This window comes from Symsagittifera roscoffensis, chromosome 3 (genome assembly GCF_963678635.1).
Source record: "Symsagittifera roscoffensis chromosome 3, txSymRosc1.1, whole genome shotgun sequence".
Taxonomy (NCBI): Eukaryota; Metazoa; Xenacoelomorpha; order Acoela; family Convolutidae; genus Symsagittifera; species Symsagittifera roscoffensis.
The window spans coordinates 8432676-8576854 of record NC_087064.1 but is presented as its reverse complement, the minus strand read 5'-3'; the positions used below and the strand labels follow the sequence as shown (position 1 = coordinate 8576854).

Here is a 144179-nt window from a genome sequence, read left to right as displayed (position 1 = left end):
GAAACTTTTGTAAAACGAATCAGTCTTTGTTTAATGGAAATTTTCGAAAAACTAAACGTAAAAGATTTGCTTATAAAACCAACAAATATCCAATTGGCAATAAAAAAGTTTTCAATCTCAAACGTTTTTCGAATCAATGAAACGGTTCTTGTTTATAGTCGTGTAACAAGCGTTTTGCACGTGCAGCTAATATTTTACCTGTTTAAGTAATAACTAACAAATGTTGAAGAAAACACAAAACTACTATTAGCTGATAAATAAGATTGATGCTGAAAATGTATATGCTACTGTTTTGCCATTTTTGTTCAAAAAAACTTGTCACACCCCTCAATAAGTGGCAGTTCATGCAAAAAAGCGTTCTGACTTCTGAGCTGTCGTCTCAGATAAACCGTCAGTTCTTTTGATTTTAATGCTCTTACGTAGAAAAGAAAAGATCTATCAACAAAACATTAATGCATTTCTACAACTTTTCAATCGAAAACTTTATTGAAACCATTTCTTTGGCACTGGAAGTCTTCAAGAATCTGATTTGTCGTTTCAGATTACACAATTTCAATTATGACATCCACCCTGCTTTTCGATCGACTGTTCAGCCGGAAGACAAGAAACTGGAGCGAAAGAGAGGACTCCATTATGAAAACGACGTAGCAGCGACGAAAGAATTTTCTTGTGACTTTTCAAAAATAGAAACCGATTATTAATTGGCTCTGAGATGTCTTTCGGCAGCAGTTGAAAGTTAAGACAAAAAAATGATCATACAATGCAATGAAATTCTAACTGAAACAAAATCGGCTAATGGAGACAGTTAGTGCTACTACAAAAAGCTGAGGGCTCTTTTTCCTTCCCCCCCCCCCCCACCTGCAAAATTTTACAAGTAAAAATTTTGTTCACATTGTTCGATTGTTATGAAAAATTACATACGGACCAATTTAGGTTACGGCAAACATATTTGGTGTTCATAATGAACCTTGTAAAACCACTCGTTACACCATAAAATTCATGTTCGTGTGAGGTGGGGGGGGGGGGAAGGAAAAACAGCCAAGCTGAGCAATATTTGGCTGGAAGTTCATCAAGAAAAGGGAACTTTTTTTTAGAGTAACTTCAAGTGTCCAGGGTTGAACCCGGATATATTGGGTGCGGGTGGAGGGGCATTCACTGAAGGTTTTTGTTCCGATCACTTCATGAAGTACTAGTGAACTATGCGCTAGGTTTTTTTTCTTCTCAGTTTTGCCTACCCAAGAGAAAGTTAATATAGGGTCAAGTGTGGTTTCAATTTCAAATCATATTGGCGCTTATTCGGTTTCCGAAAAAAAAGTGTGAAGAAAGTTGTTTCAGATTAGAGAAAAATTAATGTCGGTGTTCAGGTGTTAGTGAAAAGAAAGACTAATTAGTGTCGGTGTTCAGGCCAAATTAGACAAAAATAGAAAAGCTGACTTCTCGGCTACAGTTTTAGCGTTATTCAACTACTACATTTTCAAGTTTACTTGAGTTTTATTATTAGCTATCATTCTCTTTTTTTTTCCATTTGAATGGATTTTAAATTAGTTTAAATCGATCTTTCTCGAAAATTTGGATCAATTTAAGTGTCTAAAAAATAGATTTAAATCATTTTGCATGGATTTTCAGTCTCACAAAACTCAATTTTTTTGCCAACAAAGCAAACAAATATACTCTTTAGAACAAATAATTGAAATAGTTTATTGTCGATTTTTTCTAAATAAAAATATACGCGCCAGATGTTATAGAACTCAATAAAATTACCCACATAAATCAGATTTCAAGCTCGAAACTATGCAAAATCATAGATTTAATCATTATTTTGTTCTTTTTCTTTAGTCTTCTCAAAGCTACAATACGCTATGGATGTAAAATTTAAAATGATAGGCTATGAATAAATGCAATAAAAACTCGAAACTGGTAACACTCGAAGGAAAAAAATTGATATAAATCAACTAAAATCTGTTTTAATCCCCTTAAAAATAAAAACAAATTATGACTGGAAAAAATAGATTTAAATCGATTTAAAATCAATTTGGATCAGTTTTTTTAGCTGGGATAAAAGATCAATTTAAATTGATTTTAAATCGACACAAATGAATCTTTATCTTTTTTTAGTCTTAATTTTTTTTTCATACTAAAATCGATCTAAATTTACTCAACATACTTTTTCATACTAAAATCGATCCTAATCCATTTTTGTCAGTGCGGGACACTAATAAACTTTTTCTGCACACACTGTAAATTATACATAATCGACTCCTGAAAAATGAAGGAGACAATCCGTATCAACGTCCATATCAGAAAACACTTTAACCAGAAAGTATGGCTTTTCTTCTAAAATTAACGACATTTTCTATGATTTCGATTTCGTTTATGAAGTAAGTTCTCTCAACATTTTTACCTTGATAGGAGGGCGGGGGCGGCAGCATGAAACTGTTGTCAATTTCAGAAACAGGTATCCGAGGAAGGTTGAACCACTCTATTCTATCTTCATATGCAATCCTGTTGTATGGGCAATTTTGCAACGCACATGTCTGGGTATTTTTGGATTCCAGTTCTTTGGCGCACCGGCGACAAATGCAGTGTCCACATGGAAGCTCCAGGGCATCTCCAGTCAACTCCTCGCCACAGCTGGGACAGTCAACGTGAGCTTCGTCGGAACACCGACCGCTAGATGCGGATGCCATTTCTCACAGCTTGCTCTTCGAATAGAGGGCCTGTATCATGAAGTCAAATGCCTGATTGATTCGATTTTGCGACTAACGCCGAATGAGTGTAATCGGATCTAAAACAGGGTTTAATAAGCAATGTTCTCACAAAGATATGACAATTTCAAAGAATTGAATTGGTTGAGGGAAAATTTAATGGTTCCAATAACTCTGAACCTATTTTCATCTTTTATACAATATTATTATGTTTGAAAATGGCCTGAATTTGAAAGTTATATTTTCAACAGCCTAATCAAAAGAGACACTCACCGCTCTTGTTTGCGTGTCTAGGTAAAGTGTAATTTTAAAAGCCCTTAAGAAGGTTCAGTTGCGTCTCAAAACTTTTGAAACTTTTGTCAAAACGAATCAGTCTTTGTTTAATGGAAATTTTCGAAAAACTAAACGTAAAAGATTTGCTTATAAAACCAACAAATATCCAATTGGCAATAAAAAAGTTCTCAATCTCAAACGTTTTTCGAATCAATGAAACGGTTCTTGTTTATAGTCGTGTAACAAGCGTTTTGCACGTGCAGCTAATATTTTACCTGTTTAAGTAATAACTAACAAATGTTGAAGAAAACACAAAACTACTATTAACTGATAAATAAGATTGATGCTGAAAATGTATATGCCATTTTTGTTCAAAAAAACTTGTCACACCCCTCAATAAGTGGCAGTTCATGCAAAAAAGCGTTCTGACTTCTGAGCTGTCGTCTCAGATAAACCGTCAGTTCTTTTGATTTTAATGCTCTTACGTAGAAAAGAAAAGATCTATCAACAAAACATTAATGCATTTCTACAACTTTTCAATCGAAAATTTTATTGAAACCATTTCTTTGGCACTGGAAGTCTTCAAGAATCTGATTTGTCGTTTCAGATTACACAATTTCAATTATGACATCCACCCTGCTTTTCGATCGACTGTTCAGCCGGAAGACAAGAAACTGGAGCGAAAGAGAGGACTCCATTATGAAAACGACGTAGCAGCGACGAAAGAATTTTCTTGTGACTTTTCAAAAATAGAAACCGATTATTAATTGGCTCTGAGATGTCTTTCGGCAGCAGTTGAAAGTTAAGACAAAAAAATGATCATACAATGCAATGAAATTCTAACTGAAACAAAATCGGCTAATGGAGACAGTTAGTGCTACTACAAAAAGCTGAGGGCTCTTTTTCCTTCCCCCCCCCCACCTGCAAAATTTTACAAGTAAAAATTTTGTTCACATTGTTCGATTGTTATGAAAAATTACATACGGGCCAATTTAGGTTACGGCAAACATATTTGGTGTTCATAATGAACCTTGTAAAACCACTCGTTACACCATAAAATTCATGTTCGTGTGAGGTGCGGGGGGGAAGGAAAAACAGCCAAGCTGAGCAATATTTGGCTGGAAGTTCATCAAGAAAAGGGAATTTTTTTTAGAGTAACTTCAAGTGTCCAGGGTTGAACCCGGATATATTGGGTGCGGGTGGAGGGAACTTCACTGAAGGTTTTTGTTCCGATCACTTCATGAAGTACTAGTGAACTATGCGCTAGGTTTTTTTTCTTCTCAGTTTTGCCTACCCAAGAGAAAGTTAATATAGGGTCAACTGTGGTTTCAATTTGAAATCATATTGGCGCTTATTCGGTTTCCGAAAAAAAAGTGTGAAGAAAGTTGTTTCAGATTAGAGAAAAATTAATGTCGCTGTTCAGTGAAAAGAAAGACTAATTAGTGTCGGTGTTCAGGCCAAATTAGACAAAAATAGAAAAGCTGACTTCTCGGCTACAGTTTTAGCGTTATTCAACTACTACATTTTCAAGTTTACTTGAGTTTTATTATTAGCTATCATTCTCTTTTTTTTCCATCAAGTTCAAGCGCCCTTTAAAATAAAAATAACCAGAAAATTGAAAAAAAAACTTTAAAAAAAAGTAAAAATTGTCATTTTTGGGAGGTTTTTTTAAAGTTTTTTGCTTTATCTACGAATTTATTATTTTGAATCAGTGTGGTTGGAACATCTTGTTTTACAAGCACAACGACTATTTTTGTAGTATTATGTATTCAGATCTTGTATGTTGGTCAGGTTGATTGTTCCCATCTAAGGTAATCAGTCTAGCTCCGTTGGAGCTATGCTTTCAGTATACAATTGGATGCAATTAGATCACCATTTTAAAATTCAAATAATTCAAAAAAATTTTGAAAAAAAATTTGTATTAGTGTAACTTTCCAAGTGGTATTATTTGAAGTTTTAGAATTAACTTTTCATCTAGATGTGAATATAGTGTGAGAACACAACCTCCACTCTGGCAAAACAAAACAGCTATCCGGCAACTGCAGTTGAGTAGTATGATTAAACTGGCATTGGTTGCGAAAAAAATTTCCAGTTTTGATAACCTCATCGATCGGCCTGTGTTGAAGAGACGATAGAAAGTGAGTCCAGTTCAAGTAGATCAAGTTAAATGAATACGCAAACTGGAAAGAAGGTTATTTGACGAAAAGCAAAACTCGTTTTCACATCAAGACACCAACATGTTCAAGTGTATGTTTTCTGGAGAAGCAAAAAAAAAAATCTACTCGATCCTTTTTTAGGCCCTAGATAGACAGGGTAATTTGTATTTTGTAAAAAGCTGTAAATTTCAGAATTTTTTTTGTTATTCCTAGATTAATGTAACTAAGTTTGCTTTTCTGTCTAGCCTGACAAAACAGAAAGCTAAGAACAAACAAAAAAACTGAGCTAGACCAAGTTAGTCGAAGTAAGTCAAAAATCCAAAAAAACTGCAGAAGTTGAAATCGGGTCTCCGACAACCGTATAAAACAAAGTTTTAAGAATTAAAAAATTGTTTTTAATTTTTGGTTCAAGAAAACGGAAAAACTAAAAATACCACAATTTTCTAACTAGTTTCGTAAACAAGAATGCATAAATCAGAAAAAAAGCACTAATTAAAAAATCGACAAAATTGAAAACTTTCCAGCAAATAATTTCACAAAACTGCGACAAATGCAGCGATGTCGACCAAATTGAAAAAGTTATTTTAAGAGTCAGTCAAGCCCTTTTGACAACAAAAAGCACTCAAGTTGATGCAACACTTCAGGACGCAGACTGTTTGATTCCCAGCCATCCCTCTATTCCAGATAAACGCGATTTGTCCGTAGCCTGTTTTTGAACGTATTTCAAATTCTGTTCACTCCAAGAGAACAATGCTAACTCAATTTGTTTGATTCGCACCAGCTTATTTGTTTTTATTTTTTTGCATTACTGCTTTGTGATACCCTTTCTTCCTGCAAAAACTTAATCAAAATGTGGTCAAACGACACTAGAGTGATTGAAACTGATGTAGTGAGTTATTTTTGACCCAACCAATACATTCGCGGCGCTAAGCAAGAAAGAAACAGACGGAAAGTTTTTGAAAACTTGAAAAAGCATGGTTAGTTCAATATGAACCAAAAAACAGTGAATTGATAAGTTCAAGATAAATCTTACAAATTTAAGGTTTCTGAAACTCAAGAATTTTTAAGAAAGAAATGAAGCAGAGCTTTGCACCAGTTGCAAAATAAGACAAACATAGCAAACAAAAATTGGCACAAAAGCCGCTCAAGATAAAGAATTATTGAAAATAACGAGAAAAGCTTGATATAATAAAAGTTCCACAAATTTGTCTCGAATTGTTTCAAATGAAGTTCAAATGCCGATCAAAAGAAAACATGCCAATCAAAAGTACAATCGCATTTCAAAAACTAGAATTACCAGAACATTGAAAAAAAAAATTTTTAAAAATATAAATAAGGTCATTTTTGGGATGTTTTTTTTCAAAATTTTTTGCCTTATCTACGAATTTAATATTTTAAATCAGTGTGGTCGGAACATCTTGTTTTATAAGCACAACGACTATTTTTGGAGTATTGGGTATTCATATCTTTTTTGTTGGACATGTTAGTTGTTCCCATATAAGGTAATCAGTCTAGCTCTGTTGGAGCTATGCTTTCAGCGTACAATTGGATGCAATTAGATCAACATTTTAAAATTCAAACAATTCAAATAAGTTTTTTTTAAAATCAGTCGTAGTTTAACTGTCATACTGTCATTATTCGAAGTTTTAGAATTAATTTTTCATCTAATTATGAATATAGCGTGAGGAAACAACCTCCACTCTGGCAAAACAAAACAGCTATCCGGCAACTTCAGTGGAGTAATATATTTTAACTGGCATTGGTTGCAAAACAAATTTCCAGTTTTGATAACCTCATCGATCGGCCTGTGTTGAAGAGACGATAAAAAGTGATTCCAATTCAGGTAGTTGAAGTTAAATGAATAGGCAACCTGGAAAAAAGGTTATTTGTCGAAAAGGAAAACTCGTTTTTTCAGCAAGACACCAACATGTTCAAGTGTATGTTTTCTGGAGAAGCAAATAAAAAAATCTACTCGATCCTTTTTTAGGCCCTAGATAGACAGGGTAATTTGTATTTTGTAAAAAGCTGTAAATTTTCAAAAATTTTTTTTCCTAGATTAATGTCATTAGGCTGGCTTTTCTGTCTAGGTTGACAAAACAAAAAGCTAGGAGCAAGCTCAAAAACTGAGCTAGACCAAGTAAATCGAAGTAAATCAGAAATCCAAAAAACTGCAGAAGTTGAACTCGGGTCTCCGACAACCGTATAAAACAAAGTTTTAAGAATTAAAAAAATGTTTAATTTTTGGTTCAAGAAAACGGAAAAACTAAAAACGACACAATTTTTTGTCTAGTTTTTTGAACAAGAATGCATAAATCAGAAAAAAAGCACTACTCAAAAAATCGACAAAATTGAAAATTTTGGAGCAAAACTTTTCACAAAACTGCAGCTCATTTGTTTTTATTTTTTTTGCAATACTGCTTTGTGTTGCAGATAAATATAAACGCAAATGTGCGAGAGTATAAATGCATATAAAATTGAACCAAAATGTAAAGTCATATAGGGTCAGTAGCCAAGCGTATACAGAGGCGTCCCGGCGGATTCGGCGCCGGTTCGAATCCCGACTAGGTCATTTCCTTTCTAGAACTCAAATATGCCCCGAACTTGATGGGATGCTCCGTAACCAGGTTCGAACCCCCAAAACCTATTTTAACCGTCTTTTTGCTCTAATTTGGTTCAGCCTTGATTAAGGCTGACCTTTAAAAAGAGCAATTTGTCTCAAGGACAAATACTAGCCATTTTTGCAGCTTGCTTTGAGTTATGCAGTTTTTTGTGGCCGATGTTACCGATGTTAACAATTAAAAAGTTTGTTAAAAAATATCATTGTTATGCCGAGTTATTTTGCCGATAAAATGCTCGAATTCATTTGTTTGAAATCCAATATTTTTACAATCCATGGAGATTGAGGCGCACAGTTTGGCGCCCCGGTTTAAGCTTTAACTTTAACGCCAGGGACTCGCAGAAAACTATCCAATACTATCTGCACCACTTTTTGTCGAATCGGAAATATCTAGTTATTTGGCACGACGCCATAAATAACTCCATTAGTAAGCACCGCAGTAAAAACAACCGTAGTTTGAGTACTGACCAACTTAAGAGCCTTCTTATGAGATACAAGGAGAATATTACTGCTATTGTATACTGTCGGCGCAACGGTACGGACAATATAGATAAAGAGTTAAAAAAGATAGGTATTCTCGTTCTTAATATAGTTAAGGATTTTATCTCAAAGCGAAAGGCCAAAGACCAAATACTAATCAAAAAAGCTTAGAGAGCTGCACCAGCCCCCTTCCTTTGAGTTGAAGACTCTGTTGTTACTTAGACGATACAGTGCTGACCTAAGTACACTGCAAGCTAAGAAGAAGCGGAACCGTTTATCGCCTAAAAATTGTAGAGCGATTCACAACAGACTTAAAGCGTTACAACTTCAAGTTACTCTCCCTTGTAAGTTATTGATGTATTAGAGTGTTTTGTGGATTTACTTGAGTGAAAATAAAGTATTTTCTAAGAGTCGTTTATTTCTGAAATTGTTAAGCATGGAAGTTAAGTTTCAGAAGAAAATTAAGAAGTTGTCTGAGAAACGTAGCAATCTTGAAAACAAACTTTATAAAAGCCACGAAATAATTTAAGAATACATAGAGAATCAGAGTCGTTGCTCAAAAATTGATACTTATATTGAAAAATGTAGGAACTATATAGAACAAGCGGTCGAGATAAACAATGAGTTGATTGATATGGCTGCAAAAAGTGCCAACCCCGACGAATTGATACCGGCACAGGATATGTGGCTTCATAAGTTGACTCAAAGCAACGATAAAGTTTTCCAGGAAGCTATCACATATTAAAACAAGTTTTGAGGCAGTAACAGAGCCGGACAAAACAGATAGCAGCGCAAAAGTTTCTCATCATTCTGAAAAAAGTGAAAAACCCCAGTCGCATAAAACAGATACCCGCTCTAAGTTGTCACACCGAAGCAGCCGACATCGGCAATCGGGTTCTCAGAAATCTAGTCTTTGTACCGCCGCTCCGTCTAAAACACTTTCTGAGAAAAGCGCGATTTAATGATTTTAAAGAAACAACAAGAGGAACTTGAGAGGCAGGTAAAGGTGTCATTAAGACTGAAAGAGCAGCAAAACTTGATGGAACAATATTTTCTAGAACAACAAAGCAGTTTAGAGTTGGAAGAATTGGCTGAAGAACACAGGAAAAAACTGGCAGAAATTGAGTTGAAAGGGCTTGAGTTAGAAGATGAGTTGTCGGAAATCAGCTAGAATGCTGAGGAAAGTGGTTTAACTCGAATCTCTCCACAACTAACAATAGACGAAAAGGATTGTACGCGTCACTGGGTCGAATCTGTCGACCACAATCAGACTGATGCTGTTGTAGTTCCCAATCAAGAGCAGCACGATCGTTCAACAGCTCCTGAGGCAACCTATCCTGCATCAACAAATTACTTGGTCTCATCAAGTTTTACAGAAGTGAATAATGGCCAGGCAGCTTCTAGTGATCCGGGATTGAATTACAGTAACCACATTCACGGAAAACAACATAATTTGTCGAATTTGGTCCGATCGCAGGTTTTCGTTAACAATCCAGTAGGGTTACAGCAGGTCATTCAACCTGTTTCTAATAATTTGCCTCAGCTAAGTTTTTTGTCCACTCATCCAGTGCTAGGCAATCCAAACACAGGATCAGTAGTCCCGATAATTTCTGAAAATTATTTTGCTCCGACAACATCTGCAGAAGTTCCTTCTGGTGTAGCACCGTTTGTTCCTGCATCAACAACAACTAATCAGGTTTTTTTAAGTCATCACACTTTAGGATCAGTAGTAGCTGGCTACCAAGCACCTGTAATCCCATCACAACAACATATGGGTGTTGGTGTTCCCGTTGGTAGTTATAGTTTTTCAAGTGACCACTATAATCCTTATAGTAATTTGTGGAGACCAGCTGTTGCTGCCCCTTTAATGTCAACTCAACAGCACTACGTTCCTTCGACAACTGTTTTTTCCGCAGTAACTCCGATTAATCATTCGAATAATTTTGTTCCTTATACAAGTGGAGGGACTGTGTTCTTTGTACAGCCTGAAACTTCTTCACATGCTAATCAACCGTTCGTTCCTGATTGTCACGGTAACTCTTCGAGTTACACAGAGCCAACTCCCGGTGATTCACCTGGTGCAGACATCGAGCGTCCACTTTCGACCCGAGAGTTGGTTAATATACTCATGCACAGCCGAGAAGATCATCTCCCTGAGTGGAAGCTGACCCAGTTCGATGGCAACCCACTTAATTGGCATGAGTGGTTTGGGCAGTTCATAACGACGGTCGATTCAGCCATACTCAGTGACGATGAAAAGCTTGCCTATCTGAAAACGCTCGTAGTGGGTAAAGCAAAATCCGCAATCGCTGAGTATAGCTATAGCGGAGTGCTATATAAAAACGCATTAGCAACTCTTCAAAGAAAGTTCGGGCAGCCGCATGCTGTAGTAGGGGCTCATCTAGATAATTTGAGTAATTTGTTGCCGCTGAAAATGCATAACTCGGAAAATGTAATTAGCTTTTCCTCTACAATTTCTGGACTGGTTGCCGTATTCAAGTCTTTATCTTTTAACGATGAAAAGTTTTAACTTACTGAACCAGGCTGTGAGTAAGCTTCCACCAAACCTTAAGGAAGCGTGGTCAATGCAAACCGTAAGACGCCAGTGGCATCGACTAACTCTGCTAGATTTCAACGAATGGCTTAAAGAAAAGGCTGAGGGTCATGAGAGGCTAAAAACAATTAATTCTAAGGTTAAGTCTGAGGAACCAGTGAAGCAAAAGGTAGGTACGGAAGTGTTTGGTAGTAATGCAAAGGTGAGTGATAAGACTAAGGAAAAACCAAAATTCCCTCCATGTTCTGTATGTAAAGGTCAACACGCTCTTTGGAATTGCGCCGTATTCAAAGAAAAAAACGCTACGCAACGAGCGAAACATGTAGCCGAACAAAAACTTTGCTTTGCGTGTTTACAGAGCAGTCACAGTTTTCGCAATCGTAGCGAGGCCAGAAAGTGCCCCAAGCCAGATTGTGAAAGCACGCACAACGTGCTCTTACATGGAGCTGAGAAAATTTTTCCTCCTAAGGATACTAAAAGTTCCCCGGCGTCAGGTAACGCAAACACTAAACATGTATCGACTAACGCTGCCGTCGGCGATATTCATAGCCAGGAGTCAACTAAAGGCCTCCTAACAGTTGCATCACTCGCCGTCTCTGCGGATGCGACGATTACCAATGCCCTAGATCTTTGCGATAGTGCTTCCACGCACTCATGGGTATCCGCCGATCTCGCAAAACTACTCCATTTGGTTGGCACTCCTGTTAACCTCACCATAAATGGATTCAATTCCACGAGAGTGATGAAAACTCATCAAGTAACTTTTCAAGTTTCCGCCGAAACGAATAATAGTGAATTTTTGTTTTCTTTTCGAGCTTATGTTAAGGATCATATTCGTATTGGATCGGATAGCATAAGCATTCCTAAATTACAGGAAAAATACCCGCAGTTGGCTCCGATCAAACCTATACATTATAAGTATGAGGACGTCGAAATAATTATTGGACAGGATTTCTACCATGCCATAAGACCCGTTGAGTACCTTCTGGGGGAGGACTCTATTCCACCGTGCGCCGTACGCCTTCCGATAGGTTGGGGTTTAAGTGGTCCGTTACCTCCATCCTTTAAGTCGAACTCGTCTTGCTTTAAGTGTGTTTTCGAAGACATGTCTCTTGCGGACCAAATTAAAACTTGGTATGAGTTGGAGTCATATGAAGCCTTCAAGCAGGTAGATGCCCGTACCGCCGCCGACAAACTCGCTTTGTCCGTTTTGAAAAATGACACCTTCCACGATGGTGAGAGGTACATTGTACCAATGCTTTGGAACGATAAAGAAAGTACTTTACCGAATAACGATTTTTTCCTCCTTAGCTCAATTAAAGTCTTTGGAAAAGAGGCTAGATAAGGATCCGTCGCTCCGTGAAAAACACGCCGAAACAAAAAGAGAAGATATACAAAAAGGATATGTCATAACCGTTAAGGCACACGATCCCAAATCACGAGCCGATCGTGAGTGGTATTTCCCGCATCACCCGGTGTTGAACCCGAATAAACCCGGTAAGGTGCACCGAGTCCTCAATGGGGCATCGAAGTGTCATGGTGCTTCCTTGAACAAATCTCTGTTGGTTGGTCCGGATCTCCTTCAAAACCTCATTTTTGTACGTTTAAGATTTCGTCTGCATAAATACGCCGTTTCAGCTGACATTGAAGGGATGTTTTTACAGGTTGGAGTCCGTGAAGAAGATCAAGCTTCTCTTCGTTTTTTGTGGCGGGAGGACCCCACATCAAGTGTGGTAGTTCACCAATATACGCGTCACATTTTTCGTGCTCGTGACTCGCTGACTTGCGCGAATTTAGCTTTGCAGAAGACTGCTTCGGATAATCAAGCTGAGTACCCCGAAGCTGCTTCGGCTGTTGTCCAGAACTTTTATATGGATGATTATCTGGATTCTTTTCAAAACAGGGATGACGCCTTGAAATTAGGTAGGGATTTAACCAGCAATGTGCCCGACGTTACAACCGCTCTTGATCCGGACAACCGTGAGTCCAATTCCTCTGTTAAAAATATTTGTGCGAGTCCAGACCAGTCGATGCATGTTCTCGGTCTTAAGTGGGATCACGTAAAAGATACCTTAGTCGTTAGTAGAGGGGTTGATCGTCCACTAGATAAAGCAATCACTCAGCGTACCGTGTTGTGTTTTGTTTCCTCTGTTTTTGATCCAATTGGGTTAGTGGCTCCGTATACCGTGAAGGCTCGCCTTCTATTAAAAGATAGCTGGCGAATCAGCGGTCAAAAATGGGACGATGATCTGCCAGAGGAAATCAAAAAGCAATTCCTTTGAGTGGCACTCAGGTCTTCATTTGTTAGGTTCTCTGACAATACCTCGCAGCTATTTCACTGAACCTTTCGACCGAATAGAACTTCACATGTTCGGTGATAGTTCGCAGGATGTTTTGTGTGCCGTCGTTTTCCTTCGTGCGCGACTTGCTAGCTCCCATCAGACCGAATTAGCCTTTGTGTTTGTCAAAGCCCGCGTCGCGCCTATGAACGCGCTTTCTATTCCAAAGTTAGAGCTTCAAGCGGCTCTTCTTGCAACCCGCTTAAAAGAAGAAATTTTGAAAGGTCTTACTTTCAAAGTTACGGATATTTTCATATGGACAGATAATACCACTGCTCTTCAGTGGCTTCACTCTTGTAGTAAACTACCCATTTTTGTTGGTAATCGCACTGGTGAGATTCTGGAGTCTACCACCACTGATCAGTGGCATCACATACTTAGCGGTGATAACCCAGCTGATACCGGTACACGAGGGATTTCTTCGGAAGCCCTCAAGGAAAACAGCTGGGTTAATGGCCCTAGTATACTGAGAACAACTGATTGGTCGTTCAAGCCCGATACAAGGGTTATTGATAAAATAAGACTCAAAGGACCATCATGTGATATCGAAATTTGTCTGGAAAGTTCGTCAAATTTTGTCGTCGATGTTTTGACAGAAAAAAATTTTCCCTTCGGAAAAGGGGAGAGATTCAATTCAATTGTAAAATACAAACGCGCAGTAGCATTTTTGTTAAGATGGCTGCCATCCCATAAACCTTTTCGGTCGAGTATATTAGAAATTACAGACCCGTCTGAAATGGATATTGCTGAACAAAAGCTCATTTACTTGTCCCAGGGTGAGACATTCCCGAGTGAGCTAAAACTACTAAGAGCCAGTAAAGTTATCACGAGGAATAGTCGGATCGCCAAGTATTTGCCGTTCATTGGACCAGCTGGCATCCTTCGCTCGACTGGGCGCATCAGCCGCTTGGTTAATTCCAATTTCGATAGCAAGCATCCGATTATACTTGATGCACGTCACGCGGTTGTTCGGTTATTGGTTAAACACTTGCACGTTAGGAATTTCCATCAAGGCTTGGATTACATGCGTGCGGTGGTTAATTTGAAATACGTTGTGTTAAATTTGCGATGGTTGCTGCGAAACATTGAAAATACTTGCGTTGTGTGCCGAAAACGCAAAGCGCAAACCGTAACTCATATGATGGATGATCTGCCCATTGAAAGGCTGGGTTACAAGCAACCTCCTTTCTCTAACTCAGGTGTCGACTACTTTGGGCCGTTCCTAGTTCCAATCCGGAGAAGTACGGAAAAGAGGTGGAGTTTTTTGTTCACCTGTCTCTTGTGTGATGGGCGTGGAGAGGTTTATAGCACGTGGCGGTACTCCGACTACCATCATGTCCGACAACGGCACGAACTTTGTTGGTGCTCAGAAAGAGCTCTTAGCTTGCGTTGAGAGTTGGAACAAGCTCGCACCCGCTGTTTTTGTTCAGAAAAGGGATCAAGTGGAAATTCAATCCACCCAGCGCACCGCACCATGGTGGCTCCTGGTAGCGATTAGTTCGGAGTGTTAAGCGTGTCTTGTATGGCATCCTAGGCAACAGAAGAGTAACTGAGGAGGTTCTAAGAACCACGCTGTGCCTTGTTGAGCAATCACTCAACGCTAGACCGATAACAGCCGTTAGTTCCGATCTGCTAGGTCTAGAGGCGTTGACCCCGAATCATTTTGTCCTTGGTCAACACGCAGCGAGTTTTCCGTCCCTAAGTTCCGAAGAAAACTTCGACCATAAGAAGCGTTTCGCCAGAGCGCAATCATACGCTAACGCAATATGGACACGGTGGATGCGGGAATACGTTCCTTCCCTCAATAGGAGGGCAAAGTGGCACAACCAGTCAGACGTTAAGTTGAAAGCCGGCGACTTGGTTTGGGTCATAGAGCCTGACACTCCACGTGGACTTTATCCACTCGCACGTATTCTAAGACTGCACTATGGCAAGGACGGATGCGCGAGATCCGCCGACATAAAGACCGTTACGAGCGAACTGACCCGCCCGACCGTAAAGCTCGCTCCCATTCTTCCTTGTTTAGGGGTGGAGGATGTTGCAGCGCAAATATAAACGCAAATGTGCGAGAGTATAAATGCATATAAAATTGAACCAAAATGTAAATGCATATAGGGACAGTAGCCTAGCGTATACAGGGTGCGTCCCGGCGAGTTCGGCGCCGGTTCGAATCCCGACTAGGTCATTTCCTTTCTAGAACTCAAATATGCCCCGAACTTGATGGGATGCTCCGTAACCAGGTTTGATCCCCCCCAAAACCTATTTTAACCGTCTTTTTGCTCTAATTTGGTTCAGCCTTGATTAAGGCTGACCTTTAAAAAGAGCAATTTGTCTCAAGGAGAAATACTGGCCATTTTTGCAGCTTGCTTTCAGTTATGCAGTATTGTGTGGCCGATGTTACCGATGTTAACAATTAAAAAATTTGTTAAAAAATATCATTGTTACCGATAAAATGCTCGAATTCAATTATTTGAAATCCGATATTTTTACAATCCGTGGAGATTGAGGCGCACACTTTGTGATACCCTTTCTTCTTGCAAAAACGCTATCAATAGGTGGTCAGACGATACTAGAGTGAATGAAAGTGATGTAGTGAGTTATGTTTGACTCAACCAATTCGTTCGCGGCGTTAGGCAAAAAAGAAGCAGACGGAAAGTTTTTGAAAACTTGAAAAAGCATGGTTAGTTCAATGTAAATTTAAAAAAACAGTGAATTGATCAGTTAAAACAGAGCACATGCCGATAGCCGATCAAAAAAATTTAAATTAAACATTAAAGTATTGAAGCAAAATTTTCGTTGCGTTGCGAAGACCACATTTTCTGAGCAGATAGTCGTTGAGCCAAAAATTCAATTTAAAAAAATTTAATTACACCTCAAAAACTTCAAACGCATAGGAAATTTTGTTTCGCTCATTCAATACTGCAAAACGATACCACTAAGCCAATTCATTTAAAATGGAATAGAAAATTATATATATAACAAATCAAAACTGGTAAAAACTTGAAACCAAAATGAAAATGAAAAACAAATATTAAACAAAACAGGTATTTGAAATGTAAACAAGCTCAAAATATGTCTGTTGGTAGGAGAATACGCAGCAAATGATTAAGTAGTTTTGTCAAACAAGGTATTTGCATAACCACTTGTGTAGGACAAATAGTTTCACATGGAACCCAAAATATAATTGCTGTCATAAAAAACTTTGAACTATAAATTCTCTTCTTAAAAATTTAGCATTTTGTGAATTCCGGAATGAAGCATAAAACTTATGCTTCCCTTGGAATGGCCCCAAAAATAGGCCAGTAAACCGACAAAAATTGTAGGCCGAAATAATTCAAGCCGAAAAAAAAGATTTTAACCGAAAAAAAACCACAAAAACAACAAAATATTTAAATTCAAGGCTAGTAAAACAAAAATTTTCCGGAATACTTCACAACAATAAATCAGCTACAATGAAAATCGCATACAAACGAAAATCAATTCTACGATGTGGCAACTAAGTCGACAAAACTTATGCTGACAAACTTTAAGCCGACATTTTTTTGGAAAGGAATGTTTCCAGTTTGAAAAAAAGAACAGTTCTAGGTCAAATGCGAACCCACAACCTTGGCCGTCACAGGCGTATTCTTCACTCCAGGCTATGTGCCGGCAAGCATAGAAGTTTGAATTCTTTTGAACCAAGATACAAGTGATTCAAGTGATTCTGTTACACAAGTTGTCAACCCAAAAAAATCTGTATTCCGATTTGATAACGCTTGCTTATCACTAAATGTTATAGCACTAAGTCCTATTTTCGCGTGATTTGAGGTCAAGCAAGATGTGAAGAATTGTTCGACCACCATTTAATTCGTTCAATTACCAAAATGCCAAAAAGCTTCAATTTTGTTTGTTCTGCTCTAAGTTCACCGTCTGGATCAGACCTATCTTTTTGACATTCACCAAAGTTGAACTGCACAAATCAAACCATATACAAAAGCACTCCTCATGCTTATCGAAAAAAGGCGCAGTTATTACATGATAGCCAATGCGTTTTGACAGACATGTTGATTCATATATGAACATGGCTGAAAGAAAAAGTAAATCATTTTGTTCTTGACTTAAGTCGTTGATTCGAAGTGAGTTTTTCTTTCACTGTATTATTTATTGAAAAGTCTTTGAGTTTAACCACTTTCAAACTGCTACAACAATGATAAATAACATCGAATAGTAATAAATTTTATTCGAGATCTGTTCCAATATGAGAGTATGCAATGGCGGACCCAGAAATAAACTAGCAGGTGCTGTTGCAGTACTGTTGTTGGTGTTATTTCATTATGGTTTCAAATTAGATTCAATTGTTAGCTTTCTATTCAGTAACAGGTACTTTGACGAAGAAATGCATCCAATGTTTCAAACAATTGTCTGATATGCAGTTAGCTGGCGCGCTTTTTTCTTAATTTTTTCCTAAAGGATCTATCCTTTGATACTTTTCAACGACAGCTAGTTTTGGTTGATCGCCTCTATAAATTTTCTTAGACACTTAACTGTAATAATTTAAAAACTTCTTAATTATGGCAAATATTTATGATGGGAAAAACAAGATATTGTCAGAAAGTGCGTTTTTTGTTCAGGCGCTCAACACTCCAAAAATTGTTTGTAATGGTGATTGTTTGCACCAGTGATGACTTTAATTTGATGTCTTCTAATAGTTCTAAATGGCGAGAGTGAAACAATTCAGCCAAAGTAGAAACAAACAAAAACGAGCATAAGACACCAACCATATACCACCCTAAATAGAATCCTTTTTCTAAGAAACGCGCTAATTTTAGAATTCAGAAAAAGCAAAAAATTTTAGCAATCTGCAAGATTATGTTGAATAGCACATAGTCCGCAAATTTTAATTGGATGAAACTTAAAAGCTTGCATTTAAAAACTGAACCAACATAGTGTGAAAAATTGGATGCGTACACTATCAGTTTACAAGAAAACGAGAAATCCTGCATGATCGCAAAACAGAAAGTAATGTTTTCCAAGAACTACAAAGCTGCATCAACGTCGATCGCGTCGATTATACTCCAAATAGCTACGCATTATCATCAATTCGAAATTGTTCAGCCGGAAGAAATCAAAAATTCACCTCCAAAATCGAAAAATCACGGATACCTGTTACAACATGCGAAACTGTCAAATTTAACCAATTTTTTGACTTTCTTTCCAAAGTCGGAGTTTCTGTGGGTGTCATCGTTCCGAAATCCTCGGGACAGTGCCATATCTTGGATCCAATATCACGGCTGGGCTAAAAACTACACGACAATATTTAAACAAACATTAGAAAAATTTGAACGGGGCGACTTCAAAGGCTACCACAATCACGCATTTTTGAACTCTATGTCAGAAATTATTTTCGACAGCTGCAAAAAATTAAGTGGAACTGAGTTTGAACGATGCGCTAACGAAGTTTTAGAAAAATTCGATTTACTTATTCCGGTTGAGAACTTTGACCAAGGTCTTATAATGATGCAAAAGCAAACATGTTTACCAATATCAGACTTCGCATATTTAAAATTGAAATATCATGCCGAAAAACTGCGTATAAAAGAAGAACACATGCAAGAAATCTTGAAGTATCGAGAACAAGACATTTGGTTTTACGAGAAAGCCAAATCAAAGTTTGATCGGGAATTTTACCGATTTCACGAGGAGTTTTGCACATCATTTAACTGTGAGGCCGAAATTGCTGAGCTACACGAAGAAAACAAGAAACTGGAGCGAAAGTGTGGGTTACAGTATGAAAACGAGGAAGCAGCGGCAAAAAAATTTTCTTTCGACTTTTCAAAAATAGAAACCGATTATAAATTGGCTCTGAGATGTCTTTCGTTTGCAGTTCAAAGTAGAGACAAAAAATTGATTAGACAATACAATGAAGTTCTAACTGAAACAAAATCAACTAATAAAGGCAGGAAGTTCTACAAAAAGCTGGGACAGCTTTGGCTGCAAACTCTCCAAGAAAAAGAAAATTTTTTCAAGTAATTTCACGTGTCCAGGGTTCGATCCGGATATACTGGATGCGGGTGGAGGTGCATTCACTGAAAGTTTTTGTTCCGATCACTTCCTGAAGTACTAGGGAGCTATGCGCTAGGTTTGGTTTTTTTCCTCAAACTTGTCTACTCAAGAGAAAGTTAATATGGGGACAGAAGTGGTATCAAGTTGAAGCCATACTGACGCTTATTCGGTTTCCGAAAGAAAAAAAGTGTGAAGAAAGTTGTTTCATATAAGAGAAAAATTAGACTGATTAGTGTCGGTTTTCAGGCCAAGTTAGACAAAAAAAGAAAAGCTGACCTCTCGGCTACAGTTTTAACGTTTTTTAACTACTACTTTTAAAAGTTTACTTGAGTATTATTATTAGCTATCAAGATCTCTTTTTCTATCAAGTTCATTCGCCCTTTAAAATAAAAATAACCAGAAAATTGAAAACAAAAGTTAAAAAAAATTGTCATTTTTGGGATGTTTTTCAAAATCTTTTGCTTCATCTAAGATTTTATCATTTTAAATCAGTGTGGTCGGAACATCTTGTTTCAGAAGCAAAACAACGACTATTTTTGTAGTATTATGTCTTCAGATCTTGTTTGTTGGTCAGATTGACTGTTACCGTTGGAGCTATGCTTTCAGTCTATAATTGAATTCAATTATATCAGGATTTTAAAATTCAAACATTTCAAATAAATTTTTTAAAATAAATCAGTATTAGTTTATACTTTACAGTCTATTTGCTCAATTTTGTAGAATTAAGTCTATTTGCTCAGTTTTGTAGAGGAAACAGCTATCCGGTAACTTCAGTGGAGTAATACGTTTCAACTAGCATTGGTAGCTAAAAAAGTTTCCGATCTTGATAACCTTATCGTTCGACCTGTGTTGAAGAGACGATAGGATAGGATTCCAATTCAAGTAGATCAGGTTAAATGATTATGCAACCTGGAAAAAGGTTATTCGACGAAGCAGAAAACTCATTTTTACAGCAACACACCAACAGGTTCAAGTGTATGTTTTCTGAAGAAGCAAATGAAAAAAATCTACTCGATGCTTTTTAGGCCCTACCTAGATAACAAGGGTAATTTGATTTTTTTTTAAAAAAAAGTAGTACTTTTCCGAAAGAACTTTTGCTGTCCCGAAATAGATTAAGGTCACTATGTTGGATTTTCTGTCTAACCTGACAAAACAGAAAGCTTGAAACAAACCTAAAAGCTGAGCTAGACCAAGAAAATCGAAGTAAACCGAAAATCTAAAAATCCGCAGAAGTTGAACTCGGATCTCCGACAACCGATTGAATCAGACACTTTTGTGAATCAAGAAGTTGTTTAATTTTTGGTTAAAAAATTTGAAAACTAAAAATACCACAGTTTTCTGTCTAGTTTTGTAAACAAATTTGCATAAATCAGAAAAAAATAAGCACTCATTGAAAAATTTGACAAATACTGAAAAATTTGGAGAAAACATTTCACAAAACTGTGACAAATGCAGCGATGCAGACCAAACTGAAAACGTTCTTTATTAGAATCAGACAAACCCTTTTGACAACAAAAAGCACTCAAGTTGATGCAAAACTTCAGGTCGCGGACTGTTTGATTCCCAGCCATCCCTCTTTTCCAGATAAGCTCGATTTGGAAGTAGCCTGAGATCAAACAATTCGTTTTTCGAAAGTATTTCAAATCCGGTTCACTCCAAGAAAACAACGCTAGCTCAATTTGTTTGATTCGCATCATCAAATTCGTTTTTATTTTCTTGCATTACTGCTTTGTGATAACCTTTGTACCTGCAAAAACGCAATCAATGTGTGGTCAGACGAAACTAGAGTGAATGAAAGTGATGTAGTGAGTAATGTTTGACCCAACCAATACATTCGCGGTGCTAAGCAAAACAGAAGCAGACGGACAGTTTTTGAAAACTTGAAAAAGCATTGTTAGTTCAAAAAGAAATTAAATAAGCAGTGAGTTGATAAGTTCAAGAACAATCATTCAAAAGAAAGATTTTGACAAGCTCAAGAATCTTTCAGAAAGAGATAAAGCAGAGTTTCACACCACTTAGGATACAGCAAAACAGAAATTGGCGCAAAAGCCGCTAAAGATGAAAAAAGTTTTTGGAAATGTCGAGAAAAGCTTGGTCTATTAAAGAGTTCACATCTTTGTCTCTTTTTGTTCAAATTAAGTTCACATGCCGATCATAGCAATTGAAAATTAAACTTGTATCGAAGCAAAATTTACGAAGCGGTTACAAAGACCACATTTTCTGAGCAGACACTCGTTGAGCCCAAAAAATCGTTTTTTGAAAATAAAACAATCATTTTCGATAAAAAAACTAAATTACCCCTCAAAAACTTCAAACGCATTAAAATTTTGTTTCGCTCATTCAATACCGCAAAATGACACCACTAAGCCAATTCAGTTGAAATGGAATAGAAAGTTATATATATAACAAATCAAAACTCTGGTAAAAACTTGAAACCAAAATGAAAATGAAAAAAATAAGTAAAAACTTGAAACCAAAATGAAAATGAAAAACAATTCTTGAACATAACGGGTTTTTGAAATGCAAACAAGCTCAAAACATGTCTGTTGGTGGAAGAATACGAAGCTTTGAGAGAATGATTTAGTTATGTTGTTAAACAAGTTAGTTACATGACAACTTGTGTAGGAGAAAAATTCTCCGAAATGATAACACTTGCTAATTGCGAGTATTAAAAAGGTATGCTTAGAAAAACCGCTGCATTTTAACTGACGGAAGAAAATTCAAAGAAAATTGTTTCATAATTTTCGTTCAAATTTTTCAAAATTGACTGAAAAACTCCGCAGAAATTTTGTATTTCTATTATCTCAATCTATGGGGCTTTAGAAATAGCTTTTAAAAATTCAGAAGAAAGGTGAGCCTTCTAAAAGAGTCCGTGCTATAACAACTAGGGAACTAAGCCGACAAAAAACCAGGCAAACGGAAGTACAAAAAAGCTGATATTTTCAGTTTGCAAAAAAAAAACAGGTCCTGGGCGAGTTTTAAGCCAAATGTTGAAAAATCACAATCCATTTTTTTCTCAAGCATGTGTGTAACGTCTACATCAGATTGTCCGGATAGCTGATTTTGATTTTATTTAAAAGCAAAATAAATCACGAGTAAACTTTCCGTGCCAAACTTTGTAAACAAATATTTCTACAGAAAAAAAACTAAAACCCGGTTGCAGCCTAAAATCCGGAACGCCTAAATTTTTAAGTTTTAACGCCAGGATAAAAATAGAGTTCCAAACGTGATCTGAAGTACTTCCCAAAACGCACTTTCTTGAAAATATCCTGGAAAATGAAAAACAAAAATGCTCTAGACAAACCCAAAGAAAGGTCAAAAAAGACAAAACATTTTAAATCTTTTTTCGTTCATCAATTCTTAAAATTAGTCAATTATTCTAATACATTTTGATTTCTTTATATCCACTTTTTTACACTTTTGCTTGAGTTTTAAATAAACCCTGCTCTTAAAAATATAGCCAAAACAGTTTCTTCAAGAACAGTTTATTTATTGACACAAATTCGTGAAAATTACTCCAATTTGAGAAAATTGGATCAATAAAAAATTTTTGTTCCGCTGAGAAATCTCAAAATTGAAACTCACATTCGAAACTAGAAGCCATTGACATTTTTGTTACCTCTACATGTTTGCTGTTTGATAAATGGTTTTGCTTCATTTAACGAAGGAAAAGCAGCGAGCTCAAAAAAAATCAAAAAGTCGAAGCCCAAAAACTGATTTGAGCGCAAACAAAAACTTTTTTCCGAACAAAAACTCTTTAAGAAAATTACCAAAATCTGTATAAGAGCATTCACTACGTTCATGAGTCTGAAAAAAATAAGTACAAAATTTTAACTGAAAAATGTTTGCTGAATTTTATCCATCTAGCTAGTTGTTGCTGTATTTACCTTAAAAAGGACACACAAAAAACTATTTGAATATTTTTCACCGAAACAACGCTGCTACTCGCAAGCAAATTTAAAAAAAACTTACTCGAGAGCTTCGAAATTTCAAAAAACGAAAATAGAGATGAATTTTTTTTTAAAGTTAGCTGAATTCAGGAATCAAACCACTTTTATTACGGTCCCTTAGAAACCGCGTCTAATTCTATCACAACTGAGCTATCTCATCCTTCTGTCTCCATTAATTCACACACTATCTGATAACAAAACCAGTTAGCAAAGAATGTACTTTTATAATCCAGATAAAACAAGTGATTAAATCTCCAGAAAGAACTTTATCCGCACAGAAACATTGCCAACAGACAGTTGGAAAATTGTCAAGGAAAGCTAGTAAACAGAAAAAATAAGTATCGACCTTTTTGAAAAATCTGAATTTTTGAAGTTCTGGAACAAGTTGGGATTGACACTTTTTTTGATAAAATTAACTGTATTTCAGACAACTGGAGCAATCTGTAAAATTTTTAATCCGCTAAAATCTGAAATTTTAAGCCCACTTACGAAGTCGATCATGTTTTTCGTGACCTTTACAATTGTGCTGAATAGGATTTAAAAAGAAAGTCTTAAAAAAGCAAATAGCAAAAGCGAAAAAGCAAAATTGAGCCAGAACAAATTTCAGGACTTTATGCAAAAAAAACCTAACAAAAAAGTCATCGCGACCTACATAAACTTGAAAAATTTTCATCGATTGTTAATAAAGGTCGGTCCCATCTCAAATCTCTCTGCTCAAACAGAAAAGTACTACAAAATTTATATTCGACTAAAATGTGACAATTCGAAATTCAAAGTAAAATATAAGGTCAGTACGATCATGATTCTATGAAATAGCAATACAGGAAATGAAAAATTACAATTTGTTTTTAATTCATAAACAGATACAAATATCATTCACACAGGTTTCATTTTCTGGAATTCTAATTTTTAAACTTTAAACTTTATGGGTTGTACAAAAATTGAAAACGTAAATTCAAATTTTGGAAATAAATTTAAGTATCAGTCAGCAAATTTCAACATTTTTCTATTTATAAGAATCTAGCTCACTGTGATCATTGAATTTGGACAAAACTCGAAATGAAATTTCCATTTTGGAAGCTGTTTGATTTGCTATACATCGCCACAGGCCTGGAAAATATGGACATCTATTTAGGGTCAAAAATCTCCATCAAGATAGAAAATTAGACAGATATGATAGTAAAAGAAGGAACGAATTAGACATTACAAGTTGAGAATAGTCTTTATGAACAAACAATGCATTTGATTAATTAATCATTATCTATTTTATTTCGTCTATCGACTATATATTTATCTGACAATTGAGATTATAGCTTCTAAGAAATATTGCTCCACTGTGCGCAGCTCTGTGTAATGGATTTAGTGACTTTATGGTAAGTGTGTGAAAAGATTGCACTTCGGTAAGTTTCGAACAAACATTGTGGGACATGTGTGAACACAAAGTGAACAAAACAGGTCAGTTTTTTAGTGGCAATAAAAAAAAACAATTCATATGTTTTTTCGCATCAAACTTCTACGGCTGATGATTCGACTGTATATAGTTATCAAGCGCAGTTTGCAACTCCGAATCGTCTTCAGCCGAGTAAACTGTTCCATTTGTCGGATTCTGATTGGATGGAATTTGCGAGGTGCCTGGACCAGAGACGTTGGAATCAACTGGAGACCCGTTCAAGTAAGTAGGACTGACGTTCTGATTTGGTAAATGGGACGATGCTTGGGAGGGACTCCTGGGAGGATAAGGCTCAATGACAACTTGCTCCTTACCGTCCACAATGATCGTTTTCTTCACTACCTCTCTGTCAATCACAACGCTGAAACGACGTCGATTAGCAAAATACGCCCATTGAAGATCTGGGAAAAGCCGATTTTAGCCCCCTAATAAATGATCAGAGTATCTATCAAAGGCTGTTAACCCTGTCCAAAGATCGTCCGCTTCTATTTTCGCTCACATTTCAAATGAGAGCTTGTCCTGGCACACTATAATTGCCATATCAGTGAATCACTTAGACAATCTGATGATCTCAAAGGGAACTCCTTTCCACTATGAAAAAAGCCACTATTCTCAGTGATTAGAATTTAAAGCCCATAAAAAAGCCGACTTAATGCAACCCACACTACTACTCATTTTTTGTTAGGACAACCCCCCCCCCCCCCCCCCCTGATAATTGATAGGGGTCTGAAGGGGGTGGTATGAAGGGATTTTTATAGCATACATTTTTATGCACCGGAATTGTTATACCATAAAATTTATTTACTAAATTTAGAAAAAGCGCCGTTTTTAAAAGCTCCAAAAAAAAACTACTTCCGATGCTTTAAAATTGTCGTCTGCATTAATGTTCAAGAAAAAATGTGGCTAGATTTTGGCAATGGTACAAAAGACTGACCCACAAACTTCCAACCCCCGGTAATTTACTTTCGCGCTTTAAGTACTGTAGATGCAAAACAAAGAGTTTGAATTCTATTTACTTTTTGTGAGTGATCCAGAAGCATGGATACTACAACTAGTTTAATTCCAACTGTAGTTCAGTTACTTACTTTCGGACGGTAGTTTCAACCTTCTCCCCTGCCGCATTACCATTCTCGCTGCTGAAAGGCGAATCTGCAATCGCACGCTCGATTAGTTCATCAGTACTTTTGCTCGCACCTGTTGTATCCCTCGGGTCAACTTCCTGCAGGTACTCGTGACGTGTTCCGTCCGGATCGACTCGTATGACGCGAGTCAGTTTTCTAACAACTCGTGAATCGTTGTTTTCTTCGGGGGTCTCTCGGCTATCCAGGTCTTTGCTGCTTCGGTCAATCGAACCCCCGCCGGGTGCTCGGAACACCGGCTTTCTCCACTTTGGGTTAATTTCGCCTCTTCCGATGTTATTCAATGCTTTTTCCAATGCTGCTCCTAAAAGCAGAACATTTCTTCCTAAAAATTATTGAAGATCCTATCACAATAAGCTTCCTTCCAAGCCTACTAACTAAAAAAATCAACTGGTAATAACTCAAGAAACAAAAACGCAATTGCGACTCAAAGAAACAAAAACGTAATTGCGACTGATTAAACATAGCCAACTGATTTTTGGAAAAGAGTAATGACCGCAAGGAAACAGAAAAAAATGCCTTTCGAACTTAACAGAAAAAAAAAAGATGGCCTCTTTGAAATTCTACAGCAATTTATAATTTACAATTTTTTTCATGAAATTAAACCCACTTTGAGAAAACTGGATCAATAGGTACAGATTTTATTTCGCTGGAAAATCTGATTTAAATTCCACTTTAAAACCAGAATTCGATCATGTTTTTCATGACCTTTACACTTTTGCTGTTCGATAGTAGAGTTTGCCTTCCTTTTAACAATAGAGATGCACTGAGCTTAAAAAGAAACCACAAGTCGAACCGCGAAAAATCAAAAGTAAGCGTGAACAAATTTAGACTTTTTCCTGAAAAAAAATCACCAAGAACTATATAAGAGTCTTCACTAAGTTCATTACTCTAACACATCAAGTTAATTTTTAAGTTCTCCGCACAATCATAGATGTTTTTCGTCTTACCTAGTATATTTGTAAGCAAGGAGCCTTTCCCGCACAAAAACCCTTCCGAAAAAAACCAAAACGACAAGAGTTACATTCAAACCGACTCCTTATTCTGCCACACAAAGAGTCTGCTGCCAAGGCCAGGCGCAAAACAAGAGTCCGGAAGTCGTAAGTAGGTTCAACTTGAGCTCAAAAAGAAACTCTACACCTACTCTCAAAACCCTTGTCAGACCTACCTTTGGCTACGCTTCCCCTGCCTAGTCAAACAAGGCCATGAACTGCTCAATGAATCATCTGCAAGTTGCCCAAAAACAAGGGCTCCAATTTATTTCTGTACTAACTTCATGAGTTCTGCGGTGAAGTAGCAATGCTTTATAATGAAAACCACCTCAATTAATTTCCAAATTTTTCCCCCATCTCCCACTTACCGTTCCCATTGCCCTGAAATATTTTTCAATCTAAACTTCACTCCACGTCGTCATTCATCTGTTTCAAAAAACAAACTTTCGAAGTTTTTTAGTCACGCTTCTAAAGTAAACGCATACAGAATTTAATAACCAAGATGAATTCGCTACTTTTAATTGCCTTAAACTCCTTCAAGTAAACCGCTCTCTTAAGTTAGCTGCATACCTCTCCCAAAAACCTTCAAAACAATCAGTTTCCAGCACTTTCTGCTGTAAGCCCTCCCATCTCCGGGTCCGGTTACACCCGGCTTTTATACATTACTTCTGCCGCATGCGAAGCTCCGTTTCTCTTCTATGCTCAAATTGTTCCCTTCTTACACCTAACACATGTAACCTGTCCCAAAAACCCTTTCGTACTTCCCCAAGCAGCTCTGCGGCTTCGGCCTGAGGATGCCGCCCAAATCTTTAAACTGGAGACAGTCGAGCTAAGCCCGATCAACATGTCCTCACGAACAACATAATAAGTAACAAAATATAACGCCATTTTTAAATTTTCGAAATTCAAATATAATCAAAGACTGTTTGATAAAGCTAACCCATATTGAAACACAAAGGCGAAAACTCACTTCGCAAACATAAGCGAGATAACATCGAAAAGTAGCTCTAAAAGGCTCGAAAATAGAAAAAAGGAAAGTATAAGTAAAACTAAGTAAAATTCTGCAATGTGCTCCAATCGAACCCCCGTCTTCGAGATCAGAAGTCAGACGCCCTAGCATCAGCACCTCGGTCACTTGAAAATCTTCAAGCACTAGCTACTTAACACTAGATATAATGCTAATGCAGCACAATTAAACCAGATTTAACGTTAATGCATCAAAGGTAAACCAGTTATGATGCTTATGCCATCAAATGAGCACTTCAATTTGCGAATTGGGTTGAAAAAGAATTGACTTCGCAATACGGCATTACGTTTCTCATGTGTAAACATTGGATAAGTAGATAATTTTTTATTCCACGAAGTTTGAATTAGTTATATTTCACTCTTGAAACACAGTCCAGCCGATAAAAACCAAGTTTGAACCGGTAAAAATTATCCCAAAAAATAAAAAATACTGCCTAAATAAGTGATAAATCACTTTTTTTATTACTTTAACAATAGGACACGTAGCTGACCTGTTGCGTTTACGCCCTGATACTCCGCCCAGTGATGCAACATTCTGTACGCCTTCTGCGAATCAGCAGTGTTCTCCCCGTCCGAAGACTGGCTTCCATTTCCCACTTGCAAGTCAATGATGTTCAAATTGTTCGGATCAATGCCCAACCCCATTCCTAATTTCTGCCAATCAGATCCTATGCTATCAGCCACAACTGTCAAACGCAACAATGCACGCTCTGCGCTACTATCCGGCGACAAGTTCGGTTCACAGAGTCGGCCCGTTGGATCCCTCCTTCGCTCGCCCGCTGACGCAAAGTTGACCAGATGATTTATATCTTTACCCGCACCTGATCCGTTGTCTAGACCGGCGGACGCATAGATATTAGGCAAGTTCAGACTCAGAGTACAAATATGAAGCTGTAATAAATCAGCTTCGCTTCTTAGAGATTTCAGATGTGAGCGTCCTGAGTTGTAAATCTGCAGGCGTCCACTGGGTGTACCGTTTTGTATGTACATGGTGTCTTTGACTTGGACAAAGAAATGGATCCTGTTTTCCTTGAATGCCCAGAATGTCAGACTCAGCTGTTGCTCCTGGTTTCCACCGTAGGGACCTCCTTCGTCTTCTTTGGACCCTGACACCATTGGGGTGGACCGGAATGAATTGAGAGGATGCTGAACTGGAAATAAGTTCGAGTTGGCATCCCAGTCAAGGTAGTTCCGATTTCCGTCGAACACCTGAAAAAATTAAAAAGCATAGTTTAAGCAATGCATCTTTGAAAGCTTAATCACGGCTGAAATGTCTTTGAATCCAAATGACGGCTAAAAGGTTTTTAACAAGATACCACACTCAATGCTTTATTGTAAACGTAATCCATTGAATAAAATCTGTCCATGTTTCGTTCCACATCGTGATGGGTTGGGACAAAATCTACCGACTATCTTGCTAGTAACAGCGACGTCGACGAGCTGCGGTATGGAGAGTTATCGAAAAAACTATATCAAAGAATGGTGATCTATCAGCTTAAAATCATGGGCTTTTTCAAGATCCTATAAGTCTGTGATACAAAGAAAACACAAAATTCCAAAAAAAGATAACAGCGAGCAATAAAATAAAACATAAAAATTGTTCGAAGCAGTTTTACTCAGAAGATAAACATAGCCAACTGAGTTGGAAAGAGCAATCAAGGAAGCAGAAACAAACACTGACTTATTTTCTGAAAAATTTCAGCTTTTGAAGTTATGCCCCTAAAGATAAAATATGCACTTAAAACTTTTTGAAGTTAAAAACAATTTATGATTTCGCCAAATAAAATTTGATAAAATTAATCCAATTTGGGAAAACTGGATCAAAAGGTAAGTTTTTGATTCTACCGGGAAATCTGAACATTAAAATCCGTGGTCGAAACCAGAAGTCGATCATGTTTTATGTGACATTTACACTTTTGCTCGATAGTGGAGTTTGCCTTCCTTTTAACAAAAAATGAACTGAAATCAAAAAGAAATCAAAAGAAAAACCGCGAAAAAGTACGTTCATTACTCTTAATACCAATTTTCTAACCTAGTTTATACTAAAAAAACGCCCAGTTTCAAAAAAAAAATTTGGCAACACCGTCAAGTTTCCTTGCATGCGGAAAAAAGCAGCATCAGTATAAAAGCACAAAACAAGAACTACAAAACAACCATTACCGACTGGACATAGTAACTATGTTAACTTATCGCTCTGAGCTCCAACGGAACTATTTGTGAAAACAAGCCGGCGAGACAAAAATTGATCCGAACCCCTTTACCCGTAAGAAAAAGAAGGGCGAAAAACCCTTAAAACTCACAATGATTATAGAAAAACGTACCAATGATAGAGCGGTAGAGTGAGCTTGAATAAAGATAATTACGGGCTAGTGAGCATAAAATAATTTGAGATTTTGCAAAATTGAGCAGGCCAACGCCTCCACAGAGCCATTTTCAACTGGCAACTCTATAACCACGCAGCTGCAGCTGTGTAATAAGCTTGACAACCAAACAAGTAAATCATTGCATGCAGCTCATTATGTAACATGTAGTTCCAGAAACTCACCTCAACATCTCTGCTTTTTGCAATCTGGGTGAAGTTCTCCTGTGATTCCAGAGTGCTTCCTGACATCACTCCCTCGTGTTTGTCGTCTGTGACGCAGAACAGCCTCAGCCTCGCCTCATTCTCCGCGTGTCTCTTCGCAAACACTATAAACTTGGCCATATATGGTACTTTGATGGCCTCATTGTAAACTGCGTGGGCTATCTTCAGCAGTTCTGGAGTGGAGCGGGGTTTGGGGGAGTGGACTAGCCAGAAACGGGCGGATACTTTGCTGGAAAAGGTCACGCAGCCGTTCTGCAGTTCTCCCAGCCTCGTTTGGTCCGTAATGTCCTCCCACACGGCCGGATGAATAGAATCTACAAATTTTACAATAATTAAAAACTAGCACGATGAGTGAAAATTCTTTGGATCGAGTAAAGCCAAAAAAGATTGCCATTTAAAAAGAGAAACAGCCAGCCAGTTTTAGTCAAGACTGTTAGTTAATACTCAGTTTAAGTAAAGATGCCAGAGTCAGAAAATGAAGCGTGAAAATTGACCCGGCATCTCAAATCTCAAAGAGGCGCGGCAGAGGCCAAACCGTACCTTTTCGTGTTTGTTTCGATTTCCGCAACAAGCCTGGAAAAATATTTGTTGCGGAATTCGAAACAAAGCTGCTTCTCTTTGATCTTTTTGTTCCGCCTGAGATACAAAAAAAAGCGTTACTCTTATTTCATAATAAAACATGCTAACTATTTTACCAAATTAGGTTGAATGATTGGAAAATACATATTTATGAAGCAGATAAAAAAAACACAAAAAAAAACAACTACAATGAAAAATCCTTCGAAGCTCCGACAAATAAATTTTTAACGGAAAAAAATTTCAATTGCATAGATACTGAAAAAAGCAACGTCCGACCGGGACTCAAACCACAGACCATAGGATGCAAAGGCGACAGCGTTACCTGTAAGCCAAGTGGGAAGAAACCGGAAAGTTGTAAGAGTTCGATAATAAAGCAAGTTGAAGATTTTTAAGAAAAATTGTTTACGGGAGAAAAGTCTACTTACAGATTACAAGACACTTACTCTTGCAAATGTAAAAATACTTAGATCGCTTTAGATTATCTCAAATTCAATTTGTTGAAATGTATGAATAAGTGCAAGCAATGAATTTAAAAAAAAATCGGAGTTGCTTCCATATGTTGAATCAGTTCGTAATAGCTTGGAGCAAGGTTTTTTAAATCAAGATATTCGAGCAATGAAACTTTATAACATTCAAGTTGCTTCCATGGACTGATTCTGTTCTCAAAAAAGTGAGTTTTTCACGCAAGCTATTGACGAGATGGAAAAAGTTCCAAGTTTCATAGATTAACCGCAAGAAAATTATAGATTAACCGCTATCTAATAGATTAACCAGTTCGCAGGATTAACCGCAGAAGAATGATTGTAAGCTGTTTCGACAGCTGGAACCGGCTCGCAACAGTTTGAAGTTCTTTGGTGCAAGCTATTAGAGTGATGAAATTTTGAAACGATTCCAAGTCGCTTGATTAGCTTGCATCAGTTTGCAGAAAAATTAAATTTTCCCGCAAACTATCATCATATACATCTATTGAAAAAGATGAAGTTATCATATATTCAAATACATTGAATTGGTTAGATTAAAATCAAACATAGCCAACTGACAGTTGGAAAAAAATAATAAACGCAAGGAAAACACTAGCTTCACTCAAAAAACTTAACTATCGAAGCCTAAAAATTAAACTCCATTTTTGAAACCAAATATTTTAACCTTTTTTGCTCCATTTCCACGTTCGTATTTGGGAGTGCTATTTACGTAATTTTGAGCAAATGAATTTCAAAAGAACTCAAAGTTGAGTATATTAGCAAGTGCATTCATAAATGCATTGTTATTTATGAATGCATATCTGTAGTTATTAGAACATTTTGAGACTTTTTCCCTGAAAAGAAAAACAAAAAAATTCATCAAGATCTATGAGTCTTCACTACGTTCATTCAAGCGGTCTTTTCAAGCGAAGAATAGTCGAAAAATTTTGAACGTGTTTGCAAAGCTTGGGTTCTTCCAAATTTTTCAAGCCGACAACTGAAGCAAAGCTAGCGAACACGACGGAAGCGCTGCATTGCGAATAAAATGAGATGGAAATAACAAAATAGAGAAACACCAAAATTTTTTGAGAAAGAAGATTATAACTTCAGAAAAACAGTCGAAAAACACGGTCACCAGTATTACATAAGCGTTAAAAATTTACCGAGCGGTCACTAAGCGAACTACAACTGGGTAAACGCCCCTTCAGCCGAAAACAAAAATTAAGTTCAAACAATTAAGTTTTACAATTTTGAAATCTTACAAAACAAACTACCTGATTTATTTAAAAAAGGACCTTTTTGCGTTAGAGGCGACACAAAATCAAGTAAGAAAGTCGATAAAACATGAGTCGAAACCATCTAGGCCGAATAAAGCTTTTAAGCAAAAACAGGAAAACCCAGAAAAATAAATAACGTCATGGTTTTTAATTTTACTAACTACAGTTGCAAATCAAAATTACTTGCATCTACAATAAAAATTGATGACAGAACAAGATACTTCAACAATTTGGCCGACAAAAGACAAGCAGACAAACGTAGGTCAGAAAACTTTTCCCCGACAAACTTCAAATTTCATGCACAACATAAAAAAAGGTCAGGACAGGACTCGAGCCCCAGACTTTGGGGTACAGAGCAACCGCGTTATCTTTAGGCCAAGTGAGAAGTCTCAAAGTTGCCGAGGTTTACTAATAAAGCCACTTCACAATTTCTCACTGTGTTATTTATTGTCTGTCCTGAAAGAAAAGTTGTTCACGTGAAAAGTCTAGTTCCCAATTACAAGACACTTGCTCTCGCAAGTAAAATAATTCCAGGTGGTTTTGTTTAGATTGAATTGATTAGCATAAGGTTAAATATTCTTTGTTTTGTGTTAAATCTTTGGACTGGTCAATCTTTGGACTGGAAATCTGGGAAACACTGAAAAAAATTCAGTCGAGCACAAAGCGATATAAGTGAAGAATTTCAAAGTTGCTTCAAAAATTCGCACAAAGTTGAAAATATTCAAGCACGTAAATGAACAATCAATTGTGAAACCATTTTAACTTGTTTTCGTAGCTCAATAGACACGTCTGAAGTCAATTTTTTCAAATGAGTTAAAGAAACGACAAAACTTTGAAAAACTCTAAGTAGTTCTTAAGCTTAATCGGCTCCGTAATAGTCAAAGCTTTTCAAGCTATTTATTGGAGTGACGGAACTTGTGATTTTTAAAGCTTGAAAAGGTTCGTAAAACAATTATAGCAAATTATAAAACGAACATAGCCAACTGATAGTAGGAAATGGGAAATGAACTCAAGGAACCATAAAAACACTAACTTGATAAAATTGAGGAACCATTTATGCATGTCTTAAGGAACCATAAAAACACCAACTTGATAAAAACTAACGCAATTTGAAAAAACTGGATCAATAGGTTAATTTTTAATTCCGTTGGGAAATCTAAGCATTCAAATCAACTTTCGAAACTACAAGTTGATCACGGTTTTCGTGATATTTACATTTTTGCTGTACGATAGTGGAGCTTGCCTTCCTTTCAACAAAGGAAATTAAATGATTTTAAATGGAAATCAAAATTAAAGAAAAGCGTCTTCGCTACCTTCGTTACTCTTAATCAATCTTTGAATCAATTCTTACTTATTTTCTTAGCTGAGCCGGCTCGGTAACAGTCGATAACACTTTGAAATAAGTCAAGCATAAGTTGCTTAGTCGACTCAAAAAAAAACCTAAAATGATTTGCACCACAAGCTATTGAATCGACGACATTGATTAATCAAATTATTTTATAGAGCGAATCGGTTCCCAAAAAATATTAGTTTTTCTAAGCAAGCTATTGAAGCAATGAAATTTCAAAAAACATTCAATATCTTTCATGAAGCGAATTGTTTTGAGAAATTTTTTTCGTATCCACGAATGGAAGCAGAGAAATTTTAAAATAAATGAAAACCTTGGTTGAATAGATTCGGAAAAAAAGCGATCACAAGTGAAGCTACCAAAGTTGAAAATTTTCTGAGATAATCTAGTAGTTTAATCCGTTTTTAAGGATGAATAACTTCAACTCTCTCATTGAAGATGAAAAACTGCAATCGCTCATTAAACTGTGAAGCTAAAAAAGCTAATTAAGTAAACTTAATGAGCGATTTCGTTTGAAAATGCATCCTAAGCAACCCATGGAATTCATGAAATTTTGAGATAGGGCAAGTCATTTCGTATAGCAAATCGGTTCTTCGAAAACTGATATTAATTCGTACAAGACATTGGTTAACGAAAAAACGTTCTCAGCAACATTAGAAGCGATAAAAATTCAAAATAATTTAAGTATTTTCAAGATACGAATTAATTTCAAAACAGTTTTAAAGTTTTCCTTAGATGAAACTTAAAATATTTCAGTTTAATTCAAAGAGCAAATTGGTAAGCAAAACGTTTTTCTAAGCAAGCTTTCGAAATGAGTAAAATTTCAAAACAATTGCAATCATGACGTAAACTGGTTTTCAACGTCTAAACATAGCCAACATCGATTTTCAATATCAAAAATATAGTCGGATCGAAGCTTTTCGAATTTGTAGAATTTTTCGCAACCTTTCTAAAACTGTTTTTTGATTAAAAAAATAACCCCAATTTGAGAAAACTGACAGTTGGAAAAAAGAAATGAACGCAAGGAAACAGAAAAAAAAACAGATGTTTTCTAAAAAAAAAGTCAACTTTCGAATTCTAAGAAAAAATAAATGCCTTAAAACTCTTCGAATTTCAAGAATAGTTTATGAATGGCGCTTTTTTTTGATAAAAATTAACACAATTTGAGAAAATTGGATCAATAGAAAAATTTTTAATTCCGCTGGGAAATCTGAAAATTACACTTTCGAAACTAGAAGTCGATCACGTTTTACAATTCCTTTACACTTTTGCTGTCCGATAGTGGAGTTTGCTTTCTTTTTAACAATAGAAATGTACAGCACGAAAAAATCAAAGGCGAAATCGCAAAAAAAAAATCACCAAGACCTATATAAAAGTCTTGACTACGTCCATTACTCTTAACTAGAGGTCGATCACGTTTTTAGCAACCTTTACAATTTTGCTGTTCTAAAGTAGAGTTTCACTAATTTTAAAAGGGAAACTTTTTGAATGAATTAAAGTCAAACCGCGAAAAACTTAAGTTGAGCCAAAAAAACTTTTTAGAAATAAAAACTAATTATATATCATCACGACTTATATGAGAGTCTGAACTACGTTCATCGACTCTTTAAGATAAAATGTACTTCCGTATATTTGAATGTAGAAACCCCGCAAAATTTTTGATAAAATGACGCCGTAGCGTCACAATAACTTCATTGACTGATTAGTTTTGTGCAGTGCATAAATAACAAATCTTACTCAATTGAACAATCAGCCAATAAAATTTCATGCAGAGTAAAAAAAAAATACAGATTTTCTGTCCTAGTAAACTGTTAATTCTAACCAGTCACGCTTCTTAGAAGTCTTATTCCTCCCGACTGTGCTCCGAAGGACGGACGTCTGGGCAAGGATCCCGAGTTGTTCTCCACGCCTGGAATGGGAGACGGTACACAGATCGTAAACCTCTCGTGGAACTGTCTCTTTCTCGGTTCTATTGTTACAACGGGGCTGCAATGGAACATATTACTCGCAGTTACTAAGCCTTGTGGATTAGTCAACAGCCTAGAGATGATATCGGATCTGATGCGTAGAACGTGGAGAGATATTTTGACGTCTTTCTTTACCGCCTTCTCCGGAAACGAGAGCTGAACTCGTGCTTCGACCGATGACGAAATTATTCCACCGAGTGGAGTTATGTCGGCCTTGTCTTTCTTGAGGCGACTGACGAGTGCTATGTACTGGGGAATCTCTGTTAGAATGACTCTTTCTAGTCTCTGATCGGGATTGGAATCATCGGATTTGGAGGATTCCCCTAGAAGCATACATCGTTTCTTTTAGAGTCTTCCAGGAACATGCAGTGGGAAAATCGCACAACTTTTAATTTTAAAAAATAACCACATTCCTTTTATGCAGCTGGATGCCAAAAAAATGTTGTTTGGACTAACATTATCAATGAGTTGAGAAATTTTAGAAAATCAGTATTTTTTTAAATACTTCCATCCCAGCAAACTGAATAAAAAGAACTCAAAATTTCAACTAACCAAAAGTTCCCGAGCTCCGTCGAGAATTAGGGCTCTTCTGGTCTTCCAAATGACTGTCCAGCAGCATTTTTATCCTGGCTTGGATCTCAGGTTGCTTGTGTTCCGTCCACTCGCCGCCCGATTGCTTCGGTGAAAAAGTAAACACCGCGATCTCTCGTTCACCGTTTGACAAGGACGCAACATACGGAACTTCCACTATGATTGGACCCCCTGTGAATTTAGATCCTACAGGACCTAATTCGAGTACTCGAGCAGCTAATGCTTGATCTTCCGCCAAAGGCGGTGGAGCAATCAGTTTATGTCTTCTTACATGTCGACATGTGATTCGTTGAGGCTGCTCACAACTACGAGCTGGAATTATAAAACAAAGCCTGTTTCCTCGCGCAGCGCGCATGCGGCATCCTTTCGCATCTGCGACAAAACTGATCAGAAAACCAGCTGCTGACAATTTATTTGGCATACTTTCCACATTATCACTCGGAACCTGCTGTTCAAATGTTCGAACATGCGCCAAATCCGAGATGGATAATCTTGCCATCAAACTTCCGGCATTGACGGGTGAAAGTAACAAGTTGTCTCCATAAGATGTCGTAGTGTACCCCGATATATTACTAGTTCCCGATGGAGGGCGACTTCCGTAGTCACCGCGGTTCGGAGAAAGGTATTTGTTAAACGAGGCGTATGATTCGAACTGTGTCGGAGTTTGAGTTCCGCTCCTTGGGAGAGACCTGGTACTGACAGCGCTCAATAGGGGAAGGTTATCTGCATCTTTAGTCAGAAACTGGAGATCTGCAGGAGCTAAGAAGCAGTTCATGTCTTCTGTTTCAGGGTAGTCAATTTCGTCCTCTTGTTCGGCGATGTTGTTCTGTCCACCAACAACATTCTCTCCCCATTGAGTCGCGTCTTGGATCGATTCAGGAGTTCGAAAAGATCGGATTTCGTTCTCAATTTCCTAAAAAATGCGAAAAAAAATTTACGATATCTTCTAAACTATTACGAATTTCGAAATATCCATTTCGAAAGAAATATACTATTTTTTTTACTCTTAAAAAACGATATTTCAAATGTTCGAACACGCGCCAAATCCGAGATGGATAATCTTGCCATCTAAGTTGGATTTATTGAATTTTTGTTTTAAGATTCACTAACCGGTGTTAGTGTTACAGGTGTAGTAGTCACTCTCTTCAGTAGATCCACAAGCGTTACATATCTCAACTTGGACGCAATTACCAATGCCGTGGCGCCACAGTTTGTCCTCAAATCTGGCTGGCAATTCGCTCTCAGCAAATACTGCGCCAGAGACGTGTTTCCCTGCTGGGCCGCAACGTGCAGAGGCGTGTATCCGGCAACTCCCGTTTGCCAGTTAGGATTGCATCTTCCGCACTGGAGCAGATAGAGAACTGTGGATACGCAGTTGTGATAAACTGCCATGTGTAAGGCTGTATAGCCAGACTTAGTTCGCATTTCGACTGGGTTGTTGATACCGGACCCTTTGAATGGTCTGCACTCCTCGATGAGGAATCGACAGACGACTGTTTTGTCTTCTTGTGCCGCCATGTGAAGGGGAGTCACTCCAAGCTAAACACGTTTTTATTGCAAACTAACACTCCAGATTCACTTAAAATCAAGTTCCGTTAGGTCAGTTTTTTAAATAAGTTAGCTTTAACTATTGTTCTGACCACTTAAAAAACCTAAACTATAAGTCTGACCGTGAAAAAATCAAGATTAATTTTGAAAATAAATTCAAAATACGTTTTCTGTTCTCAAATTTTGTTACAAAGATTCGCGTAGTCGGAACATTCTGTGCTACATGCACAGCAACCAGCTATCTTTGTTCGCTTTTATCTTTAACTTGAATTTTCCAATTAACCAATATATACATGACAGATTTATGCCCAGAGTACATAACTAAACCACAATTGTCGAAAATTCAACGGAAACAAATGCATGAGAACAAAATCCAGTAAATATTGATTTTTCTAATAATCGATATGTAACCGTGTAGTTGTGAGCCCAATCCAAGTGGATACTTTCCTGGGTGGCTTGTTTTATGTCTGCACTTTACCGTTAATACCATCAAAGTAGGTAGATTACATACCGTGCGCCAAGAGACTAACTCAATTTTTTTAAGTCTGCAACGCACCCAAAGCATACATGTAAAATTATAATGATCCTGTTAAGAGTACATGTCAATATCAGCTGTTTAAAAGACAAAAATGCACATTGGTAGCCTACTGAATCTTTTGGGAAAACATCAATGAAACTGAAAAAAGTATCGATTTTTTCAAAATCCGAAGCCCAAATGACATTCATACAACTCTAGCACAACTTCTCAGCATTAAAATTTGAGCGCTTTTTACTACATGCATGGGCTAAACATTTCAACATTAAAGTATAAATAACTGAGAGGCTACCAATTATTTCACCGGTTCTGTCATAAAAATAAGACCACATGGTGCATATCATTCATTTCTTTGCAATCCTGGTCAGAACCCTAAATTAACCATAAAGCACGAAACTGGACTCCGCAAACACAAGCAAAAAGGATATTTAAAATTGCACACACAGGCGAAGCTGAGTTTTGCACCACTTACGATAGAACAAAAATAACACGGTAGCTAGCCGAAAGAAAACAGAAAATCTGAGTCGAAAAACATCAACCATAATTTTTGTTTCTTTGCCTCGAGTAAAAATCAAAGTGAGGACCACGTGTTAAAAATCACAATTTCTAGTGGTAAAGTTACTACTCTTAAAATAAAGGTTATCGAGCGGTAACTAAGCAGACAATAATCGGGTAGACGGCGGTCGTTGAGGCGAAAAAAAAATGTTACGAGTTTTTACCCCGCTACCGCCACCAAAGAACAAACGCATAAAATATATTTCCACTTTAAAACTAGGTATTTTGAGGCAAACAAACCAGGGCTGGAAAAAAAAACGTTTGTTATTGAAAAAATCAATTGAACGGCGTTTTTTTTTTAAATAAAGAGCATGTTTTATTGTTTTTTTACAGTTCGTTCAGTTCTAACTTTCTGCCCTCATACCGATGATCTAATAGACATGCGGCAAAAAAAACGGGAGTCAGATAATCATCTCTTCTTTTTGCTACAAATTGTTTAAGATGATCCGGTGCAGCATTGTAGAGATCTAGCCGGCTCAATTTTTGGCTCAAATTCATACTTCTGAAAGGTGAGCCAAAAATTAAGCAGAAAAAAGATAGTCCGACAGCGAACGAACCCAGCATCTTTGTGTCGCAGCATCTTTATTGCGCAGAAAGGTTTTTTGATTTGAATATATTATGAAGCACGTAACATATTACGTGCGAACTCAGTTAGAAAAGTTATTTATGGTGAAAAAAGTCTACAACATGGTGCATAGTCCCTAGAGTACCACAGATGCGAAGCTGCACTTCACTAACACTGGCGTGAAAATAGCAAAAACTATACCTAAAAAGGTAATAACTCAAACAAAGAAAAAAAAAGGTTCAAAAAAATGTTTTGCTCTCTCCCGGAATCTAACAGGAAACTTGCAGACTATTAGTCTCACATTCTTGCATCTGCTCCACAGTATTTTGATAATTGACAAACTCTAGCCACCAATAAAGCCTTGAAAAAGTTAAAATAAGCCTTGAAAAACTTAAACTTGGATATGCACTGGAGACGAAACGCTGACCTGTAGCTTAGGAGTCTCACGTCCTCGCATGTGCGCTACCATAGCTTGAAAATTGGCGAGCAACCAATAAAGCAGAGAACAGATGATATTAAATTTTCAATGCTAATGTTAGCAATCTTGCCACTGAAAGAGCACTTTTATTTGAGACTTGGGTGGAAAAAATTGACTTCCTAATTTGACACTCGCTCACTAGCTGGAAGAGCATCGTGCTTATCTAGAACAAAGCGCTAAGTGCATAGGAAAAATCTTTTAAAATTAATCGGGAAAGAAAAAAGGATGCAAGTAGCACAGAATGATCCGAGCATAGTATTAAAAAATAGAACCACTTTTTTTTTCAAAAAAGTGACTTGCGTGCTAAAAAATCGGAACAAAAAAATAGGAATTAGGCAAATGCGACAATCATAGTCAAACAGGACAATTGGAAAACAGTTTTTTTAAAGAAAAATGGCTATAAAAACGAAACAGAAATAGTGAAAACAATTTAAAAACTCAATTTCCATTTTTTTTTGCAGAAAACTTTTGAGCTTTTTGAAGTTTTTGGTTCCCCAAATAGCGCTAAAAACTCGAAAAACTAATTTTACTTGCTTAAAATTAAGTTTTCGGGGCATAAATTTAGCATAAATAAGCTATTGTAAGCATGAACGCTCACCTTGTTCGCTCGAAATTAGACCAAAAATTTCAAACCAGTTTTCAATTTAAATGTCGTTCGAATCAAGACTTAAAAGGCTTTCATGTGAAAAGTCGCTCAACCTATTCCGATGATTATTTGTGGTATCTGATTTAACGTGTAAAACAAAAAGAAAAAATTAAAACACACACGAATACAATGTTCCTCCACATTTTTCAAATAGTCGGAACAATAAGCTTTCAAAAATGAAAAGAATTAGCCGGTATTCTTGCCACGTGCGACCTAAGTATCAAAATAATTTGTATGTTACTGACCGGCGATGCTATGTAGAGATTCGCGTCACAGTATTGATAGAGGAACTTGAGCATTTCGAGGAAGCCAAGTCTTGCTGCAGTGTGGGCTGGACTCTCGCCCCATTTGGTCTGTGCGTCTGGGAATGCCCCCTGGTCCACCAGTCGCTGGCACATCTCTACCGAATTCCTACTCACTGCCATATGCAGTGGCGAGAGACCATTCTAAAACACAGCCAACAGACAGTTGGAAAAGAGTCAATGAACGCAAGTAAGCAGAAAAAAAAACAGCCAAAGAAAAAAATAGTTGGCCTAGAAGCTCTTTGAATCTCTAGAACATTTTATGATTGACACTTTTTTGATGTCACCAGCAATACGCACAGTAGCAAGCATAATGAGTGATAACTAACTGTTCAAACAATCCATATCATCTTTCAAAGCATAATGAGTAATACTAGCATAATGGAATAATATTTTAAAGCATAATGAGTAATATTATGCTGCACTAGCAAGCAAAATGAGTAATAATTAATTGTTCAACCACTCCATATCACCTGTTAACACTATTCATGAGTTTGGAGTTGAGCAATAACCAAGCAGTCCAAATTTCCAAAACAATCAGTTAATGATAACGCAAGTTTCATTGGGTAAAAATCACAGGTGTAGAAATCGGTCAGTGTTAACGTAATTTTCATGGATTAAAAATCACAAAAAGAGGGAGAACGGTGGGGTGGGGTGGGGGGGGGGGGTAGTTACTGTAACAGAGTGAAAGTTACGTACTGCTGCTATAGAGTTAGCAGATGCTCCTGACTGTAGAAGAAGAGCGGCCACATCACTGTGTCCATTCATCACTGCCAGATGGAGTGGGGTGAAACAGCTGGCACTGGTGGCGGCTATGTCCGGAGATGCCCCATGTGCCAGCAGAAGTCTGCACACTTCCATGTGGCCGTATTTGGCTGCAAGATGCAGTGCAGTCAGCTCACCCCCCTTCTGAAAAAAAAAATAAAGTGAAGCGCTTTTCCCTTTTCCCCCACCTCGCATTTATAGTTGAGAACTTTGAGACATTTATACTTTGAGAAAATAAGATCAAAAAAATTCTGTTCGGAACTTTTTTGATCAGTTCTCAAAAACAATGTCATTGCCGTTTTTCGCGCCATTTTCACTTTCTTGGGGAGCCTTAATTGTATTCCTTTTTCAGCAAATCAATTTCAACTGAATCTAAAACAAAAAAAAACTCGAATAGCAAAAATCTAATTCGATCAAGAAGAAGTTTTGCGGCTTTTTCCTGAGAGAAAAAAAACCAACTTAAATAATTGAAAATGCAATTCAATCATAAACAATTGAACAGATCAAAACCCCCTCTTTTTTTTGTCTTTTTTGAAAAACAGTCTTTTTTATTGAAAATCCCCTCCTATCGAGACTTTGCACACATTGATACTACAGGTTTAGAAATGTGGAAACACTTTTGTGAAAAATAAGTGCCTTCACTTCCAAAATTTAGGCAATGAAGATGAGTTGAAAAATCAATTGAAAAGTTGCAAAAAACGACATCCACAAACAATTTCATATGTCAGTATCATGAAATCCGTCAACAACCTTGAAAAATGCATTGATAACCATTCACCGAGCAGCAACTAAGCCGCCAGAACTGGGTCTACCCAAGCCAAAATCAAAACTGTTGTTTGAAAGTTTATGGCAAAAAAGTTTTCCAACTCAATTGTTTTACGACAAAACGGTTTCAAAACAAAAAGTATAAGAAAAAATTTAGCTCTGTAAACTAAGTAATAGAACATGACTTAACCGATATAACTGCATAAACTGTTTAATGGACAAAAAAAATTCAAAATCAGAGTTGGTAAACTAACAAAATACAGAAACACTTTCCATTACAGTAAAAACAGTTTAGATCAGAATGAAAATCCATGCTTTGCGAAGTAGGCCATTAAAAAAAGGTACTAGATAATGCAAAATGGCATATTAAAACATAGCCAACAGATAGTTGGAAAAGAGTCAATGAATGCAATGAAACAGAACAAAAAATTGACTTGTTAAAAATGATTAGAAAAAAACTTTTCGAATTTCAATTAAAGCTCTTGAAGATATTTAAAATTCAAGAGCAATTTATAATTGGCACATTTATGAAAAAATTTATCCATTTTGAAAAAAAAAACTGGATTATGAGAAAAAAAAATTTATTTCACTGAGAAATTAAAAAATTATATTCCACTTTTGAAACTAGAAATCGATCACAATTATTCACGCTTTTTCAGCTTTCAGAATTGGAGTGCATTTTACTTGCCTTCAAGCAAATAAACTAAAAAAAAACACATATACCTTAGCGCATTCATGAGCACTAAAGTATGAATTCATATCCTTTGTTATTAGACCATTTAAAGACCTCCAAAACGAAAAAAAAATCAACATGACCTACCTATAACTACGCCCAACGACTCTGAAAAAAAACAAAGGAAAGTAAGAAAGTAAAGTCAAATTGAAATAATTAATTCAGGGGCGCATGAAAGATTTTCTCGAAGGGGTATTTGAAAAAAATACGAAAATTTTGTTGACCTTTTTTATAGGTCGTCCAAATTGATTTTCTGAGCTCTCCCAAATCAAAAAAAGACCATATTTTGACAAAAATTTCTGCGCCGCAAGTGAAATTTAAAAAAAAATAGGCCAAAATTTTCAGTCACGTTTTTTTTTCGCGCGCGCTTCCTCTTAAAATTATAAAATATTGACGCCCAAGGGGCTTTAAGAAAACTTTTAGATGGGGTTCAACCCAGTCGCGTCCCCCCCCCCAATCCGCTACTGAATTAAAAACTGCCTTAAACGAAATCACTAGTTTCGTATGATTTTCAAAGAAATTGGGAAGGTCGTACGTGAAAGTAACTGCAATTAATTTGAAAAGTGTTCAAAAAAAAATTATAGCTACAAAAATTCATATATGGCAGTAAATTATATTGAACGTCTATCGCTTCATTCCTAAAATTCTTTTCAGACCAATTGTTCTCTTCACAGCTGAGATACATTTTTGGATTTGTTTTTGAAATCCAAATCACGACTTTAAAATCGTATTATGAGCTTTCTCTAAGGGTTTCAAATTCAGGAAAACACTCCACACTATAGTTGCTTTAGACTTTTATTAAGGAGTGGTCGGAACAACCCAAAAAAAAACATTTTGCTCAAACGCTGGGCTACAGATCTTATGCTCTGAAATGCATAATGAATAGCTGAACAAAGCAAAAACTTTCAGACAGTCAAATAACAATCAGCAATATTTTTTTTTTTAAATTCAAAACCCTACAAAAACTTCATAGGTGAAAGACACTAAAAGTTGGTATACATTTAAGCAAATGCCTTTCATTGAAAAAATTTTAAGAGTAAAATTTCAATTAAATCAACCTTTTTCAAAAATTCAAGGTAACTAAATACCTTTATTACTAGTTAACAATAAATTACCTGGTAAAAGAAGAGAAAGACTTAGGGCTGACAAATGAAAATGGAAAAAGGATTTTTGTGTTACATTTAAATTTTTAAAAAAACAAGCATTAGAAGCGTACGAAATGAGGCACAAACAGCTCAAACTGGTTTCAAATTTCAAATTTTTAAACAAATATTTGCACTTAAATCTTCACAGAATCTCAAAAAAAATTCCAAAAAACTGATTAAAAAAAGATTTTCCTAAAAACCATTATCAAGTTTTTTACAACGAAGAAAAAAATAAAAAAATTATTTTTTTTTTGTTTCAAGAAAAAAAAAAACTGAATATATATTTTCATTTTAAAAAAAGAAAACACTTTTCAAAAAAAATTAAAACTGAAATAAACCGAATTGATTTATTTAAAAACAAAAAAAACTGAACGCAATAAATGTAAAGAAAATGTCTACATTGAAAAAACTCGGTAACTCAAACTAGGTAAATCAAAAACAAGCGAATAAAAAAGGACGGATGTCGATAAGTTTTCTTCTAGATGTAACTTTAAAAAAGTCGATATGTACATCTACAAAAACTTCATTCCTTTGCCTCAGATGAGATGCAGAAATTTCTCAAAATTTGGTAACTAATCATTTACCAAGTGGCAGCTAAGGCAAACAATTGGGTCTTGATCTCACATCAAGCCGAAAACACTGCTACTGGAAAAACTGAATGACTAAGATTTCGAGTCTGCAAAATTTCTTGAGTCACGCATAAGCAGTTTCAGTCAATTTGAAAAAAAAAGAAAATTACCAACTAACATGCCTCAATTTATAGAGCAGTCAAAGCATGAAAAAATTAAATGAAATAAAATAAAATTAAATTTTTTTTTAATTTGAAATTTATAAAAATCATCCCCCCACACGGCATATAAAATACAAAAAGATAGATTTCGTTCCTTGTATCAAATCAATTATGGCAAATAAGCTTCCTTCAAACAATTTGGAACGATTTCTATGACGGATTAAATCTCCGCTTACGCGTTAATAGCGCGAAACATATCGCGCATTAATTGTCCCAAATTGGCCGAAATGCCAATCTTTTACCCCCATGACTTTACGAAAAAATGATAACAGGCAAAATATTTAAGCTCAGGACAAGAATAATCCTTGAATGATAATAAAAAAATCCCGTCAAAAATGGCTAGTTAAAAAGTCGAAATTTGTCTGAAGAAAAAAACTACCCGAGCACAAATATTCCGTTTTTTCCGTTCGAAAGTCGAAACAATAATACTCTGTGTTAAAATCCTTAGCATTGGCTGTACTTAATAGCTGGTTATTGATCAAAATGAACACTTTCAAAATGAACACATTTTATCGCATAACACAAGCATTGCTTGTGTAATAAACAACTTTTAAAAAACGCAAACCGAGGAGACGGAAATTAGGACGAAAACCACGAATCCAAAAAAAAACTCATTTTCAAGGAGTTTATTTGATTAAATTAATTACTACCTATGATGAGCTAAAAATGCACTTCTTTTCCAGTTTTTAAGAAAATTAGCATGTCAGACGGCTCTGAAGTTAATCAATCTACAAGCTAGTTTTAAAATTACAATGACATCCATACCAAAAAATAAGAACAAACAAATGGACTCAGAGTCATATCATCGATCAACATTAGTGAAGTACATTTACGCATGGAATATTTTTGTGTCCATTGCTTAACAGGAAATTCCCTGTGACAAGGATACGTCAGCAGTAATTCATGGAAAGTTACAGCACGTGGTTTACGCCATTTAATTTTTCAGCCTTAAAAAACTATCAGTCGCTTTTCTCAGCCCGCTTACAGTCCGAAATTATGTTTATTCATGCAGTTCTTTTGCCATTTTTCATTAGCACATTAAATTTTTTGTTCTTTTAAAATCTTTCAATTTTATATTTGGAAGCATCAAAAAGCGAAAATCAAGAAACAAACGATTTCAAAAAAATCGGCAGCAAACAATTTATTTGTTCTTTAAAAATCGTTTGTTTTCAAAGTTGGATGCATGAAAAAGCAAAAATCAAGAAACAAACGATTTCAAAAAAACGACAACAAAAAATTATTTGTTCTTTCAAAATCTTGATTTCAAATATGGAAGCATGAAAAAGCTAAAAGAAACAAACAGACTTTCTGAACATGACATCAGTTCCCGTATTCGCCAGATTGCATACGCATAGTTAGTTTCCTTCAAATGAAGGGACGGTATTGATTTTCCAATATCTACCCTTCTTTATTTCCAAGCAATTGCACGTCGAACAATACCTTAATTTACAGCATCGATTGACTGCTTAGTTGGGTGGATTTTCTGTACAGGTTTACGGAGCTTGCCTAATTTGCCTCCGGGTTTTTATTTGAGCAATAACAAAAATAGCGCAGGTGACTTTTGATTTCAAACCAAATGAATCCCGCAACAGCAGACACAATTAATCGACAAAGGATGCTGATTTAAGGAATTTTTAATTAAAACTCCCAATGATAGGAAATAGCTGAGTTCTAATTAAAATGTTTTCCTCAACTGCTGCGAAGCCCAACAGTAGCTCCGTAATCTGAGCTCTTGATTTTCCGATTCAGATTAGTTTACCATGTGCTGCAGAAAATTTTGACAAAATCAGGTATTTAAAGTGTTTTAAAACTGAGTTCACCTCGAAACCCACACGTGCAAAGAAAATTTTTTCCGCCCTTCAAAGGACACAAAATTAGGCCAATGAACTGATGCATGATGAGCCCAAACTGTCTTAGTCGAAAAAAAACGTCGACTAAAAACTAAAACTTTACAAAACCGGAATTGTTGAATTTTACATCCAAGATAAAAAAAAAAGAATTTTAATAGGTTGGGCATTTAAAAAGCAAACATGCTCAAAAAAAGTAACAGTTAAAGAAAGCTGACAAAACGATTCAGTGATTTTGTTAACCAAGATATTTACATTTTAAAAATCCGATTTCATACGGCTTGGTTAACGCAGGCGTAGAAAATGATGCAGTTAATTTACACCACTTGCGATACAGAAAATGCGAAAAATTAAAAGATTATGTCTCAAAAGGAAACTTTGAATGAATTCTGTTGAAGAAATCGTAAAAAAAAATCAAGGAAAACCTTTTTGCAAATGTTATAAAAAACAATGACCTAAAACAGAAAAAAAATTCGGATCACATCTATTTCGTTCATTGCTGTCTCATAACTAATAGATGGAAACGATAAGAAAAAAAACCTGCGTAAAATATCGAGATCCAAAAAATATCGAGATCCAAATCGACGATCTAAATAACCCTTCAAAGCATTTTACCGAGCAGCAACTAAGCGAACAATACTTAGGTGGACGTTCGTTGAGCCGAAAAAGATCTTTCCAATAAAACTAAGAAGACCAAAAACACAAACCCCCAGAAACATACAAAAGCCAACAAATATCGAAGCCAACATATCTTGCGCCGAAACCAATTAGGGAGAGATAAATTGAAAAAAAACTCGATAAAATTAGAGTTAATGAATATAGAAATTACAGATCGACTTCCAATAACGGTAAAAAAAAAACTCACATGGGACGAAAAGACTAGGCTTTGGGAAGAAAGCCGACAAAACATAAGCAGAGAAATGCCAGTCAGACAAATAAAATTTACAATCAAAGGAATCTCGGCTCCCGCGAAAAATCGAACACAATTTACAGCTTGAGAAGATCAAATTATAGACAATTAAAAAAAACAAAGGATACCCAATTGCTGTGGAAGCAACACAATCTTCCGACCACATTGATTAACAAAAACTACTAAAAAGTCTCTTCTTCTTCGAATTATTATCGACTTTTGTGGATTGTGTGATGAGAGACACATACGAATGCGTAGAATTTTAGGGAATTAGATATAATTGACAAGTTGTCTTCATAAAAGAAAAAACAACCAAACAATTGAAAATTATTTATTGTGCAAAAAATTGAAAATTTTTGTTGTTCAAACAAAAAATTGAAAATTTTCTATTGCCATGGAAATGCTTTATCAAGCTTACAAAACAAGTTAAGCTTTTAGTATCATCAAATTCACTTAGCATAAAAAACCAACTTTTATATAACAAGCGTTCCTCGCTTGCTTCACTCACTCGAAATCAGACAAACTCGAAAATTTCAAACCGGCTTTTCTCGACACTGGTACAGACGTTTTTTGAAATTTTTTCGAATCGCGACTTACAGGTCTTCAATGTGCGGTGGCTATTTTCGAGTGAAAAATAAAATTAACCAGAAGACCAAATTTTCTCAAATCTACTTGGTCAGCTTTTACTAGGTGAGTGCATGTAAGAAGTAAGAATTGATGGATGTAGGAGGTTGTAAAATATTTGAATTTTTTAATGATCTAGTTGCCGCTTCTAAAGTAATTTGCTCTCACTTGATTAAAGACTACGAACACACGCATACACACACCCCTCTCTGATCAGCCCAGAGGTAAAGCAGTCAAAAAAGCAAAAAAAAATTGATGCAATTTTTCTCGACATTGTGAATTTCCCTTCCTAATAAAAAGTGACTGTTGGGTAAAAATCAGTTTGTAAATATGTCTACGAAGTCGCAATAAAATGACTGAATTTTTATGAGCAAATATCGAGTTTCCGAGAAAAAATAAATCACGTTTAAGCTCTTTGAAATTCAAAAACATCAAAAAAATCAAAATTGAGCGTAAAAAAAAACAACAAAAAAAATCACCAAGATATATATATATATATATATAAGAGTACTCACTGAGTTCATTACTCTTAATAGAAAACAATCTCTGAGAGGAAAAGTTTTCAAATTTGAAAAGATTTAGCCGCCAACGAGATTCAAACCACGCAAATACAGATTATTTCTTGTCTCAACAAGTTAATTTAATCACTGGCTAAACGAAATTGTACGCGAAAATTGAACACAGAATCTTCTGACTTAGGTTGGATAAAAAATGAAAACTGTTTTTGTAATGATGGCTAAGAAATCTTATTTCAATTGGTCAAAAACAAGGATTAAATAACATACCAAAGTTCGACAGTTGGGATCAACTCCGCGCTGCAGCAGCATCTGGACACACTCCAGAGCTCCGTCCCTGGCAGCCGCGTGTAGCACACTGTGACCCCCAGAAGAGGAAGCAAAGTTGGAGGGGTTGGCTCCGTGCTTCAGCAGAAGTTCACACATAGGGGTACTGTTGGCCCTGGCTGCTAGATGCAGACAAGTCTGACCTCCGTCAGTTGTCCTCGCATCCACATCACTCCCTGTTAACAAGAAATACAGAGCCTTGCTCAAATTGACAGCCAAGCAAAAATTCGCAGAGTAACTTTTAAGAATTTTAAGGTCAATTATCCTCATGAAAATCCTCAAAAGTAAGAAAACTTTTTGCACAAATTTGACTCATCACTACCTTTCCAAAATAAAGTCATAGAAGTATAGAATCTGATATGATTGAAGATAATGAATCGTCGTTGTTGATAAAATGATTTGAGAACGGATACTAACCACAAGAAAGCAGCAACTCTGCTAGTTTCAGATTGTTCGCACGCACTGCCAGATGCAGAGGCCTCTCTCCAAGCGCACTCTCAGCATTCACAGCTGCCCCGCTCTTCAGTAACAGGTGCATGGCTTGTTCAGCGCCCACAAACGCCGCAACGTGCATCGGAGTCAGACCCGATTCTGTGCTTATGTTCACATCTGCGTAATACTCCAGAAGCAAAATTATGACAGGGATCCTGCGTTTCCTGACTGCAACATGCAACGGCGCGAACCCGTTGAGAGCTCTTGCATCTGGATTTGCATAATGCTGCAGCAAATACTTCGCCATAGCCACGTGACCACAATGAGCCGAAATATGCAGCGGGGTCAACAGGTCACGTGATATCTCGTCCACGTGGATTCCGTGGAATATGAGTAATCTACCACATGCTATGTGACCCTGGGTGCAATCCTGACCTTCGGGGACATTGGCCTGGGCAGCCAGATGAAGCGCTGTGAGTCCACTTTTGGTCTTGCTTCGAAACTCGATCATTCCGCCTCCTCCGTGCAGTAAGAGACAATCGACGACGTCTTCGTGTCCGTTTCTGCTCGCAAGATGCAACGCAGTTAAACCATCCTAAATAGAAAGTTCGCTAATTTATTTAACTTCGTCGCATTGTGAGTTATTTTTTAACAAGGATATATTTTTTTGCCTATTAATCCTAAATTGAAACAGTAATTCAGTAATTCGTTGTTCATAAATCACATCAAAAATTTTAGGCGAAAACAAATTATGTTAAGGAGCCCTTTCTATACAAACATTTCATCCATTTCAATTCTAATCCCTCGCCGCCGAAAACTCTCTTACTCATAACTTTTCTGATTTATAAAAATAAAACAACATTCATAGTCAGATGTAGTTTGAAGACTTTAATTGAGATGTATGCAGGGGCGGATCTAGGATTTTCTCGATAAGGGCCTTTTTTGGAAAAATTGACCTAAAAAGGATCATGTTAACTATCCCCCCCCCCCTATGGTACCTTGTAAAGAATCTCTCCCCCCCCCCCCTCGGTTTTGTATTTCTCAGAAATGTGTTCTGTCACATTCCTATTGGTTGACGTTATTTCAATTCGCATTCCTATTGGTTGACGTTATTTCAATAAATTTCATTTCATCTAAGCCTTGTTAACTACCCCCCCCCCCCTGCTATTGCAATAGAGGGGAAAATAGTTAACATGATCCCCTAAAAATGCTCCCTTTCTAAATTAATATGTGTAGTCAGAGGCGCCTTTAGAAAAACTTAAGGGTTGGTCTGGCTAAAATAGATGTCATAAAATAATACCGAAGGAACTCTTTGGTTGGTTTGGTTGGTGAGGGGGTCGAATCCCTGAAGGATGGGAGGGGGGGGGGCGTTTGCCTCCTCCCCTAAATCCGCCCCAGGATGTATGTATCACAAAAATCATTATTCCAAAAATTTTAAGGGTATATATCTAGGTTCCTCATAAGAGCTATTCAGCTCATTTAACGAGGCCCCTTCAATTGGGGCAATATCAACCAACCTTCGTTTTAGCATTTGGTTCTGCTCCATGGCCCAAAAGCATCCTCGTCATTTCCGTCTGTCCACATTTAGCTGCCACATGTAACGCCGAAATATTGTCCTTCCCAGCCGGAACATTCGGGTCGGCTCCATGGGTCAACAGTATCTGCGCAATGCTCACGTAGCCATAATGTGCAGCCAAATGCAATGCCGTGAATCCGCTTCCCGGTGCTTTCACATTCGGGTCCGCCGACGCCTGTTGCAACAATAACGAAGTCGCTTTCGAGTCGTCCTTTTTAACCGCTATGTGTAAATCAGGTAAATGTGATCGGCGGTTACTACTCGTGGATCGTTGTCGTCGATGCGTGCTCGTAACACTATTCAGTGTGTTGTAGTTGCTACTATCTTTTCCGCCGAGGGTTGAGTTCATTGTCCCTGTAGGGTTGTAGTTGGCATTCATGGTCCCCCCCGTAGCTGAACTGTCCAGACGTAGGAGAAAAGAGACTATGTCTGCGTGCCGCTGTTGCACTGCCACGGCCAATGGACTGAACCCATCCTGAAACAATCGACCCATCAATACTTGCAACTAGTATCGTTTGGTAATTTAATGTTTCATCGTTTTATCGGAAAACATTTTGCTCAAACCTCGTGAAAGATTTGTTATCTTCAATTTTCGCCCATATATTTGAATTAAACTCTACACAGCTAAGCAAAATTAGGCTCAGCTTCGGATTTAAGGCTCAATTATACAAATTTTTCTATGATCACGTGATCAATATTTCGCGATGACTACAGAGAGCAAATTCAAGTTCGGGTTTTTTCAACTACCCTCGCCTCAATTCACTTTTTCTTTTTATGTAGTTTTATGTGTTATTTGAGGTAAATGCTAATTATCGGTAAAATTACGATGTAAAGCTTGAAGAACATGTGTTCACAGCATTTAATCAATCATCATAAACATTTATCGTAATTGAGTTTATTTAGCCCTTTTAAACTCAGGTGTTCACAGTGCAAAAATTCATTGCATTATCACAACGCTCAATAGTTTTCTTTTCAAATGAAGGGGGGTGAGCTTTATTTTCAAGTTCAACTTACATCAGTTAGGAGATTCACATCTGCGCCCTGATCCACCAAGTACTTCACCACAGCCAGGTGGTTCTCCTGGGCGGCCATGTACAGTGGGGTGAACCCCCTCTCGGGCGTGACCGAGTTGACGTTGGCGCCTCTCGACACCAGCAATTTCACCAGGGGCAGATGGCCAGATAGAGCTGCTATGTGAAGAGCCGTATTGCCTTTCTACAACAAAACACAACAAATCCAAGGTAGAGAAAAAGGATTCAATGCAAAAATTTAGAAAGATAGGATTCAACAGGAAAACTCAGCTGCACTTCGCAAACATCACGAAAAAACGGCAAAGGAGCTTTTAAAACGAAAACCAAGACAAATACAAAAAAAAATAAATCAACTTCACAGAAAAGTAGGCGGTTGCTTGTGAGTAGCGATATTTTTGAAACATCGATTTAAAAAAAATCGATGTTTTTTGAAAAAATTTGATTTTTTTTGAAAGTGAGATTGAAGGTAAATCTGCAGATTATTCTATGCCTGAAAATTAAACAGAGAGGCGAAGCTGCACTTTGCATACAACAGAGGAAAAACGCTCAGAAGTAGCCGGAAAGTGAAGCAAGGCAGGGAATTAAATATTAAAAATTAGTTTTGAAAAATAAACGGCCTATATGGGTTTCGAACCTCAGTCCTCAGACACCCAAGTGCTACAGCCGACTGCCGAGCAGAACTGTTGCACAGGAGCTTACAGAAAGCAAACACTAGCCACTGATATATTAGAGATTACGTGCTATTAAACTGCCAATACAAAACTTTTATTTGCGAGTTGGGTTTTCGCTTGAGTATGATTTGTTCATTATGATTTTGAGTGAAACATCTTTCGTCATATAACACGCTCTGCTAAATTTGAGTTAAAACAGCAAAAATAATCAGAGCAACTACGACTGAAGTAGCGTTAGAAGGAAGACTAACTTGAGCTTTCTTTAAGGTAGTCAAAATTGGCTGAAAAAAATCCAAGTAGTCGGACGAAAGACAGTACCTCAATAAAGCTAAATAGCTAGATCATAAGCTACGAAATCAACGCACAAAATTTTACAGAAAAATTTTGAAAACGTGAAAGTGGCAATAGCAAAAAAATTGGAACACCATCGCGAGCTCGCTTGTGAATATACTTTGGTGGACCGGAGAGCTAATCAACCCTTGGTCAAACGAGCATGAGAAACGACTATCTCGCTGGTTCAACAGCTATGGTACTGAGACACCTAAGCTCTTGTGCTCCCTTATAATTACACTAGGTAGGCGAAAATGTCTAGCATAGTTAGAAAAATAGCCAACAGACAGTTGGAAAAGAGTCAATGAACGCAGGTTTGTCTTGGAAATGAACTAAATAATAAATAAAACGAATTTCAAACCGCTATACATCAAATTTGAGCCTGAACAAAACCAGCACGACCTTTATAAGAGTCTGAACTACGTTCATCGAATCTTAAAAAACATGGACCATGGGAACAAACCCCAATAAGTAGCGGGTTGCCGTGCAAATAGCACTTAATCTTAAAAAATATGGACCATAGGAACAAACCGAATAAGTAGCGGGTTGCTGTGCAAACAGCACTTAATGCTCCAACCACTGCCATTTTCAAATTAATTTAAATTTCTACAAATTCTTCGAATGCTAATGGCTTCCTTTTCGGTTGAGAAACTTGTGAGGTGCAAAAAAGCTAGCCAAACTGATCACAAAATATGAACACCATGTTGCAAGCATTGTATTAAATTGACAACGAAATTACCAGCCGGCCACAAGCCGACACTAATTGGGTAAACGCGCCCAATAAACCAAAATATTTATCTGTCCTGCAAAAATTATTAGCCATATAAATTGAAAACTCCTCCCGTTTAATTGGAAACTCCTGACGTATGCTGAACAGCACCAAAGTTTAAGACTCTTTCCTGAAAAAAAATACACTACTTGAAAAACCTGCTGAAATTCGATTCGTTGATTAAAGAATTAGACTAATAAATATAAAACAAATAAAAGCGCAGCCTAGCAAATAAGAAGCGACTAAATGAAACTTGCAAAACTACAACAATGAAAAACTAGACAAGATTGAGCTATTTTCGGCTGTAAAATAGGGATAAGGCAGAAAAAGATTCAATTTCAACAGATACGCATATACAAAAACCTGAGTAAAAATTGCGCTAAAATTATTTATTGGGTTTACTGAAAACAAAAACAAGTCCTCAAGAAGTCAAAATTCATTTTCCGCCCAGTGTCTGGTATAAATGAATCGATTCGTGTTTAACAACTGAGTCACAGCTGAGCTCCAATAGTAGTTGATCGCTGTTGGACTTTTACAGGCAATTTGGACTTCCGGTATCGGAGAGCGAACGTAATTTGCAGTATTTTCAGCATGACTTTTAACTGAACTTAAAAAGAAAACAAGACTGCTCGTATCAGGGCGAAGCCCTGAAATTTTCGACTGCTTTTTAAGTTTTATGGAGCAGTAATAACATAAAAAAATTAAATGTAATTTAAAAAAATGAAATTTTTTTTTTTAATTTGATTTAAAAAAAAATCATCCCCCACACGTCATAATAAGTACTAAGTGATAGATTTTGCTCCTATTAACAAATCAATTAAGGTATATAAGCTTCCTTGAACCAATTTGGAACGATTTCTAAGACGGATTAAATCTCCGCTTACGCGTTAATAGCGCGAAATATATCGCGCGTTAATTGTCCCAAATTGGCCAAAATGGCAATCTTTAAACCCCCATAACTTTACGAAAAATAATCACAGGTTAAATATCTTTTCAAATTTAAGCTCAGGGCAACAATACCTTTCGAATGATATAAAAAATTCCGTCAAAAACGTCTAGTTAAAAAGTCGAAATTTGTCTGAAGAAAAAAAACCCACCCCGAGCACAAATATTCCGTTACTTTCGTATCGAAAGTCGGAACAACAGGGCTGCTCGTATATCAGAACAAAGCCCTGAATGTTCCGACTGTCCCTTTAATCATATCGAACAGTTTTTGGGAAACGAAAATATTGAAAACCTACATTTTGGACAATATCAAAGTGCAAAATTTTGAGTCGTACGAAATTAATACGACCAATTAGCTAGCCTGAATTCCATTGGTAACGATTTTGTTGAGCGGGATAATTCGCCACGCATAAATAATTCGCGTTACGCTCTCAGCATTATGCATAATCTCTTCAAGGCGCGCATAACTTAGTCCAGAATATGGCCAATTTGACAATTTTCAAAACCCAGAACTTTACAAAAAATAATCGGAGGTTAAATATCTTTTTAATTTGAACTCAGTAAACTGTTATTTCAATCGGCAAAAATTGACTGAATAAACAAAAACACCGAGAATAAATATTCTGTTTTCTTTGAAAGTCGGAACAATTACACAATCAGGGTAAATAATTTCTCTATTTTTTCCTGAAAAAAAACCGAAATAAAAAACCACGCGACCTAACTTCATGATATTTTTTATGATTTTTTGCGTGAACAATTGCGTGATATTTTGTTTAATAATACGATTTTTAAGAAACCTAAATAAGTCAAATTTCACTTCGTTCCTTGACCATTGTACAACGAAGAATTTTCCCCTACGGCGTAGTCGACCGAATTCTTAAACAGTCGTTCATGGCCGTAATACATTTTGAAGATTCTTTTCCTACCATTGAAAATGCGGTTTTCATGCATGCTGGATGTCTTAAATCTATTTGGAACCATGTGGTAGATAATAAAACATCGATTTGGTTTTTTTGGTTATTTCAAAATTTGAAGCATGTAATTTGAAAGGAAAATGCAAGTCCCCTATTGGTACATTAAAACCGCTGAGAATGTATATATCCTCGTTAGTTGAACTTCCTGGGAAATTTTGAAAGGAAAAGATACCGTGTCCAAATTTTTCGCGCAGCGATTCGACTTCAAATCCGCTCTGGGCAACTGTGGTCCGAAATGATTAAACAGGGACGGAAAGTCTCATTAAGACTTGATTTGGGCCAAATTGCTGCGAGAAATACAAACCCTCCCTGCACGCGAAACGGTACACTGTCTCCCAGATGTAACATTTTTCAGCTATTTCTAATCAAATTTTCGCCTATCGCTTGATTAAGTGGGAAAAACACAAACTTCTGAACAATGTATACCTAATTATGCTTGAAACAAGGAAACCCTTCGAAAGTAAAATGCCAAGTCTGAAATTACCTATTTGCGTTTTAATTGTGACATTTTTGTCTTTAAAAACACTCGTGGGCTCAAAAAGCTCACTTACTGTCAATAAGCTTGACAGAATCAAAACTGCCCCAGTCAAAATAAAAACACTCAAGCTTTGTATTTGAAAACATTTGATGTTTTGCTGGACTTAAATTGTATTTATACGCAGTCAGTTGTATTGACATTAATCTATCTCCCCCCCGCTTCTGGTATTAATGAATCGATTCTTGATTTACAACTGCGTCACAGTTGATCTCCAACAGTAGTCAATGGTTCAACTTCAAATCACAGCATGGCTTATAAATAGCAATTACTAAAACAAAACTGCCAATAAATTCCAATTACTAAAACAAAAGTTTTAAGATTTTCATTAAAATTGGCAATCCAATTTCCAATTGAAACTTCCCATTTACAATTAAAATGGCGTCAACTGCTTAGCGCTAAATAAGTTTTAAAATCTTCATCGTTAACACGAGCTATTTAAAACATACGAGCTAAAATTTCAAATTGCCAAAATGAAACTTGACTTGAAAGTTGCTTGTCCTGGTATTTTCACCAGCGTAAATATTCACTTCAAACTCTATCAAGCATTGCTGATATTCAAAGCTTACAATTCCTGCAACTCTTCATATGGCATTGTTAAAAGTAAAAGAATGAGGATGCTTTTACAATGGTAACAAATATGCAGATTTGCAGTGACCGAATATTGTATGCTAGATACCACGAGGCCACTATAAGATATTCTTGAGTACTTTTGGGTGTGAACAATAAGAATTCAGGACAAACATAAAGCTAACTAAGCATCCTAAATCTTTTCTGTGGATGTCCATACCCTTCCGAAACCACATATGTATGAAACTGCCATAAAAAAATTGTACATATTTTCTATGTGTGCCCCATCCATAACCATAAGCCAAACAAACTCACTAAAACCACTGAGTATTTTATGTGTGATCCGCCTCCTAACGATAATTTATGCAGGAAATGCAGACAGAATGTGGCAAGTTGGGTTGGGTCCCGCTTAACTATTAATTTTAGTGGCACAATTCGATCTTAGTGTTTGTGCGTTTCACGACTCACTGAGCACACCACTAGGTGAACATTAGCTACCACATAAACACGAGCTAAAACTTTAAAACATAGCCAACTGATAGTTGGAAAAGAGCCACGAGCTCAAGTAAACAGAAAAAACACACTGACTTTGTTGAAAAAAATCTCTGAAAAAAACTTTCGAATTTAAAAGAAAATAGATGCCCTTTTCGCTCTTTGAATTTCTAAAACAAATTATGATTGGCGCTATTTTGATAACATTAGCCCAATTTAAGAACACTGAATCAATAGGTAAAGTTTTTATTGCTCAAAATCTGAAATTAAAATTCCACTTTCGAAATCATTCACGTTTTTTTTGCGCCATTTCCACGGTCGTATTTGGAGAGTGGTATTTACGTCACTTTCAGCACATGAATTTCAATTGAACTCATATATATCTAAGTGCATTCATAAATTCATTACTATGTTGGAATGCAAATATGTACCCGCATCCAAGTTTAGACGTAAGTAATCGATTATAACTGAATATTATGATGATTTTTGGACATTATAATCAATTATATTTATCAAAAGTAGATGTTTACAGGATTATAACTTATTATAATCGTGATATTTTCCAAAAAATCGCTTATAACCGATTATAATTGTTTATAGTTCATACAAAAAACCCTGAAATTAAATTATAATCGATTATAATCTCTTAATTTGCCAAAATTTTGTCAAACCAAAACAATTTCGAATTATATCTTATGGGTTATTAATTTTGTGTCAATAACAAAATCTCTAAAAGAGAGATCTCTTGTCACACTTTGGTTCATCTGAACACAAATTTTACCACGAAACAAAAGTTTCATAGAGATCCTTACATTTTAGTTGAAAGGTTCCCGCGGTAGGTGAAAAATAAATCTTCCGAATCAATCATGAAACTAAATCAATTTGCTGATATTTTGGAGGTTAAAAAAGCTTAAAATGTGCATTATAAAATAACTCTAATGGGGAAGAAAAAAAACCGCAGAGATTTGAAAAGTTTAAAAACAGATTTCTCATTTTTCACAGGAACCAACGTCTACGAAAAGCATAAAGTATAAGCAAATTAGATGCAACTTCGAAAACAAAATGGGCAAATAAAAGGGATTATAGTCGATTATAATGGATTATAATTGTATCGAAAAAAGACGGATAAAAAAATTGATTATAATTGATTGAAATATATTATAATTGATTAAAATTTGATTTCAAAAAGGGAGATGTTTATAGTTGAAAGGTTCCCGCGGTAGGTGAAAAATAAATCTTCCGAATCAATCATGAAACTAAATCAATTTGCTGATATTTTGGAGGTTAAAAAAGCTTAAAATGTGCATTATAAAATAACTCTAATGGGGAAGAAAAAAAACCGCAGAGATTTGAAAAGTTTAAAAACAGATTTCTCATTTTTCACAGGAACCAACGTCTACGAAAAGCATAAAGTATAAGCAAATTAGATGCAACTTCGAAAACAAAATGGGCAAATAAAAGGGATTATAGTCGATTATAATGGATTATAATTGTATCGAAAAAAGACGGATAAAAAAATCGATTATAATTGATTGAAATATATTATAATTGATTAAAATTTGATTTCAAAAAGGGAGATTATAACCGATTATTAATTGATTGAAATCGATTGTTTCTCAATTTTAGTAAGAGTGGTATTAAAAAAATCGTAATATAATCACTTATTAACGCTTGAAACTGTATGCGGGTAGTTATTAGAGCATTCGTCTTTTCCTGAAAAAAAAAACGACAAAAAAATCACCAAGACCTATATAAGAGTCTTAACTACGTTCATTAATCTGAATAACCAAATGAAATTTTCAACTCGAAATTTCAACAGCATGAAATTTTACTTGTGGTGGCATTCTCACAAGAGTAAACATTCACTACAAACGCATATGAGCAATTTTGAAGTTCGAAGCTGCCAGAAGCTGCAAACCTTTCTCTTGAACTCTCAAAAGTAAAAGCAGTGGAAAAGCCTACATAGATGGCGACAAGGATAAAACTAGCACTGATCAAATTTCTAAATAGGATGACGCAGATACTATTGTCCATAGCAATTATTGGTTGTCAAAGTCAGGAAAAATGAAACTGAATGAACATCCGAAATCTTTACTTGCGCATACTTTAGACATTCAATTTATTTCCTCTGCACATATACACTGAGGCAACAAACTCGTATAACTAACTGAAAATCATCGGCTTTTTGCCAGGTATTCCCCTTTCTAACGAGACTAACACTAAAGGCAATGCAACCCGAATGTGGCATTTTTGGCTCCTAATTAAGTTCATGGCATATTTCGCTTGACATTATATTTGCCAGATAATTATGGAGAAATTGATCTTCTAAAACATGTGGAGAACGTATTCCGGTTGGGCTGAGCGTTCTGGACACATTTCGTGACATTACACATTTTGCTCATCTGAGGTTAGATGGGCAAAATGTGCAAGGGGAAGAAATGTGTCAAGAACGCTCAGCCCTACCGAGACCAAGTTTGCTATCTATTGGTCATAATAGGACTCTCTTCCAACTCTCCCCCATAAATGTTTGCTCACAAATAATTTCCAAAACAGCCGACAGACCGTTGGAAAAGAGTCAATGATCGCAAGAAAACAGAAAAAAATTGCTTAATTTTTTTGAAAATCTCAAACTCCGATTTAAGAAAAAACAGATGGCCTCAAAGTTCTTCGAATTTGTTGAAGTTTTTAGATAGAACAGTTTTTTGATAAATTGACACAATTTGAAAAAAAATGGATCAATATGTACATTTTGTATTCTGCTGGGAAATAAGAAATCCAGTTTAAAAACTGGAGGTCAATTACATTTTTCGTGAATTTTAAAATTTTGCTGTTCGATAGTGGAAATTGCCTTCAATTTAACAAGAGAAATAAACTGAACTTTAATTAAATCAAATCTGAACGTGAACAAATTTTAGTATATTTTCTTGAAAATAACCAAAAAAAATTGTCACAATCAATATAAGAGTCTTAACTACGTTCGACGACTCTTAATAAAGCTATTTAGAAATAAGCTGCACTATTGTAAATTAAACGAAAACATGCAGATTTCATTGTGAAAAAGTAAACGGATTTTAGTAACTCTGGAAAAAGCCTAGAAGATACCACATTCTCTGCGTGTATCAATAGCTGCATCCATTCAAAAAACCAAGAATCCTGAAATATCTAAACATATCAAATAGACAGTTGGAAAATTTCAATGAATTCAAAGTCAAAATTTTTCTGAATTTTTCAATTTTCGGAGGAAAAAATTAGGTTATAGCTCTTCGAATTACAAGTATCGGTTGAAAATGACACTTTTTCATGAAACTAACCAAAAAAGAGAGCTGGGCCAATAACATTTTATTCCGCACGGAATTCCTGAAATTAAATTTCATTTTTAAAATATGGATTTTTCGCTCCATTTCGACTTTCACATTTTGCCCTTTGAAAATTTTGTAGTAAATTTTAAAGAAAAGAAAAATCAAACCGCAAAAAAATAACCTTGAGTGTCAACATTTTTTGCCAGAGCATTGAAAGAAAAAACGTAGTTGGAAAACCAACATAGAGTCGGCAAGGTGTCATGAACTGAAAATACCGAAAAAGAAATTGTTGACTTTTTTCTGAACCTTTTTAACTATTCAGTTTTAACAAATATATCAGCCTTAAGCTCTTTCATAATCAAAATCTTCTATGATTGAATTTTCATGATAGACAGACAGAGACCAATTTGAGACCATAGCCAACAGACAGTTGAAAAAGTGTCAATGATCTCAAGGAGACCTAAAACAGTGGTTGAACTTTGTAGATTGAAAATTTTTCATCTTTCAATTTTGAAACAAAAAAAAAACATCACCATAAAGCTTCTTTGAATTTCAAACTTTTGATGAAAGAAAGAAGAATGCTCGAAATCTGGATAAAATTCTAAAAAGCTGCAGAGTCTTACTACAAAATGAGTTTTTTGCGCCATTGGAAATTTCGTAACTGGAGAAAAATGAACTTGAAGGGAACTTAAAAATCCAAACTCAAAGCGCAAAAAAATCAAATTTGAGCGAGAAAGTTTTTTAAGGCTTTTTACGAAAAAGAAACAAAAAACTACAAAATTGGACAAACAAGTGAAAAACTTCGGAGAAAAAACGAAGAAATCTAAAACATTGAACATTTTTCAATTTTCGAAATATATATTTATTACATGTTAAAGTTCTTTTAATTTCAAGAAGTCTTTATGATTGGCTCTTTTTTAGTTATCTCAGTTAGGGAAAACTGGATCTTTAGGTAAGTTTCTTATACCGCTGGGAAATTTGATAATCAAACTCGACTTTCGAAATAGAAGTCGATCACCTTTTTAGCGATCTTTACATTTGCGTTATTCGATAGAGGAGTTTTCCTTCCTTTTAACAAAAAAAAATGAACGAAATTTCAAAAATCAAACCGCCGAAAACCAAGTTTAAGCGTGAACAAATAAAAGACTTTTCTAGAAAAAATCATCGCGACTTATGTAAGTGAAAATAAAATCACTTCGTTCTTTTACACTTTAACACATCGAGGCTTACGCCTTTTCACTCCATGCCCCCCCTTACGAGACTATAAACGCATTGAGACTACCTCCTTCTGATTGGTGAAAATGAAACACACCTTAGTCATGGCGTGAATATCAATGCCTGCATCCATCAGCAGCTGTGCAATGTGCAGGTGTCCCTCTTTGGCCGCCAGATGGAGTGCATTGAGACCACTGGAGTTGCAGACTTCAACGTGAACTCCATGGTGTGCGTACTGTTGCAGTAGGGCAAGCATCTCGTCCTGGCGACCATTGCGGGCAGCTCTCAGGTACTTGGTCACGGGGTCAACTTGGGGCTAAACACACAGTCAGATAGGTTGGTTGAAATATTATTATTAAAGCTCTTTTGCACCCCCCCCAACTGCCCAATTTCAATCCTTTTGAAAAACTTCAGCCATAAGTACGGTGAAAATAAATAAAACAACTACGAAAACTGAAATTTGTGGGAGGAATGGAAAAGAGCCAAAATTCTTACTACAAAACCCGACTGCAAGGCAAAAAAAGAAACGATTCTTATTATTTTTCATTATTATGATTCATCAAATTGATGTTGGTTTTCTAGCCTTCCCCAAAGCTCTATAAAGAGTAAAGACCCTATCTTGTCAAAATTTTCTGCGCGACGTCTATTTTTGTTTCTAATATAAATCAAAGAATTTTTTAAAATCAATATTCAGAAAAATGGTTCGGATGAAATTTTGCCTCACAGTATTAAAACAGCCAGGAAACTCATATTAGTCAAGAACTTCTAGGCCTCATTCTTAGTCCAAGTCTTCGGTTAGATCAGATGGCATTTTACAATAAGATAAAATATACTTCAAGTTTGGTTATTGCAGTAAACTCAGACAAAACAGAAATCGACTTCATTTAGCACCTGCAATGATATTATCTAGGGATTCTCAAAACAAGATCACCAAAAACTTTAAAACATTCAAATGATTAATTATTGAAAAAACTTACTTTAAAAAGCGTTTAAAGTACCAAGATAAATTTAACTTCAAGTTTGGTTATTCAGAATTTCAGACAAAATAGAACTCGACTCAATGACACCTGTAATGAAATTTCCCTAGGGACTCTCAAAACAAAATAACAAAAACTTTCAATTATTCAAATGATTAATTATTTAAAAAACGTACTTTAAAAAGCATCTAAAGTACCAAGATAAATTTGAGTTTGCAACTTGAAGTTTGGTTACTGCAGAATTTCAGACAAAACAGAACTCCACTCAATTTGACACTTTTAATGAAATTTCCCTAAGGATTCTCAAAACAAGATCACAAAAAACGTTGAAACATTAAAATGATGAACTATTTAAAAAAACATATTTTAGAAAGCGTTCAAAGTACCAAGATAAATTTACTTTCAGTTTGGTTATTGTAGAATTTCAGACAAAAAAGAACTCGACTTAATTTTGCACCTTAAGTGAAAACTTCCTACGGATTTTTAAAACAAGATCAAAAACTTTCAAACATTCAAATGATTAACTATTAAAAAAAACATAGACAACTAACAGTTGGAAAAGAGTAATGAACGCAAGGAAACTGAAAAAAAACTGAATTGTTTTTTCAAGATCCCTCAACTTTCAAATTTCGAAAAAAAAGAGATGGCCTTAAAGCTATTTGACTTTGTAGAACAATTTATGATGAACACTTTTTTGTAAAACTTTTATTTCGCTGGAAATCTGATAATTAATTTCAATTTTGGAAATCAGAGGTCGATCACATTTTTTGCGACCTTTACACTTTTGCTGTTCGATAGTGGAGTTTGCCTTCCTTTCAACAATGAAATCACAAGTCAAACCGCGAAAAATCAAAATTGAGCGTTAACAAATTTTAAGACTTTTCCCGAAAAAAAAAACAAACAAAAAATCAGCAAGACCTATATAAGAGTCCCGCCACGTTTATTACTCTTAAACGTATTTAAAAAAGCGAGATAAATTTAACTTCAAGTTTGGTTATAGCAGTTATTCAGAAAAAAATAGAACTCGAATCAATTTGACACCTTTAATGAACTTTCTCTCACGATTCTCAAAAAAAAGATCCCAAAAACTTTAGAATTGTTAACTATTAATTCTGTGCCTCGAAGGGTATTTTTTAAAAATATTTATTGTAAAAAGCGTTTAAAGTACCAGAGCACTTAAAAACTCCGTCTCTCAAAGATCATCTACAACTTGTAGATGAACTGAAGGAATCTTTGAACCTCGAAGACAGACATCAAAAAGCAACAAAAAATCTACAACGGTGAATTTCTTAAACGTACTACCCGAATTAAACCCTCAACTTAAGTTTGCAGCTTAACTTTTACTTTCAATACCTCTCTAGATCGACTACTATATCTCTGATTATGTGGCTTCTGGTGATGTCTATCACTTTGCTCCTGAAGACGACATGCATTCAAAGAGCAATGTCTACTTTTCACTCTCTCATCTTTACTCTGTGTGTAATTCGGCAAGTAACCATCACCCATAACTAAACTGCGTCCTTCACCCCTGCCATGTATAAACATAGGTGGTGGTAAGTAAGGATTATGGTAATGATGATGAAGGTTATCTTCGCTATTAGTCCAACCACAATGACGTGCTACATTGTTTGCTTCAAACCTATTTGAGTTAGTGTTAAAATTGCGTGATGAAAAGTGTGGTAACGTTTTAAACCCTTCATGATAAAGCGGGCAATTCAATCGTGAGTTTTGGACGTTAGCACCGTATGACAGAGTACCAGTTACCTCTGGGTAAAATCTGTTGGACCTTATAACCGCTGATGAAGGAGGGGGTAAACTGCGATGTGAACAATCGGGAAAGGTCATTCCGCATTGGTAAGGTAGATAACCGCGATGGGGATTTTCGACCACGACCGATTTTCGATTCTGCTTTTTTGTACAAATACTTGTAAATGTTCTTATCAATCCTGATAAAAAATTGTCGTCTTCGTAACAATCATACGAGCTGCTAGCACTGATACAACCGACAATCGATTTTGGGCGCTCTGTATTTCGACGATGGTTCCTGCGAAATGTTTGTGGTCTCGACCCCGTAACCGGGTCATAGAACCGCCTCTTGTCAATTGTTGTAGTGGTTAAAGGTGCGCATCGTGGTTGGGAATTGAAAAAATCGTCCAGCGCAATCGGCGGCGTTCTCAGGTGATCATAGCTTCTTGCTTTTTGCCTTTCATGATCGACTTGATCTTGCGAAACATCGATATTCAAAGGGCGAAACAGATTCGATCTTCCAAATTGCTCGGCCCTTTTAAGTTCAGAGTTTTGATTACCATAACTTAACTGCTGACTTCTGAACTGCTTCGTTAAGTTTGGTTGACGCGAGGAGAAAAACGGCTCGTAAGTCTCGCTTAAACTTTCAATAAACAGATTGTTCCGCGACTGGTTAATCGCATTTTCATAAGAAGATGTTCGCAATCTTGATGACTTTGTATTGTACTGTTCATTTTGATAGTAATTTCCATCAAGTAATTTATCACTGCTCGCGCTGCGTTCATCTCCGTTAAAGTAGCGATTATTTCGCTTAGTTCTAATATTTCGATATCTTGAACTATTCATATTTTCATCAGAGTTTCGGAAATCTTCATTGGAAACAATTGGACATTCTTCAGTAGCTGGATCTTTTTTAACAAGCGTTTGACTGCGTCTCAACTTCCGAGGGTTCGTTTCTCGTTGTTCGCCAATTACATTCGCGTCGTGTTGCCTTGCATGTTTCTCTCGTGGTCGTCTAACTCGTGGTTCGCGCTCGTAGGGAACCCGAGTAGTTACTGTTGTAGTTATTTCATAAACCAACCCTGGAATCGGGTTCACAACTTGAGTTCCAGTTCTTTCGACTGGATCGTCGATGAAATCGTACGTCGGGCCAAAATTTTGGTGCAAATTAAACAAAGGCTGATTTACAGACAAATCGTTTGTTCCAAATTGAGCTTGTTGATATGATTGGAAATGTGTCTGTATAGTTTGAGTTCCTTGTTCTTGAAATGTCGGAGTTATCGCACTAGTTACAATTGCTAGAGGACAAAACAAATCGTCGTTCGTTCCGACTGCGACATTTGTTCGTTCCGAGCTGATCTCGGACAATGTGCTGTCTACGACTGAGTTCTCCTTTGAATTGTGCTGGTGTGAACTTTCGACACTGTTGCTGCTCAGATGTTCGTTGTTTGACAGATAGGGAATGGAGAAATCGTCCACTGCGACGTTGGAGCAAGATGCCACCTCATAGTTCGAGAGATCAACTGGTAAAGACAGAGATTTGAGTCATTGCAAGACATCAAACAAAGCTCCTTTTAACCTTCTGTTATATTTAAAAAAATATAGATAATTCACTTGCACTATTTCGTTCGGATAATAATTTTTAAAATTTTGACAAGCTTTGAGGAAAAATCATGGAAACAAAACTGAGAAATGCTTCAACTTAATGGCCGACTTTCATTTGAAAGAACCCAGTTAAATAGTTCACTTTTATGTATCCACGCGAACTTCGTTAACATCAAAATGCGTTTTCTATCAAAGTGTGCTTTCTATGCGATCCTAAGTATGCAATTTAAATAAAGAAAATCGGCGGGGTCTTAATATAATTTCATTCATGAACCTTAGTACTTCAATACCGCTTAGATGTCTTGCAATAAAAGAGTATCAAATTAGTCCGACCTGTTCTATTCAGGGGTCGAGGCAGGGGCGGCGAAATGGGCAGAAAAGAAGCCGAGTGGGCTAGAGTTTCTATCTGAATGGGCAAATTCTGAGAGATGGGCACTTGTCGTCTGTCAGTTACGTCTGGGCAAATTAAATTTCTCTCTGGCGGCGAGGAGTTTGATGTATTATCGGATTGATTTTGGAAATAACTGTGCGTATCGATAGCAGTGGTAGTATTCTCTGTTGTTACGATAAACGAACTGCAGTAATAACCCGAAGAGCTGACTTGACTTGCTTCAACTTTACAGATCGGTTTCGCTATTGGGCTGTTCGTTGGAGCTTTGAATACAGGCGCTTTATTATTCGATTTTTTACTTTGGCTGGTGGTGCTATTGATGTTATTACCAGACGAAAAAGCACTGTTACTTCTTTTAGTTGAATTTGGAGGACGTAATATAGTTGTAGGTTCAATCTGGTTGACTGATGAAATTACTTGCAGCAACCCCCCACCCCCTCCCCCTAAGATCTGCTCTTGGTCGGATTGGGTCCCGCTGTTAACTGTTTTACTCCCATTACCACTCCTTTGTCGCCACAAATCCTCTTCATTTACAATTTGTTTTCCTTCAATCGCTTTTTCCTTTTCACTTCGCCCATAAATATTAATTGTGTCTGTCCCATTAACTCCCAACGGGGTACTTTTTATGTCGCTATTTGACTCCTCCGTTCTGGGTTCAGATCCTTTTTTGACATCTTTCGAGTTTGAGTCGTCCTTGATTCCTGATAACGTTGCTGCTTCTTGCAATTGTGATGAAATGTGGAGGTTTGAAATAGGAGGCGACAGACCACTGCTTACACCTGATCGAAAAAAAAAAGAATTTAATTTTTTTAGACAAAGGAACAAAAGATAAGACTTGTTTATGACAATTATATTTTTTGATTTTTGGACCGAAAAGATTCAAATCGTGGTGAATGATAACAGCTTTTTTCAAACTGAGCCATTTGATTGAAGATAAATATTTTATGCTTCAACTGCACATTTGCTAACTCAGACAAAATTTATTTGTAACTATCATTACGCATTAAAATCAAACCGTATGCATTTTCGAAATTTTTTCAACTGTAATGAAGAATTAACTTTGCAAAAACTTCGTGATCCCATAGAAATTTTTGGTAAAGCAAAACAAACAGTTAGTTTGATAGAAACTTGAAACATTTAATCTCGAGGGATTAGGACAACATCGGAATTGGTTAGCTCCTAATTAAAACCCACATGCATTGTTGTTTTTTTTCCTTCTGCGACCGGGAAATGATGACTCAATGCAGGAACAACCGTGGGGAGGGAGTGTCACCCATTTCACCGCCGCCGATCCCACCTTGAGGAGGCGGATGACACTGGGACCCCTCCAACTATTACCGAAGTGGGATTTGATGACCGTCTACATTCCCTGTTTTCAAATACTTCCCTCCCTCCAGAATATTAAGAGAAAAATGTCGTCTTACCTGAATCCGATCCACCTGTTCCAGATTTAGGATGTGACTGAGACGAAATGAGAGATATTGACATGGGTTCTTCGGTTCCAGTACTTAGACTCACATCTGCGTCGCACAAATCATCTCCTGTCGTATTAGTACAAAACGAAACTGAAGTATCTGGTTGGTCGTCTATTAACTCAAAATTCACGCCACGAGTCACCGAGTCTATTACGTTATCGCTCGAAACATTTTGCGAATTAGTACCCCTTTTTTCGTCTGCTTTTGAATTGTTTCGCTTTCGTTCATTCTGAATTTGCTCGTCGGATAACTTAGTTTCCATTTTTGATTCTGCCGATGGTGCTAAACTATTATCGTCCACTAATTCAAAATCATCATTCTGCTTCATTATTTCTTGACCGAGGCTTGATTTTTCAATCTCAGATGTAAATTCTTCTTTATTTCGATTCTCAAGTGAAGCAGTGACAGCGTTTTCTCTGTTTTCACTATTTGAGCAAACGCTTTCCATTGTATTTATCCTTGCGCGTTTCAGCTTATCTGTTGGCAAATATAACTTGTCAACTCTTGTTCTTTTCGTCGTCTTAATTTCACTTTCTCCGGAACTGCTGTTCTCTAAATCCCTTCTTAAACCTGTCCTTTTTTGCTCATTTCGGACACTATCTGCTCTTCTAATAATACAAGTTTTGATTGCTGGAATCTTTTTGTTAGTTCGTAATTCTGAGTAGAAAGTGTTCGGATTTTCGCGACGATCAGATTTTTTCAATGGAATTTTCGGTGGTAACGGTGGAGGGGTTTTTGGCAACTCTTTCGTCTTCACAGACGAATTTTTAGTTTCGTGCACTTTTAATTGATTAATTAAGGAATGCTTTAAAGCATTGTCTTTTTCTTTTCTATATGATCTGTTTTGTAGAATCTGTTTCGCACAATCTAATCCGGAACAGTAAAATTCTCCACAATCGTGTGTTTTGTTTGCAGAAGTCTTCTGACTGTTGACTTTTCTCTGATGATTTCTAGTCTCAACCGGCCTGTTACCGGACGATATCAATTCATCTGGCTCCAAACTATTAGTTTTATCCGTCCGATCTGCTTTGATTTCCTTGGTGGCCAATAGTTGTAAATCTTGAAGCGCATTACTTGAATTTCTGACCGGGATTTTCGGCGGTGCTCTAAATCCACCAGCGCGTCCACTTTTGCGATCTTGTTGGACTCTTCGTTCTTGCAGGATTTGAAGCTTTTGGTTAGGGTTCAATTGGCAAGCTGGATTCTTTACAACGCTATTTTTTGCAAGTTGAAAAGAGTTCAAATTAAAATTGGAACGGCGGTCGGTTGTGTTGGTGGTAGTTGCTTTAGTTCTACTTTCTACAGCCGACGGACTATAACTATAATATATGTCTGCATTACTGCAATGGTGCAATTTCAGCAAATTCCTCTGTGTGGTGGCATTTGAACAAGAACCGTTATTATAATCCGTTGGAGACATTTTGAACTGTACTTATATCACTATTCTTCCATGTACGCGTCGCGGTTTCCAGCTATTTATACCAATTCGACGGTCCATTGTCAACTGACTTTTCAAAAAAAAAGACTTTCAAACAAAAGCAGCTTTGGTAAATCCACAAAACTGCGAATAAGTATTGAATATATTTATACTGAAAATCGTCGCTACAGAGGCATAAACGTCAAGGAAATTATTGTAACTGGACTTCCCCGGAGCAGGCGCATAATTTGAAACCCAGGTTCAGTCTAAGTTCATCAGGGTTTTGGAAACCTACCGAACTGGAATGATTTGACACGTCGCGAACTTTTTTGCTCTGTTTTGCTTGAATTCAACTTGAAAGATATGTAATAACCAATTGAAATTCAAGGCATTCGTTGATAAAAATAACTCAAAGGAAAATGGAATTAAGAATTGGAAGCAATGCTTTAGGAGATTAAAGTTTCACCTGGTTAATAATGTTTAGTTTAGGCTATAAAAGCGTTCAAATCGGCGGTTATTTCTGCCTTAAAGTTTGTTTAAGGCGCAAACTTAAACACAAAGTACCTATGTCTTTGATTGCGTTTTTGATCAAATTTGACACAACTATGCTACTATGTGTGCTTGATTCTAAGCTCAAAACATTTTGACTTGTTTGGGTTTAATTTATTCAAAAGAACCAATCCCTTAACCCGAAAAAATATATCTCGTCACGTGCTAGCTCCAATTCAACACCCGCAAAATATAACAACCGGTTTCCAGAAATTTCCACGCGGTTGGATTTTGGATAACTCGTTTCTTTTTAACGCAACGAAGACGGAAAAAATCTTTTTGTAAAAACCATGGTCTGTTTTGAAAGCTACGATCAAAATAAAGCCGGACTTAAATCCCGGATTCCAAATGGCAAATACTAATACAAGCGCAATGAATTCTTCATATATAGTTGTTCGGACTAGCTGTATTATTTATTCCACCAATTTCAGCTAAATCAAATATATTTTCAAAATGATGTCTGAAACATTTTTTAAAATTTCAACAAAAACCTTGTAGACAACTCAACAACAACTTTCACGATTTTAGCAGTTTAATTTACTAATTTTTACTTACTAATTTTTGGTTGAATTTTTTCAACCTAAAATTAGTAATTAAAAATCAGCAAATTAAACTGCTAAAATCGTGAAAGTTGTTGTTCAGGTGTCTAAAGGTTTTTGTTGAAATTTTTAAAAATGTTGTTTTAGCAGTTTAATTTACTGATTTTTAGTTACTAATTTTAGGTTAAAAAATTTCAATTTTCAAAAAATTGACTTTGAACTTAAAGCAGAGATGTATTCGATTAAAAAGACTAATAAGTAACAAAAAACGGCTTGTAATAATCATCGAAAAAATTGGTATCTATTTTGCACATCCGAAAAAGCACCGGCAAAATCTGATAGCGATGATTAAAAAATTTACTTCAGAGATAAAATTGTTTCCTGTCAATTTAGTTAAGAGAGGACCAGTAACAAAAAAGAGAATATTCCCATTAATAGCCAGAAATAGATGAATCAATTCTATTCATACCTGTAATTTACTCTATGACACACCGGAATTGATTCAAAAAGATAAAATGCTTTCTTTTAACTACCAGAGTGCAATAAACTTTACAATTTATTAACTAGTTTAATTTAGATACTGTAAGCAATATTTCAACTACCACTCAACTGCAAACAAAATGGCCTGAGGCTGTCCTGTGTTATTGTTTTCAGATGGAGATTTTTCAAGTTCGTTAGTATCTTTAGTATCTTTCATAAATGTCAATCAAGATTTGATTGACAGCTGTTATACTGACTCAGTCAGTCCCAGGGGGCTCGTATTGTTGACAGTCTTTGCACAGTCTACATAACTTATGATTTAAATGCCGAAACTTAATAAAATACTAAATTCAACTCTAGCTACCAACATAAGTAGCATCTTTTCCGAAAAAAAAAACAGGAAAAATGGATGAAAAAAAAACTAAATCATCAACCGATCACACTATGAAACTTTTCAAGTTAAAAGATTATCTCGAAAATAAACACAACACGCTTTCAACCTGGAACTAACCACAGAAATACCATATTTTCGGAAAACGCATGAAAAACTTTTAAAAAACGAAACTATCAATCAAATTCAAGGAATTTTGAAAGTACGGGACCTATCTCAAAAAAGTTACGCTGCAAAACAGTAATATAGAAAACCATAGCAATAACTATCGACTGTGCTTCAATCTGAATATAGCTAACAGACAGTAGGAAAAGAGGAAATGAACGCAAGTAAACAGAAAAAAAAACAGAATTTATTTTCGAAAAAACTTAACTTTCGAATTCCGAAGAAATTAATTAACCTTAAAACCTCTTTTAATTTCTATAACACTTTATGAGTGACACTTTTTTGATTAAACTAACCAAATTTGAGAAAACTGGGTCAATAGGTATTTTTTGTTCCACTAGAAAATCTGAAAATTAAGTTCCACTTTCGTAACCAGAAGTCGGCATGATTTTTGTGACCTTTACACTTTTGCTGTTCGATAGTGGAGTTTGCTTTCATTGTAACTAAAGAAATTATTAGCACTTGAAATCGTTTTCTGAGAAAAAATCATCGCGACCTATATATGAGTCTAAACTAGGTTCATCGACTCTTGAAAAACATAGCTATCACTAAGGAAAGACGCATGGGCTATGATGAGAAAATTTTGTATATGGTTGCTTCATCTGCAACAACAAAAAAACTGATGTAAATCATTCGACCGACATGAATATAACATTAAAGTTTGAACCCATTGCTTTCAAATTGGACTCACATTTGAAAACATAGACAGTTCGAAAACTATAAACGAACAAAGAAAACAACATTGATTGAAAGATATTTTTGAACACTTTCCAACATTCGAATTCCAAAAAAAACTATATCACGTTCCAGCTCTTTGAATTTTAAAACACCGTTTTTGTTTGACCCTTTTCGTGAACCTTTAAGAACAAAAAAGAAATGAACTTAAAAACAATCAGGAATTAATAAATTGAAGGCTTTTTAAATAAGGAAAAATCAAATTTGTGCGTGATAAAATTTGACTTTATAAAGAAGGAAAAATTAAATTTGTGCATGAAAAAGTTTGAAGACTTCTAAAGGAGGAACAAGACTGCTCATACATCAGGGCAAAGCCCCGAATCTTCCGTCTGTCCCTTAATTCATATCGAATAGTTTTTGGGGAAAAAATATTGAAAACCTATACATTTTGGACAATATCAAAGAGTAAAAATTTGAGTCGTACGAAATAAATACGACCAATTAGCTAGCCTCAATTCAATTTGGAAAACTTTTGTTGTGCGGAACAACTTCGCGTGACGCTCTCAGCATTATGATAAACTCTTCGAAGCGCGCATAACTTAGTCCAGAACATGGCAAATTTGGCAATTTTCAAAACCCCAGATTTTTACAAAAAATAATCGGATGTGAAATATCTTTTATTATTTGATATCAGGAAGTCGATATCTTCAATGAAGTATAAAAATGTTTTGTTGAAAAATATTATTTCGATCGGTAAAAATTGACTAAATAAAAAATACACCGAGCATAAATATTCCATTTTCTTCGAAAGTCGGAACAAATAAATACAATGTTTTGTTACATGATGTTTGAAACATCATTTTTTCTTCTGATAGTAGTATTCATGTTTAAAACCACTTAACAACCCTGTCATGAACACTAAAACTGGAGAAAAACCACCAATTACTTTTCAATTTTACAGCTCGATGAGCAAAGCTCCTTAAAGCTCTTTCAATTAGAAAAAAATCATTTATGATAGTGACTAGTAATTTTTGTTATAATATGTTTTTTTCATTCAAACAATAAGTCTAATTAGAAAAAATAAATAAGAAGAGCAACTTCCGCATTTGTAACTCGAGATAGTCATTTCTTCTCCACTCGGTAAGAAAATTGACAAGTGTAGAAACCGAGCTTCAAAATAAATCGAAGTAGAAATGAAAGGAGCGTGAATAAATTCCGAAACTTTCCCGAGACAAGAAAAACAGCCACACAACTTGCATAAGTCAATTTTTCTTTGGTATATCACACTTCAATATGGAAGGAAAATTTTTCAAAGCCACAAGTGAAGACAACACCAACATCGTTGAAAAGTTTCCACAAACAAGGACCAGACAAACCAAATTTTCAAGGATTATTTTTGTTCCGACTTTCGTAACGAAAGTAACGGAATATTTGTGCTCGAGGTGGGTTTTTTTATTCTTCGGACAACTTTCAACTTTTTAACTAGCCATTTTCGACCGGATTTTTTTATATCATTGAAAAGGTTTTGTTGTCCTGAGCTTAAATTTGAAAAGATATTTCAGCTGCGATCATTTTTTGTGAAAATATAAGGGTTTAAAGATTGCCATTTTGGGACAATTTACGCGCGATATATTTCAAGCTATTAACGCGTAAGCGGAGATTTAATCCTTCTAAGAAATCGTTCCAAATTGGTTGAAGGAACCTTTTTGCCATAATTGATTTGTTACTAGGAGCGAAATCTATCACTTTGTACTTTTACATGGAATGTGGGAGATGAATTTCATAAAAAACCTCAAATTTAAAAAAAAAAAAACATTTTTATTTATTACATTTAATTTTTAATGTTATTTATATTTTTAATGTTATTACGCTCCATAAACCTTAAGAGGCGGTCCAAACATTCAGGGCCTCGCCTTGATACGAGCAGTCTTGTTAAATTTTCGTATTCATTAAAACGAATGAAATCCCAGAATTATTCAATTTCAGAGTAACTTCAAGACACAATTCCTTCAAAAAAATTAGGCAATCAGATCAAATGAGAAGACCTTTTCATTGCGATGAGAATAAACAGAATGCACAAAACAGCTTAGCTTGTAAAACAAAAAACCATCCAACAGGCGATCACTTAGAAATCTCAACTAATCGAAACAGTTAAATAGCGAGAACTAAATTCATGTACATATCACAAAAACAAAAACGGTGCAAATGCTTCAGGTACGTTTAATTACACTCCGTTAAAAGTTATCTATGGACTTAAGAATTCATCAAAAACATCTAAATTGGCCATGAGTCACTTCATTAATTAATTTTGAATAACAGAGGAAGAAACGCCCGAAAGGAGAAAGCTTTCAGAACAAACAAGACTAGTTTAGAACAAGTCAATTCATTCGTTTGAACTTACAATGTCACAAACTATTTTTTAAAAAAAACGAATGATGTTTGAGCAATTCGGGCAATTATGTAACTCTTGCGTAGCCTGCGGCATGTCATATAATACAATACAACTCAATGATGTTCAATTGATTTGACTCCCGTTGGGCTTAGCAACGAGACTCCAATTTGGAAACCAAATCCAGACACGCCAAATAAGATTTAGCAGACGATGTTCTATAAACTGATATTTGGCAGCTTTTATTCCCTAAACTAAGCAGAGAAAATAAGCAAAAAAATAAAACGGGCATGTGGTAAAAATTGAACAGGTAAAAAAGCGGCAGCACTGAAAACCATAAAAGGTAAGCACAAGATATTCAGGATAAATCGATGACTGTGACCTCAGTAATTAGGTTCTCCTAGATAACTAATTGAAACAGATAGCTTACTTAATATCTACCTCAAAAACTAATTATTTTGAAGACAATAAAACAAAAATTAATAGAAACGAACCACAAATTTAGGTGAAGTAAAACAATAAAAACTGAAATAGGACAAAAATGAAGATGAAATGATTAAGAGAGCAGGAGGCGGAGAAATAGCAGACATATTCACGTGAACAAGCGTTACGTGTCAATAGATACCACCATTCAACACGAAGTAAAATGGAAAAAAATGGGTTACTACATTTAAATGGGTAAAAAAAGTATAAATGCAAAAAGCCGAACCATATAGAACAGCGGTAAGGATAGAAAGTACAGACTAGAGCAAAGACTGCCTACTGCTCTTGTTTTGTACTTTATACTATGCCCTTTTCCTGGTATATATTCCCTTTTTCCTACCCAAAATCGTTCACTCTATTGCATACAATGGCCCATTGTTAGCCTACAGTAAGCACAATCAAGACGCCGTAGCGCTACTGTTACACGTAAGAAGCGCGATGACTAATAATCTTCGATAAATCACGTCATTTAGCACTTCATTTTTAAAAATTCAATTATTAAAATTACCCTTAGGTTGAGATATTCTGCACGGAAATCACAGAACACTACCGTGTAATAGGTAAAAAAAAAACTTGTCATGAACTATTTGGTTATTCCGCAATTATAACAGAAAAACCGTCATACTCTAAGAAAGCTTGACAATTTTTGGAGTTTTTATACAGAACGCGCAGTAAAAATTAGTTCCATTTCAATTCATAGCTTTGAGAGAATTATTTTTTAACAAGAACACAGTCAAGAGCGTTGACATGAGAAAGAAAATAATTTCGGAACGCTTCATCGTAGTTTATTTAGGGAGAAAAATGGATGACTGACTTCATCAAAGAACAAAGATACATTTTCCACAAACTTCTTAAATAATCATTTTTCCTCCCCATTTCACGAAAATAGCCAACAGACAGCTGAAAAAGAGTCAAGGAGTTCAAGAAAACAGAAAAACTGACTTGTTCTTTGAAACAATTTCACAACTTTTGAATTTAAAACACAGAAGTGAAGCTGAGCTTCGCACCACCTGCGATACAAAAACCACCAAGCCGCTAAGTCAGAAAAAAATCGAAAATGTCGGCAAAGCTAGATCAATCAAAAACAAATAAGGCTAGTTTTCAAATTAAAAAAAAAACATGCCAAAACACTGAGATGTGAAAAAAACATCGGAAGAAAATTTACTAAATGGTAACAAAACCGAAAAATACCTGGTCGAAAAAATCAACAATACTTAATTTAATTCCCCTTCACCCTCTAAATACAGACATGCATACACAATTTTTCTTTCGCTTCAGACAACGCAATATGGCCATTAAACCGATATAATATAATCAAAAACCTATCGGGCCAAAAGAAAAGGAAAAGAAAAAACCGGAAAAACATTGTTGCCATAAAAAACTTGAGAATTTCTTTTAAGATTTTTAGCATTTTGTGCAATCCAGAGGTGAGTATAAAAATTTTGTTTTCCTTGAAAGTAATCAAAATTAGGTCACTAAACCGATTAAGAATAGGCCGAAGTCATTTGGGCATGAAGAAGTTTTTGAGCGAAAAACAAAGAAAACATAAAAAATTAGGACTAGTAGAATTACAAACATCAGAGGTAAATCAGAACAAAAGCAACTGTAATGTAAAAAAAAACATTAAAAAATAAACATTCTACAAAATGTCAACTAAGTCGACAAAACATAAGCAGACAAATAATGAGCCATTTTTGTGAAATGGAATATTGCTGTCAGATTCGAACTCAGGAACTGTGCCGGCTCATGCGTATTCGTTATCTCCAGATCAAGTCTGCCGGAAACAAAGAAACTAAAATTAATTAGGAGCTGAAACTAAATATATCATTTTTTTTTACCATTGAGCCTAAGGTTATTTACGGGCAAATAAGTCTAGTACCCGATTGCAAAACCGTTACTATCACAAAGATAAAAAGCTCTTTTAATTCCAAGAACAATTTATGATTAAACTTTTTTGGAAATTACAAATTGAGAACTTCAAATCGATATGTAGAAACTTTATTTCGCTGGAAAATCCAAGCAATTAAAATCGAACTTTTGAAATCAGTGGTTGATCATCTTTACATTTTTGCTAGGTCAAAACTAAGTCAAAATCCCGTTGAATTAAAAAAAAAACTTGTTGTCAAAAAACTATTTGGAATATAAAGGCCTCAAATTTTTTCAAACATTTTCTGCGATCCATTTACGATTAAAACTTTTCGAATCTCAACAGTTTGAAAAATTTAAATTGATGAATAGAAAGTTTGTTTCGCACAGAAATCCAAAAACTAAAATCGACTTTTGAAATCAGCAGTCAACCACCTTTACATTTTTGCTGTTCGATATTTAATCGAAAGTCCAACCGCGGAAAATCATAAATCTTAAAAAAACATCACGACCTATAACAGAGTTTTCTTTATTTTCATTGACTCGTAAAAACATCTCATTTCATTTCATATTATGTATGAATGCAACTTTGTAGTTATTAGAGCATTTTAAGACTTTTTCCTGAAAAAAAATCACCAGGATCTAGGGTAGTAACATGACAAATTGCAAGATTAGACCAAAAAGCTAACAGCAACTACAAAAAGATACTAAATCGGAAGAAACAATTTCAAAAGGTCGCAACTAAGCCCACAAAACAAGCAGACAAATATCAGGCCGAACCCTTTTTTTTTTAAACCGAACATTTCCCGTTTGAACAAAAAAAAGGTCCTAGTCAGATTCGAACCCAGGAACTTTTGCCATCCCAGGCGTATTCGTTACCACCAAACCAAGATACGAAGTTATTCTTAAGAAGAAGTTGTTAACATGAAAAAAGTTCCGATTTGATAATGCTTGCTGATTGCAAGCCTAATAAAAATTCGGAAACTAAGCCAATAGTGCTTAAGTCAATAATCATTGATCCGAAGTATCAGCATCAATAAAAAATAATAGCAGCACAAATGATAGCGCAGCACAAAAGATTCAGAGATTTTGCTTAACAAGTTGTTAACCAGGAAAAAAAGACGATATTCCGATTTGATAACGTTTGCTAATCACAAGCGTAAAGAGTGACTGGTGCCCTGTTGTTCCAACTTTTTCTTCTATCTTGGTCTTTAAAAATTGGCGTGACTATGAAATGTTTCTATTTGGTGATCTAGTGATTCCTTAAAGAGATGAAATAACCAATTTTTCGGAAAATTAACCCCATATTTCTGGTTTGACGACTTCGTTCAAAAAAACTTTGATCGATTTAAAGCATTTCGAATTAATTTAAACAATAAAAACTAGGCCGAATAAAAATAAGTGGAGCATGTGATTTATAAATAATTGATAATAACTAGCGTGTAACGCACCTCTGGTGCTTCGAATTTTTAACAACTCATAAAAACCGCATATATTGGAAAAAGATATGCATCCTATGAGTGCAATTACAGGGTTCGTAATTAAAAATTTTGCTAAGCTTTTTATTCAAGATTTTTTATATAAATTTTGAAAACGTTTTATTAGCTTTTTGAAAAAATTTAAAATGAACTAAAATGGGAAACTAAAAGCATTTGAGCAGTCGCATTTGGACTCAAGATTTGGAACTCCTGATAGTACTCTTGCAGTACCCAACTACAACGTTGGGTACTAAACTCCAACTTTGAGAAACTTCAAACTTCAGTCTTCGAAAAAAAAAAAATTTTTTTTTTTGAAAACCAGACAAATCATCACAATTCAAAAACTACCAAGAAATCAGCAGTCTTCTTTGAAGGCAATATTCGCAATCCTTGACAGTAATCTGACAGTACACGACTTTATGGTTGGGAATTTCAATTTTGTGAATTATTTTGTAACTTGAGTTTTCTGAAAATTTCTGAAAAAAATCACAAAAATCGTCGTATTTCATAAGCTTAAAATATTTGAGTATTCTTAATTGGAAGCCAAAATTGCAACCCTTGAGATTACTCTGACAGTTCCCATTTACAGGCTAGGAATTTCAAATTTTGAAAAAAATTAAATTTGAGTTTTCGGAAAACTTTTTGAAAAAAAATCACAAAAAACGTCATATCCGGAAAACTAACAAGACTGAAGCACTCATTTTTAGAGGCAAGATTCACAAACCCGGAGAGGACTCTGACAGCCCCCACTAGGGAGAAGAGAACTTCAAATTTTTTAGAAAAAAAAATTAGTTTTCTGAAATTTTTTTGAAAAAGTCACAAAAAACGTCATATCTGGAAAACTTTAAGGTTTTGAGCAGCCATATTTGGAGGTAAATATCGCAACTCATGAAAATACCCTGACAGAGTCTCACTATACAGAGGCGGATTCAAATTTTCAAGACCCTGTCAGCACCCAACTACAGGATCAGAATTTCAAAAATTGAGATTTTTTTCAATTAAATTTTCTATAAATTTTTGAAAAATCTCGAAAATTGCCGTATCTCGTAAGCTAAAAGGATTTGGTTATTCATATATGGAGGCCAGAATCACAAAACATGGGAAAACCCTGACAGCATCCCACTATTGAGTTGCTACTTTCAAATGTGATAAATAAAACTCTGAAATTAAACAGGAAAATCGAAAAAAATCTCAACCATAGCAATATACCATATAGCTTAAACGTGCAAAAATTCTTGTGTTGAACATGCAAAAATAATACATTGAAAAAGCTTAAACATGGCGAGATAGTGAAGCCCGCATTTAAGTATATAATAGATAGATAGATATCGAGTTACATTTGTGATTCGTCACTGAGTCGATCCTCTGTTTATTTAATTACTCACCGACAACTATTTTAATTACTTACCAGCAACATCATCTCAATAGACAAAAAGTGAGTAATAAAATGATTAATGCTACGGCAGTTAAGTATGAGTGTTTTTAATTAGCAGACTTAAATGAATACATAATCAGTTATCAAACATTAGCTTAATAGCTTGTTTAATGAGCTTCTCAAGCATTACAAATACCTTTCTAGAACGGCTTCTGCTCGGCTGATAAAAAAGATAACATTTTTTTCATTCATTTTTAACTGAACACAAAAAAATGAGCTTGAGAAACCTACAGAGCTTTCCACTCCCGGCGAGACGCCATTTGACATCCCAACTAAAGACTGATTTCTTGTCATCGTGATAATTTTTCAGGCATCAATCCATTACCTGAAAGTCCAATAAACAACTGACAACTGCGAACAATTAATAAAGCTCTAAACAGCAAAACAAAGCAGCAATCAATCGATTGCAGAGAAAATAAACAGCTAACTACACATATTCATTCAAAATTCATTTGTAGAGCCTGGTTAATGAAATTCATGACACCTTTTGTCATTCATGACACCTTTTGTCATTTGGAACCGCGTCATTTAGAACATTTTAAAATAACACTTGATAGCCACAAGATTAAAAATCAATCAACATATTTTAAAATGTGACATTCGACCAGAATGTAAGAAAATGCAGTTTCGCAATCGAAATTTTATCGGTCTGAAAAAGGACATCTGACCTGGAGGATTGATGGTTTTAATGCCATCATTTAGTTTCATATACTGTTATGATGTGCAAGTCTTATTAAATAGTTTCATATACTGTTATGATGTGGAAGTCCTCTGACGGCAACCTCTGACTTATTATCATATCCAGCATTTGCGGCCCTGTGAGAACAGTCAGTGTTGTTTCCGCAGGAGAAAATCTACAGACTTGCAGTTTTAGTACGCAAACGGTATGGATCAAACAAACACCGACCGTCGTCACTTCAGCCGCGACTACTATCCCACGATTGCTGAGCTCGTCTACGTTGATGAAGAGGGTTTTATCAAAGCCACACATTCATTAGGTCGGTCTTTTGTGCAAGAAGGACGGTCTTTTGTGTCTCCTAAGAGAGGCGATAAGCCAACTCCGCGGAAACGACAAAATGATCGCTGGTTTAATGGAATTTTCACGTGTTGAATCTTCAATACACCAAATGAAAGATGAGATAAAATCCATTAAAGAACTAACTGAAAGTTCGTCAACTCAACATCAACTGAGACCACTGAGTATGAAAATGACAAAGTGATTAGCGTCCCTAATCACGTAGGCGTCAATGCAACAATTAGCAATATCATGCGATTGTGAAAATTCAACAAAGACCGAAATCGACCTTGAACCTTGCTGGTCACATTATCAAATAATAATAATAATAATAATAAAACAGAATTTAGGATACATCCATGGGAGTTAGCTCCCGAATCAAGTTTATGAGATCAATCATATTTTAGTTTAATGAGTTTAGTTTTTTGAAGTTTAAGCATCTTGTGCATCCGCAGTTGATTCTCCAGGTGCAGGTATCGACTTCATTGTAGATTTTCTCGTAGAATTTTGATATTTTTGGTTTAAACGAGTCCTTTAATAGGACTTCATATTTCAGGTGATCGTGAAATATGTTTGTCAGGCTGCAGGCGCGTTGCCAGAAATCAGATTCGCATTTATGGAGTCGAAAGTTCTTCGCGTTGAAACGTCTTGTTGTTTTCGGTCGATTTGATTCAGTGATTTCTATAAATCGCCACCATTCCAGGTCGGTCTTTCCTCTTAGAATGTTCGCGAACAAAAGTAGTACATGCATTTCTTGGTAAAGAGACAAGGGAAGAATTTGAAATACGATTTATAAGGAATTTGTTTATTTCCAAGTATCCATTTCGTTGCTCTCTGTTGCACTTTTTCTAAGGTGGCAAGATCTTGCTTTGAGGGTTTCCAGACTGATGATGCATAGCTAACGATAGGTACTACATAGCTTTTATATGCATTTTTCCTGTTGTTCATGGTTGTGGCAGGTGATAAGTTTCTTTTGATGCAGTATAGGGCCTTCAGTGCTTTGCTCGCACGATTGTTTGCATGAGAAGTCCAGTTAAGATTTTTTGACATTATCATTCCAAGATCTTTAAGTTCGTTAGGCTGTTCGAATTTGTACGAGAATATGCTTAGGTTGCACTCGCCCTTAATTACTAGTGTTTTGCTCTTGGTCATATTGAGGCGCATTTCATTGGTTTCACACCACTTCCAGACTTTTCTAATATCGATGTGCAGGGTAGTCGGTTCGGTGCTCATAATTTTAAAGTCATCCGCATAGCCGTAGCACGATGACATGACACATTTTGGCAAGTCGTTGATGTATACTAAGAAAAAGAGTGGCCCTAGAATAGATCCTTGCGGCACTCCACTATAAATTGGCAGTTGGCTTGAGACCGAGCTGCCGATGCGTACTGTTTGGGTTCGACCGGTCAGGTAACTTTTGATTAGATCCACTATTGGGCCTTTTATTCCAGCTCTGCTGAGTTTTTCGATCGTTATATTGTGATTGACTTTGTCAAAAGCCTTCTGGAAGTCGAGGTAAAATGACGCTAGGAAGTGGCAGTTGCTATTGTCAAAGTTCACAAACATTTCGTGCAGGTATTCGATTAGGTTTGTTATAGATGAGCGTCTTTGCCGAAAACCGTGTTGAGATTGGGACAATGCGGTGGATAAGATTGGGTACATTCTGTCGAAAATAAGTTTCTCGAGGACTTTGGATACTGCTACGAGGAGGCTGATCGGCCTGTAATTATCTACCATTTGTTTGTTCCCTTCTTTAATTATGGGGATTATTTCGCTTGTTTTCCAGAATGATGGGAAGTAGCATTTGTTTGCAATTGTGTTGAATATGAGATGCAGTGACTTTGGTAGGGAGTCTGATATTTTTTTCAGCAGGTTGTTCCCCATACGGTCAAGTCCTTTGGCCTTGCTCTCGTCCAGCAATTGGAGAACGAGTTGTAATTCTAGTTCTGAGAAATGAATCATCGACAGCTTGGGCTGTCCCTCTGTGAGAGTATAATCGTGGTGATTCTTACTGAAAACGGATTGGAAGTACTGATTAAATAATTCGGCTTTTTCGATATCGGGATTAGTTATGTCACGAGCGCCTAAACTGAAGGAACTGGAAGATAAAATCTTCATCTCCAAAGCACTGAGCGCTTCCGAAAGGGAATGTGAGCGCAAGATATTATTGAAAAGAAGGGAGCTGATAAACAACGGCGTGGATCCTAAAAGTCTAAGAAACCAATCCCTAAAGTTGTTCCTAGATAATATCGAAGTTCAACCTACTGATTGACTAGAAATGCTTCAGAGTGATATAAAACTGCTGTGTTTTAATGTTCGCAGTATCCTTGCGAAAGATAGGCGTGATGCTCTTGTGAGCTCTTTGATCCCTGTAACTTTTATGTCATTGCCTTAACCGAAACATGGTGGACTCCAGACTTTGCCGACTCCGAGTTGCCTTTGGGCAATTTTCTCTTGTACCGTAAAGAAAGAAACTTTACGACTCACCCAAAACTTGGAGGCGTACTTTTAGCTGTTAACAACAGCTTAAACCACATGGGAGTAAATCTTGTGTTCGAGCGCGAGGATGACATTGTGAGTTGTTTGGTTTCTTGTCTTTTGTATCTACAACCCACCAGCTTCTAGTGCCTATAGGTGGTCAATAACAAAATGGAAGTATTTAATGGAATTTATCAGACATCATCCTTCAAGAAATGTTATCATTTTTGGCGATGCTAATCTTCTTACTGTTAATTGGAGTACATATGACTCAACTGATAACTATGAGAAGTCGGTTTTCAATCTTTTCTTTGAGAACAGTTTCCAGCAGCTGGTTGACTTCCCCACAACCATGTTGCATACTCTGGATGTCGTCCTTGTAAACAGCTATTTCATTCTCAATGTTGAGCCTGCAACTGATTTACCAACGCATATTCCGTTAACGAGAAAGCTGCCTCTGACGACATTGATGTGAAACTTGCTGTCTCGTATGCCCTAGTCAGGACATTGCCGTTGATGAACGGCCACAGCAGTTTAGCTATTGTCGCGGTGATTTTGGTTTGCTTGCCGCCCTTATTGCTGACAAACCTTTTCAAGGAGTTTTTTGGACCAATCCAAATGTTCTCGTGACACAGTGGTATGAATGGTTGACGAGCATATTTCCAAGTCCGTGCCCGTAAGAACTCAACATCGCAGTTCACTGCCACCCTGGGTATCTCACGCAACTTCATACAAGTCTTGAATACTCTTGAGAAGCGTCTCAACCAAAAACAATCAGACAAATCACAATGTCGCATTCGTGTGCAGCAGTCGTCAGTGGACAACGATTTAAGGAATTATCAATCTTTGTATGAACAGGAACTGGCTTTATCCCGTTCGACCACCAAGCTTTTTAAATATTTTAAGAGCGTCAGAAAAACCAAAAACTGTTTACCACCTGTTTTACACTGGAATAACATTGAAGCAAACAACCCTGCTAGTATTTGTAATCTATTCAACCAATTTTTCCAGTCTGTTTTTCCAAATATGTGCTTTCCCGAACTTCTTATTGACTTCGACGTTTCCGAACATAAAATAACGACAATAACCACCAGGCTAGACGTAAGCAAGTCTCGCAGCCACGATAACTTGCCACCGGCTTTATTCAAGAAGACACCTTCTCTTTGTTAATCTCTTAGTCACATTTTCAGCTCTTTGAAGAGAACAGGTTGCTTTCCTTCGCAGTGGAAGATTGGGAAAGTCAAGCCCTTGCATAAACAAGCTGATAAGCGAATGGCAAACAATTATCCTCCTATCACATTATTAGACATTACATCCAAAATCCTTGAGCGCTTTATATTTGACGAACTGTATCCTTTTATTGGACTACTTATACCAAATTCACAATATGGTTTCCTAAAGCACAACTATACGATTATTCAATTAATCTGTTACCTAGACGAGATCTATCGCAAGACAGACAACCGGAATATGGTGGAAGCCGTATATATAGATTTCGCTAAAGCCTTTGACAAAATTAGTCACTCTGTCCTGCTTAATAAGGTGCGCAATTTGGGAATTTCTGGACGATTCCTAGCGGTTATTAAGAGCTATCTTGCTGACCGTAGACGGTTTGTTAAAGTGGACAAAAATTACTCTTCGCTTCTGCTTGTACTTAGCGGTGTACCGCAAGGGTCCATGTTAGGGCCCTTACTTTTCTTACTTTATGTAATCGATATCCCCGATGGGTTGGTAAATGCAGTGTACAGTTTTGCCGATGATTCAAAACTTTTTTCTTGGCACTCCGCTAACAGTTTGTGCCATCTATAAGCCGATGTCTACAGAATCCTGCAGTGGTTCAACGACAACTGTATGATGTTTGATCCTGATACATGACACCTTTTACCTTTCTAACAGCGTTATTGTACCGTATTTGTAGCAGAAAGAGCTCACAGTCGTCGACAGCCAGAAAGATCTTGGTATTCGTTTTTCATTCAGCTTGTCATGGTCTCATCATATTGAAAAAGCTTGCAAAAAAGCGTTGGTAGTCTTGTTTCTTATAAAGCGTAATTGCTCCAGTATTTTACATCGAGTTCACAAGTTGAATCCATACAAGTCCATGGTGCTACCAATACTCTTGTATGGCTAATCTGTTTGGTACGCCAACATCAAATTTGAAGGCCCTCGAATCCATACTACGCAAAGCTACCAAGTGGATTCTCTTCGACAACGACTTGCCTTACTATCAGCGCCTTATCAGCATCAACATGTTGTTTATTTCTTTGTATATGGAAGTTAATGATGTATTGTTACTGTTCAAGATTCTCAATGGAAAATACGATTTTAAGTGGGATAAATACCTAACATTTTCGTCTGGTCGCCATAAATTGTTTGATGTTAAACACGTGAACTACCAAAAATCAAGACACAATTTTTGGTACCGTACAAGTCGACTTGCAAATATTCTGCACGCATCGGAGAATGTTCTCGACTTCAATGGACTCCAGAAACGACTGCTAAAATACTATTGGAACTTCTTCATGAACAACTACAACGAACTCAACTCGTGTTCTTGGAGATTACTGTGTCTCTGTGCAACTTGTGGTCAGTTGACTTTTTGACTTTGTTTTGACGGGGAGAAATCCCTTCACCACAATGGTGTAAATATTTAAAAAAAAATAAGTAAATAAATAAATGGATTAGCAGCGTTATTTGAACGATTAGACAAATCAAAAAGGGTTAGTTTTAACTGACATGCTAATTTTTAAAATTTTGACTTCGGCGTGAACGACTTGTAACCTTTTTATATTTCGCACACACTGAAACGGCAAACAGAACAACAATAGTTGCAGTGAAAACAACTACGAGAAAACTGTGATTGGAATTTGTCAGGAACTATTCCGAGTTGTAACGATTGTGCTGCTGCAATCGTTACAACGCAGAACTCGAGAAAAAGGAAGAGTGTTGGGACGGCGTGTATTGCCTTCCGGAAAGAAATAGGAGTGCTATTTCCCCGGATTCCAGAATCCGGAGGGGTCTTGGGCCCAAGACTCAAACTGTTTTATATAAACTTTTAACTTCCTGGTCATGTCCTGAGTTGAATTTAATTAACATCCAGATTCATTTTTAGAGAATGATAAGCTAGGAGTGAGGGAAAGGGTTGATCCATCTTCGATGGAGATGATGATTTTTATCTACTGAACAAAAACAATAGTAATATAATAAATAGTATTAGCCCTGTTTTTAGGAGTGACCTCGTGGTCGGGGGATACTGAGACCCTGCCATGAGCTCGGTATTTTTGCATATAATTAAGTTCATTTGAGCGATCTGATCAGAGCCTGAAAGCAGTAACGTTTTTTTCGACCCAATGTAAGAAATACCACCAAAAGAACTGGCATTGGCAGAGACGGTATAAAGCATTTAGAGCTGTGTGTAGACGCTGGCCAGTCGTTTTAGAACCGAGCTTTATTTTCCGTCAATAAGTATTTCCGGGCGAATGTTACACAGATGTTTTTATGGCGCTCCTGGGTATTATTTTTTAAACATCATGACCGGCAGAACCGTTAACAAGCACTCCGCGCCGAGCGGATGCTCAAAACAACGCCCTAACCACCGGGGCGGAAGGGTAGTTCGGAACGCCGAAGCCTTCCGGATTCCCGTGAATAGCTTTTTAACCCAGTTAAGACCGAAAATTCACGAACCAGGAATGGTGGGGGGATTCGCGGTCTCGTCACTTTCTGAGTGGTATGTGACCAAAAACACTTGAAGATATACAAGAAACCAATACAAAAAGTAGTATAGTACCTAAGAAAAACAAAAACCACAAAAAATAACCGAAAAACCAAAAACAGTAAAAAAGATTAAAATCAGTAGAAATCATCCCCCCAAACGAGATGTGATCCGACCCTCCCGTTTGTTGTTGTCAGATATATTGTTGCTACAGGCATTTATATCACTCAAGATCGTTACGATCAACTTGGTGGCCCGTTTGTGGTGCTTTTACTGTAGGATTGTTTGAGTATTTAAGCACGTTAATGATAATTTGGGATTAGAGAAGAAAACTGATCCAGCAAGCAGTGTAAGGAGCGACAAGAAGGGGCTCAAGGACAATAACAATCGACTGTTGGGTCTCGTTAACAAGTTATGTATCCCTTTTGGCACAAAAAGTAAGATATTACTCTGTGGGGGGCTCGACAGTGACTGGATTGTAGTGACCCTTCATCGAACAGCGAATTTCCGAGTTAAGCACCTTAATTCGGAGATTGACCAAACCTGGAGGGTTATTAGTGAGTTACATCGTAACTATGCTAGTATAATAGGTAGAACCGGTTAAGTTTAGTTTGGAAGTGGTTGGAGCTAATTTTGTACCAAAAACCGAATTTCCTTGATTTTTGAAGAAACGAAACGCTACAAAATTTAAAACAATTTTGAAATTTTTCAGTTAGGACAGTAAAAATTGTTGTTCGGACGACTTTCACTAGTGAAACGAAAGATTTTAAAACCCGTTTGCCGATAACCTTCTGGGTTACAAATAAATCGAACTTAACGTCTTTGATTTAGTGGATTCATCAATCCGGAGGGGTCCAAATAGCATTGTTTTTGGCAAAATCTTTCAGCTGCAACGTTTTAGATCGGGTTTTTTGCATTGAACTAGAAGAGTATAGGCCTTTTGAGCTCGGATTAATAATTTTTAGGTCGAAAAAAAACAGAATTGCGGAAAAAATTAGGCGGAACCTAAAAGAGAGAAGAAAAACACCCTGTCGTCGGTTGCGTTGATCAAAAAAGAACGTACCGCATGTGATTCATCGTTTGTGCCATTCTGTGTCCCAGCGCCGAGTTTAAACATAATAGACAGCTTGTTACTGGTCACTTTGGGACGCATTTTACCACCAGTCTTCTGATCGTTTCTTAGAACAACGATGGGGAGCTTTCCGACGTGCTGCTCATTCACAGAGGAAATTTTGGCGAGAACAGCTTTCCATACAATTTCCATATATGGAAGTTGTATGGCTGGCATTTTTTGATGTTATTTTGAAAGCTTGCCCCAAAATTTTTTTTGTTTTTTTAACCGCAAATCGAATTTTGTACGCAAACAAATATTTTCCGAAAAAAAATTTTTGCATGCAAAATTTAATTTTATGTGTGCATAACGTAGTCCTGGATACGATAATGTTGGCTTTTTTTGTTTTCACTTAAATTTTTTTTTCAAAAACGCTAAAAATTCCTTATTATTTTGTATGGCGTGTTTATGTATGCCTTGATCAATGTCTGATAAATTGAAAATTCAAAAATTCAAAATAATCATCACTGAAAAAACTTTTGCCAAAAATTGAAAGTTTGTTACTTCTGTTATATCATTTGTGAAAGACACCAGGAAGACAAATCAGGTCGTTTTTTAAGCATAGCAAATATAAGATCGTCCAACCTCTTGTGCTTTGAGTAATCAAGGTCTTTGTCACTTGTGTTCGGTTGCAAGCACAACCCAAAATTCTTCAGAAAATAAATTTACGAACAAAAAATAACTTTTTGGTTTATGGAGAAAATAACTCTCATACAATTTCCATTTATGCGAAAATGATTATCATAGAGTTTTCATACAATTTTCTGTACGTATGAAATTGTAGGAAAAAAAATTTCCCATTTATGAGAATTGTATGATAAGCATTTTTGTCAACCCGGGAGGGGTGATAGGCTCAGGTACATTCCCGACTGACATCAGGTTGACAACACATTTAAGGAAAATCACGGTTCTGTTACCGGCTTTGTTGACACAGCAGGAGATTATATTTTTAAAGTGCTGGTGTTTTGAGGTCAGTTTTGTCATTTTTGGATAAAATTAGGTCAGATATAGAGTTTTTTTTCTGTTCCCGGTTGCTTTTCCTTTTTAGTTTTTTTTCAATTTGTTTTAATTAGAAATGGAACAAAAAAAGTCATCATGTCTTAGAAACTAAAATGATTTCAGCAGTCCAACTCGAAAAAGATTTTCAAGCATTGAATTCACACCGGCAGTATCCAGGTTTTCGAAGTTCCTATTTTGTAAATACTAAATACCTAAGTTTTGAAAATTTTGAATATATAAAAATAAACGTTATATCTCTGAAAATAAATCTCTGAAAAAAATACACCGAAACCATTAGATAGAATGATATCAACCAACTACAAGCAAAAACTTTTTTTTTAAATTTTAAATTCAAATTTTTGACTATCAATTGAAAAAATACATGTTCAGTTTTTGCAGAAAAAAAAAACAAAAAAATGTGAAATCTCGTAAACTAGAAATTTTTGCGTATTTAAAACTGGAGGCCAAGTTTGCCACCCCTGCAAAAATTCTGAAAATAGCATACCATTAAATTTGTAATTCAAAATTGATGAAATAATCGTGAACTCAATCTAGAAAACCTAAAAAAGTTTTTTAGAATAAGGCAATATACGATATAATTCAAAGATGAAAAGTTTCTCTCCATAAAAAAATGCATTGGAAAAGCTTGAAAATTGCGTAATATTGAAGCCCGCATTTTAGTAATGTTTCTTTCTTATGTTTTTGATAAGGAAAAATTAATATAAAATCTTGATTTTAGAAGATTAATGTTTTTATTAATTTATTGAACAAAATGACAACAAAATGAACTAAAACTGTTAAAATATAAGCCACAAAATGAGGGAGGAAAAACAAGAATTGCAAAACTGGCGAGTATAAAATAAGGTACGAACTGATTCAAAACTAATAATCTCTTCTCTAAATTCAAAACATTAAAGCTTATAAGATATTTATCTAGATGCAGTGAAAGCTCGATAAAGGTCAATTCAAACACAACGACAAAAAACATCGCACCCTTTGCGATACCACAGAAAAAAAGCATACAAACTTGCAGAAAGGAAAAGAAAAGAGCAACTAAAATGATCAGAAAATAAGAAAATTGTCAAAATCGATTGTAACAGTTATTCACATACGTCAGTTTTGAGTCCTGGAATTGTAGTCTCTATAGCCATTTGGTCATGGCCCAGTGGCATTATCTCTAGTGCTTTTCTGCTTCAACCCACTACAACCACTACCAAAATAATCATCCAATCTACAAATTAAAAAAACGATCACATGACAAGTTCTCTAAATACCTAAGACACGCGGAAGCCGGTAAAATCAGAATTCTGAATTTCTTCTTTTCACTTTTTTTCAAACCTGATTTGACCAAATGGATCATTTTAAGACTCACATTGTCTCAACAAAATCTGAAAAAAAAGTTTCTACTAATTAAATTCAGGAACTCAGCATATGATAACAACGCTAGAAGTAATTCCAGAAAGTAAGAAGCTTCTTCAAGAAATTTTCAAATTTTTTTGATAAGTTTTGGACCAAAAAATTAGTTTTTTGAAAAAAAATCCTGTCTAGTTGTTCTGTTGCTCACTGCAATATCTTTCTTCTCTTAACTGCTATCTGGAAAGCCCATGATTTTCTTTGACAGGAACTAAACATCTCTACTCTTTCCAGAAATAGCTCAATTGAGAATAGACCAAATTACCCGTCTTAAGAGCAGTTTTGAAGTCGGTTGTAATAGTTTTTGACTTCCGATTTCCAGTTGTCGCAAGAAATTGTACAAAACTTGTTCGATTCGTATATTCAAAAATTTGAACCAAATACAATAACATTGCTGATTTAAACCGACAGGCACAAACTACCCAGACTCAGAGTCGATCTCCACATCCGGCGTTGTAATCATGTCGGCGAGCTTTCAGAACATAAAGAAAATCGGGAATACGGTGCCAGAAGTCATTCACAAATACGCTACGTATAAAATTTTATCTACTTTTTCCAAAATATCACAGCCATCAAAAAAAAAATTTTGATGTGATTTTTTGCTAAAGATTTTTGGAAAGCTATTTTTAAAGATTACTGTACAATTTTCAGACTCCAGCCCTTTGATATTTAATTTTCAAGTCTGTTAAAGTTTCATTTCTCAATCAATCAAAATTCTTATATAAATTGATCCTCATCAGTCTTAACCTGCAGTGCAAATCAAATAAATAGAAAAGTATATAATTAACAACAATAAGTCTCCTTAATTTTTTAGAAAAAAAACTCAGTATCATTCGTGTCTCTGGGCTCTTCTACTTGTAACCACGCTCAAGAAGGCTCAAGTTTTACACAGGTGAGGATTTTATTGCTTAAAAAAGCTCTAGAAGCAGCAAGAATGCTCAAGTTTTCGTGACAGCTACCTGTGGAATCTTCTTTAGTGATGTATCCTTACTTGTCAGCTCTCTATTGTCTTCTGAACCTTCTGATCAATTCTTGCGCGGTTTTTGAGCGGTTTTTTTAAATAAACCGCTCAAAACCGTTCAAATCTTGCGCGGTTTTTGAGGGTTTTTTTTAGATAAACCGTTCAAAAATCGCACAAACCGCTCATTTTGAAGCAAGATTTTGAGCGTAATTGTCTAAAAAAACCGCTCAAACCGCTCAAATCTTGCTTCGAATTAGGTGAAAAATCTCGATTCGGGCTTCAATATAAACGGATATCAAGCAATTAAACAATTTTGCAATATGAAAGCATCTTTGTTTTTACCTAGGTTTTAGTCTTTAAGAATTTACGGTAAATTGAGATGTTTTGTGCAGTAAATTGTATCACTGTAGTTTTATTGGGTTCAAAATTACTAGTTTTATTTGGGTTGTAGTCGTTTTTTATCAATTCTGTGTTTGACAAAACTTACATAGTTTCTTTTTCATGCAATTTTGGTGATTTTTTGTCAAAATTTTTCGGGCATTCTTTATTTTTTCTGGTGATGCTTCAGTCTAGCTGGATCGAAAAAATTTTTATGTTTTCGCGCATATTTTCCACTGAATAAATTAAGTACATAAAAATGGTTTTCAATTGGATTGGTGGTTTATAAAACTTTGCAGCCATTTTTTTGTTGCTGTACCACAATTTAAAAATAATTAAATTGCAGTCTTACTAATTTGAGCCCGATTTTTTTGTTTGTTTTTGACAAATTACAGTTTCTGGCAGTAAAAAACATTTGAGAAACAAAGATTAAATTCATATTGTTTGAATGAAATCCCAACGGAACCCATTTTCGTACAATTGTTTTTCTGTTAGCTAAAGCCAGTAAAATTCTTACACTTCCATGGCGTTTGAGAAGCACTCAGAAAATTTCAGTTTTTTTTTTACAGATAGTTGTGATAACAAACTAAGCCTTTTTTGTACAGATCGAAAAAGAATCAGCAAACAATTTAGATAATTACTCAAAGTTTTTTTGTAGGAGTCCATAAAAATTATGAAGCATCCATTGCCGAATAGTAGTTCAAAAATTGAAATGAATTGTTTGTGTAAGAAAGCTCGAGTTAATTTGATGAATTTCTAATCCAGGCCAGCTTATTTTATTTGCGATGATAGGAGTAGATTAAAACAAAAAAACGTCAAATCACGCGCTCAAAGCTGCTCAACTCTTTGTCTACAATTCCATGTTTCTTCTGGTTTGAATCAAAATTCAAAAAAAATTGCTTGAAATTGCGTGACAGCTACCTGTGGAATCTTCTTTAGTGATGTATCCTTACTTGTCAGCTCCTTATTGTCTTCTGAACCTTCTGATCAATTCTTGCGCGGTTTTTGAGCGGTTTTTTTTAGATAAACCGGTCAAAACCATTCAAATCTTGCGCGGTTTTTGAGGGTTTTTTTAGATAAACCGTTCAAAACTCGCTCAAACCGCTCATTTTGAAGCAAGATTTTGAGCGTAATTGTCTAAAAAAACCGCTCAAACCGCTCAAGTTTTGCTTCGAATTAGGTGAAAAATCTCGATTCGGGCTTCAATTGAAACGGATATCAAGCAATTAAACAATTTTGCAATATGAAAGCATCTTTGTTTTAGCCTAGGTTTTAGTCTTTAAGAATTTACGGTAAATTGAGATGTTTTGTGCAGTAAATTGTATCACTGTAGTTTTATTGGGTTCAAAATTACTAGTGTTTTATTTGGGTTGCAGTGGTTTTTTATCAACTCTGTGTTTGACAAAACTTACATAGTTTCTTTTTCATGCAATTTTGGTGATTTTTGTCAAAATTTTTTGGGCATTCTTTATTTTTTCTGGTGATGCTTCAGTCTAGCTGAATCGAAAAATTTTTTATGTTTTTGCGCATATTTTCCACTGAATAAATTGGGTACATAATAATGGTTTTCAATTGGATTGGTGGTTTATAAAACTTTGCAGCCATTTTTTTGTTGCTGTACCACAATTTAAAAATAATTAAATTGCAGTCTTATTAATTTAAGCCCGATTTTTTTGTTTGTTTTTGACAAATTACAGTTTCTGGCAGTAAAAAACATTTGAGAAACAAAGACTAAATTCATATTGTTTGAATGAAATCCCAATGGAACCCATTTTCGTACAATTGTTTTTCTGTTAGCTAAAGCCAGTAAAATTCTTACACTTCCATGGCGTTTGAGAAGCACTCAAAAAATTTTAGTTTTTTTTTACAGATAGTTGTGATAACAAACTAAGCCTTTTTTGTACAGATCGAAAAATAATCAGCAAACAATTTAGATATTTACTCAAAGTTTTTTTTGTAGGAGTCCATAAAAATTATGAAGCATCCATTGCCGAATAAGAAGTTCAAAAATTGAAATGAATTGTTTGTGTAAGAAAGCTCGAATTAATTTGATGAATTTCTAATCCAGGCCAGCATATTTTATTTGCGATGATAGGAGTAGATTAAAACAAAAAAAAACGTCAAATCACGCGCTCAAAGCTGCTCAACTCTATGTCTACAATTCAATTCCATGTTTCTTCTGGTTTGAATCAAAATTCGAAAAAAAATTGCTTGAATGATAATTTGAACTGGAAAAGCTGCAGTAAGATCAATTCAATTTTGAAGGTTAACAGTGAAAAAATATCGCTTTGGGAATAAGCAGATTCTCATAAAAAGCTTCGTAAAAAAGAGTTTTGCATTTAACCAATTCCATAATCAAAGCGTCTGCAGGCATGTGCAAGCTTAGTAGGAGATTTGATTGCGCCTTACCCGCATACAGTTACAAGCATTAAAAATTGATTATAATATGTTTTCAGTACCAGTCTTACTAAAATTGTGAAAAAAATGTAAAATCAAATAATAATTGATTTTAATTTCTTCTTCTGAAATCAAATATAACCAATTTTAAAACAATATAATCGATCATTTTCAACCGAATTTCAAAATCATTTGTTTTGCAGAAAAAATCCATAATAATCGATTATAATTGCCCATTTTTTGTTGGCCATTTTGTCTTCGACGCCCTTGATTTGCTTATCTCTTTCATGCTTCTTCTAGACGTTAGTTTATAAAAAAAACTGAGAGAATTATTTCAACAGCTTTCCAATCAATTCAAATTTATAAAATTTTTTCTAATTGTTCATGAATATACTTGTTTCATGTTGCACGTCTTAAGTTATTTTTCACAACCTAACTATCAGCACACAGATTTTGTTTCATGGTTTATATAGATGAACTATATTTCAACTACCGCGGGATTTTTTCAACTGATACGAAGTGATATCTACGAAACTTTTGTTTCGGGGTAAAATTTTGTGTTCAGATGAACTAAAAAAAGACAAAACATCTTCTTTTCAGGGATTTCTGACAGTAAAAAAAACAAGATTTTAATCTATTGTTATAGATTATAATAGATTATAAGAGATTAAAAGAAATTTTCGGAAAAACTTTAATCAGTTATTATTTGGCGCTTATAATTATTCATAAAAGTACAACTATAATTGTAAGGTAATCGTTTGTTTTCTCTTTTTACTGAGTCCGGGTAATCCACACAAAAATCTTTATTAAAATTAAATCAAAAAATTGATGGATTAATAGTCGAAAATAATCGATTAAAATGTAATAAAGTTGAATAAATTGAATTTCAAAAAGAGAGATCATAATCGATGATTGATTCATTAAATTAAATTTTTTCTCAATTTTAGTAAAACTGGTACTAAATTCATAAAATAATCGATTGTTAACGCTTGAAACTGGATGCGGATAATGTAAACTCAAGTTTTGTCAAAGATTTTCACTGGCAGTTTTCTGATACAAAATTTTTTTTGAAATTTTATCTCTTTTTCTCTATAAACAATCTTTTGAAACTATTTTAAAATTTCAATTCAAGTTTAACAGTGAAAATCGTACCACAAAAAAAAGTTTTTTTTTTGGGTGGCCAATTATATTTTTAAACGAAAAGTATTTTTTTTCACTTGAAACACTTGAAAAGTATTTTTTTTTCAATTGAAACACTACATTTTTTTCAATAACCTTTTGCAAAAATGGCGTATTAGCTCGCAATCAAGTAACACAATTTTCGACAAAACTTTAAGTTTCCAAGAAACAACAGGCAAAGACTCATTTTTGTAAGATGAAAGCGGGTTTGGTTTTAGCTGAAATTAGTTACTTTTCCAATGATATTAGAAAAACGGTTTGCTCAGTTGATGCATTGCTGAAAAGAGGTGGCATATGACTAATGGGTTCAATAATTTTGATTGGTTTGACCTGGTTTTTTTTTCAGTGATGTAGTGTTTGAAAAAAAATAAATCGACTATGAGTGTTTCATCAAGTGATGGAAAGTGGTCCTAAATTTTGCTCAGTTTTTGACCTCATTTTATTCAGATGATGTTTCGATCTAGAGCAGTTGAACAACCGTGTCGCACCACAACCGTGTCTGTGCAAACAGTCCCATACAAAACAGTCCAACGTGTTGCGAGTTTGCCAAAAGTCGAAGAACAAAAAGGAAGAACTTACAAAAACAAGAGCAGGATATCTAATACCACCGGTGTCATAAGCCGGACTGTTTTGTATAGGACTGATTTGATGGAATTGTTTTCTATGGGACTGTTTTGTATGGGTGTGGCGCTCTTTCGTATCCTGTAAGACTCGGGATTAAAAACCAGCTTCAGCATCTGTAAATTATCGGTAATTTTAAAGAGTATAACATGAAAAAAATAATATCTGAAAAAAAGGTAACCATTTTCCGGTTAACATGAATTTAGAACTTTCTCAACAATCTCAAAAGTCTGTAAACATTCTTGATGGCAGACTGACCTTAATTGGACGAGCCAATGATTTCAAGGCCGTCTTTGTCTGTCTGAGAAAATCTAACTTCAGCTTCTTAACTTTCGCACCATATGACGTCATTACTCTGAGCGCAAACATCCTCAAGCCCCAAAGAAGCGTAAATGGATGCGAGTTTTACGGTGGGTCGAGTTAGTTCTCCGGAGTGGGTCGTGACTACAGCGGACCGGGCTATATCGTCTTCTACGATGTTAAGGGTTTTAATACGAGACAAAAGGTAGTGTCCCCTTGGGCTGCGTTCGTCAACAATCGAAATAAAATCTCTTGTTTTTAAACAACGTTAATATCGGAGTGCAACTTACTGCGTTTATTCAGGGTTGGCACTTAATCTCGAAGACAACGACTCCAATTTGCGTTGGCGTAGCTTTGCGCTCGTTCATTTTGCTTTCGATGGTCGAAGTGCTCCTGGAAAGAGAGTGAAGGGAACTTAGTATCATTTCAGCTTAATAAAAACTTATTTGGAAATAAAACTTCACAACCATCGGCACTTGCACTTACTGATGTTATAGGGCGTGCGTTCAGTGATTGTTACATGAGACAGAAAGTTGTTTCAAGAACTTAGGGAGTGAATTTTCTTTTTCCTATTATTGCGTAGAATACTCTTTCAGAACACCGAACGAGACGTTTCCATGAACCGCAGTGATACAGGGCTGGGGGAGTGGGGGGTGGGGGTTGAGTTTTTTTTTGTTGCCAGCTTTGCGGGTGCTTGGGTGTTCCACGACGGAAAACAATTCAAGAAATCTTTCACGGCTCCCACAAAGTTGGTGCCGGCACAATATCGGACCAAATGACTGATGGAGTGTCCACGTATGAGACAATCTCATTATGGTTAGCCCTTGTAGTCATACATGTCAGAAGGAAGCACCATCGCTTCTCAGAACTTCTGGTGATTGAGACGTAGAAAGGTCCAAAATAATCAACCTCAAAATTCGTGAAGGGAGGCTGGCGGTGACCAAGCCTTTCAGCTGGACACTCTTTAGTGTGACAGTTTTTGGTTTGCACTTTCTATGTGTAATTCAGTGGACTTCAATCGACTTAAACTGCAAACGAAGATTCACGAGTGCAAATTCTAAGTGAATTACAGCTCGCAGACAGTCTTAAAATTGACGCTGATATCTATAGTGAAAATCGCTTACAAATACTGTCACGAGAGTATGCCTTCCATCAAAGATTATTGGGTGGTTTTTTTGTCATATTTGTTTTTAACTAGGTGGCAAATTCGCCCTGTTGAATGAATGTTGCATGCACGACCAGTAAACGGAGCATAATGAGCAATACGGCTAAAGTTTTTTGGCTCGACAGGAGTAAATGTTCCTCCTCAAACGATTACTATTGGGACAGCGACAAAAATTGTTGTTTGGCGGTTTCTAATTCAAGCGGATTGCTTATTTCCTTGTCTTTAGTGCGGTAGTGTTGTTTTTTTGAACTCAGTCTGAGGATGGAGGCAACCACGCGCTGGATTCTACGAAAGGAGCTGAATTCTGCCCGTGCAAATAAAGTGGGATGTTTTTGTTTTTGTGTAACATTTGCAGAATAAGAGGCCTTGCTCTAAGCCTTCATTAATGTCACACGCGGGACCAGCCAGGCTGATTGCTTCAAGTACTTCTATGCTCGGTTTGAAAGGCCACTCTCCATTTTTAATAGACTTGGCCCGTTCACCCGGCTGCGCGTTTTTAAGGGCTCCGCTGAAATTTCTCTGGTTACTGTATCAGCATGGTTGTGTCCACATAGGATACGTTCCAGAATTTCTCCAATCCGGTTTGCCATTAGTGGGTTGCTTACTATTAGAGTTTAAACACTGAAGCACAGTGGTTCTGTCACTCCACATGACGACACAGGAATACTAAAAGCTTTAAGGATATCTTCCTTCAAGCGGGTAGCGAGTAGCTGTCTTTTATGATGGACAGCGTTTTCATGGGCTTGACTCTTGCTTTCGCAAAGACGAAGGAAACTTGTGTTTCGAGTGATGTATTTATAAGGGCGCAAAGAAAAGCTACAACATAGAAAAAAATCTTGCTGAGCTAATACCGAACATGAGTAAATCGACGTTTTCAATTGGTGCGGTGAAGAAGCTTCGCCTATCACTCATTTTTCCTGAAGATGACAAACCAGAGTGCCAGGCAAAAATTTTTGTTTTGATATCAATGGGTACATCACCATCCACTTGTTGGCAGCGGATGCGCCAGATTATTTCCAACAAAATTCGCGCTCTTAAGATATGGGTCGCTTCGAGACCTATTAGTTCATAAACGGAAGAAACGAGACTGAACACCTTTCGCTGTGTTACCGAACTTTTTAAATCACGGTTGACACCACGGCTTACGACCAAAGTGTCGTCGATATGGTTTGACTTTGGTCCAAGAACATATGACAATTATATCCACAATTTACTTTAACTTTACTTCCTTGTTGCGGAGCGCCTTGACGAGGAGAAAACGGAGGTGAACAGATACAACGTTTTGCAGTAGGTCATTGAACAAGTCCTAGTAGCAACGAGTTTTTCAATGACGTAGAAGTGGATTTAAGACAGTCCGTTAAGGACTCGCCTCACTTTACCAGGTTTGTTTGGGTTCACCACAGCATGGTGAGGAAGATACCAATCGTGTTTGCTGGGGTTTGAAAAACGATGGAGAGGAACGCGAATCACGTATACTTTGCTCAAATCCTCTTCGATAGTTTTTGAGTATTGATTCCTCAACCGAGGATCTTTTGCTAGACTTTTTTCCAACGGCTTTAGCTGGACCAAAGACGAATAGTAGTTGTCTGGCAACATGGCAACTTGATAGTTTCTTCTTCCCAGAGCATACCTGCAGCGTATCTTAATCCAACATAGACGTTGGACGAATCAACTATTTAGCTGCCCTCTTGTCCACGGCGGAACGGCAGTCGACCTGTTTGTAGGACCGTATGACTCTTTTTCATACCAGCGTTTTATCTGACTAGCTAGTTCAGTATGATCTGTTTTGCACTTGAAACAGGTGAAAAGGAAACCGGTAGATGTCACCATTGGGCCGCTCAAGTAAGTACTGTTACTTGCGCTGTAAGGCAGGGATGTGGCGGTATCGAAACCGACTTTAAGTTCAGCCTTCACAAACGCGATTAATTCAAATCTGTAATCAAATCCATTGAATCTAGAAGATGCCTTCATCTGAACTGTTTTGTATGGAACTGTTTTGTATAAGACTGCTTTGTGAACGCATCGAAAAAAAAATCCTTTGATTTACTTTTAATTGGAGTGGCTATGAAATAAGTTTTAAAAAAAGTGCTTTGTTCCTTGACAAACAAATTGCAAAGAAAAGATCATAGTGATGAGCATTATTGGGCATCTTGTTCATATGAACAACAACAAGCGCCATTTTTTACATAATTTTTTTTTTCGTTTTTTTTCTTACTGCGGATGAAAGAATTCTTTAGCGTTCTTACAAAAAGAAAAATTTTTGCTTATAACTTTTTAGATTTTTTTTTAAACAGCAAAGAACAGATTCGATAATTTCGCATTTTTTTGAAAGAGTCTGTGCAACAAAATGAAGCAGAAAATTGAGTTCTGCTTAAGAGGCCCTGAGCTAGTTGTTTCGTTGCTTGAGTAAAATTTCTCAAAAAAAATTATTAATGCACCAAAATTGAGATAATTACTTGAAAATTTTTGGCACTTAAGAAACACTTCCTCGAAATAATGATGTAACAGTAGCTATGATTTTTTCAATGTTGGAGAAAAATTTTAGTTTTTCTTAATCACTCCTGTTTCATTCGAATTTCATTCGATGAAATTAACCAAAATTACGAAATTACTACTGTGAACAACTTGTTCGTGCTCCACCAATGGAAAATCGTGGAAATCAGCATCGGTTGCACGGGCGAATCTAGGATTTTCTCGAGGGGGGGGGGGGCGGATTTTTAAAAAAGTTTCGAAAATTTTGTCGACCTGTTTTTTTTAGGTCGACCCAATTGATTTATCGAGCTCACCCTAAGCACTGTTCAGTCCCTGTTTCGGCCAAAATTTTTGAAGAAATAGGCCAGAAAGGCTTTTTAGGCACTTTTTGGAAAAATTTGACCAAAAAATTGCGTATTTTCGGCGCGCGCTACTCCCTCAAAATTTGTACATATTGGCGCCAAAGGCGCCTTTAGAAAATTTTTAGGGTCTGTTCTCCAAAATTGGATTTCTCAAAAAGTACCAAAGGGGCCCTTTGGGTCAGCAGGGGGTCAAACTCCTGACAAAAGGGCGTCCTTCCCCCACCCCCGCCTCCCCCCTAAATCCGCCCCTGATCGGTTGTATAATTTTTTTGCGCAGAATAGTAGTCAGAAAGTAGAAAGGACATAAATAGTTAAGTCCTTCCTAGTAGAATTTTTCGTAATTTCCTAGTCCGAAACTCAAACTGCCGCAGTGAATTTGATAGCTTATGTCGTATTTTATAGGTTTTGTTCTGAGCGAACTTGAGTTCAGTTTATAAGTCCTTAGTAGATTTTGATCCTCGAAATCAAATTGAAAGTTTCTGTTATATCAGAAGATCTAAAGTGGAACCTGATCTAAACTACATTTTATGATTGGATAAATTAAATGTTTTACCAATGTAAAGTATTTAATATTAACCAATCATGATCCATCTAACTAACAACCCACTTATTTGTAAGTGCTGAAGTTACTTGTAATTTCAGCACCAGAGAGATTTGAATTTAACTTAGAAATTAGTTGGACTCTCCCGAGCACTTCAGCAGCCGCAATAAACCAGTATACCCTAGATCTATTGAGCCTAGCAGAGACTAGTTAAACAACCTGAGACTAGATAGTATAAGAGTAAGATTAGGATCGGTATTAGACTAAGAAGTTGCACGAATCTATCCGGCCGAAAATAAGATAGCGTGACGAGCAGACGGTGTACCCTATCCGAAATTACTCTATGAGTTATACACTCCAGTCCTAACTCATCTGGTGCGACCATAAGTCTCGAACAAGACCTTAATAGCTTAGAAATAACCAATAATAGATTAGAATTTAGACAAAACATTTACAAAATGTTATACGACGATAATTTAATCGAAATGTCTCTACGACTCAATAGATCAGAGCCAATATTCCGAACGATAACAGAACTACCCGGAATTGGAAGAAGACCTCGAACCAGAGACGACATACGACAAAGCAGAAACTTACCATATAGTTATATGATAGTTCGGCAAAAGCCAGAACAAACTTTTATATTTCGAATACTACTTGCAATGAATTTAGATTTCCATTTGCAAACATAAAACCTTGAAGTTAATCTTCAAAATCATTTCAGGCGCTAAACAAAATTAATATTATACAATAACGATTGATAAAAAGATCTAAGATCGTTTTCCTAAAACTCTGCAGTATTATACAAAACATGTTTGAAAAATATTTATTGGAAAATAAAAATAAAAATTAGTAGCATGACAATAAATGGTTAGTAATCATAAATCATCTTGTTGTTCCAGCTTCATCACCTAAAACATAACAGCAATCATCAACTCACTAATATCATCAAAACACTAAATCTTTCCTTTACACGCATTTAAAATTTTATTAAAACTTAAATTCACTTAATTTTAAAACCAGATCATCAAGGCTTATCCTTGGATCTTAAATCATTTTCTACTTAATTAAAATCTCAAATTTGATCATCAAGGCTTATCCTTGGATCAAACAGAACAATTTTGTTCTCCCCCACCCACTTAATTAGTGTCTAACGACCTCAAACGTCGATTCACTACCCAACCCTTTCTAAAGACCCAAGACTAATAGAAATTTTTAAACAAAACTAATCATTCAAATTAGGATAAATAGTGAAGAACTTCGGTTATTCATCCTTCACTTGACCCCCCCTCTTACCAGACCCAGGATAAATCTTAGACTTAGTAAGTTTAAAATAGTATCTAACGAACTACTCGCGTTCTAATTATACCTGAACCTTGTGGATCGATTTACTATTCTCCAACCCTTGAACACAATCACTACCCCTAAGTAAGATTAAGTAAGTTAACACCTTAGCTTATACTAGTCACGAGAAAGTAAAAATCATTCTTCGGAATCGATATACTTTTCTCTCCAACCCTGAACAAATAGACCCAGGTTAAGCTAACCAAAAAATCGTAAGAACTAACAGTTTAGGAAAATAGAAATCATTTAACAACCTTTGCATCCGTCATTCTAAACCTTATGTCATTTAAAAACCTAGGAAATAAACAAACAATCATTTTACACAATTGTGAAATAGATAACAAAAAATACGACCTTGTAATCACACCTCATACACAAACAGTTGGATACATTCGCACAAAACGACAAACACTAAAAAGAAAAATAATAACTAAACAAAGACAAATAACACGAAAAAGATTTTCAAAAAACCGAAACGCATTTTCAGAATCAGAAACCAACAGTTTAGACGAACTTTACAAACTAAAAGAATCAATAGATAAAAATTTCAAATTCATCACAAAGAGGAAAAAGAAGAATAAAAAAACAGTACAAACACAAACCAGTACATCTATACAATTGGAATCAACCAATTCGACACATTAATAATTACATATTAACAGTCATCGAACGGAAAAATGAGTTCAACACACACCCCAGGTGACGAAACTCCAGATGATGATGAAATCTTTCCTTTTATAGTAGATGCAGATACTGATAGAGGACAACACATATTTTGTCAAAATTTACTCGTAAATTTATTTGAACCCGGAATCAGTCCATGTAAAACAGAGTTCCCCGATGTAAAAATCAAAAGACAAATCATAGATCACTATCTAAAAGATATATGCAACATAACACAACAGTATGGAATCTACTCTATAGAATTCACTTCCCCAAACCATAATAATAGAACATATACTATTCAAACAGACGATCTTGATTTAGAATTTTCAAAAGTTTTTTCAGAATATATAAAAAGCATCCAATACCATAACTCACAAAGAGCAAACTCCATTTTCACCAATGAAGTTTTTGCAATAATATATAGTTATATTTCGATATTAGAAAACGAAATCCCATTAACAAATGTCTCACCGACAGAAACATCTAAACATTTAAGAGTACGACATGAAATCACACTACTCTCTAGTTATTTAAACATCATTAAAGAAAATTTCACGAAAGACGACGTTTCACAACATACCAAACACGATTTACAAAAAATTTTGGCATGGTTCATAATAGATTATTTCACACACAATATTGATTTAATTGCACAAGCAAGAAAAAATTTTAGACCCCAAAATTCGAACGATGATACCGCTATCACAGAACAATCAGATTATGTTTGGGACCCCGAATGGTCTCATCCCGCATTTATAAGCTTTCCACAATCAATCTCAAGTCAAGCAATAGGTACAATATCTTACATAAGAGATTATGTAAGAGTAATACCATTAACAATTGATGCAACTCCATTAAACTATAATACATTTTTACCCGATACACAAAATAATAGTTTAAACTCTACAGTCATACACAACGAAAACCTCAATGGAACTAGGAATCTTACTCAACAAGATATCCAGACACCATCACACTTCATAAATGAAGAAATTGTACACACAACAACTACACAACAAAGTATTTCACCAATACGCCCAAATTTAACAACACCAAGAAATACAAATCCTTCACAAACACAGGTAACCTTACAATCAACCGTTAAACCTTCGGTTGCCCCTAAATATTCACATATGGATTACCAAACATACAGACCCATGACAATACCATCAAAAACACGCAAAACATTCACTAGAAACAACTTTGCAGACCATAATTATAATTATACACATCCATCAAAAACAAATTATCAACCACAAAGGAATTTTAATCAATATACAAAACCTCGAAACTGGGATAACCCAACGGCCCAATATAATTCCAAAAATTTTCAACCAAATCCTCCACAGGATCGCAGTGAAAATTACCCATTTTTTCAACAGAATAAAAATAAAAAACAAACATCTTATCAAATGGATTATTTATCCTCAGATGACGATTTCTTACAACCAGATATATTTGCACCAAATACTCAAGAATATCGTAGACAAGGAATACAGAAAACACGTACAAATCATAGAAATTTTTCTCCACAATCAATAGATGCACAACATCAACAACCAATTCAACAACAAAATCCAATTAATACACAATCTTTTCAACCAATTCAACAACAAAATCCAATGACTGCACACTCGTATCAACCATCACAAATGCAAAATGAAATACCACTCCCATATTATCTTCAACAACATGAAATAACAAGAAACCAACTTTCAAATTTTTCTCAAATGCCAAATGCAGCAGAATCATTACAAATGACAATGAATCCATACCTTATGGGTGGATCATCAATAACATCAAACAAACCTTTAATGGTCTTCACAGGAACAGACCCTGAATACTCTGTAGAAGATTATTTAATGGCAGTAACAGCAAATTTGATTTTAAATATAGGACCTGAACCAATTAATACGCCACTACATCAAAACTGGATACATCGACGCACAGCGTTGATACAAACAACCTTAGATGGCGCAGCCCAAAAATGGTTTTCAGTACTACCTCTAGAAATAAAATCAAACTGGAAAAGGTTTACACAGGAATTTTCAAAAATGTTTGACTCCGAAAGAAACAAACAACAACAAAGAGTTTTATGTAATGAAATTCGCAGATTACCAAACGAAACCATCAAGCAAATAGCAGTACGAATCGAAACACTAGTTCGAAAAGCATACTCACTAAATACACATGACTATAAAAACACAAAGATGACAGAAATCTTAATGATGACCTTAACACCACAATTAAGGAAAATAGCAATAAAAAAGAGAGCATCCCATCCTTCTTCAATTCGAGAACCCGATTTAGATTTTAGAAAACTAGTAGACAAACTAGAACAAGCAGAAATCACGATGAAACTAGAAGAAACGGAAAATCTGAAATTACAATACGTTAACAAAATTGAAACGACTCCCACTAATATTAATAATATACAGGAATCAGAAACAGACCTCGTTGAAAAAATCACTGAAATACTCAATATTTACGAAAAGAACCCGAACTTTAAAGGCAAACCATCTTTCAAAAAATGGTGTAATTATTGCCGACGATACGGACATAGTATTTCCGAATGTAGACAAAAACAGCAAGATAGTCAAAATAAACCTCAAAAATACAAAGAACCAAATAAATCATTCTATCAATACATGAAAAAAGATCAAAATCTACCAAACAAAAATGTATACAGCAACAACAGTTCAGGAAAGCCACTTCCGAACAACACAATTTATACAAGAAATCAATCCCCATATAACTCAAGTTATAGAGGAAGATCACCAGAACGAAGAAATACACAAAATTCATCACAAAATCACTACAATAGACCAAATAGTAGAAATAACTACTCCAGATCAAATTCAAATACACAACGATTTGTTTCTAGATCTAATTCCCAATCAAGAAATAACTACTATCCAAACAACCAATCACGAAATTCATCATACAATAGGAATAGAAACTACTCCTATAATCGAAATAGAAGTTATTCAAACAACCGAAATCAGAATTACCCGAACAATCAATCAAGGAATAACTCATATAATAGATCGAACTATAACAGACCAAACAATAATTACCAAAACAGATCGCGAAATAATTCACAAAATCGACACCCAGGTTATAATAATCGTTATAGAAATTATTCCCAATCACCACACCGGAATAATAATAACTATAATAATTCTAATAATCGCCACAGAAGTAGTACACCTAAACATCAAAGACAAATCAATCAAGTACAATCTAACCCAGAAACAACATCAGACCCTCCAGGTATTGATGACACAGTAACTGATACGTTACAACTCAATCAAATAAACTGTACATCATCAGATTCAGAAAGTGATACAGAAAACACTCTTTCTATCAATATGATAAAAATCGAAAATGACTATGAATCTGTCATATATGAACAACCCTTTCCATCACATATATATGAAAATCAATCAGAATTTCTTCAAAATTATTACACTACACCATAAATTCCACACCAACGACGCAAGAAACAAATGAGATTAACACTACAAATCAAACCAATAAAAATACCAAAACAAAATGCTTGAATACAAACCACATTTATCAAAATATACAAAAAGAACAACCCAAAGAAAAAATTTGGACAATACCATTTCTCTTAGAAAGCCCAAGAAATAAAGAATTTCAACCACCAGACCTTGAAATAGATTTTTTAATTGATTCAGGAGCAGAATCAAACATAATAAACATTCCCACATGGAATGAAATAAAAACTTTACATCCAAAGCTAACACCTCTTGAAACCTCCAGTAAGCTAGCAACAGCACAAGGATCAACATTGATAAACTACGGAAAAATCCAATTATTTCTCCTCCCTACCAGAACAATGGAGCAAAGTAAAATTCTAAACAAGCCATTTAAACAAATATTCCATATCACTGATATTAAATATAATATCATTGGAATACCATTTATTTCGAAGTATATACCAACAATTAACATCCTAAACAGTAAAATATTAATCAAAGATAAATATACAAAAACAAAAGAAACATCCCTAACATTTTTTCAAAGATTAAACAAACAACCACCATTCTTTTCAAAATTTTATCCGATATTTAACCAACAAAGAAAACACCTGAAACCACTATCAGGAAACATCTATAATTTTTCAATAAAACAAGTTCACCAATATGATAAAGAACAAAACAAACAAAAATTTTATATGTCAGATTTTGAATTCAAACCTATTCATAAATTTTTAAAAATCACAATCTCTTCAATAAAATATTTGAAACATTCGAATTCAGATATTATTTCCTTACATGTTTATAACAACACACCTTACCAAGTAACATTACCTTTAGGACTTTTAGGATATTGTGAAACCAACGCTACAATATCACCAATACACGAAAAAGCCTATCGCGTAAATAATATACTCCAATTACTAGATATTTGCCAATCTACAATTCTTAATGAAGAATTATCTATAAATAATATAATAAGTAACGAAAACAGAAATACGGATTATTTCACAAAAACTCCATATTTCAAACCTACATTCAACATCAGTAATTACACAGAGGACCAACAGAAATTTTTAACAATGTTTAATTTCCAACATTCACAAATAACACAAGACGAATTCGAAAAGTTAGCCAAACAGCTAATTAAATATTCATCAGTCTATGCAACATCAAAATTCGATGTTGGCAAAATCAGTTCATCACTACATCTCCCATTAAAACCAGACGCAGTTTTCAAAAAACAGAGAGCAAGTAAAGTACCAATTCACTTACATGATAAAGTAAACAGATTACTCGATATTTTAGAACAGTACAATATTATATCACCAGTTAATAAAGAAGAACAACCAAAAGGGAACACATTTATCAACCCCGTTATCATTCTAGCTAAAGGAGAATCATTAAAAATCGTTCTCGATGCTAGATACCTCAATTCACTTATAGATGAATCAAAATGTAATTGGCCCATTGAACCAATACAAGTTATTTTAACAAAAATAAACGGCAAATACTTTACAACCGCCGACATGAATAGTGCATACAATCAAATGCCACTAGATGAACAATCACGACGTTTAACACAATTTGTTATCGGAAACCAACAATATGAATTTAACCGCTTATTCTATGGAATATCCATAGGACCAGCAGCATTTTCAGCTTTTATGAGCAAAATTTTTAGACCACTAATACTCAAGAAAAACGCAATCACCTATCTAGACGATGTTTTTATGCAATCACAAACAAAAGACGAAATGTTCAAAGTTTTAGAAAAATATCACCAAATACTTCAGAACGAAAATCTGAAGGCCGCCCCCGATAAATCACACTTCTTTTTGACAAAAGTTAAATTCTTAGGACATAACATAGAAAGAAAAACAATCACTCCACTGAAATCACGCATTGACGCTATTCAAAAACTTCAACCACCAACAAATAAAAAGAAAATCCAAGAATTTCTTGGAATGTTAAACTTTTTAAGTAAATATGTTTATAAAATGCAATTATATCTACGACCATTTTACAACATCCTTAGACAACAAAATAATTTTGAATGGAATACAGAACATCAAGCACGATTCGAAGAAATAAAGAAACTTTTAACTGAACAAATTTCAAACACAATTCCAGACCCTGATCAACCATTTTATGCAATGTGCGATGCTTCGAACTTTGGCATCGGCGCAGCACTATTACAATCACATAATGGTACAAATAAAATGAACCTGATATCAGCAAATTCCCGATTATTCACTCAAGCAGAGCTACGACTCTCAACTCTAATGAGAGAATGTACAGCCATAATATATACACTGACAGAATATGAATTTCTGATACTTGGATCACAACATCCCACAGTTTTATTCACAGACCACAAACCAATCATTTTTCTTTTCACACAGAAATCTAACCCAAACCACCGAGTTTACAGATTTCAATTAATTCTAATGAAATTTCCAAACTTACATATAGTTTGGACTGCAGGAAAAAATCTTGCATTACCAGACACCTTAAGTCGAAATACACCACCTGAATTACTGACACGAAAAACAACAGTTGAAATACCCAAAAATATAAAAATTGCAGAAAACGAAACATCACCCCGATTAGAATGCAAATATGCAGTAAAAACTGATATTGAACAATCACAAATAAATAATTTACAACATTTCCCACTTTATTTAGATTGTCAAAATAATCATTATGAAGTTGATCTACTTGGAACATCAACTTTCAAACCAATCCCATATTCCCAATGGATAAAAAATAACACCCAACAAAAACGAACAAAACAACACCCACCTAAAAAAGACCATTTTCCACTAATTGAAAAAGAAGATTTAACTGATAAAATAAATTTATCAGGACCACAAACGAATGATTCAAAATACACAATAAATCAAGTTTTTGACCTTCACGACCCACTTGATACAATACCCTTATCTAAATTAGAAATCGAAAACATTTTTCTCCCCCCAACAGAAATAATTACAATTTCAACACTGAAACAATATCAAAACCTTGACCCAGTAATTCGACAACTGAAATCATGGCACAAATATAAAACTAAACCTATCAAAGCAGATTCAACCATTCTAGGAAACAAAACACTCCTCCGATACTTTCGCAAATTTAACAACACAACAATTAACGAAAATACAGACCTTTTAGAGTATAACCTGAATGAATCTACAGTTCCATGTCTTCCTTTAAGTATGATTCTCATCGCTTTTAATATTTCACATACACAAAATATTAAAGGACACTCTGGATCAGAAAAAACATATTCAAATTTTATACAAAATTTTTACTTCCCAAATGCACCAATTTGGATAAAAATACTATGCAATGATTGTATAGTATGTCAGCTAAATAAACCTTACCCAAATCAAAAACAAATAGCACAAAAACAAGATTTTAAAGGACAAAGTTTGTACTTTAATCACCGTATCTCATTTGATACTAAAGGCCCAATTTCACCCTCATCAGAAGGAAACTCCTACATTATGGTAATTGTTGACGCATTCACACACTATGTAGCACTTAACCCAGTACCACATTGTAATGCTTATTACGCATATACAACACTTTATGAACACTGGATAGCAAAATTTGGACTACCAGAAATTTTAGTCACAGACAATGGTACAGAATTCATAAATAATGAAATAATAACACTATGTCATCTATACAACATTAAACACAAACCACGTACATCTCATGCACCTTGGACAAACGGCTTAGTCGAAGGTATGAACCGTTCACTACAAGAATATCTTAGATGTATCATCAACGGAAATGATACAAAATATACCGAATGGTCAGCAGATGTAAAATTATTTCCCTTAGCATATAATTCACAAATCACGACAACTTTAGGAATGTCACCATATGAAATGGTTTTCAACCAAAAGCCACGCAAACCAATAATGTTTACAGCAAATTCCCATAAAAACGCACAAGGTTATTGTCAACCAAATAAAGACTCCATTTGTTATAACCTACCTTTACATACACACGATGAAGATCATTTTCATCACCCACAAATTCTTAAATTAGCCTCCGGTACACACACCGAATGGATTTTAAATAGAGATAAGAAACACAATGAAATTTACCAAAAAATAACGAAAAAGTTATTACAAAGACAAAACATAAATGAACAAATCAATTCACGTTTTACACCAGCTTCCGATTTAAAAATTGGAACATTTGTTTTAATACCTAATTTTAATACTCAAAAAGGAATTTCTAAAAAATTACAACCCCTCCGAAAAGGACCCTACCAAATAATTGCAAGACCCACTGATGTCACATATAAAATTACCGACTCAAACAAAAAAGAAATCGTTCAACATCGAAACAACCTATTACCTTATTACCCAAAAGAATACGCACTCCGCGAATTAACTCAATTATATTCTTTCACAGGATTAAAAATCATTCAAAATGAACCACATCTGAAAAATACAGAACAAAATGATAACCCCACCGAAAATCAAAACACAAAACCAACCGCCACCAAAAACAATACACAAAACCATAAAGAATCTCCAAAACCAAGAAAAAATAGAAAAATGACAGAAAAAATAATACCCCAAGAAGAAATCGACAAATCAGAAAATAGAAAAACAACAAGACTCCGAAATCAACCACGTAAAAACTATAAAATATTCATCCCCCAATCTAAAATATTAAAGAAAGTAGAATTTAAAAAGTAATTTTAAGATTTTATACTTCACAATCTTGAAACCTCCGTAACATTTTTCATTTCAATTTTTCAAAATAACATACTCACAAGTACGCAATAATTCTAGTTCAAAATAGACCAATAGGATTCATCCAATCCGCCACTTTCTCTAACTCAAACTAAGATCAATTAGACGAATAATCTAGAACTCCAGGCACATCTCTAACTATAACTTTACAACCTCCAGGTCAAAAATAAGCAAACCACTCCAACTTGACAACTAAAATAAATATCACCATAATACCGTACCCCTCCCTTATCTAATAACCCAAAGATCAACAATATTTCCCCAACTCAGACCACGAATACCCCCAAAACAAATTTGATAACTTAGCCTAAAGTAACAAAATGAAGATTTTAATCAGCCTAAAGTATAAAAATCTCACCATACCCCGGATCATTTGACAAACAAAAATAAAGAAAAAGACGACCTCCCAGTCACCATGAAAATTGCCCCCAACAATTTTTTACAAAACTCAACCCACTTGTCAAAAAACTAATAAATAATTCGACCACACTAGAAAATCGCCTCAAACAGCAAAAAATATTCGACCAAGAGATCATTTCTTAAATGCTCTTCTCTCAAACAGTTGCTCAAATACTTATAAATTTTAAACATTTTTTTTCAATACTTGAAGCCTTTATAATATTTCTTTTTGATATACTTGAATATTTTCTAATAATCCTAATCATTTTTTGTAACATTTTTTTAATTTTCTACACTATACTCGAACTATTCCTCCAACTTTCCAAAACCCTTGAATATATCCACAGGTACGATTTTAACAACTTGTCTAAATGATACGAACAATTTTCAGTAGAACTGATATTTTTTTATTGTTTGTAATTTTCATAACATATTTATCATCCCTCATTTTGACAATATGTAAATGTATAAAGAAAGCAATCATCACATTTGCCCTAGCAACAATTTTTCTAATTATTTTTTTGGAAGAATATTATAATAAACATAAACCTTCCCACTAAAGTAACAATTCAAAAATCCATCAAAAATTGCTACCCAACAGTCACAGAATCAGTCTTCACCGACATCATCCCAAGATAATCCAACGCCACCTTCAACTACTCAAAATCCTCAAACATCTACACGAATTTCTTTTCAAGACAATCCATACACTTTTGAAGAAAGACATGCTCGTTTATCAGAACCACTAGAACCAGTTCAACGACAAGCACCTCTAAGCGAACCAACATATAACCTATACCCAACACTACCACAAGAACTAAATAGAATAAGAAATCCTAGTCAAAACCAAAATACAGTCGAAATAAATAGACAAATTATACATCCTCGACGAAACAGAAATCTTCAAACTCCCCGAGTTCATTTTGATATACCTCAATCCCCATCACAAAACACTCCAGAAAACCCCATTGGTATATTACCAGAAACCCCTACGCTTCTTTCACAACGTAGCACCTCAAGCTTACCATCAGATTACTTAGGTTCAACACCAACATCTGAACAAATACGTGAAAATCCCTTTAACCCCCCAAACCTAACATCACGACTGCCATATTGGACTACACATTCATTTACACAAGGTGAACCAAATTTAGTCAATGACCCCATAGATATTTCTACGGATACAACAACATCCTCATCACTACCAGAAACATTATCACTACCATCAACACCATCAATAAGCCAATTTTCACCACCACCCTTTAACTTAAATTTTCCAAATAATCTCGACGCCAGATATCGAGAACAATCATCAATAAATATTCCTTTAAGATTAGATTGGAATACATTCACAGCACCTCCACCATTATTTGGACAACACCAAGAAAGTAACCGCCTTCATAACTGGGCACTTAATAGATTACAATATCGCCAAGATATTCACAACGATATCCGTGATCACAATATTCAAATACTCCAACAAAACAGTTTACAATTAAAGTTTGAAATCACAGTTAAATTAAACAATATTACACAACATCCCTACCCATTAAATCCACCTAACATAACAGCTCAATCACTACCACCACCGTTTATAACTACTGAAGTAATATACAAATACGACAGATATACCAAAAACACAATTGGCTACATTACATTTTATAATCCATACTCAGGATTATCATACACATGTATATTCTAAAATTATTAATTTTTCTCCAACTCCTTTTTCTAGTAACCTCAAATCAAAACATAAACCCTTCCCCTCGTACAGGACCACAAGATTTATTAGTAACACATTACGATTGTGAAGAAAATGAACAAAAAACACTACACAAATATGCAATAAATCAAGTATCACAATGTGAAACAGAACCACAAGCTATAGAAACCACAGATATAATAGCAACACTCTATTCAAAAGCCCGAGCAACAACAGTTACAGGTTATAAATTCACAGCGACATTTTCCGAAAAGAAAGTACATTGTTCACAAGTCTCCAACGGCAACAAAAACCGACTTGACCATGAATCATTCTACCAAAGTAATATAGAACGCCTTTTACATCTCAATCCCGACGATTGTAAAAATGAATTACTTAGACTAAACATCACACAAAATAAAAACTCCCAAAGAAAATTAGTTAATTTTCAAGTTTTTTCAGACTCTGTACACCAATCACAACTTGAAAGACACCAAGGACATATAAAACTAGACGAAAAATACCCGTATAACGGCGCACACGGACGATTAACCTATGACCTACATGATAAACATTGGATACCACACATTGGTATAAATAACCCATCAAACTGCAAAGCAGACACGAAAAATAAAGGATACCAAGAAATAATGTTTTTCGATTGGAAAATACAACTCGAAAAAATACAACTCACACGAGATTTATCTGATAATACAATGATCTATCAAGGAATCCGACTACCTTGTAAAAATGATCAAGGATATTGCGACCCTACAACAAGAACACAAGCAACAATTGTTTGGTTCCCCGAAGATACATGTACAACATTTCAAGTAGCAAAAATACACGCTCGTATGATAAAATTTCACGAAAAATATTTCATACAATCAATTCCTTATGAACAAGTCCATCCATCACGAAAACTAAGTTCTGATTTTAGAAACATAGACAATATAGAAAATAAATTGACACGTTTTCAAATATATCAAGAAACAGAACTTGCATGTAAATACAGGAATCCACTTCACAGAACACAATACTCTGAAATATTAGTTGAATACGAAAAAGGATTCGACATGACCACTGGAAAAGTAAAAATCGACCCATATGCCACAGGTCATCCTCTAAACGAAGGAACATCCTATATACCAGTTAATTTTGAAAAAAGCAACGGACAACCTGGTGGACATCTAAAACCTTATGACACCAGAAGCACACGCTTACAAGAATTATCACTAATGAATACTACATATTTCGGTAATATCCACTATGATATTCATTTGGATATGAAACTAGACTATACAATTAGCCGCATGTTTCAAGAAATGTCACTCTCCGAATTAGAAACACTACACCAACTATGCGAATTAGAACGAACACAAATATTACAATCACTTGCACTAGCAGTATTAAAAATACCCTACGCAGGATACTTATTATCAGGAAATAGATCAAATTTTTTAGACTATGAAGGAAACATCTTATGGTTTTATACTTGTACCAAAAAAGTATCACCACTATACGTTTTTGAAGATAAACGATGTTATAAAAGAATCCCTATCTTTTATAAGAATAAAGTACATTTCGTGGATACACTTTCACGAAGAACCTATTTCTGGGATACCGCAGTCCCATGTGGATCAGAAAATAGCCACAATGTAGTACAACTAAACCCTGATGAAAATAAATATTATCTTCTCACTCCATATCCCACATTAATGCAATCACTCAAAAAATTTTCACCAGAAAGCATTCGCGCTATCGCTCGAAACCCAAATATAGACTTACAATCAATAGGAATCTATTCAAAATCAGATATTCAACATCACATTAGAACACAACAATTCCAAGAATTATTAACACAAATGGACACTATACAAAGACAATCAATTGACCAAAATCTACGCAAACTTGCAGAAACCGCAGGTTTTGCCGATATCTACACACAAGACTATAGCGGATATTTTAAAGACATTAAAGATTATATATATCTAAACGGCGAAAAATACCGTCCCCAAGATATATCACCAATTAACATTTTTAGCTTTGTTACACTCAAAAATGAGATCCTCGATTTTCTAGGATGGCCCTACTACATCTTAGAAAAATTGACTATTTTATACGCAATGTTTAACTTTATTGGATTTCTTTTCTCACTTTTAAAAGGAATCTACAACACATGTGCTATACACACACAAGTAAACAGACAAGCAAGCGTAGCACGCATACTCTTTGCAGGATTTTTTGGAATCTTTTCTACATCTATAAACAAAATTCTTTTAGACGCACAAATAAAAGAATATAACACAAAAATAACAACACGACAAAATACATACGACGAAGAACATAACAATGTCGACACACAGCCAACGGCACCACAATTACCACCCCTACCAAATAACCATCCACTATCCCTAGTCCCACGAAATTTTCGAAATTTAGCCATCACACATAATCCAAATTTTCGACTCACCACATCACAAAGTCCCATCCAACATATAATGACACATCAATCACAAGATGATAATACTTATGAACAAATTATTGAACAGCCCCATACCACCGCTTTTCAATCTCAAAATAATAATTTTTTTAGCCCACGATGAGCCGCCAACTTGGATCACTACACCGATCAAATTCCCATCCAACCAATCTCACCTCTCCAATCCCAATCATACCACTTTTTGCTTTTCCGCCACCCGATTATCCATCTAGCAATGTAACATCAGGCATGAATTCCGACACTAACTCACATATTTCAGTTTTATACTCCATCTCACAGCTAAATAACCCGAATATTGAAACCCCCGATGAATTTGCCGACTCAGAACCATCTCCATCCAATAATTTTCATAACCCTTCTAATTTTTCTCAACCCCCTTTTCAACCCATATTGTCAAATAACCCTGACCCAATCACTCCCACACCCTCTTATGCTTCCCAAGTTACCCCAACCTACTCCTCATACCATTCTGACCAATCATCTCATTCTCCAGACACCCCCCGAATCTCCCCAGAACTAGATAATTTTATTACCCTCCAACCCTACCACCTTAACACCCCGACCATAAACCAAATCTCCTCCACTACAAATTCATCCAATCCCCCTACACCCTCTTCAAATTATACTGAATCATTAACACCATCATCCACATCCACTATATCTTCACTAAACACTAATAGAGCTTACCGCACTTTTAAAAGAAAATTCCCCAACCATCCTTTCCCAGCAAAACCAGGAACAGCCCGTGAATACATCAACCACCCCCAGCATACTAACACTAAAGAATTTTTAGCTATCACTTTACCCTCGTTTCCACAATACACCTTAAACACCCCTCACGACGCTAACGAAACACGCAACTTTGTAGATGAATACGTTTTAATGCCCACTCTCTCTTGGACCTCATACTATCATTTCACTAACCCTCTTTGCTTACCTTTATCCAGCACTTCCATCGATATAGAACGAAACAAAGACATGCTATATCGACTAACTACACCACTAACCGCTAGACAGTTTACTTACGTTGGATATAAAAAATCACTAAAAATACACACTGCACCTAGAGCTAATGAATATACACTAGAATACTACGATCACAACATCATCAGAGCTAACCAAGATCAATTCTTAGACGACGATCGCTTCGCTAATCCACAAATCACCGAGAAATTTTTCATCAAGACACCATATGTATTTACACTAAACATCTTCGACCGAAAGTTTGATCACATTATTTCAGAAGCACTAACAAACACACAAGCATACGAAAGTTTTAAAGAACGCTTCCAAATCTTTTCACTAACCTTTCATTTCCTTGCACCACACGAAAGAGATTTACACTGCTCACACGATATTATGTTGCGCACTAAACAAACACATACATACAGTTACTATCGTTTCATCCAAAATCACTTTGACCTCCACACACCCTCTAGACAACCACACCATCGTTTCCAATTCATCAATTCAAAATACACTTCACCGTATTTCCTAAATTTCACATATTGTATTAAAGACACTAACCTCCATGGTATTCTTCGTAATTATGACCCCATAACCCAAATGTACATCTTCTGTCCCATCACCAAGACCTTCAACGCCGAAGAATCCCGACCCTTCCTTATCCCGCACGAGTTCCTACAACCTATAGAAATCCCAATTTTAGAATTCATCCACAACACGAAATTTAACCACAAATTATATAACTTAATCCAAAACACACCTTATGAGTTTGCAGTAGGCACTGAAGAACTAACCACTATTAAGGCACTTCAATTGCTTTGGCCACTGCTTCAAACTAAAAATATCATCCGCATCTTAGCTAAACTACTAACAACTTCAGAACTAATTCACGACATCTTCCCCCACGGTTTTTTCCCCGACGACTAACAGGTAAGTATGAATTAAATGAATATTACTAACTAATTAAAATATTAAAAAACTCACCATTCTTTATTCATGTTTTCTTTAGATTTTTAGCCTTCATCCTAGATCATCTGAAAAATTCACAAAAGAAAAATAAAAAATAGCAAACTTCTTCAAAACTGTTTAAGACCCTATTAAACTTTTGCACCAACAATTAAATAAATATAATACCAATGCAGTAAATTAATTTATAAAATTTTCCCCCAAAAGCAGTAAATCTAATTATGATGAAAATTTGTATCTTAAAATTCCCCCATAACTAGCAGTAAATTTCCAAATTCTATGCAGTAAATTAATAAAATGCAATTGCAGTACTAACCTTTTGATATTTTCATTCATTCGCACAGAAATTCTATCCACACTCGCACAGCTCGCCCACGAAGAATTGTTTAAAATAATGAATTTCAGTTTCAAGTTTTCACACTCAACAACTCTAACATATAATAACATGTTTCAAACTTTCCTTTAACCCGGTTGGAAAGGAATCATATACTAAACAAAACTAACCAACGCAGCTTACTAAATACCACAAATCATAGAATAACAGCATGACTAAGAAAAGGAAACCAACGGTACCCAAACCGGATTAACCCAGTTTAAAACTGGATAATTTATTCTTTTGAAGACTATTACAAAGTCTTAGAAAGAAATAATAAAACACAAAAAAGTCGAAAGACAAACCCATACCACAAACAATTTGCTTTTTGAAAAAAGGACACAACCAACAAGACATAAGTAAGACCACAACAAACCCAACATAAAACGTTGTCACATAACAGGACCCCTCACAAAAACCGCATGAAATCATACTCCCACTCCTGGCCTAACCCACCAGGAAGGACGTCCTGAGCATGCTCTATAGCCGGCCTAACCCACCGTGCTACATCCACGCTTTGTGACCACACCTCTATTTTTAATAAGAGCTACTCAAGGGTGAGTAACTCTTCAAAATAACCGAACTAAAACAAAAAGCTTTTGTGAAAACAACTAACTAAAATCATTATTAAAAAATATTAAACTAATAAAAGTTTTATAAAATGTAAAATCACATGATGCAATATATAGATCAGAATACAACACCAAGGACGAACATCAAAAGACAAAACGACCCCACTACACTCGAGAGAGAATGACCAACTACAATCGATATGCCGCTCACAACCACAACTCAAAGGATTTAGAGTACAACTTGACCTCGCAGAAAAGGACTTCATTGAACTAGACCAATGACCACCTCGATGTTCAAGTATACGTACAGATCCGAGTAACCAGGCATCCCCTCCACGCACAATCTCCACGCCATTCCCAAACTAGATCAGACACAAAAGAAGTTCTCCCCGAAGAACAGAAAAACCTGACATAGCCAACCATTCTGAAATCAGAATTGATTTTGTTGCAGAGACTCAGTCGTTGTCACAAGAAGAACACAACGTCTTATGTCCCTAACTCCAGCTTCCTGGAACTTCCTTAACAAAAAGGAAACAAAAGAAATATGATGTTCGCCAAATACCAACGTCCATCATCCACCCTTGAATTACAGAAGAACTGTTCTAAAAAACTCTGTAAAACCCGGATGGGTGGAACCTGATCTAAACTACATTTTATGATTGGATAAATCAAATGTTTTACCAATGTAAAGTATTTAATATTAACCAATCATGATCCATCTAACTAACAACCCACTTATTTGTAAGTGCTGAAGTTACTTGTAATTTCAGCACCAGAGAGATTTGAATTTAACTTAGAAATTAGTTGGACTCTCCCGAGCACTTCAGCAGCCGCAATAAACCAGTATACCCTAGATCTATTGAGCCTAGCAGAGACTAGTTAAACAACCTGAGACTAGATAGTATAAGAGTAAGATTAGGATCGGTATTAGACTAAGAAGTTGCACGAATCTATCCGGCCGAAAATAAGATAGCGTGACGAGCAGACGGTGTACCCTATCCGAAATTACTCTATGAGTTATACACTCCAGTCCTAACTCAAAAGTTCTAAGATTAACCGACTAATATCTTCTTATCTTCGACAACACAATGATTGACGGCGCCTTACCAGAATTTGAAGAATACTCACATGGTCAAGTGAACTGGACTCGGATTCATCCATGGCGTCGGCTGTAGTAACAATGATTGACTCTACTACTTCTAGCATATTGGCCTCACTTATATCCTCTGGGTCTGAAATCACTACACCGGATCTAGTTTCAGCGAAAAAAGTATAAGTCCCGGTACTACAAAACAATTCTGTTCTTCAGAAAAAGAAACATATCGTTCGGACATTTCTTATGACAAATTCAACACTAACTGAGTCTCATAGGATTTGATAGTCAATAGACAAAAAATACCCACTGAGAAATACCTTCATTAATAATTAACAAATAGTTCATTCCTTCCTAGTAGAAAACTGTTCAAAGTGCATCCTCGCCAAAAAATATCTCAAACTATGCCTCTTAAGATTTGTGGAATTGGTTTTTTTTGAAAAAATTCCCATGAAGATTGTTATACAAAATTTTCGAATTATCGAAGAAATTGGTGTTAAAAATTAGCCAATGGTACCCGCATTCAGTAAAAAGAGAAAGTAATCGATTATATTATAATTATAATTGCATTTTTAGCGAAATTACATTTAATTATGAGCAGCAATTTTAATAAAAAATAATCAATCATAATTGATTAAGATTTTTCAGAAAATCGCTTATAATCTCTTATAACCTCTTAAAATCTTTTATTGTCTATTATATTCTATAATAACAGATTTTAATCCCTTTCTCGATCAAAATATTATTTCACTAGAAAAATCAATTATAATGGAATATAATTTAGCTATCCTGCATGTGAAAATCAGTAAGAAGTAAGAAATCAGTAAGCAGTAAACACTAAACAGCAAGAAACTTAACAGTAAACGGTAAACAGTAAGAACGTGAACAGTACGCAGTAAGAAAAAATAGCTATTGAAAATCACGCAAAACAAAACAAATATGAAACAAAAATGAAGAGATGATGTTTGTTGAATAATAATGGAATATACTCGATTATAATGTTTTTTCTTGTTTCGAAAAACAGCAACATTATAAACCAATTTTAATCGATAGTAGTCAATAAAGTTTATGCAGACTGACAAAAAATTCAATATAATCTATTATTTTTTCTTTTTACTGACTAGGGTCGCCTTCAATCACCAGGTTGCCAACGATAGTGGATGATGCCCTCAAACGCATCAGTATATGGTTTCTTTTGAAAATAAATGACTAGCCATACGGCGGACACGGACTGTAAAAAAATCCAAACAATTCGTAGAAGTAATATAACCAAATTAACAGTTGATGCTGTTTGAGCTTACCTGTTTTTGTTTTTCCAGAAACTAACAAGCTTAAAACAATCTTGTTTACAAAGTGATTTAAATTGTCTAACTCCAGTTCCCCCATAATTAAAAAAATCAACCATACGTCGCGTTATTTTTGGAAAAATGTTATTTTAACTGAAACTTACGTCGGCAAATTTTTGCGTCTATGGCTCCATAAATGGAGCGACGTACTATGCTCGCATATTTTAGTTTAACCAGGGACAGATACCAGGTAAAACCTTACGTTCCCCGGGACAATAAGCAATCTAGTGGCACAGCAGTTGATCAGCGCTTCAAACGCTTTTCCCTCCTAGTTTCCGAGAACAGGAAATATTGATGAAAAAAATTAAATGAGATGACGAAAAACAAAAAAAAATTAATGAAAAAGTAAAATAATAAAAGAAAAATTCCTTTTTTTTCAATTAATTCGTCATTTTCCATCCAAAAAATTTTTCAAATTGTTTTTAAAGTGCAAGCGGAACATTCAGAGCCTTGCGTTACTATACCAACAGTCTTCATCAATAGATTTTTGATTTTTATTTAAGCAATTTGGATGAAAGTTCTGAACCATTTTAAAGATCCGGAGCTCAAATTTGTTAATTTGTCAATTTTTGTAAATCTTATAACACCACGCGTAAGCGGGATGTTAACGCATTCTAAATTGTGACCAATATAATTGGTTACTGTGCGAGTAGCGACTAATGTTCCGATCATAGTCTTTAAAAACTCCATGAAAAAAAAAACTTTTTTTTTCAAATTAGTGTAGTTTTGTTCTTCTACGTGGTGTGAAAAACGAACCTGACGAACTATAGTTTTGGCATACTTAACAGTCATAGTAAATTAGGCAAACATAACAACAGACTCTGAAGAAAAATGACAAGAAAAAACATAAAATCAATTTTTTTGCAGAAACTTTATTTATTTTGCAGATCATTTTATTTTGCAAAAAAAAAACAAAAAATCATTTTAATTTACAAAAATTTCATTTTATTTTGCAGAAATTGTTTTGAAAATATGAAATTTTAGATTCCTAGAATGTCATTTAAATTGGAATTTTTGAAAAAAAACTAATTAACACGATAAAAATTGAAAATAAGCTTTAATAAGCTATTGTAAGTGGCCTAAATTAAGCATAAATAAGCGCGTTCGCATGCTTTACTCGCTTGAATTTCAATTTGAACGATAAATCAAAAAATTCAAATCAATTTTTTTCAACACTGTTCTGAATTTTTGTTCGAATCACGACTGAAAGAGCTTTTATAATAATTTATCGCTCAACTCTCTCCGATGATTATATGTGGCAGCTGATTTTGCGTGAAAAACAAAATATAAAATAAAGATTAGAAAAAATTACAACACATCCGAATACAAAATTCCTCTCCACTTTTCAAATGATCGGATCAAAAACAAGGCAAACCATTTGTTTTAGTTTTTGGGACAGGTGCTGGTTTGGGACAACCCATTTTTAGCTCATATTAGCGTGTGGGGAAATAAATTGAAGAATTAAAAGATAAAAATGTGTTTTTTTTTACTATTTCGCCAATTTTTACCATTAAAAAAAAGCTTAAATTGGCATGAAAATCAAATTGGAAAATTCAGGGCTTCTTCCAGATATACGAGCAATTTTTTTTATGCCCTAGCTGTATTACTTGACTGGTTTATGAGAAATGTATTCCTATGTTTTTTATTTGATCAATCTTTTTCTGATTCTTGCAACATGTTTTGGTGTTTGTTGGGCGCACAGACAATTCGGCCAAAGACAATTCAGCCAACTTGAAATTTAGACAATTCAGCCAAAAATAAACAGACACTTCAGCCTGAGACGATTCAGCCAGGCTTACAAAATGCTAGATTCGAAAGAAAATATCAGAATTGGAGCTATTTCTCGGTTTAAGGTCGCCGGTGGGCGCGCTACGCGCGCGTCGCCGCTTTGCGGCAATAACCGGTTCTAAATTTCGTTTTGAGTCCTTACCCTCCGGTGACAAGCTGGCAACACGGTGACGCGACATCGGCGGTCACTATTATTGGCTGAATTGTCTCTGGCTGAATTGTCTGCATACTTTTGGCTGAATTGTCTGAATTTCAAATCAGTTGAATTTCTTTGGCCGAATTGTCTGGACGCGGTTTCTTGATATCACTTCTAGTGGTCATCTTTTGCTATTGAATTGTTTGTTATGAGAGAAAGAAAACTGCTTCACAAGTAACATACTATCAAAAGCCAATTTAGATTTTCTGGATTAATTTTTCTGGATTATTGTTTCTGTAAAATAGTTTGATACCAAAAAATGCTGTTCTGCCAGAACTGCAAGTAGAAAAACAATTCCTGACAAAAAAACGATAAAATTGTTTTGTAATTGGTATTGAGACAAAAACAGGCCGAAACTTTTCAAAGAGTTGTCTTGGGACACTTTAAGGCTTGTTATTGATGATTAAATATGACAAAAAACTTTTATTACAATCAACGTTTAAAGATTTCAGAGAACGCTTCTTAACATTTTTTCATTTTGATTCTTGTATTTTGTAGCTTCAATGCTTGAAAATTTGTTCTGGATGATCATTCAAAATGAGAAAAAAAAAGATTTTGAATGGGATGATGTTTTGTTGACAAAAAAAAACGATCAAATTACTTTGCAATTGGCATTGAGAAAAAAACAGGCCGAAACTTTTCAAAGAGTTGTCTTGGGACACTTTAAAGCTTGTTACTGATGATTAAATATGACAAAAAACCTTTATTACAATCTACTTTTAAAGATTTCAGAGAACTCTTCCTAACAACTTTTTCAACCCATTACTGAAAGGTACATTTTCAAAGAAATTGATAATATAAAAAATTGGTTCAATGGAATTTCTATATTAAAATATTTGTGTGGAATCTTTTGATGTTCAGCGTTTTTTTGATGATGCGATGATAGTTCCGCATTTTTTAACGTTCTAGAAGAAAAAACTCCCAGGAAAGCTGACATCGGTATCCTTAAATTTGACAGTTAGCTCATGAGCAGAGTAGAGTCGTGACAACTCATTTCCAAAACAAGTAATTCGTCCTATCTTGAAGTTATAATCTAAAATGAGGCCTTGTAACTAAATTTTGATGCTAAAGATAAATCCAATTTGACTAATCAGATTCCAAATGTGTCAAAACAAGTGTCAGACCACCTCAACGCTCAAAATTAGTAGAAATACATTACAAGTTCAAACTGTGCACTGGATAGGCGCACAATTGTGTGTCTGTCTGTTTCTGGATTCCAGAGAAAAACTTCTAAACATGTTCCATGTTTCAAAATGTTGGTGGATTCCACTTACAACATTTTCATGGATTCCGCGTACAAATACCTGTGTCTTAAAATTTGTCGGAACATTTGTTTTGTTGCGGATTCCGCAACCAGCGAATAGAGTTAGTTTTTCTGGATTCCGCCAAATGTTTGTGGAATCCGCAAACGTTAGTGGAATCCTCAATCGTTTTTGCTGAGAAGGAAGTGTCCAGTTTGACATATCCTCTCAATATCAAATTCGTTTTTCATTAAATATTGTTTCCATTTGTCCAAACTCCGAGCTGTATGTCTTAAGAACAAACATTCAGCCCCATAATTATACAAATTTTTGATGAGAAGTCTAGAGAAATCTGTTAACTTGATCCAATTCGTGGCTCTATAACATTTCGAAACTAATGAAGACAATGCTTTTTTTGCAATGTTCTCAACCTACGTGGCAACTTTCTCGACAAAGAAAAACTCGTTTTGTATCGATTTCGAATGTTTTTTTTCCGCGTCATATGCAATCGCAAAACTGCTGCTTCTCGACTTAAAAATTTGATACATAAATCGAGTACTTCGACCCCGGTTTGTAGCAGAACCCAAGATTATAAAAGCAACTGTTTTTTTTTACATGAAATTTATTGATATGATTAATCTTGCAGCAAATTGAAACACGGCCAACGAATTCCACTTATTTTACTATTATATTGGCTGAATCATGTTAAAATGTTAGAAACTATCAGCTTTGTTTCAGATGAACTCATTTCAGTCTCTTTTGCTTTCCTCAAATGACATGAATATTTTCACATCTCAGAGCAGTTTTCAGTTCTTCTTGATATTTGCCATTCATTGTCCTCTCGTAAACATCAGCTGCCTGCATGAACAACAATTAACCTATTATTTCAAAGCCTCAAAAAACGTTTCGCGGATCGGGGGTCGGGGTTTGTTGAGATCGAGATATTTTGCTGATCTATTTCTGTCAAAACTTCATTTTTTTTAACTATCTGTTAAAAACATTCAAAAATTGCTGCAAATTTTATTCAGATTAATCTAACGCTTGGAAGATTTCACGTTGAAATTTCACTGTTCCCTGCTTCTTTTATTTGACAAAATATTTGACTCGCTACTGCGCTGAGATGCCTGACTTCAATATATCATGCGTATATCAAATCACAACTTGATTGAATTTTTTCGGATTTTTTTCTCTTCCAAGTTTTCGAAAAGACAAACCAAATTGACGTTGAAGCCGGATCGCCTCTTCAAATATTGGGGTGAGCCTTCAATTCTAGTGTTTAAGTTTTCAAAGAAGGATCTTTTGGGACCCGAAAAATGTCTTTAAAAAGAAACTGGCTAGAAATAAAGTTTCTTTTTTTTTAAATAATGTTCCGTTGTATCTGCTTTTTCTAGAATTTCTGCTTTTTCAATCGAAGGATGAAACATTCAAGAACATTGAGACTTCATTTATGTTTGGATGGAAATTGAGAATGATCTGTGGATGGGGTTTTAGAAAAGAAATAAAAAATTTTGATCCCCCACCTGAAAATACAGTTTGCTCTTTTTGCCTTTCTTCGCCTCCCCCTTTGGAAGATAGGAGACCACTTTGCCCCCCAGAGTGGCCCCCTGTCCCCCCGACTGCTCGGCAGCTTTTACACCCATCTCAAACAGCTGGGCAGTATCTTTACCGCCCACCTGAAACAAGTGCAAACTACAAAGAAAGTGACAAACGTTTTTGTGTACATGTATGAGACAAAATCATTCTCATCTCGGATCTTTTAAATCACTTCTTGATCTTTCAAAAAATAACCCCCAAGCAAAAATTGAGTATGCCGTCTTCCAGAAAAGGAAAAATTGTGCTGGGGTCACAATTTTTGGAATAGGACGAACGCAATTCCACCTTGCAAAAGGGGGGTTCGTTACTAAGATCACTAATTGTAAATGTTTAAACACGGAATTAGATCATTAAAGGTATTGGTGTTTGCTAGTAGTTACCATCAGGGGAGGAAGAATCCGTTTGTAAAATTTAAGCCCATTATATAAAGCGAAAAGTATTTTTGATGCTGCAATTGATCTAATCATTAGAGGTCATTGAACGATTTTGAAAAATTGACATCTACATTTTTTATCTTTTCAAGCTTTTTTCGGGCTTCAAAAGTATATATATTTAACCAATATATAGCTTTGACGTTAGAAGCTGAAATTACAATTAAATATTCAGGTATGAGAAACGAAAAAAGAGATTCGTGTTTGATACCAAAATTGAGGCAGTTTGGACCTTTACCTGAAGAGTAGACTTGTCCACAATCAACCCACCAAAGAGACCAGGTTCGACTCCATTGCAAATCTCAACTTTTATTGTCGTCTTTGACTCCAAAAAAGACACTTTTTCCCTTTCTAAGTTAGCCTTCAGCCAATCCACAGAGGGAACAGACCTCAAACTTTTGTTCTTCAAAGGCGGATCTCCCGCAAAAAGAGGAAGGAAATGAGCTCCTGAGTTGACGCACGAATCAGCGCCTATGAGGTCAACGACAGACCACCCGAGGAGGTGGTCGGGCCTGAGTGCGACGGGTTGCGGGCTGTTTTTCTCCGACAGTCGTCCCAGTTGGTTGAAGTCAGAAGGGGGAGTGTACTCCCAGTCTAAAGCGTGGACCATGAGAGCCTAAAATAGAACCTTCAAGAAATTAATTTGTTCATTTTTCCTTTTACTTGCGCCCCCGAACTCCTACTGCTCATTAGCATTTTCTGCTGATATTTGAACATTTTTAGCAGAAAAAAACTTGCATTTTGATGGAATCCAAATTACTCATTTCTCAGTGAATTTTAACGCGTAGGCGCCCGGGGCGAGGTCCGCGACTCGTGTTGCGACAAAAATGGGTCGCCTCGCCGATGTGGACTTTCTGCGACCGAAATTCCATCATACCGCAAGAGGGTTGAGCCGCACAAAAATGCAGCATAGCTAATTGGGGTCACGCAAAATCGCAATATAGCAAATTTGGGTCGCGCAAAATCACAACATAGCTGATTTGGTTCACGCAAAGTCACAACATAGCTAATTTGTGCAGTACAAAGTCGCAACATAGCTAATTTGTGCAGTACAAAGTCGCAACATAGCTAATTTGTGCAGTACAAAGTCGCAACATAGTTAAATTGTGCAGTACAAAGTCGCAACATAGCTAATTTGTGCAGTACAAAGTCGCAACATAGCTAATTTGGGTCGAGTAAAGTCGCAACAAATCTAAGCAGGGTCGCGCAAAGTCGCAATAGAGCTAATATGGGTCGAGTATAGACACCACATATCTGAACTGTGTCGCGCAAAGTTGCAACATGGGTCGCGCAAAGTCGCAACATAGCTAATATGGGTCGAGTATAGACACCACATATCTGAACTGGGTCGCGCAAAGTTGCAACATGGGTCGCGCAAAGTCGCAACATAGCTAACTTGGGTCGCACAAAATCGCAGCATGGGTCGCGCAAAGTCGCAACATAGCTATGTTGGGTCGCACAAAATCGCAACATAGCTAATATGGGTCGAGTATAGACACCACATATCTGAACTGGGTCGCGCAAAGTCGCAACATGGGTCGCGCAAAGTCGCAACATAGCTAACTTGGGTCGCACAAAATCGCAGCATGGGTCGCGCAAAGTCGCAACATAGCTATGTTGGGTCGCACAAAATCGCAACATAGCTAATATGGGTCCAGTATAGACACCACATATCTGAACTGGGTCGCGCGAAGTTGCAACATGGGTCGCGCAAAGTCGCAACATAGCTAATATGGGTCGAGTTTAGACACCACATATCTGAACTGGGTCGCGCAAAGTTGCAACATGGGTCGCGCAAAGTCGCAACATAGCTAACTTGGGTCGCACAAAATCGCAGCATGGGTCGCGCAAAGTCGCAACATAGCTATGTTGGGTCGCACAAAATCGCAACATAGCTAATATGGGTCGAGTATAGACACCACATATCTGAACTGGGTCGCGCAAAGTTGCAACATGGGTCGCGCAAAGTCGCAACATAGCTAACTTGGGTCGCACAAAATTGCGGCATGGGTCGCGCAAAGTCGCAACATAGCTATGTTGGGTCGCACAAAATCGCAACATAGCTAATATGGGTCGAGTATAGACACCACATATCTGAACTGGGTCGCGCAAAGTTGCAACATGGGTCGCGCAAAGTCGCAACATAGCTAATATGGGTCGAGTATAGACACCACATATCTGAACTGGGTCGCGCAAAGTTGCAACATGGGTCGCGCAAAGTCGCAACATAGCTAACTTGGGTCGCACAAAATCGCAGCATGGGTCGCGCAAAGTCGCAACATAGCTATGTTGGGTCGCACAAAATCGCAACATAGCTAATATGGGTCGAGTATAGACACCACATATCTGAACTGGGTCGCGTAAAGTTGCATAATGGGTCGCGCAAAGTCGCAACATAGCTAACTTGGGTCGTACAAAATCGCAGCATGGGTCGCGCAAAGTCGCAACATAGCTATGTTGGGTCGCAAAAAATCGCAACATAGCTAATCTGGGTCGAGTATAGACACAACATATCTGAACTGGGTCGCGCAAAGTCGCAACATGTGTCGCGCAAAGTCGCAACATAGCTAATTTGGGTCGCATACAATCTCACCATGGCTCACGCGAAGTCGCAACATAGCTAACCTGGGTCACACAAAGTTGCAGCATGGGTCGCGCAAAGTCGCAACATAGCCAACTTGGGTCGCACAAAGTCGCAACAAAGCTAATTTGGGTCGAGTAAAGTCACAAAATATCTGAACTGGGTCGCGCAAAGTCGCAACATGGGTCGCGCAAAAAGCAACATAGCTAATTTGGGTCGTATAGAGTCTTACCATGGGTCGTGCAAAGCCGCAACATAAGTCGCACAAAGTCGCAACATGAGTGACGCAGAGTCGCAGCATGAGTCGCGCAAACTCGCAACATGCATCGCGCAAAGTCGCAACACAGCTATTTTGGGTCGCATAAAGTCGCAGCATGGCTCGCGCAAAGTCGCAATATAGCTAACTTGGGTCGCACAAAGTCGCAACATATGGCTAATTTGGGTCGAGTAAAGTCACAACATATCTAAACTGGTTTGCGCAAAGTCGCAACATGGGTCACGCAAAGTCGCAACATAACTGATTTGGGTTGCATAGAGTCTCACCATGGGTCGCGCAAAGCCGCAACATAAGTCGCACAAAGTCGCAGCATGATTCGCGCAAACTCGCAACATGGGTCGCGTAAATTAGCAATGTGGGCCGCGCAAAGTCGCTACCCACAAAGTAATGAGTCGGGCAAACTCGCAACATGGGTCGCGTAAATTAGCAATCCGGGCCACGCAAAGTTAATTAACAATGTGGGCCGCGCAAAGAAATTCAAATTGTGCTTTGAATGTTGGAGTAAAGCATACATCATCTAAGACTGTAAAATTAATCCATGCTGATTAGATGGATGAAACAGAAAACGCAGCCGACTGTTATCTGACAATAGATCTGGAAGGTCCAGTACACCGAGAATCAATCAACTTTTTTTGTATGCTATCCAGTATAGGCTTGCTACCGATAAAGAGAGTAAAACTAACTAATCCAGGTACAGGCAAAACAATGGAGACTTGTGCATTACAATACAATGGGTCAACAGTGATTCAAATATACAAATCACAAAAAAATGTTGAAATTAGTTTAAAAAAGACTGCAAACGAGGGTCGGCTGGAGCTATTCGTTCAATAAGCATCGCGGAAACAGTAGCAGTGAATGTATCCATCAAGAGTCTCAAACCTGAAAACATAAATTGTTTGGTTCATCGTGATTTGTCTGTCGGGTCAATAAACCCCGATTGTAGTGTCTACAAAAGAAGGTATCAGCACTTACCAATTTCGTCAAGGCAGAAAACATCACACTCCAAAGTCAAATTAATAATTGATCAGGATAATTTTATTATGATGAGACCAATTGAAAACACAAGTCTGATCAAGAGAAGTCCATGTGAGGTGAGAACACCTCTTGAATGGGCACTAATTGGTCCATTGGGACAAAAGGAAGCACATGGTTGCAAAGCATGATCGTATTTCTATTCTACAGAGGAGCAGTTGGCTCAAAAGGTCAATAATTGGTGGCATATAGAAACCTATAAATCAGTGAAAAATGATGAATCGTTATCTAGGGAAACAAAACGAGCTCAGCATCTTCTACTAAGTTTGAAGGTAGTGGATGGGAATTTGGAGTTTTTTGGTCGGATGATCAATAAAATTTCCAAGCAACTATAAAATTGCCAAGGGGCAACTTAGGTCTTTACAAAAAAAGGCTCAGTAAAGATGATGAAATGAAAATAAAGCAACGAGACACAAAAAAAACTGATCTAAACCAAAAAAGATTCATAGAGAAATTGTCACAAAAAAACATAACCAACAATTTGAATGCCGGAAAATGCTATTTACCTCATCATTCAGTCTTTCATTCATACAAACTAGGGATAATCAGGAAAAACTGGGATTTTGAAATGGAGCTTCGAAGTATCAACGGATAATTTTGAATCAAGCGCGGATCTAAAATTTTCTCGAGGGCAGCGAATTTTCAAAAAAATTTCAAAAATTTTGCAGATTTTTGTTAGGTTGACCGAGTTGTTTTTTCGTGCTATCTCAAAAACTACCAAAACCCTTTTTTGGCCTAAATTTCCGCGCAGAAATTTTGATCTCATTTTCTAGGTACTTTTTGGAAATTTTTGACTAAAAAGTAGCGTTTTTTGGCATGCACTACCCCCTTTAGAAAATTTTTATAATCCGTGACCAAAAAAAGATATCCCAAAATAATACAAAAGGGGACCCTTTGGGTCCGCATGAGGTCAAATCCCTGAGGGAGGGGGCCTCCGCCAACCCCCCGTGAACCCGCCTCTGCTTTTAAGGATAAATTTTTACCTGGGCCAAATTTGTGCAGAAGCTTGCAGGAACCTTTCTCCAATTTCGCGAAGGAACAATTTCATCCACAACGGATTTGAGCAGATGTTTCATCAGGTCAAGTTGAAAAAAGAAGACAATCATTCTCTGAAAGTTTTGTATCAAGATATCGAAAATAAAAGCGACAAAAGAGTGATATACAAACAAAACAGACATATGTTTAGAGCCACAAGATCACCGAATTGTGCAATTTACGCACTGACCAAATCATTGGATAATGGATTTGTACACAAAATGTCGAATCTTTGTTATATGGAAGATTTTATGTACTCAAAATTGATAAAATAAAAGCCGACATCTTTAAATAACAAGTTGTTCAAAGTTTATTAAAATGGTTTCCAGCTGACAAAATTTCGAAGTAAATTTTCAGAGTTATCTGAAACACCATTGAAAAGGTAACGTCGATACCATGAATCAAAGTGAAATTAGAATCGGATAGTTTAGCAGTCTGTCGATTGAAGGATAAGAAAGGAAGAACAAGCCAGTCGAAATAATCTCACAAATAAATTTGCTTAGCGTTATTTCTTCACCATTCACTCCACCAGGACTATTGTCACCGCTTACCATTCGGATGAGAAACTGATTGAAAAATCTTTGAAAATCTGAAGTTGTTTAAAAGGACAAAGTTACGGAAACTTCTGCCGAAGACTATGAGTCTTGGAAAAAAGTACTAAAACAAATCAAAAACATCAAAATCTCAAGAAAATACAGAGGTTGATCTCCACGTGTTCTCTGATGCTTCACTTGAAGGACTATTTGCCGTTGTTTTTTTTGTGGGTCAGAGCAAGAAGAAAATAAAAACGTATCTTTCGTTGTTGGGAAAACCAGAGTTGCGCCAAAGAAACAACTAAGCATACCACTATCCATACTGGAAACACATAGAAACACATAGAAACACATGATAAGATTCTAGCTCATTACTAGCTTGGTTGTATTCTGAAAAGAAGTTGTCGATCTCTGTAGCAAAAAAGTCTCAATGATTCTCGACATCACCTCGACCTATACCTTGAGATATTTTAATGGAGAAATGAATCCGGCAGATCTAGGTACAAGAGGACTCACGAAACCACAAATACTTTAATACTTTAACAAATCTGGTTACACGGGCCGACGTGGATAAAAAATGAAGAGGATTGGCAAAGAAATTGAACATCGAAAACTTTGAAAAGGAAGAAGTAATTGAAGAATTCAGTAATAAGCTCACAATTCTTACTCAAAGACGTTACAATAGAATTTAATTTGATGTTAACCGTTGGAACTAATTTAGACAAAACGGAAAAAATTATTGTAATTGTTGGCGATAGTCACGTTAATTATTTGTAAAACACTCAATCGAATGGTTACTATGAACTGGAAATCACTTTACCAGTTGAAAAGATAGGTTAACACCCAAAATTTGCAGAAGTTAATGCATTTTGTGCTTATGCTTGGTTGAAATGATGCCTGCAATCATCCTAGAAAAGAGTTTTTAAAATCTAATAAGGCAAGCGAAATCACAAAAGCGATCAAAGTAAGGATTCACGCAATATTACATCAAATTTTCTCAAGAGACCCGTGGCAAGAAGAATTGGACGTTCTCAATAATATCTTCGCAACTTTTTGAGATATTTGTGCGAAGATATTGGTAGAACCCAACTAAAAATCAAACACGGATCTTTTTCACTACGATCATCACACGTACATTGCGATACTATCACATCCGATGGGAATAGCTAATGGTTGGCATATGTGCCAGTCGGTCATATTTGGAAGTTTGACCTTGAGAGAAGCAATAAACACTTGATTTTGGAGTGAAATTTAATTTTTCAAAATTTCGAATGGAACCTGTCATGCACGATTTTCTCGCGATAACTGAAAATCAGAAAAAAGAAATCAGAACATTTTCAGAACGATTGAGTCACACACGCGGGAAAGTTGTAAGAAAAAGCAGTAGGAAATTGCTATTCGCAATTTCCATCACTATCATAATCGAGAGTAGAGCTGTCCCATCTGTGACAGAGACGAGAGCATTCCCACGAATTGGATTATAGCGACTGGAGTGTTATTCGGAACTGGACTAGAGTGAACCTTCGGTGGAAAGGTGGACAACTTGAGTGTCCTAATGGTTCACAAGAAAACTATTGTCTAGAGTATAAACTCGTTCTCATTGTTAAAACTATAAAACATTAGACTCATTTAGTTACGTTATTTAATTCTTGAGTTAACTACCGACTGGATTATTTCCCACTTCTTGAGCGTGCTACTATGTGAGTACAAATTTAAATTCCTAGAGTGTGTTTTATAATTGTTATGTTGAGGTAAGGCGAGTTTTAGGTTGATCCATCTGAAATGGATCAAAGTTCCACTGTCTAATAAAAAGTAACTTAACGGATTGTTCCAACCCGGTTTTTAACGGCGTTCATGTATTTTGGGTATCTAGAGACCTAAGTATGGGGACGTTTCTAATTCTAGAGTGGGGGGATATTTTAGTAGTAGCCTTTAAGCTGTAACGGGTCGTAGTCTCATGTCACAAGCGAACCGAACTGGCTCCGACCGTTCTTGAGGTAGAAAAACACAAGAGATGGTGTCCCTGACCCTTGAGCCAGTGGTTATAGGGCCTATTTTTCTTAAGCCTCATGTGTGTTTGCAGTAGACGAATGTTACATAGTGTTTTTATGGCGCTCCTGGGTGTTTACGACATCAAGACTACGGAGTCGAACCCACTTGAGACAGCTTCGGGCTGAATGCCCATTCTAGAGTACCGGCGGTACGGTTCGACAGGAACGTGCAAACCTTCCGGTTGTACCGTGATAGCTTTTTAAGAAAACTCAAGAAAACTTCCTGGTACGCTCTCCGAACGAGGCTTAGCTAACCGAGTAAAGGGGGGCAACTAGGGGGACAAAAACACGAGCGAAAAGACAAAAAGCAAAACAAAAACCATAAAACGAAAAAAGACAGTGACTTTGACACCAGATCAGTTAGATCAAACCTTTATATTAATTAAATAGTATACCCATACTGTTTTATAAGTTCGATCGTTTCGATCAACCTAGCAATTTAACCCAGTAACCGTAATAAAGTGCCCGAGTGTGGGGCGTTGTCAAGGGTTTTCAGATAGTTTGGAACTTAGCTGGACCAATAGGAGACTTCACTGGAAGAGGTGACCAGCCGAGTGGGAAAGTGGTTCAGGGACACTTGAGCTGAACCAATAGGAGACTGGACTGGAACAGGTGTCCAGTCGAGTGGGAAAGCAGCCAAGAAGGATTTGGCAATTCTCGAGTTCTCAAGTTGGGCAGAACGGGTATCGTTAAAATCCACATTACATTATAGGAGATAAGCGTAAAATAGGATAAGCGACATCCCCCGGTTTTGAGGAACGTTTTTACTTGAGCAGGCCTGGAGACAGGTCTACGGTTTTCTCTTGAGAGGTTTAGCACCCGGCGCTTAAGGTAATTTTAGGCTTAGGAAGGGGGGCTAAAAAGGGGGGAGGTTAGAAGGGGGCTGGTTAAGTTAGAGGTTGGCGGTTGTAAATTGTAAAAAGGGGGAAATTAGAGTAACTAATTAGTCGACATCGTTGACTTAGTTACATTAGAAATTAACACGCGTTGGTAGTATTAGGTGGAGATCGAAATTTGAACTCGAGTTAAGGAAGGTACCCTGGTAGGATTGGTAGGGGGGAAGGGACATAGACAGTTTTTGTAATACCCCATAAGATCGCTAGCAGGGGGGAAGGAAAACGCGTGGCAATTAGGTACCAGACATATTTTTTAGACGAAAGGTAGACATTGGTCACCTTTGAATTTCAGGTGGACTCATTTTTCTGTTTTTATTATTTTTCTTACTTAGATTTTTGTTGCATTTTAGTGAGGATTTGTGTTTGGTTTTATACGAACAGGTGATCACAAGATACCTGCGCACCTACATTGAAATAGAAACAACCAAAAAGAAGAGGGGGGTCAGCATTTGGCTTTTAAGAGAGGGTTTTTGGGAAAATTTTACTAGAGCTTGAGTGGTGGTACAAGGTACGGTGATTCAAGAAGACCCTACAACGAGGAAGACACTCCGTGACGAGTCTTGGGACAGTACCGAAGAAGTCTTGGGACAGAGCAGTCTTGGGACAGTGGTCTTGGGACAGGGTCTTGGGACAGTGGTCTTGGGACAGGGTCTTGGGACAGTGGTCTTGGGACAGGGTCTTGGGACAGTGGTCTTGGGACAAGGGTCTTGGGACAGGGTCTTGGGACAGGGTCTTGAGACAGTGGTCTTGGGACAGGGTCTTGGGACAGGGGTCTTGGGACAGTGGTCTTGGGACAGGGTCTTGGGACAGTGGTCTTGGGACAGTGGTCTTGGGACAGTGGTCTTGGGACAAGGGTCTTGGGACACTAGTCTTGGGACACTAGCCTTGGGACACTGGTCTTGGGACACTGGTCTTGGGACAGTAGTCTTGGGACACTAGCCTTGGGACAGTAGTCTTGGGACACCAGCCTTGGGACACTGGTCTTGGGACACTACCCTTGGGACACTAGTCTTGGGACAGTAGTCTTGGGACACTAGCCTTGGGACACTAGTCTTGGGACAGTAGTCTTGGGACACTAGCCTTGGGACACTGGTCTTGGGACACTACCCTTGGGACACTAGTCTTGGGACAGTAGTCTTGGGACAGTAGTCTTGGGACACTAGCCTTGGGACACTAGTCTTGGGACAGTAGCCTTGGGACACTAGTCTTGGGACAGTAGTCTTGGGACACTAGTCTTGGGACAGTAGTCTTGGAACAGTGGCCTTGGTACAAGGGTCTTAGGACACTAGCGGAGAGTACTGTGATAGTGACGAATAGTCTTGGGACGGTATAAAAATTGAAGTAAAATTACAACAAGTGTGTCTTAAGACAAAATAAGACAAATCAAAATAGGTACGGTTGAGACCACATTAAGGGAAATTTTTCAAAGGTTTTAGAAAGAGAGCTACAACAAGGTTTTTAACACGTTGTACAAAATTTGTTACCACAAAAATTTTTTTTGTTTTATTATTTTTTTTATTCTTAGAATAGAATCGTGTATATAATAAAATTGTAAATAAAAGCAGTTGTAAATAGAAATAATGAGGCGGAGTAGGGTACCGGTGCTCGAAAAAAGGTCAAGTGGATCAAACACGAAATATAATTCATCGCTGCGCGGAACGACATCAACAGGCCCAAAGATAACAAAGAAGAACTTTTCAGTTAACATGGTCAGTACGAGGAGTGGCACCGAGAGCAAGACACGAGAAGATGTGGGGGAAAAACAGGTGGAGCCCACAATCGAAATCGACCTAGAGACACCAGACCAGAGCGTAGATGAAGTGGAGAAGAGGACAACGGATTCCACACCGATGCCCCACGTGGAAGACCAAAGTCCAAAAACCGTGGAGTTTTCACGAATAGACGCATTAGAAGACACAACAGGCAATACCCGAGAGACTGTGAAAAACGACTCTCAAGTGAAAAAGACATCCTTCACAGACAAGTTTGCAATGATGGTCGGACTCAAATCGAAAGAAAACGTGACTGAAGAACCAAAAACAGAAAGAGCACGAACATTTGGTACAGTGAGCACGAAAGCGACAGAAGCCGGCCAGAATGAGGAACAAGCTAAAGCAGAGGCTACGGCCGAAGAGAAACCGACGGCTGACCATGAAGAGACTACCATTGAGCTGGGCGACTTGTTGGCGAAATTAAATCAGATCGACAAAAGACTTAAGAACAGTGAAGAAGACAGAGAGGTGATAAAAAAGGAGATAAGATACAACAAGCACGAGTATCTAGACAGTTATTTTAACCTAGCTAAGGCAACAGAGGAGAGACTCAAGGAAATGTCAGATAAGGTAGAAGCCACCAATGAAGAACGAGAAAAGAACATCAAAACAGACATGCAACAGTTGAAGAACCGATATGATGATGTCAACAGCCAATTAGGGAGCCTGGAAAGGAGAATGGACACAATGAGCAAGAGTCAAGCCGAGAGTTCGTGTGCAATACAGGCGAAGTTGGATGCAATCTTGAGAGGTTCTACTCCACAAGAAAGACCGGCAGCGGATCGTACGCAAGGCACCAGAGTTGACTTTGTTGAACCACAAAGGAACAAACGGCAATCGACACCGTTGCCCTTAACCAGGGATGCGATAAGCATAGCACCAACAGCTGCGAAAACAATAATGAAGAATGGAACGTCGAATACAACGACTGGTCCGGGAGATGCAACAGCTAACAGCAACACAGGACCGGATGCTATGACATGGGCCAGCACTTGGGAGATGATGAGCAGGACTCTAGAGGCCTTCGCCACGAGGAACACTGACTCGAGCGACAGGAGAGAGGGAAAAACAAGAAAGACATTCAAGAAGCCAAAAGAATTCAAGGACGACTCCGATGGATGCATTGACACTTGGGTGGAAGTGATGAGATTACATCTAGAACAAGATAACTTGAGTGACGAAAGACAAGCATGTACAGCCATACTGAGCAACTTGGAAGGAACGGCATTAAAATGCGTGGTCGCAAAGAAGGAGGAAGAACGCGACGCCGCGGACAAGATCTTCGAGATATTGCTGAATCGATTCGGGTCAGGCATGAAGGGTCACCAAGCGATGATGCGATTTGAAAAGAGAAGGCAGAGGGACGACGAGTCAATAGATCGGTTCCTAGATGACCTCGAGAGCTTGAGAAGGAGGAGTGACCCAGAGGAGTCGACAAATAGACGGAACTTTAGCATTGCCTCGAAGTTCATCGATGGGGTGAAAAGTGATGACTTAAGGACAATGTTAGCAACATACTACACATTGTCGAAGGACAGCGCAGCCACCCCAGAAGAAATGAGACAGAAATCAAGAGAATACATGCTGATGAAACCTAAGAAGTACTCATATTCTGAAAACAGGAACACGCAAGGGGGAGGCCAACCCCAGAGGTCATCATGGTACAAACCTAGAGATGATATGGACAAGCGCAGATCATGCGCGAACTGCGGGTCAGCGGATCATCATGTGGCTGACTGCACAACGTACAAACAAGGCATGAAGAGCCTAGGTTATGCACCGGATGAAGAGGATATGAGCCAGATGGAGGAACACGAGTACTATAATGGCTTAATCATCAAGATAGGCGCCAGATGCTTCTTCTGTAACCAGGAGGGGCACTTCAGAATGGATTGTCCCTTGTTCTGGGAAGCGGTCAAGGACCAGAATCACCCCAAACATAAGTTGGCATTAGCGGCGGTGCAGAATCAGCGGAACAGGCAAAACGAGTTTGAATCTAGGAACTTAGGAGCACCAAACACCGAATTGCCGACGAAGACAGTGAAAGCTGTAACACATGTTAGCGGTGCGTTAGAGTCCGCGGCCGGGAGCTCTCTAGAGATAAATTATGAGAAAGCGGCGACGGAAGCAATTGCCAACGTGAAACAAGATCTGGCTGCGAAAGAAATAGAGCAACGACTAAAATTGGAGATCGAAAGACAGAATTTTAACGAAGCATTAACCGGATCGAACTCAGTACCAGAGGCTAGAACGGGCTCAACAAAGAACGGGAATTGTAACAGCGTGAAAATGGTGACAGGTAAACCTTTTGGAATATCGAAAATCGGAGCAAGAATAATGTCGATAATCACAGTGGGCGGCCACGAAGTAACCAGAAACTTGAGCGAGCCAAGCGACCAGACGATAATGCACATTGACGTGTATGCAGACTACTTGAGTGGAATAAGTCCACAAACGACCTCTAGAGCGCTCAGAGCACTACTCACGAGAGGGGGCAGCAAGTCGGTACGTGTTGATAATAGGTACACTGAAGCTTATGGTCCACACGAGGTGATGCTAAATATAGATGGAATCAACATCTATACCAAGACGATGATAACATGCGACGAAGACCTAATTGGACAAATCTATGTAGGGAAAGAAGAGTTGAAAGTAAGATCGATCGGACACTGTGCCATGCTTGAAGAAGATGCAATGCACATCGGGACGGAAGCAGACGTGACAGGGCACGTGCTAGACATAAATGGCAAAAAGACTCAGTTGCGTGGATTACTTGACACGGGAGCAGTCTTGAGCGTCATACCAATCGAAACATGGGAAAAGATGGGCTTTGACAAAGGTGACTTGATAGACTCGAGAATACGGCTGTCAGCTGCAAACAAAGGGGCCCTACGGGTGCTGGGCAGGACGCCGATAATAGCCCTCAATTTGGGGGAACGTAACCTGTGGATGAGCTTCATCGTGGTAGAAAACCTAGATGAATCTGACCAATTCATTTTGGGCAGAGACTTCATCAGGAATTTCGACGTAACGATAGATCTAAATAATGCAATGTTCAGGATACGGAACCCGGATAGGAGGTACGCAATCAAACCGGTAAATTTAATAATGGCAAATGAGAACAAAGCACCGGTATTCTTGAGTAGGAGAGTGAGGTTAAAAGCTAATGAAGCGGCAATCGTAAGCTTGAAGATGAAAAATTATAATGAACTAAGTGACAACAAGCAAGTGTGTATAGTTCCAAATCCTAATAGTCAAAGCGCTGCTGTTTTAGGAAGATCATTTTCGATAACGAAGAGCGGCCTCTGCGTCAGTGTCTTGTTGAATACCCTTGATATACCGATCACGATACAGAGAGGGAGGAAGCTGGGATATGCTTTACCGGTTAAAACTCGATATGAAACAATTGAAAACTCAAAACAAAATGAAGTTGTTGATTGTCCCAACCACAGGGACAAAATTTGTATCTTGAGACGATTGCAGAGAATAAAAGATTCTTCAGGTCTTATCAAATCACTTAAGTCAGAAACGGACGATGGGCTCTCGAGCTGTTCGAACTTTCCAGAGCGACCCACACTAGATGAAATGCAAACTGATAAACCGGTTCTGCCGGAGATTGAACATTTAAGGGGCAAACTGAAAGATGAACAGCTCGAAGCTATCAAGGACGTACTAGAGCGGAACGAGGAGGTTTTTTCAAGGCATAAGGCGGATATCGGGTGTTGTAATTTTGTTGAACATGAAATAGAACTTGAGGAAAACGCGGTACCACACAGGGAGGGGGCGAGGCGCATGACCCCACACAAATCGGACGCGTGTAGAAAAGAAATCGAAACGTTACTAGAGTATGACATGATAGAACCATCCAAGTCACCGTGGGCGTGTGGAGTAGTGATGGCCAAAAAGAAAGGCGACCAGTTAAGGTTTTGTTGTGACTTTCGATACCTGAACTCCGTCACGGTGAAGGATGCCTATCCCATACCTAGAATTGATGAGAGCCTCTCGAAGTTAGGTGATGCGAAATTTTTTACGACTCTTGATTTAGGCTCGGCCTTTTGGCAGGTACCATTAAGGAAGCAAGACAGGGACAAGACAGGGTTCGCCTGCGAGTTGGGTCTGTTTCAATGGAAACGGATGCCGTTTGGACTCTGCAATGCAACAGCCACGTTTCAGCGGCTGATGGCACACGCGTTGATAGGCGTGACGAAGAAGTACGGCAACCTGGTAATGTGCTACGTGGACGACGTGGTAATAGCAACGCCAACACTAGAAGACCACATCGAGAGGCTTGACGAGGTGTTCGCGTGCATGAAAAGATCGGGGCTGAAGTGTAAACCATCAAAGTGCGAGATACTCAAGGACTCGATTAAATACTTGGGCAGGATGGTAGATAAACACGGTATCAGACCTGATCCAGACGCCGTGGAAGCAGTCCTAACCTGGAAATCACCGAAGACGGAGCACCAGCTGATGAGCTTCCTGGGTTTCGCCAACTATTATAGAGAATTCATCAAGGGCTATGCGGACAAGGTATACCCGATGCAACAATTAATGAGACATAAGGGCAAGAAGTTCACGTGGAACAACGCGGCAGAAGAGTCATTCCAGAGAATAAAGAAAGAGCTGTGTGAGGCACCAGTACTGGGTATGCCGACTGAGAAGGGGATGTACGTGCTAGACACGGATGCGTCAGTAGTCGCTATTTCTGGGATTCTCCATCAAGAACAAGAATGGAATGGGAAGACAGTCTTGAGACCAATAGCATACGGGAGCAAGGTCCTAAGTGACACAGAAATGAAGTACGGAGCACCGAAAGCAGAGATGTTCGCGGTGGTCACCTTTGTCGAAAAATACAGAGCATACTTAGGCAGTGAGCCCTTCAAGCTGCGAGTCGACAACCGAGCACTAAGCTGGCTGAAAACGTACTCAATGGACCAGAGCTATATTGGGAGGTGGATAGTTCGCTTGGATGGATACAACATGATAATTGAGCACAGAACACGAGATAAACATCAAAATGCTGACAGCTTGAGTAAGAAGACGGAGTTCTACGAGAGGCAAGAACAAAGAGAGGCGGACAGACCTGAGATCAAAGACGGCTTCTCCTTTATGGACAAAGAAACGTACGACAGTCTTCCACTCACGAGATGGCTGGACAAATCAGGCAAACCGATTGAAGATCATCCCGAATTGCCGAAAGAGCCTCTTGAAAAGACCATCTTGAAGAAAAGCAGAGGGATTCCGATAGGAATAATGCTCAAGTCCAAGATCGTGAGGGAAACACTCAAGGCAAAAGGTTATGATCTCATCCAGGTAGAGGAGGGAACGGTCCGAATAGATGAAGACTTAATGAGGTTGCTTTAGAAACTATCAGATGACAAGCCCGTGATCCAAGGGAAAGGTCAGGAGGCACCGGAACTAACCATACTTCGGAGAGAAGAAACAGTGAACAATACTGACGTCTCAAAAGGAAGCATCACTGATAGCAAGGAAGTTGTGCGATCACTAGTTGAAAAAATCCCCGAAAAAATTCTGGAGCAGACAAAAGTCAGGGATAAGAAAGTAACATTCAGAGAAGAAGTTGAACACCTGGGACTAGATCAAGAGTCCGGGGAGTGGTCCAGATTCATGGAAGAAGACGAAACCGGAGAAGGGAAATTGTCCGGGGAGCGTGAAGAATGGGATGAAGACTCGGATGAGAGCAGCGAAGACCAAGACAGTCTATGCATGATACTGGCGGAAGAGAAGATAAGACAGCACGACAGGGAATTACAGACGGATCCATCTTCAGGGACGTACAATCTGGAAATACAAGAGGTACGAGGTGGTGAAGAGCTCGAGAAAATAGCAGTTTCAAGAAAACCACTAAGGGAACTATCGTGCAACTCAAACGTCAGAACGATGAAAATGAGAACATGAAAATCGTGAAAAGGATGATATGTGTGAAACTGAGCGATGACATCCACAACCCTGGTGAGATGAATGGACAGATCATGGCGCTAAAGGAGCACGTTAAGGCGAAATACAGGCTGTCTGACCTAATAAGGGTCCAGAAGAATGACAAAATGACAAGTAACCTCTCCAAATGGATCCATTCGGGAGTCAAGGAGAAGGGGGAACTTGAGGAAGACAGCTACAAGATCTTGAGCCAGTTCTACAAAGAAAAGAGAGACTTACTTTATCACACAGCTGAAGGGGTGGTAGCGTGCAAGAGAAGAGATGAGGAAAAAATATTACACAAACACAACCTCATTATACTACCACAATTGTACCAAACGGAGGTGCTTTTCAGATCACACGACCAGATGGGCCACCAGGGGATAGATAAAGTACAACAAAGGATACTTCACAGGTTTGACTGGCCGGGAATGAGAAAAGCTTGCGAGAGATGGGTGAATGCCTGCCTAGCATGCCTTCAAGTAAAAGACCCAAGGAAGATGAAGTTTCCCCTCAAGTCTGTCGAGAGTTCGGAATTCAATGAGGTGGTGCAGATAGACCATCAGAAAATCTGCATGACGGAGTCGGGTTATAACCAAATACTAGTTATAATAGATCACTTCACCAAGTTGGCGGAAGCGGTTCCGTGCCAGACAGCCTCAGCAGAGGAGACATGTGATCACCTGATAACGCATTGGATATCGCGGTATGGTTGTCCAATGACTTTCCAGTCGGACAACGGCAAGGCTTTTGTGGGGGACTTGACAAAAGAATTGATGAAGAGATCACACATTGCTCAAGCACACTCGACGACCTATCATCCACAGACCAATGGGTTGGTAGAGAGACAGAACAGGACACTGGTCAACATGCTCAGGGTGTACTGCTCGAGATACATGACGGACTGGGACAAATACCTGCCACAGGTAGTAGGAGCCTATAATAGTACTCAGCACTCAACGACGGGTATCAGTCCTTTCATGATGTTGACAGGCAGGGAAAGGGCAATGCCTATAACATT

At 36.5% G+C, this 144179-nt stretch overlaps 2 protein-coding genes across 6 annotated transcripts in view; both read right to left on the bottom strand.

The window, feature by feature from the left end:
• Positions 1-23843: 23843 nt before the first annotated feature.
• LOC134842680 (ankyrin-3-like) lies at positions 23844-80808 on the bottom strand. 5 transcript variants are annotated; one of them, XM_063859129.1, is made up of 19 exons: positions 75474-75836; positions 68563-70496; positions 67081-67917; positions 65161-66665; positions 62517-62735; positions 52603-52803; positions 51530-52063; positions 49998-50607; positions 49524-49756; positions 41859-42068; positions 41103-41303; positions 37641-38069; positions 36492-37443; positions 35795-36262; positions 30848-30943; positions 30269-30621; positions 28215-28932; positions 25652-26009; positions 23844-24927 (listed from the first exon to the last, which is right to left on the bottom strand). In XM_063859129.1, the coding sequence occupies exons 2-19, from the start codon at positions 70031-70033 to the stop codon at positions 24630-24632; spliced, it is 9693 nt and encodes a 3230-aa protein (XP_063715199.1). In that variant the 5' UTR covers positions 70034-70496; positions 75474-75836; the 3' UTR covers positions 23844-24629. The 5 variants fall into 5 exon arrangements, with proteins under 5 accessions (XP_063715199.1, XP_063715202.1, XP_063715200.1 ...); XM_063859132.1 differs by lacking the exons at positions 65161-66665; positions 67081-67917; positions 68563-70496; positions 75474-75836 and adding exons at positions 80617-80640; positions 80712-80807; XM_063859130.1 differs by lacking the exons at positions 30848-30943; positions 75474-75836 and having other exon boundaries at positions 68563-70981.
• Positions 80809-125497: 44689 nt separating this feature from the next.
• LOC134841909 (uncharacterized) overlaps positions 125498-144179 on the bottom strand; it is a gene marked incomplete at its 5' end in the record, with an annotated part of 52546 nt that continues 33864 nt past the window's right edge. The window contains 3 exon segments of the mRNA XM_063857980.1: positions 125498-125878; positions 126541-126693; positions 127283-127660. Coding sequence (XP_063714050.1) covers positions 125789-125878; positions 126541-126693; positions 127283-127660 — 621 coding nt within the window. The 3' untranslated portion in view covers positions 125498-125788.

What these genes read in the sequence shown, in the direction of transcription:
- LOC134842680 (XM_063859129.1), bottom strand. Translation starts at nt 70,033, where the DNA reads ATGTCTCCAACGGATTATAATAACGGTTCTTGTTCAAATGCCACCACA. An exon ending in CACCTGTAACACTAACACCG is followed by an intron (nt 37,444 to 37,640) that starts GTTAGTGAATCT and finishes CGCATTTTTTAG; the next exon opens with GAAATTGAGAACGAAATCCG. An exon ending in TCAGGGCGTAAACGCAACAG is followed by an intron (nt 26,010 to 28,214) that starts GTCAGCTACGTG and finishes TTCTGCTTTTAG; the next exon opens with GAGCAGCATTGGAAAAAGCA.